This window comes from Chenopodium album, chromosome 16 (assembly GCF_948465745.1).
Source record: "Chenopodium album chromosome 16, dcCheAlbu1.1, whole genome shotgun sequence".
In the NCBI taxonomy this organism is placed as follows: Eukaryota; Viridiplantae; Streptophyta; class Magnoliopsida; order Caryophyllales; family Amaranthaceae; genus Chenopodium; species Chenopodium album.
Genome location: NC_137849.1, coordinates 49,315,290 through 49,459,468, shown reverse-complemented (window position 1 = coordinate 49,459,468; position 144,179 = coordinate 49,315,290). Strand labels below are relative to the sequence as shown.

The 144,179-nt window shown below is 34.0% G+C and overlaps 11 protein-coding genes and 2 non-coding genes across 14 annotated transcripts; 7 read left to right on the top strand and 6 right to left on the bottom strand.

The window, feature by feature from the left end:
- The first annotated feature begins 3,929 nt into the window (after positions 1 to 3,929).
- On the top strand, positions 3,930 to 13,013 carry LOC145585807 (uncharacterized). The gene is made up of 3 exons (XM_081642519.1): positions 3,930 to 4,439; positions 6,928 to 7,076; positions 12,556 to 13,013. The coding sequence occupies exons 1-3, from the start codon at positions 4,254 to 4,256 to the stop codon at positions 12,689 to 12,691; spliced, it is 471 nt and encodes a 156-aa protein (XP_081498645.1). The 5' UTR covers positions 3,930 to 4,253; the 3' UTR covers positions 12,692 to 13,013.
- Positions 13,014 to 17,853: 4,840 nt separating this feature from the next.
- LOC145585806 (dof zinc finger protein DOF2.5-like) lies at positions 17,854 to 20,321 on the top strand. Its single transcript, XM_081642518.1, has 2 exons — positions 17,854 to 17,995; positions 18,763 to 20,321. The coding sequence occupies exons 1-2, from the start codon at positions 17,972 to 17,974 to the stop codon at positions 19,849 to 19,851; spliced, it is 1,113 nt and encodes a 370-aa protein (XP_081498644.1). The 5' UTR covers positions 17,854 to 17,971; the 3' UTR covers positions 19,852 to 20,321.
- A 24,401-nt stretch (positions 20,322 to 44,722) lies between these two features.
- Positions 44,723 to 49,845, top strand: LOC145586877 (uncharacterized). Its single transcript, XM_081643836.1, has 9 exons — positions 44,723 to 44,901; positions 44,977 to 45,086; positions 45,456 to 46,779; positions 46,864 to 46,954; positions 47,055 to 47,212; positions 47,297 to 47,348; positions 48,241 to 48,320; positions 48,431 to 48,524; positions 48,863 to 49,845. Exons 3-9 carry the CDS (start codon positions 45,571 to 45,573, stop codon positions 49,453 to 49,455), a joined length of 2,277 nt encoding a protein of 758 aa, XP_081499962.1. The 5' UTR covers positions 44,723 to 44,901; positions 44,977 to 45,086; positions 45,456 to 45,570; the 3' UTR covers positions 49,456 to 49,845.
- Positions 49,846 to 52,259: 2,414 nt separating this feature from the next.
- Positions 52,260 to 54,257, top strand: LOC145585804 (uncharacterized). Its single transcript, XM_081642517.1, has 2 exons — positions 52,260 to 52,393; positions 53,374 to 54,257. Exons 1-2 carry the CDS (start codon positions 52,261 to 52,263, stop codon positions 54,255 to 54,257), a joined length of 1,017 nt encoding a protein of 338 aa, XP_081498643.1. The 5' UTR covers position 52,260.
- A 1,916-nt stretch (positions 54,258 to 56,173) lies between these two features.
- LOC145586876 (cullin-1-like) lies at positions 56,174 to 64,104 on the bottom strand. Its single transcript, XM_081643835.1, has 20 exons — positions 63,965 to 64,104; positions 62,324 to 62,484; positions 62,136 to 62,235; positions 60,516 to 60,701; positions 60,280 to 60,327; positions 59,998 to 60,201; positions 59,829 to 59,906; positions 59,527 to 59,616; positions 59,362 to 59,442; positions 59,215 to 59,274; positions 58,514 to 58,546; positions 58,346 to 58,432; positions 58,094 to 58,243; positions 57,957 to 58,012; positions 57,747 to 57,867; positions 57,501 to 57,662; positions 57,260 to 57,403; positions 56,947 to 57,165; positions 56,681 to 56,848; positions 56,174 to 56,569 (listed from the first exon to the last, which is right to left on the bottom strand). Exons 2-20 carry the CDS (start codon positions 62,455 to 62,457, stop codon positions 56,468 to 56,470), a joined length of 2,223 nt encoding a protein of 740 aa, XP_081499961.1. The 5' UTR covers positions 62,458 to 62,484; positions 63,965 to 64,104; the 3' UTR covers positions 56,174 to 56,467.
- Positions 64,105 to 66,219: 2,115 nt separating this feature from the next.
- Positions 66,220 to 70,469, top strand: LOC145585803 (pyridoxine/pyridoxamine 5'-phosphate oxidase 2-like). The gene is made up of 7 exons (XM_081642516.1): positions 66,220 to 66,511; positions 66,683 to 66,732; positions 66,824 to 66,881; positions 68,695 to 68,727; positions 68,845 to 68,940; positions 69,406 to 69,573; positions 69,663 to 70,469. The coding sequence occupies exons 1-7, from the start codon at positions 66,410 to 66,412 to the stop codon at positions 69,762 to 69,764; spliced, it is 609 nt and encodes a 202-aa protein (XP_081498642.1). The 5' UTR covers positions 66,220 to 66,409; the 3' UTR covers positions 69,765 to 70,469.
- Positions 67,276 to 67,356, bottom strand: TRNAL-AAG (transfer RNA leucine (anticodon AAG)). The gene has a single exon. It is a non-coding gene; the product is annotated as a tRNA-Leu (tRNA).
- A 433-nt stretch (positions 70,470 to 70,902) lies between the features above and the next one.
- LOC145585802 (laccase-6-like) lies at positions 70,903 to 73,945 on the bottom strand. Its single transcript, XM_081642515.1, has 6 exons — positions 73,623 to 73,945; positions 73,137 to 73,288; positions 72,818 to 73,062; positions 72,589 to 72,717; positions 71,403 to 72,347; positions 70,903 to 71,298 (listed from the first exon to the last, which is right to left on the bottom strand). Exons 1-6 carry the CDS (start codon positions 73,737 to 73,739, stop codon positions 71,168 to 71,170), a joined length of 1,719 nt encoding a protein of 572 aa, XP_081498641.1. The 5' UTR covers positions 73,740 to 73,945; the 3' UTR covers positions 70,903 to 71,167.
- A 7,455-nt stretch (positions 73,946 to 81,400) lies between these two features.
- On the bottom strand, positions 81,401 to 86,734 carry LOC145584500 (putative alkaline/neutral invertase F). The gene is made up of 4 exons (XM_081641328.1): positions 86,189 to 86,734; positions 83,144 to 83,587; positions 82,264 to 82,822; positions 81,401 to 81,930 (listed from the first exon to the last, which is right to left on the bottom strand). Exons 1-4 carry the CDS (start codon positions 86,732 to 86,734, stop codon positions 81,632 to 81,634), a joined length of 1,848 nt encoding a protein of 615 aa, XP_081497454.1. The 3' UTR covers positions 81,401 to 81,631.
- A 2,406-nt stretch (positions 86,735 to 89,140) lies between these two features.
- LOC145586874 (uncharacterized) lies at positions 89,141 to 104,657 on the top strand. 2 transcript variants are annotated; one of them, XM_081643833.1, is made up of 16 exons: positions 89,141 to 89,556; positions 90,062 to 92,755; positions 93,434 to 93,893; positions 94,556 to 94,784; positions 96,058 to 96,222; positions 96,719 to 96,991; positions 97,083 to 97,328; positions 98,468 to 98,863; positions 98,944 to 100,320; positions 100,419 to 100,475; positions 101,000 to 101,428; positions 102,254 to 102,477; positions 103,099 to 103,232; positions 103,495 to 103,758; positions 103,844 to 104,022; positions 104,101 to 104,657. In XM_081643833.1, the coding sequence occupies exons 1-16, from the start codon at positions 89,184 to 89,186 to the stop codon at positions 104,200 to 104,202; spliced, it is 7,602 nt and encodes a 2,533-aa protein (XP_081499959.1). In that variant the 5' UTR covers positions 89,141 to 89,183; the 3' UTR covers positions 104,203 to 104,657. The 2 variants fall into 2 exon arrangements, with proteins under 2 accessions (XP_081499959.1, XP_081499960.1); XM_081643834.1 differs by having other exon boundaries at positions 89,190 to 89,556; positions 90,082 to 92,755.
- A 5,291-nt stretch (positions 104,658 to 109,948) lies between these two features.
- LOC145587192 (U1 spliceosomal RNA) lies at positions 109,949 to 110,110 on the bottom strand. Its single transcript, XR_014101215.1, has one exon. It is a non-coding gene; the product is annotated as a U1 spliceosomal RNA (small nuclear RNA).
- A 7,562-nt stretch (positions 110,111 to 117,672) lies between these two features.
- Positions 117,673 to 121,969, top strand: LOC145586873 (uncharacterized). Its single transcript, XM_081643832.1, has 3 exons — positions 117,673 to 117,833; positions 119,033 to 119,960; positions 121,263 to 121,969. Exons 2-3 carry the CDS (start codon positions 119,044 to 119,046, stop codon positions 121,726 to 121,728), a joined length of 1,383 nt encoding a protein of 460 aa, XP_081499958.1. The 5' UTR covers positions 117,673 to 117,833; positions 119,033 to 119,043; the 3' UTR covers positions 121,729 to 121,969.
- Positions 121,970 to 134,158: 12,189 nt separating this feature from the next.
- On the bottom strand, positions 134,159 to 138,889 carry LOC145585801 (uncharacterized protein At4g00950-like). The gene is made up of 2 exons (XM_081642514.1): positions 138,006 to 138,889; positions 134,159 to 134,656 (listed from the first exon to the last, which is right to left on the bottom strand). The coding sequence occupies exons 1-2, from the start codon at positions 138,726 to 138,728 to the stop codon at positions 134,579 to 134,581; spliced, it is 801 nt and encodes a 266-aa protein (XP_081498640.1). The 5' UTR covers positions 138,729 to 138,889; the 3' UTR covers positions 134,159 to 134,578.
- Positions 138,890 to 144,179: the final 5,290 nt, after the last annotated feature.

The following is a 144,179-nucleotide window of genomic DNA, read 5'->3' as shown; positions in this document are numbered from 1 at the left end:
ACACTTATATAAAAAAATAAGAAAAAAAAACCTTAGCAATAGATGAAATATCAACATCAATAGATATGCTGGATGGAATAGGGCTTTCACCAGTAGCCTACAAAAAAACCAAAAAAAAAAAATAAAAGATTAAAAAAAATTATCATATAGATCATAAATGCAAAAAATTAAAATAAATTTATAATCAATAACAAACAAACATACCTGATCAAAATCATTAGAAATACTCTGATCTGATTCCTTAGAACTAGAAGGAATTTCTTCTACAACAACTGAATTAAAGCCAACCTATATTTTTAAATTATAAAAATCAATAATAATAAAATATAAATCTACTTTTTTCTTTTTTTTTTTTTTTTGCACATTTGAATTTACCTGAGATTGTTTATTGCTCAAAACAATCAATTCAGTGGGATCAGTAATAGAATTAGCATAAGTAACAGGACAACCATTCTCATCAAGTTCCTATTAAAAAAAAAAAAAACTTAAATGATCATTTACGAAAACATGAATGATCAATTTGAAAATATTAAATGATCATATACCTGTACAACTGCTTGCCCTATACCCCTTTTGTAAGGAGTATACAGAGACTTTTTCCTCTTGAAATTACCCTTTGCCTTGTTACACTGCTTCTCCAAGGTACTCTTAGGCCTTACATTCCTCTCACCTTTAGGCTTAGCTTTTGGAGGATTCTTGATCTCAAGATCAACAATTTCAACCTCTTTAACAGGTTCACTAAAGTCAATTACACCTGATACGCTCTCAACCTTTTCTTTTAACAAATTGAAATAACACTCAACCTCTGCCCTTGCATTCAAAGAATTCTGACAACTTGTTATCAACTTAACAAACTTTCTGATTGTTTGTGACCTCCAAACACTAGTAGCCACAACATTTGTCCTCAAAGTAGGTTCTTCAATACCATGACTACACATGGCAGCCTTTGTCCATCGTTTCATTATATACTCTTGTGGAATATTACGCACACAATGCAAATGATATACTCGAAGAGAATGAGAACAAAGTAAACCAGTCTCACTAAAGTACATGCATGTGCAAAAAATTGCATGTGTTTCCTTATTAAAAACAACTTCATGCTTAATTATATCCTTCCCAGGCCTCCAAAGAAGATATGAATATTCTGGAAAACGCAAACCATTATCAACATGATCATAAGCTGTCCCCCTAATGAACTCCTCTTCAAAAAGCACATAAGCTTGAATAGTGTACAATGATCTTGCATGAACTAATATACCAATATTAGCAAAAGCTAGGTGCCTATTACCCCTCGGAGTATTGTAATCTCTTGCACCTTCCTTACTTCTCCACTCAGAAATGACATCAAGAAAAACATGATAAAAATCACATAAACCTTGAGTCTTATTAAGACGTTGTGAAACTGACTTATTAGTAGTTTCACTACGTTGAGAGGACAATATACCACCAGACCAATACTTCTTAGAATAAGCAGGACACCACATTTCCTTTATTTTATACAAATCACATAACCAATCATCATTTTCACATTTGTATTTATCACACATCCTGTATAACATAAATGATCATATATTAATTGAAAAATGAACAAAATATAAATTAAAATATGTACATTTGTATAAAGAATAATGATCATAAACAATATGGACACTAATAATATTATGATAACATACATAACAAAGTAAATTGTATGATCATATGTAAAACACTAAATGTTCATATATATCACATAATAATCAAATATATCACATAATAAAAATAAAAAATAAATACAAAAAACAATAATTTACCTTTTCCAGAAATATTCAAATTCAGTAGGAGTTTCACAATACTTCAAAAGATATCCAAACAAATCTGTAAAGCCTTCCAAACCTCTCAATGCTCCAATGTGTTTCTTAGAATTTTGTTCAAGATGCCATACACATAAACGATGATGAACAGTTGAAGGAAAAATGTTTCTTATACCCGTTGCAATCGCTTGTGCTTGATCAGTCATAATTGTAATGGGACTTTTCCTCCCCATTGAGTGCAAAAATGTATCAAACAACCAATCAAAAGACTCGGTGCGCTCATTAAGAATAAAACCCATACCAAACATGACATTGTTACCATGATGGTTCATCCCAACAAATGGAGCACATATCATTCCATATTTATTAGTTCTATAAGTTGTATCAAAAACCAACAAATCTCCAAAGTAATGATAATCTCTCATCATCCTACCATCACGCCAAAAAAAACTAACTAAAGCACCACTATCATCTTGTTTAAAATCATAATAAAAATCTGCCTCATCCACATGTCTCTTGGCAAAATATTTAATCAATTGGTTACTATCACATCCTTCAATTTGGGCAGCTTTTTCAGATGACAATGCATTATAAGCATCAGAAGCAGTAAAACAAAGATTAGGAGATCCCCCAACCTCCTTCTTTAGAACCCTCAAAGAATCAGTAACTTTGACTCCACTCAATTTCATTGTTGAAATGAAAAGAAGCTGCTCTTTATTCACATCTCCTTGAGACCTTATCAAATGCCTTTTTTCAGGAGGAATCATAGCATGATTATGAACCATTTCATGTCTTGTACATGTATAGACCCCTAAATGATCAATATGAAACTGCACAAAAGCTAAACAACCAGTTCGATGATCCAACTTCTCATAAATCCTTTTATTCTTACACTTATTATCTTTGAATCCCTCATTACAACAAACAAATCTTTTCATCAAAAAAGAATCATCTCTTCTTCTCTTACTCTTCCCAATTCGAATTCCAAAACCTTTCCTAAAAGCATATTCATTATACGCTTCGAAAGCTTCATCTTCAGATTTAAATTCTTTATCCTTTAATTCAGACTGTTCTGCTTCTAAATACATAATATCATCATTTTTTTCCACTGCACAATATATAATTATAAATGATCATAAAGAGTTTCACGAATGAACAATAACAAATAAGTAAAATGTTCTATATTAAAACAGCACATGATCAATTGCAAAAAGAATTTCAGCACATAATATTTTGAACAATATTTTCATTATTTAACACTACACATAATATCGATATAAAAATGTAAAAATAAATGATCAAAAATGACTTTAAGACTGAACATAAACACATTAGTAAGTATGAATAAGAAAACATAAACGATTAATTGAAAGTATAATCTACAAAATATACAACAAAAACACACAATTCTAAAACACAGAGAAAACAACAAATGAAACAACAAATGAAGCAACAAAATGTTCATACAAAGTATAACAATCCAAAAACGTTCATCATAATGTAATCAAAGTAGTAAATTCAAAAATCGAAAGTGAATAATAATACATCAATTAAGTTCAAATTAACAGAGCATTATAACAGAACAAATTAGAGATAATTAAAAATTGCAAAATTATGATCAAAATTACTCACATTGTTGCACAAACGAATCAACCAAACGAACTCCAGAAGAAAACACACGCTCGCAATCACGATCAAAATCAACGCAATCTCCAGATGCAGAATTCGCCATTGATGATCGGTAACAATTAACGAGTTCGTTCAAAAAATCAAATGAAGAAGATGAATTAACGAGAGAAAAATGTAGATCAAAAATGGAGGTTGATCAATTGAAGAGAGAGAAAAAATAGGGTTTAAAATCATATATATACATAGCTTGAATAATAAGAAACAAAAAAAAAAGGAAAAAAGAGGAAGAAAAAAAAAAGAAAGAAAGAAAGAAAAAAAAAAAAAAAAAAAAGGAAAGAATCGCAAAAGGAAAGAAGCTGCACATGAGAACTCAAATACCAGCTACAAAACGACGTAGCATAGGGGGGGTGTAGGGAACACACCCTACACTTGGGTGTAGGGTAAAATTTTCATCAAAAAAGTCGGCTATCAATATTCAATACCACAAACCAAAATCAAACCCAGAAGAAAATAAGGAAAAAATATCAAGCATTCTTTCCCTTTTTTTTTTTTATCATTTTTATTTATGTGGGAAGGTGTAAATTAGAGAAAAAGATCATCAAAAATGCACGTTTCCAGGAATTAATCCACCCACTCATCATCAAATCAATTTAAGAGAGGAGAGAGAAACTCATAAATTCTCCAAATTAATCAATTCAATCAAATCAAATCAATTCAATTCAATTTCTTTCTTTTAAACCTAATTCAATCCAATCAAATTCAATTCAATTGAAGTCCAGTCCAATCAAATCAAATTCGAAGAATTGAGGTTTTACAGAGTAAGCTTGTACAACAATGGCGAATTTGTATGTGAAAGCTTCGCCACCTGCGGATCTGAATAGGAACACAGAGTGGTTTACATATCCTGGAGTTTGGACAACATACATCTTGTTCCTCTTCTTTTCATGGCTTCTTGTTCTTTCTGTCTTTGGTTGTTCTCCTGGCATGGCTTGGACCGTCGTCAATCTCGCTCACTTTCTTGTACGCTCTTTCTCTCTCCTCTTTTCGTTAGGTTTTCACTACTTTTTTTTGCTCAATTGTTGCAATTGATTGATTATTTGATTATGCCGTGGTTTAATTCGCCTCTTAGAATTCAGAAATTCATCAAATTTTGTTCAATTTCAGCTCTTGTGAATGTTGTATGTATTGAATTTTACTAATTTTAGTCTTTGTTCTATATTTATGTGATTTGTGTGGGATGAAAACGTTATTGTATAGTGGAAAGATCCTTTCTAGAGTTACAAGAGTTTTTAGGTTAGTTTCTATTTGCACTTGTTAAATGTCTTCTTGAACTTCACTGTCTGAGAGGTAAAGAATTTTCGGTGTGTGCTCTATACCGCGACTGAAAGAACAGGTTTTTCGGGTTGCGAAAAGCTTTTGTTTTATCTTGTATGGGTGAAACTTTAGTACGGAGTAATGGAGTTTATAGGTTATTCATTCCTGGGTGGAGAGAAACTCCTCTTTTGCTTACTTAACACAAGTTGATATGAAATGCTATTATTCAATTACAAACTCACCTGCACAAGATTTTAAAACCAAAGTGCACTCTTTATAGTCATGGTTGTCAACTTGTCACAACTCACAACTCACGACAGTAGCTGAAGCACTCTTTATGCTTTACCTTTTATCACTTAGCCCATCCTTATCTTCCAAATGGCAATTAGCTGGAAGGGGAAAGATTGAACACACACACATATAGTTATTTTGGTTTTGAGCTTTTATCAAACCCGATAAGTAGTATCACTGCCATGCCTAGCTCTGTCAACTGATCTTCCTTGTGCAATACATGTAAAGGTTTCCTATGGCTCAATTGTTTCAGAGATCTTTCTATGATAGGGTTGGGCCTTGGAGGTAAACATGCCAACCTGGTAGATTCTAATGAGTCCAATGGAGAGAAGGCTTTAGAGTTGGTTAAGGAACTTGTTTTTGTAGTCCAATTTATGCTATTTGATCTCCAAGATCATTATATCTTTCTCTGCATATTGCACATTATGTAGTTGAACATAATTTTGAGCCTTTGTCTAATTCGATAATTTGAATTACACACCGTTGTTTTTTCTCCCTATGCTACTTTGTCAGTTAAAATGTTAGATTCAAGTAGATAGTAAGGAGTCAAAAGTAGCATAGGAACTTATGACATCAACATGTTTTATGCTCAATGTGGTTGTTTTATGAAGTCCTAACCTTCAATTGTTCCCCGTAAAAGCATGGTATTGGTAAGAAAATCATAGGCAAGAACCACTCAGACTTTATGAAGTCCTAACCTTCAATTGTTCCCCATAAAAGCATAGTATTGGTAAGAAAATCATAGGCAAGAATCACTGTCCTAACCTTCAACTTTTGATTTTATCTTTAATTTTTAAAAACAAATTCATATTTCAACCACTCAACTTCAAATGCAATTATTACCTGCTAGTCATGCTACTATCCAAATTTCTTTAGTCTGTTGGAAAACATGCTATGCTATTTCTTTCAATAATGATTTCCAATCAGGGTAGCTTTGTCAATCAGTGGGGCTGTGGGGGTGTGGATTGCTAGTAAGGGCATTGATGTTGGTTAGGATTGTACTCAAAATTTGAATGAAAGACATACTTTGGGAAGAAAAAAAAAATTTACAGTTGTTGCTTATCAATTTCATATTCCCTATATCCTAAGAAATGACAGAAATTGTCTTGCTAACCTTGTTTTGCATGTGTAAGACACATATCAAAACCTTAGCTGAATATGAATAAGTGTATTCTCCTTAAATATGATTGGTAAAAATAGGAAAGCTAATTTTTAATGTTGTGTACTTTTATTGAGTTGGACATGTCACTTGTAAAAGGTGAGTAACATGATTTGATATTGAAGCAAAGCATTGTGTTTATTTGGAACTGATTGAACTTTATTTTATTAAAAACTCTAATAATAGGAAAAATTCTATCATTTAGCTACACTTTAGTCTTAAATTCAAAAAGATGTAGAAGATCCGGTATGGGAATTACTAGGGTATTGAGGGCATTGGGGGTTAGGTAGCTGTTTCCAGATCTTCTCAAATCTTAGAGTATTGGATTGGAAATGTTTGTGCTTGATAAAATTTGGCATTGCAGCAATTGCTTACATGAGTTGGTTAAGTGATCTTCTCACCCTATCCCCAAATTTTTGCTTTGAAAAGTGTAGCCGGCCCCACCTATTGGGTTAAGGCTTTGATTGATTGATTGAATAGTGGAAGAACTCTGAATGGTTGTATATGTATTTATACGAGTTTGATCAGCTTTAGAATTGTCTAATTTCTTCAGGGAATTTTTCTTGCGATTCTTTTATTGAAATTGTATTATTTTTCATTTTTCCTTACCTTTTCCTGGTGGTAGTGGGAGAGCTATGAACTATGAAAATAGAATTAGTGTAATAAATGAAATCTGTTTTGTTTCAGATGTTTTTACTATGGATCTCTTTTCTGTCCAATTGATGTTCTTACTTTTCTGATCAGGTCACATATCATTTCTTTCATTGGAAGAAAGGTACCCCATTCTCTGATGATCAGGGGATATATAATCGTTTGACTTGGTGGGAACAAGTTGACAATGGGAAGCAGCTTACACGTAACAGGAAATTTTTGACTGTTGTGCCTGTTGTGCTGTAAGTAACACCTAAAAATCTTAATATGTTGATTTTATTGAAATTGATGCATAGTTGTTTTGGTTAGTTTTATAATGAAATGCTAGTACCCTGAATATTGTTGTTCTGGTCTGTAGTATGATAGTTATTCTTCTCTTGTGGAAGCAGCTGTAAACTGCTTTTTGTGAACAAATGAACAATAGGATACTTCATCATTAAAAGGGGTTTGGTAGACCTAGAATTCCAATATTGCTTGAGTTGGTGAAAATGTAGAACACCTTCGGGTGGATTTAACTGACGCGAAAACTTTCAAATCATTTGAAACGGTGAGGAAGGGGCTTGTTTACTTATTTTACCCTTTAGTAATAGTACTTTCGTGGCTTGAATTCTGTGTCAAAATTTGTACTCAACAGATTACGTGTATTCATGTAATCCTCCAACATACGGACAAGGAGTAGGGAATAGAATAGAAATAGGGGGTTTTTCTATGATATTAATTAATGACCATCGTAGACATTACAAACGTACTATTCAAATTAAAATGGCTACTAAAGTTTACCTGAATAGTGTAGCCATACAACCTGGCTAATGGGGATGAGGTTTTTTAGAGCTCGGATAATTTTAGAATCCTCTTGGCTGAATCACCAGATTGGTACATGAAAAAGGGGAGAGGAGGGGGGGGGGGGGGGGGGGATTCCTTGGTGTTAAGATAGTGGACAAATAGCACTGTTGGTGTTTAGAGCTCAGATAGTTTTAGATTCCTCATGGCTGAATCACCAGATTGGTACATGAAAATAGGAGGGGAGGGATTCCTTGGTGTTAAGATAGTGGACAAATAGCACTGTTGTGGGGAGTAAAGGTTGATGTTACTGTTGGGGTAGTATTTTAAGTCCTTCGTTGCTGTATCATTTTAGATTTCCTTCAAATGTAGAAGAGGTTAATTTGATCAATATATTCTTGTTACCCATACTTTCTTTAACATTTATATTAAATTCAGTAGAAACCAATTTGAGATGTAAATAACAATGATAGAGTTTATTATTTCTCTTTTAAAAATTTGTTTAAATAGTTCCTTATATATCCAAAAACCCTTATTGGGTCAGTTAATAAAAGTGAAAGGAATTGGCCCATATGTTCAACGTGAGTCCTATCTTTTTTCCTTGGGGTAAGGCTCCAAGAGTTTATTTGCAATTATATGGAAAAGGCTGTGTTGCATTTGGTACACTTCAATCTAGCATAATTGATTGTTGTTAGAGGCATTAGGTTATGGTGATGGTAATAATTAGTGAGTGAGGTGGCTACTAGAGCTCAGTAATTTTTGTCTCTCATTGCATATCATGTAATTGTTTATGTAAGCAGCTTTCTTTTGTGGACGCTGTACGGATTAATTCAGTGAACCACTATGCTGTAAATAAACTACTGATGTGGTTTGAGAGTCAAAGTATGGAGACATAGGAAGTGATGTTTTTGACTGTGATTCCATGATGGAGGTGGATTCCCTTGTAACCACGAGGAATAGCCATAGTGGTCAATGCAATGTATCACATATCTCATGTTTTAATGTCCATCGAAATTATTTGCCAACCTTTTGTGAACCTTGTCTTTGCCACCTTGGTTTTGGGATGATTTGAGGTTTTCTTTTTAGTCTTTCTTTAGATGATGTTTAACCTTTCAGCCAATTGCGACTTAAGGTCATGAGCTAGAGGCTTTGGTGTGGTCATTTTGGTGGTTTTTTATCTTTCTTTTTTACCCTTCTTAGGGCATGCTTGGATTGGGGGTAATACATTAAGGGGGTAATAAAAGTCAAACTAAGCAAAATGAATGTGAAAATAGGGAAGAAGGAGATAGTGATGGTGTGATTGTAAGAAAATTATGGTTTATGGTGGAGAAAGAGGAATCAATACCCTCATTTTGGGGCTAATAGTTACACTAGGGGGAGGGTGGGTAACTATTACCCTTATTATAAGAGTAATAATTCCTCCATATCTCTCTTTTCCTCATGGTACAACTACCTTATTTCATTTGTAAACACCATGTCTTCTACAACACCACCTCTAATTACTTTTGTTTTTTCAAGTTTGACTTTTATTACCCCTTAGGCCCCGTTCTTTAGAGCTGTTTCTGCTCAAATCAAATATGCTCTGCTCTACTCAAAAGAAATCTGTTCTGCTCTACTCTATTTTCAAATAATAATTAATATTGTATTGATGATAATAATTTATTATTTTGAATAATTATAATAATTATTAATAAAATAATTTTAATAATTATTAATATTAATGATAATTAATATTTATTAATCATAATAATAATTATTAATAATAGTTATCATTATTAATATTTAATAATTCAAACTATTAAGAATTAATATTTAATAATATTATTAATTAATAATTTCTAATAATTATAACAATTCTTTCAAAAAAATAAATAATAATAATTACAATTAATGACAATTTCTTTTATAAACATTTGATATTAGAATCACAATGTGTAGAAACATTATATGTATATGGGTATTGATTGTTAGTTCATTGAATTGAATTATTTTTTAAATCTTTCCATACAATTTAAGAATTAATAAAAAGAGGTTGTTTTCAAGTAGTACTTTGTATATCATTATCATATTTAGGGTATAAAATATATGATTAAGACAAATCTATAAGTAAAATCATTATTACTCATTAAATCATTTTATTTTAAAATTTTTGTGAAATAAATATAAATAAACCGTTGTCTTTTATCTTTCTACTATTAACATATGTTAAATATGGTATACATATATTTATGTTTTCACTCACCTAAATCAATGTTATATGAACTTAGTAATAGTAATAGTAATAATAATAACAACAACATTAATTATAATAACATTAATAATAGTATTAATAATAATAGTAATAATAATAATAACAACATTAATAATAATAACATTAGTAATAGTAATAGTAATAGTAATAGTAATAGTAATAGTAATAATAGTAATAGTAATAGTAATAATAATGTTGAAATATGCTCGGCTCAGCTCTGTTCTGCTCTGCTCTGCTCTGCTATCCTGAAATCTGCTCTGTTCTGCTCTACCTAGAAGCTCAAAAGAACAGGGCCTTAATGTATTATCCACAATCCTAGCATGCCCTTACTCTTCCCACCCATCCACCTAGTAATCTTATGTCTTGATGGATAAAGTACATCTCTAATGCCTACCTCTATACTACAGAAAAAGGTACTGTACATTTTGTACAAATTAAGAAGAAAATGGAAACACCAATTTGGCTAAGATCTGGATATGGAGAAATGAAGTCAAAATAAAGACCCAAACAAATCCTCCTGTCCAACTGTGTACAGAAATTCAAAGACCCAAACAAAAGGCTTAACCTAATAATCTGAAGTCCAAACCATGTTCACTGTGCCACACAAATTTCTTGAGCACTCCGAAATGGTTGATGTATGATAGGAGAGGCGGAGATGAGAGACTTGGAACAATCCATTGTTTTAGCGAGTATGATTATGGACTCTGGAAATGGTAAAGGAAGGTCAATTGGTGAAAACCTATTAATTAAAGGTGATCAACATCGGCCGACCCACTAGCCCAGCCCAATCCGTCTCGAAAATAGGGCGGATTTGGGCAAGCCTAAAAACACATTTTTAGTTAAAAACTCAAACCCGGCCCGACAAGCCCGCAACTTTTTTGCGGGTTTGGGCATGAGGTATGATGTTAAGGCCCAACCTGGTCCGAAGTTTTGGGTTGAGTTATAAGTCTCATCACTATAGCATCTGGAACCCTTCAGACTAAGACATGGGTTTTTGAAACAATTTAAAGTAACTGCTCAAAAATTCTGGCAAATTACCTCAATAATTGAGATTTGAAAAAGAGGCCTTTGGAAGAAGCTAATGACTAACTTTGAATAATTGGAAGCTTCGTTGTGTTATTCCGACTCCATCTCTGTTGCTGGCTCTGTTTTACTTGTTCATATCCCTCGATTTAACTTTTTCTTTTTCTTTTATTATAAATGAAAAAAATTGGGTGTCTTTTTTTTTTTTTCCCTTCCCCTTGATAGAGATGATGTGCCTTTATTCCACATCTTTTCTTTGTAATGTGCTTCCTCAATCATGATATAGTTGTTGAAGAGGAGAGGAGAAAATTGCAAATTTTATTTTCATGGATTTTGTTGCTTGGATGATGGTGCTAATGTTTAAGATGGAGTGTGAAGATGTATTTTACAATCTCTATGCCACATTATTTGCAAGGTGATGAACTCAGCAAGCTGTTGCTTTGTTTCTTCAACTTCCCATGGTGAAATTTACAGGTGGGGATTGGGGAATCAAACAAGGCCTTGTTTTAAAAGTGAAGATATTTCAACCTAGTTTGAGTAAATGGTTTTGACTATTCATTGCTCTAGGGATAGCCATCAAGCCCTAAGGGGTATCTAGATTCTAGGTAGCTCATAGGAGGTTGTAGGTCCATTATTATGAGATTGAAATATTTTGTCTTGGGCCATGTGCATCAAATCACCACCTATAACTTAGTACTTAAAGAGTAACAGTGACACTGTGACTACCCATCTAGTGCGTAACACAAATTTTGCTGGAGGCAACTTATGAGGTCCCAAATCAATTGTAGTGGCCCTTTATGCACCCTTTGTTGAGATTTGACACCTTGGTAGAGTGATCATCATAACTCGGAGCTTCAGTTTTGAGGCGTGAGGGCACTCTTGGATCAGGGATGTTGAAGGCTTCCTACCAAGCATGATCTTTGGGCCTATATTACTGTGCCTATCCTCTTCTTTGTTGCCTGGATATTTGACATAAGTTCTCCTGTGTTTTAAATCTTGTGCAGCTTTTAATCTGTCTAACAGGCATCATAATTTTCGAATTTCAAATTATTAATTTTTCCCCCTAAAGTTGTCTGTATAATTCGTGATAAATTACCAGCAAATTTTTTTTAGACTAGCAGGGGCTAGCAATGACTTGGAAGTATTTCGATTTCCTGAAACTGTTTTGCTTCTGCCATGTGCTGTTTTAGTTGGTGGGGGTACTGTGATAAGGAATTTCTAATAGTTTATCACCTGGTGCTTCTTACGGAGTTCAGAATATGATGTCTGAGTTCTGATGCTGTCTTTATTGTTTTCCCAGTATAGAATGTGACACCTAAATCTTGATGTACCTGATTGAAATATATAATCGGAGACGTATGCAGCGTAAGAATTCTGTAAAACAATTATGATCTCGTATTAAAATCAAACTTATTATCTGTCTGAAGTGTCTAGAATGATTCAAGGCCTTATAATGAAGTTAGTGGTTATATAGTCTTCCTTTCTTTTCATGCCTTAGCAGCTAAGGCATTGTGAGGATCTTTTTTCTTTCGCCTGTTCCTTTGGTTTTTTTAGATGTTGAAGTTCTTTTGCAATCTTCTTAATATAAGCACCCTCATTTGACTAGAGCAGAAATCCATACAGTTAGATATCTGTTGGTTATATACTGAAGAATATTTTGTTTACAGGTACCTGATAGCCTCACATACAACAGATTACCAGCACCCAATGCTTTTCTTCAACACCATTGCAATGATCATCTTGGTTGTAGCCAAATTCCCACATATGCACAAGGTCCGGATCTTTGGTATCAATGGTGAATAATAAGGGCATCTAAGGCAGTCAGCTCGTTTTAACACTTAAAGGTGACTTCTGATCCTTTCTCCAGCTGCCGGAAGGACACTACTGTATAGGAAAACCAGAAAGGAAAACGGTTATGGATGATGTAATGCTTTTGTATCGCCTAAACTTCTGCCTCTACTCTCCAAAGAGATGATGAACAAATAAGTAGATACTATCTTTTGTACAGAATTGTCGCATGTTCTTTTAGATTTTCTTTTTCTGATATGAGCATGATTTTGGTTTCTCATTGTTATATGCCATAAACCTTTTTATTTTGTAATGGAAGAGAACTGTTTTACTAGTATATTCTATTATTGACCAAAACCAACTTATTATCTTGCTAAAATTTTATAATTTCATTCCATATTATCATTGTACTCGTGTGAATCTATTCGTATTCCTGTTTTAAATTGTTAGTAAAATCTAGCCAACACCTACGACGATAAATTAACAAAACAACAGTTCAAAACTTTGTATCTAGACTCTCTCATCCAGAGATTGAGCCTCGTTGCAGATCCATGCATGCTCAGACCTCCAGAAAAGTTTTGTTTGGGTTGAACTGTTGAAGGAGAGCCATCAGAGAAGAGTATGGATGCCCTGCTACAAGAGGTGATCATCCTCTTGAAATCTTTTCAGTAGTTTTAGATGGAATTTTGTATGGTCAATATTGTCATTTAGATTCTACGAAGTATCTCTCTTTTCTATCATAGGTTGTGAATTTTGACATTGGAGGTCAAACAAGATCACTTCAAGATTCTAATCAACCCTTTTTTCACTTCAACTATAGACAAATAGATACTCCACATAGTATTAATTTTGATATGAAAACTTTGTATAATATGATAATTGAAATCAACTTTTTTATGTAGTATATATATCAAAATTGTTAATTTATTGTAAAGATTATTTAGTTACCAAACATATAATCACGTTGTCTAGATGGTAAAATAAATAAAAAAATTATCCATTATTTTTATTGTGAAAAGGTTAAAAGGGCTAATCTATTTATTTTCCTTATATATGTACTTTCTCTGTGAATTTTTTTATTGTTGTTGGCCAATAATATTTCCAATTTTTACATATTTCTGGATATTCGTGGCTTAAAGATTTGCTTATACTAAAAGTAGAATTTCCCTCCAAACAATACTAAAAATAGAATATGGAACTATTCCCAAAAACCTACCCATCATCAAAATATGGATTACGTTGGAATTAGCTAGGACTTTGTCTGCCGCCCCTATACCACTAGTCCACTAAACTTTATGCAATTAAAGTAAAATTAACCCCTAATTCTGAATTAGAGTAAGAGTAATCAACCAAAAGTTTGGGTCACGTGATCTATAATTTTTCTTTCAGGTTGATGTTTAGCTAAAAACAACATAGATTTAGCTTTAATTTTTTATGATAATGATTTATAACGACCCATCATATAATCTGTGGTATAAAAATTCTATAATCTACTTCTATAAAAGTAGACCATACACCTTTATAAGCACAGTTCATTTGAAAGAAAATACAGACTTTTTGGTGATTAGAGTAGAGTATTAAGAGTTAGTTATGCTTTACTGTACTTGATTTTTGCTGTTCCTCTAGAGTGTGGACTAAAGTTGAAATTACACAACTTTTAACAAACTTTTTCCGGTTAAATACAATATTTTGGATTTCTCAATTGTCAGACAAGCTTTATTCCATATTATTATTATTACGAGTACTATTATTACTGTTAACAATACATTAACACTTGACTTGCATCCCATTCCTTAAGATATATATGGGTCTATTTGACCAGAAATTTTAGTTTATATTGTCTCATTGTTAGTTACGTATCGAGGGTGAGAAATAGTACAAGCGGTTAAGCATTCTTTTCAATATCAGGGAATTTTAGGATCAATTTTCATCTCTGTCCTTGTGGTTCTCTAAACACAAATTTATCGAGTTTGTTTGTACTTATTTCACCTAAATTTATCTTATAAGCTCATAATGTACATTAACTTATTCCAAGAAATAAATAGAAATAAAGTGAATTAGACAAGGTCTTAAAATTGATCCTTAATTAATAAAGGGTGCAAATATAGACCACTCATATTTTTTATCGCTACTACAAGCTCTACTATTTCAACTGACTTACATGATCCACAAATTAATTAGCCTAGATTAACAACAATTAATGATAATTCCTCCTTAATCCATTTTCCTAAATTTGATGTTACAATTTCATTTTTATAAATTGCAAAACTAAACCTTCCTCTTTCTTGTTTCCTCTTCCAATTATAAACCCACCTAGTTGAAAAACAATCCATTTACTCTAGTTAAAAGAACGCGTTTATCAAAAAAAAAAAAATTAAGTGTGATATTCACCAAAACTCCTCGATGTATGTGAAGATCCTCACACATGACAATTGACAAATAATTCACCATTTATAGAATCTTACTGATGAACTCAAGTAAGCATATTTAGCTAACTTAGGGCAACTAAGAAATACGGCCACGAGTGAATATGAAATTGCATACCTAATTTAATTAAGCTGTTTTTTGGTTTTTGTTTTTTTGATTAATGTCAATTGATTATATAAGCATTCTTTCCAAATATGTTAATCTGACACGGCCAAATATATTATCACTGCCTAGTATTAGTCCATGATTTTAATTATGATGATCTGTATGAAGACCTTTTTGTCCACTAATTTAATTACGCAAAATCTGTCTGTTCAAATAGTCACCAATTTAAGCTGTAGTAAGATTGAGACATGAGTATTTAATTTTGCCTATTACAAGTAATAAGCATTGGTCAATTCATCATAGGATGCTCACTATTTCATAAAACAAACAGAGGGCGTACTGTACGTACGTACTTTGTAGTTTGTACAACTCTTGGTGAAGAAAATATGTTATGCCTATATCAGCCAGAGTCGGATGCTTAGAAACCGGATGATCCAATTGTTAGTAAACCGGAAAATTGGCCTTTTATTTTTAGTTGTTATAATGACGTGTTTCTGATATACGTTATAGATGTAAACCTTATCACATAACATAAATTTCTTGAAAATTACTGAGTATACGTAATTTCTTGTGAACTCTTCTTATCCAACCGAACCTTCTTTACAATAATAATAACAGAATGATAAATACATGATGATTGATACAAACATGTAGTGACTCAGTGAGACATCTAGAATAATACTTTGTATATTATGGTTTTATATTAATGTTACATAATTATAAAAATTGTTTATCCATCACTGCTTGACATCTGTTTTCCAATATAATAATATACAAACAAAAAAATACAGTAAATTACTGGACGAAAGTTAATCCTACTCTAATAACAGATTAAGACAATTAACAAAATCCCAATTAAAAACCATATACTATACATTACAGCACAATATAAAAAGAATAATGTATGAAAGTAGGTCTAAACATGATCTGATATCCACTTTGTAATAAAAAGGGGTAACTAATTAATAATTAATCAACAAATTAATAAGACTGAGCTGGAGAAATTCTCCGAATCGAAGGCCAACGGAGCATAAGAAAAGGTCGGTTTCTTAAGACTCTTTATAGTTCCAGGGAACATACTTTTTCTTATCTTAAAGCATGAAAGAGAGAGGAAAAAAAGAATTTGTGTTAACCTTTTTTTATGCTTATTTGATGTGAAGAGACAGTAACGTTGATCAACATGACTATAATTTATGCCCTTTTGGTGACATTTTACTATTTGTACTCATTTGTATTAGGGGTAAATCACTATTTGATGTCAAAACACAGTATACGTTAATATGCTCTTTTCAAATCTATGTTATCTCTGGTGTGTTCTTGAGTTATCGATTTATTTCTAAATAATAATTACTATCATTATTTAAATTTTTCAAAGTGAGCTTTATTTTCCTCGAGATTTATAGATCAATGACATGAGTAATTTTATTATGAAAGCGTGAACAACAATATAACTAAACTCCATCAACATAAATAATTAAACCTTTACAAATAAAGAGGAATAACACTCATTTTGAAATTGGAGAAGTTAAAAATTAAAAGTGTCTTAAGCCCTTTTTTTCATTCGTATGTATACACTCCATTTTCATAGCAAGCAAACATTATTAATGACCCTGAAATGTAAAAGAGCTTAGAATAATCATTTATGCATGTAACATACTTAGTATGAAAGAAAATAATTAAGCCCTAATTAACCTAGCAATAGAAAAATGTATAATAATAAAAAAAATAAAAATAAAAAACATATAAAAAATGACAGAAAGGTGAGAAGAGAACAAAGAATAAAAACTTTCCCTATCTTCTGGTCAAAAAGCAGAAAACCCACCACAGGAGGCACACATCATATTTCCACAATCAAAGAATATTTTACACAATTTGTTTGAAGGCGCTCCACTACCATCTTCAAATAACATGTTTAAAATAATTTGAAAATTACATTTCATCATTACTATGATCGATTAATTTAATGTATTTTAAGACTCAATAAGTCCAGCTAATTAACATATTCACACTATTGAAAAATTAACATATAATTGAACTTTCTTAATACTTATATTCAAAGCCAATTGAGGAAGAAATAATAAGAAGAAGAAAAAAAGGACAATTTATCATGGAATACATAATATATGATGTATAACAAGGTTCTATTGTATAAACTACACTTAATACCCTATAATCACATTATTTTTACCATTTACATGCACTACAAAGTTAACTTTCACATAATTTGAGAAGATTAAATTCAATTAATCTCGTGTTATATAAATGGTGTACATTCATGCAGAAGGATTTTTTTTTTTTTTTTTTTTTTTTTTTTTTTTTTTTTTTTTGTGTGTGTGTGTGTAAAGACTAAAGAGAGATACAAAGAAAAATTGATGATGTATATAGAATATGATTTCAAGTCTTATATATTATCATTCAATATTTTAACCAACCAACTCAGCGAGAAAAGGAAGAGTAAATAAAAGTAGTTTAAATTGTATGATAGAGTAAAAGAGACTAGGTAGGAACATACGTCAAAACAAACCCCATCAAGGTCATAGGCCGTCTATCTTACATCATAAAGTGAGAGGCCTACACATAAAGCCATCACACAAACAATCACAAACATTCTTTCTTGCAAAATTAAGTCCATTTGCAGACAAAATTAAAAGGAGCTGATTTTTATTTTTCTCTCTTAGCCTTTCTCTTCCCCTCTTTTCATCTCAAAAGACATCATCTCATCTATTTTCTTGCCTTTTTCTTCACCTTTTTTCCTTTGGATTCATGGATGCTGCTCAATGGCCACAGGTATGTCTATATATCTATCATGCTCAACTATTATTATTATTATTATTATTATCTTTTAATTAAACTTAATAATCCATGTTTATCTTCTGATAAATAGTTTGGTTTTTCTTTAAATTAGGTTTTAAACTAAAGATCTACAAAATTAAAGTGGCTTTTTTCACAAAGAAAAACCCTTTTTGGTGAAATTTGGTTTTATGTGCATGAAACTTTTCTCTGAAAGATGTTTAATGGAGTCATTTCCATGTCTTTCTTCCCTTTTCCCCTCTCTTTTTCTTCCCTTTTTTTCTTTATTGTTTGTTCAACTTTCTTGTTTGTTCTTGAAACATGTAAAAGCTTTTCACTTTTCCTTTTCTCCTTAACCCTTTTTAGTTATGTGATATGAAAAACAAATACATAAAGTTTATGTTGTAGTAGTGTTTAGAGAAAAGGTAATATTAGTAATTATTGTGTGTTTTCTTCTTTCTTTAGTGATCTACTTTTACATCAATTCAATCTCAAATTCAAAAAGACATAACATAAACTTTGTTTTCTAATTTGTTTGTTGCAATCACTACTCTATGTAACACGCGCACACATACACAAACACACACTTTCTGATCTATCTACTGTTATAGCTTCATTAGATTGTTTAATTTAATTTGTTCATTTTTACATATATCAACTCATCAATTTTCTTATAAAAGTGTTGAGATGAAAATCACTTTATCTTTTTACTCACAACTTTTAATTTTATCTTATCTTTTCTTGGTTATTGTGGGGGTATGTAGCATCAGCAAGTAGCTGGTTTTTCAAGGGCAATGGAAGAAATAGCAATACCAAACAACAATAATAATACTACAAACAATAATTCAAGGGCAACACAAGTTGTTGGAGATCAAAGAAAAGCAAGGCCTCAAAAAGATCAAAACATCAATTGTCCAAGGTGTAATTCTACCAACACCAAATTTTGCTACTACAACAACTACAGCCTTACTCAACCAAGGTACTTTTGCAAGACTTGTAGAAGGTATTGGACTCAAGGTGGCTCTCTACGAAACGTCCCCGTCGGTGGTGGCTCTAGGAAGAACAAGAGATCATCGTCGTCCTTGTCGTCGTCGACCTCAAACCCATCAATCAACCACAACAACCACCCCACTAAGCTCATCCCTGATTTAAACCCACCAAGCTCTTTGTCACACCTAATCACTGCCTCACACCAAAACCCTAAATTCCTTGAAGGTCATGATCTTAACCTTGCTTTTCCTATGCAAGGTATTTTCCACCCTAATAATAACAACAATGAAAATCATGAGCCAATTAATATCATGAACACTAATAACAACAATGCTAATAACACAAACAACAATAACAACAATAATCTTTCTTCTAGTACTACAACTAATACATGTAGTACAACCACCTCTACAACCCCAATTTCAGCCCTTGAGCTTCTAAGGACAGGGATTGCATCTAGGGGAAGCCTAAACCCATATGTTCCGATTCCGATGCCGATGCCGATGCCAATGCCGGATTCCAACACTCTATACCCCTCAGGGTTCCCCAACTTGCAAGAATTCAAGCCAAACATGGATGTGTTTTCGCCGCCAAATGATCATAACATGGTTGGATCAGGTGACAATAATAATGTTGGATCAAATAATAATGGTGGTGCTAATTCTGCTAGACTTTTGTTTCCATTTGCTGATATGAACAAGCTTGCTAGCTCAACACCAACAACAACAACAAATCATCATCATCATCAAGAAATTGAAGATCAAAACAACAAAGGAGGAAATGATCATCATCAACATCATCATAATAGCAACAATAATAATCATCCTTATTGGAGTGGCATGTTAGGTGGTGGAACATGGTAATTATTAAGTAATTAGAAGATCAAAGAATCATATTTTTTATCTATTTTTTTACTATATGGTTGCTCACTTGTTTAATTTGGGTTTTTTTTTTTTTTTTTTTTTTTTTTTTTTTTTTTTTTTTTTTAAAAAAAAAAAAAAAACTAACATATATATATATAATAGGGGTACATCTTAATTGTTGTATTTAATGATAATAATCATGTAATAGTTAGTCTTGGGAGTTTTTTTTTCTTTTCTTTTTTTTTTTTTTTTTTTTAGCTTAGGGTTTTGGGCATTTTTTTTATTTTTGGTTTTTACATTAAGGGTTCTTAGTAGGTTAGAGATAGAAGAAGAGGTGAATGTATAACTGTATAAATTCTAGCTTTCATGGTTTATATTCATACCTTCTTCTATCTATAACATTAAGTTAATCCTTTTAATCGAACTTTTGTATCCTTTTTTTTTATTAATTAAGTGCTTGATGATGATTCATTTACTATGTCCTGAGTTAATATTACCTTATAGAAATTGCATGTAGTATATTGTAATAACACTGAGTCAATTTCATTTCTTTGCTTAAATGATCCTATTCAATTCACCTATTACTCACATATAACCACGTACATTCAAGATCTGTCAGCATATACTACTTATCCGGCAAAATCATACAAGAGAAGGTCATAAGCGATCTTTTCTATTTCAAGAGATAACTTGTTACTTTCTTTAGGGTAACTTTAAACGTCGTCTTATAATAAGTCAATTAGTACATACAATACAACACCATCCCGCACCTAGCTAGCTAGGCTAGGTGTTGGTATACTAATTAAGTATAGTTTTGGTTTAATACTAGTGATTACCAATGTGGGCATTATTCTTTCTCAATCTCTTAATTATTCCTGAATGTTGAAGGGTGTGAAATCTGACATCTTTATCCATTTTGGGGAAGAAGGTGAATGAGAGAATCTTCCAGCCTTGAAAATCACTTCCATGAAGCCAATAGGAATTTGAAGCATATCATATCATATAATATGACTACTCTATAGTATAGACTACTAGTTTTATTTAGAATAATTAAGCTCCTATATATTATAGTATGATATTACATTAATTAATTAAATGGTGTGACAATGATATTGGAGCTTATTGTTGCCCATTAATCTCAAATGAAATCTATGTCTTACTTACTGTATGTTACTAAATTAAAGATCATACAACTTGCTCAACTAAATAGGATATTATATCATTATTTTAAATCCAAACACTACATGATATAAACTTAATGATAAAAAAAATTAATAAAAAAAAGTTTATTACCTGCCTCAACAAAAGCTCACCTAATCACATTATAATTCATGTAGAAGAGGACCCCATAATTTTAAAATTTTGGCCCATCAATATCCATGAATGTTCATCATTATTGCATGTTTCTAAGTTAGCCACCCTTCTTTGTTTTACTTAAAATAATCACTGTTATTACAACTATGATTACTCTTAGATAAAGGTAAATAAATTTCAATATAAAAAATTAATTAATTTTTAAATTGAAAAATTATTTTAAATCTGACAAACCCTACTTTTTTTGGTCTAATGAGGGTCCACCCAAACATTCCCTCTGGGCAGGCGTGCTCATTAATAATTCCCTCCACTTTCAGTCAATTTATTGGGTTTTTTTTTTTTTTTTGGGATTATTTTTGGTTGGATTTTGAGTCAATCAAGCTAATATTTTTATAAAAAAGGATGGAGACTAGAAAGGGTTGGAGTTGAAATATTTGTCGGACCAATCTGCAACTACCTTTCTAAGGTAGATGCTTTGATTGTTAATTAGACTTGGGAGCTTGATTAGAGCTCTTTCTTTTCAAGGACAATTTATAGTAGGAGCTAAGGCACAATTTTAATTGATGAAATGCGCTAACAAATCAGGATAATTATGTAGTCCTGTGTCAATAAGTTATAAGGGTTGCTTCATATTTCATACGTAGTACAAAGTATATGTTTGTGGTATTTGTAGTTAATTCTAATGACTTTCGAATAATTAGTTAGAGATATTATTTATCGTATAATTTGTAGATAGATAAAAACTAATGTTGATGAAATGTCTCTTTGACTGCTATCAATATTTAAAATTTATGAATTAAACTTCATGATAGATTATAAGGAATTCCATATACAAAGTCTAATGTCTAATTATATATATCTATTTCACATATTTCTTCTTCACGAATTAAGTAGAAAGAAATAAACATTAATACAAATTAAAGTGTAAGCCTATGCAAATAGAAAATCAGTATGGACTATGGAGTAATATTGATCAATATAATAATATTTTGAGTAAATTAAAATTATAGTATCTCCTACGTACGGAGTAATACATTAATTGTATGCTTAGAAAATTACACGTACACCATACAATGCTAATATTTTTAAAGAAAGAATAAAATGAAATATCGTTAGGACTCTTAATAAATAATTTAATATAAAAACAAAAACAATAATAAAAAGGTAGACTCTTCTTTAGCTTGAGTATAAGTGAAGAAGGAACATATATAACCTCTGAAAATTATTTCAAAACAATTTCTTCATTCAATCCAATCAGAAACATCGCATCAACAACGCGCTCTTGAACAACCTTTAATAGCACGATTTATAAATTGCTTGCTTAGAAACGAATGTTTCAACTTTCATACCTTATTTTCCAACATTTGTAGCTCATTTGATCTCGGCAAATCTTTAAAGTTGGAACTTTACAATAAACAATAATTCTTCAAGTTTTTACTTTTGACCAAATTTCATTTAATAGAGATTATGAAATAATTTACAAGTCCACCAAAACTTAGTTTAAACTTGTACTTTCAATGTTGCATATTAAGGTATCATTAGTGGAGAAAGAATCATTAAGTAGATCATTGGGAAAAAGCTCCCAGTTCAATACTTGTTCTCTTTATCTTATTTTAGCTATTCTAATTTCAATAAAGCTTTTTCCTTAAAAAAAAAATATATATATATATATATAATAATAATAATAATAATAATAATAATAATAATAATAATAATAATAATAATAATAATAATAAAGCTTGTGAGTTGAAATTAGGGTTAGGCTGGCTTGTAGTTTAAAAAAAAAATATATCTTGTCTTATTTCATAGTATTAAATAGATTTGTAAATTCCCAAATAAAAAACTTAAAAAAAAATAAATAAATAAAAAATAAAGTTCAGGTAAAATAAGTTTTAAAAACTCATATAAAATAAGTTTGTATATAATAAATTAATTTTATATAAAATATAAAAAGTTCAGATAAAGTGATTTTAAACAATATCAAATAAATGAACAAAACAGAGACTTAGCCCTTTAAATCGGGTGTTCATGTGGCTGGCTGCACGCATGAAAACACTAAATGGATAATCCTAACCGATCAATTAACCTTGATCGAGTAATCCCAAACCGACTAAGTGACCCCTGACAAAGTAACTCTAACCATACAATATGGCTAGTCACATATGAAATTTTGCACCCTTTAAATAATTACTTCCTCCGTTCTATTAATATTGCAACAATGGACTTTTTGCACTATTCATCACTCTTGTTTGACCATATAATATGATTTATACGTTAAGCAAAATATAGTCATGTGGGATCTTGTTGGATTCGTCTCATAGAAATCCTTTCACAATATCAACTTTTTATAATTTTTACTCTTACACAATTATAGATATTTAGCATATAAAATCTGCTTTGGGATGCGTAATTTCCTCCTTGTTGCAATATTAACAGAACGGAGGAAGTATTTACTTTGAAAAAAAAAAAAAAAAAAACTCTTAAATTAGACCATTAGTCCTATCAAAAATCAATAAAACATATACTTCATAAAAAATATGCTCTATCAAAATTTTAAAAAAAATTGAGATTCATCGATCAATATCATCATTCCTTCGACTTGAAAGGGTGACCCATAGGCCAATTGATTACATGTTTAATTTTTATTTCTAGACTTAATAATACTCCGAAACATTTTTTTTTTTTTTTTATTTTATTATTATGATGATAATGTCAATAAAAACTGTTAACTCCTTAATTACAGTAATTAGCAGGTAGCCAACTTTCAAGGGAATGAATTATTGTGCGATTAGGGCGACATAAGCCGACAAATTAGAGGTAAGTGGGACCCATTAACGAAAAAAAATTGCGGTAAGAAATTTGGGCATTGTTGTCTTTGTGATTAGTGAAGGCTAGATTTTATATCTTGTTAAATTTAATGATGGTGACTTAATTTAATTATATTATAATTACCCCATAAACTGCCAAATGCGGCCATATCCCACTGCTACTAGATTGAAGACCCCATCTTTTGTCAACTCTTTTTCTAAGTGTCATTAGTACGACTAATATATTGTACTCGTATTTTTTTAATAATGTGTATTTAATTCTGTGTAGGCCTGTTTATATTTACTGAGTTGAGCTGAACTGATTGGAGCTGAACTGAAATGAACTAATTGGAACTGAACTGAGCTGAAATGAATATTTTATGAGAGAAGGAAATTAGGAGCTGAACTGAACTGTTTGGAACTGAACTTAGGTAAAATGAATATTTTATGAGAGAAAGAAATTAGGAGTTGAACTGAACTGAACTTTGTAGCTGAATTGAACTAAACTGAAATTAAGCTAAAGTGAACAAGCCCAAAGCTGAGCTTCTTTGAGAAATTAAGTTGCTAGAGCCTATGATGTACATCTTTTATTTATAAATAAATGGTAATGATATATGTAGCCTTTAGGGCTATGTATAAGCACCAAATATATTTTCTAAAATGGAATTAAGTTGGGAATTCATGACAAAATCACGCGCAAATTGGTGTGATTAATGTTAATTTATTCTCAATATTTTCTTTTTTAGCTTCTTATACATAGCCCTTAGGAATATGTTTATCACTTTCCATAAATAAAATACATGTAATAAGTTTTATTAAAAAATAAATAAATAAATTAAATTAAAAAAAAAACATGTAATAAGGTGATTTTTATATATACTTTGTAAATTTATATATTGAGCATCACTTTAAATTTCAATTAATATATAAAAAATATGTTATTTAAAAGATATATTTTGAGTGTAATATAACAATATTTTTGGTTGGATTTTGAGTTAATCAAGCTAATAAATGTTTTTATAAAGGATGGAGAGGGTTTGAGTTGAAATATTTGTCGCATAGAAATATTGATAATTAAAGTTGGGCAATGACAAAGTTGAACGACAATATGTTACATATCAAGTACTCTATTGTTGCATTTTTTTATTTTGAAAGTTTCAAAAAAAAAAAAAAAAGAGGGGTTTATTTCGATGATCCTCCAATCGAAATAAACAATCTTCTTAGGAGGATCTCATAGGGGTGGCCTTGTCACGTTTAGTTATGTAATTTTCCTTATTTTGGATTTTTCCCTCTTTTGCATAAAAACAAATGTAAATCATTGATAATTTTATAATATCCTTTATATGGTTAAAATTTCAATTCATCGTTAAAACAAATAAGAAAGTAGAAATCCTGCCACAACGCAAGCCCTTGTGAGTCTAATAATGATTATTAATGAAATTAATAAATCAAAGGAAAACTCTCTTTTGTATGCTTAATTAATGGAGTCCTAAAACACAGTACATATATATGACACCAAACTCAATGTTAATTAACCTCAAAAGTCAAAACAGGCCCAAAGACTTTTATTAAAAACATTAGTATTAGTATTAGACTAGCAATCATTCCAATTTCACTCCTAAAAAGGGTGGGTGGGAAATTACAATTGAATTTTGGGGGCAATTATCTATATTTGCCAAATGGACTCAAGAAGCTTGTAGATGACGCCAAAAACATATCAACGCTAAAATGATGGGACACCGACGATAATTATATTTATAGAAGAGGAGATTTTCAAGGGAATTGATTCTCAATATGGACGTTCTTTGGTGGTGGTCCATATTGGTCACATAATAATAATCCATGTATATGCATGTACAAGATTAATTAGAAATTCATCTTGTTAAAAAGTTCATCAAGATGTTATAAACAATACTCCATATTTAATCAAATAAAGAGAAATCTATCCATGACCACAAAGTCCATAACTATTCAATCAAATATATTAATCAAAATTAACCAATGGTAATCTCCGGACTATGAAGAAATCTTTACATAACTCATTGGGTCACAATAAAATTTTTCACTTTTTTATATATCCAACCCGATAACTCGACTCGAACTTGACCCGATATTACTAAAAGAAACTCGAACCCGAGCCAAACTCAACACTCATATATTACAATGGTATTATGATGATATATATTGTTAATAACAATTGTAATATTTAGAGTCTGTTCACATTTACTGAGCTAAATTGAACTGATTGGAGCTGAGCTGAGCTGAAGTGAACTGAACTGAGCTGAAATGAATATTTTGTGAGAGAAGGAAATTAGAAGCTGAACTGAATTGAACTGAACTGATTGGAGCTGAAATGAACAGACCCTTAGTTACAGTAATTAGCATGTTACCAACTTTGTGCGATTTGGGGCTTAGGGCGACATAAGCCAACAAAGTAGAGGTTAGTGATTTAGAACAAAATGGATATTAGGCTGAAACAAGAGGGACCGTACCGAATACTTCTTCTTGGAACAAACAAGAGGGACCGTACAAAATGGGGTTGTTTGGTGAACGGTGGTTGTTTTGGAGGGGCAGCTGATGTTGTGTGGCGGTTTTGCTGCTGTTGCAGCTAAGATAGGAGGAGGGAAAGAGAGGAGGTGGGCTCGCCGACGTCGAGGGAATGTTTGGGCACCGACAGCCAGCACAGGGAGGGGGAAAGGTGGCTAACGGGGAAGGGGGAGGGGTGGTAGTGGTTGATTGTTTTTTTTTTCTTTTTTAAGTTTATTGTTTTTTTAAAAAAATAAATTAAATCATTAAATAGGTAGATAATAGACCCCACTTAACAGAATCCGTTACCAAAATTTATATTTTGTAACTTTGATGAATACTTTAGATGGGTACTAAAAATCAATAGGAGTCATTTTTAAGGTATTAAAAGTCAAAATTTCCTAAAATGAACAAGTACCGAGTATTATTTAGAATGTCTACTTTCTTGGTTTTTTTTCCAATTCATTTACATTTCAAAATTTTCCAGCTACTCATCAATCATCATTTTAAGAATTTTGAACAGGATTTCTCGATATGAAACGCTTCTTGAAAAGACAATGCCGTTTGGATAGATCCTTGGGCTTGATCTTGCTCTTCACGTGTCCTCTCTTATGTCCAGTACTGCACAGTAGATGGTCAGCATATAAGTCAGGGTAATCCAACAGTATTTCTCAGAATACACGCGCTTAACTTCTGGGGTTAAGATTTTGTTTAATCTTTAGAAGAAACCAGATGCCAAATCACAATGAACCAAAAGCCCAGGAATGCTGGTCTTAAAGAGATATAACATCTCGTATAATGATAATGGAGTTGGTGACTACAAGTTTAAAATTGTCAAGCAACAAGCAGATAGCGGAGAAACTATGCAAATTTCTTTAGCCTAAGAACGAGTTAATAAGCATGGCATTCAAAAACCAGATTTTCTTACTTGTACTCCGTGTAAACCATCCCATCAGCACTCAACATGACACTCATAGATCCTGAGGTACGACGTGCTTTCTTAAGGGCTATTTCATCAGCATCTTCCTCCAACATCTCCAGATCAACAGCTTCATCCCCAGCGGTTAGCACCTGTTACCAGAATCTGAAATCAGACACTATAAAAGATTCTTTTTTCAGCAGCATCTTGTGTGGTGTACCACTAAACTCATTAATACAAGCTTATATTGATAAATGTGACTTCCATTGCAAAGACCGACGGGAGAGGTAGGTAGCCTAACCAAAAGCTGCTAAATCATGCTCTCTTTTAAATACAGCATCAAATCAAAGTAATAAAGTGGTCATCCCAATTTGTTTGATCAAATTACAACCCTCCAAACTGCATCAAGACCAGCCATGCTCAAAGCAATGTGCATTGTGCAAAGCTATTAGAAAAAACCACCAGTGCATGAAAACCATCCCATTGATCTCATTCAAACTAAAGTCATTACCCAATGACATGAAAAGCAACCTGAAGCCATAGACAGCCTAAATGAGAGAATGATGCTCCAATGTCACCTAAACAATAGCATTGGATAAGATGTGTATATAACAATATAGAAAAAGCCTTACTTATGTTAAAATGACTGACCATATCATAAAATCGATAGCTTAATCGGGAAGCTCAGTCTTGGACAGCAGATTTAAGACAGTAATGATTGCTTCAGTTTTCAAACCAACAGAAACAGCAGCAGCATACAATGAGTGTGGTGTCAATTTGTACTCGTGCATTGATTCCAGCCTGAATGTGAATCAATGTCATTACATTACATTACGAAGGTCGGTAATTAAAGGCAATTCAGAGAATAACGATGAATGATATACCTGCAAATTCCGTCTGGAGAAGTCCATAGAGGACGGTTCAGATGATCAATTTCAATTCTAGGGTTCAAATTAGTTACAAATTTCCAAGTAACCCTAAACTGTGTAATTGATACTGTATGATGATGACAAAAAGAAACAACATGATACCTCAGAAAGCTGCTTCAATGGAGAAATCGGTAGGTGCAATAGAGCAAATCAAGCTCACGAAGACGAAAAGTCGTACCCTTTGGAGTTGGAGTTAATCATTTCTCCATTTTTTTAGAGTTTCGCCGCCGAAAATAAGGTAGTGGAGATGGTGGGTCACGAGGAAGAAGCTTCAACGATCCATTTCCATGGCGGAAGAAGCTTCACTAATGGAGTCAAAAGCTTCAAACGGCGTCAGCATACGAAGAAGAAGCTTTAATAATAGTGATGAGCTGTTTAAAATCTACAACTGAACCATTAAAATGGGACAGCCCCAGCAAGGGAACTAGTTGGCATTTTTTTTTTGCTCACTTAAATTACTTTTTCTAAACTGAAATTAATTTTATTGAAATAAAAATTAATTTCGCTGAATTAAAATTAATGTCACTTACTTTATTATATTTTTCATTTCATATTACTAATTTTTTTACTAAATTAAAATTATTTTACTCTTTATTTTGTTATAAATGACAAAATAATAGGGTCCAAACTAAATAGAATAGGTCACAATGAACAGTATAAAGTAAAACGCCAAGGTCAAATTATCAAATTAGTTTAGGTAAAAAATTTGGAACCCTAATATGCTTACCAATTAAATCAAATTAAACTAGACGATTATTGTGAAATACATATGATGATTACAAAAAGAAACAACTTACCTCAGAAGCTACTTCAATGGTGAACCGAGATGGAGAACAAGGAGTGCACAATGGCGGAGCTAGGTTAGGACCTAGTAGGCTTCCACACACAGACATAAAATTTTAATAATAAAAAAAATGGTTTAAATTAGTTTTTTAGTTAAATAAATGTAAAGTGAAAAATATAATCAAAATTACTTGTAGCCAAGTGGTTAGAGCATTGATTTTTCCATCATCAAAAGTCATGTGTTCAATTGTCTTTAAAATGGGTTTGATAGATTTGTAAAAATAGATCATTGCTTAAAGTCTTGAATAGGCGGAGGTTACATTGAACGAATTTTGGAAAATTGCGTAAAATAAATTTAAAACTTGATATTAAGAACATTCGCAGTACATATTTATGTCTTCTTTTTTTTTTTTTTTTTTTGTTAAATTGAAAAGTTTAAGGAGACAAATTTTAGAGCTTAATAAAAAAAATTTCCGGACGATATGGTGCTCTGGCTCCGCCAGTGGGAGTGCGCTTGCATTGTGCTTGAAGAGAGGAGGATATGTAATTATGTAAAACAAGCGGGAATGTGAAGGTTGACAAATTTTATTATTATTTTTTTTTTTTTTTTTTTTTTTGACGGAGACAAATTTTTTTTATGAATCATGAAATATCTCTCAAGAAAAGTTAGAGTCGAATGGGTCACATTGGCCCTAAACACATCTTATCCGATAGTTGGGCATGGCCCATATATAAATGGGCCTATTGAACTTAATGGACGAACAAACTAATCATAAGGCAAACGTAAGGATCCGAATCATCGACGTCTCATTGTATCAATGATCAACTATTAATGCATTAGGAAATAATCAACTAAAGAAACCGGCAACAAAATTTGACAAGACTTTTTTATTTATGAAGGTGCCGGTCAATTAAATGAAGAATAACATAACACATGAGTAATGGAAAAAAAATATTACGATTTAGGGCCTGTTCTCATTAACTGAACTGAATATTTTATGAGAGAAGGAAATTAGGAGCTGAACTGAATTGATATTATTAGATTTGAACTGAACTGAACTGAAAATAATCTGATGAGAACAGGGCCTTAGTTTCACTCCCTCCGTCCCTTTTTGTTGTTCCTATTTTGTTTTTATCGTATTTCATATTAAATCTTTCCTTTTATATCAACTTTTACGAGTAAAATTTAATAAAAGTGGAATAAAATGTATCATTTTTACTTATACAAAGTTAAAATCAACATATTAAAATTCATCATGGTTACTTAACTCTATTATGAAAATTTTTGTTTAAAGATCACATAATATCTTATCTATAAATTATTAAGGACCATTCATTTTTTAAATTTTTGAGAGGGAGGTCACTTCATTATTTTATCAGTAAGAGGCATTAGTATAACTGTATAAAGTGTCATATTAATGTCCTAATTGGACCAACCACCCCTCTCCCCAAATGATAATGCAACAGCGATATGCCATAAGCTGATAAATTAAAAATTGGTTAACAATTGAAGATGTCTCAATTCATCATATACTAGGTCACTCTTTGTGTGTCGGCAAAGCTACAGACAATTTACGAATGTCTTATTTTTCAGTGGAAATAGTCGGATCTAAAACCTTGATCACCTGCAATTGATGTTACAGATTTTATAGATAGTGCAATTTTTGCTCTTATAAAAACAAAGTGTATAATAAAATTATCATTATCATAAATAAACGAGGACATTGAGTGATAACAGACGCATTCTTGTAATAGATTCAACTTAGTTTGACTAATTTTAGATAAATAATAAGGTGGACTCTTATATACACTTGGGTGAATCGTACATTCATGAATATTTTGTTCTCATTTTGATAATTGTTTTCATTTAATCATCAAAAAGCAAAAACTAACTTTGGCTTAGTTGGATGTACGGTATACCCGGGTATATATAATAATTCTAAATAAGGTTAAATAAGTTTTAAAATGATTCGGATAAAGGAAAAACCTAAGTTATATGAAAAAAAAACCTAACTTTAGAAAGATTGTTTTCACTCTACAAAAGTATGTCAAAGTAGGATCAAATATTACCTAAAAGATATAAGAAGTTAAAAGTGAAAATAAAAATTGACAATAAATAAATGTTTATTACACCTATTTATTCGTAAATAGTCGATAAATTTCTAACTTAATACGGCATAATAAAAAAATAAAGTATATTAGGACAGCATACAACATTACCCATTAATAATTACAGAGAAGGTTAATTAAAGGGGTCCTTTTTTAAATGGGCCACCACAAAAATCTCTACAACCATTCATATCCAAATACTGAAAATATTCATGTAATGTTGTTCACGTATCAGTCAAAGGGTTGGCCCAACCATGCTTCTAATTTGCTACTCCGTGTATTTCAGCGCAATAGAACATCCACCCTCGTTGGTTCCCTATTGTAGTATTGTGTGAATACTACTACTCCAGTATAAATAACGCCGAAGATTTTTAGTGGTTGTTTGGTTAATCATATAGAATACTCCGTAATTATTATTCCTCCCGTATTAGTTCTAGAACTAGAATACTTGTTTTTTAAAATAATTTAATTGTGTAAGATTGAACTAATTAGCGTACCAAATTATTTGATCGATTATACGAGTAAGCTAGTAATCTCATACATACATTTCACTTTATAAGAATAATAACAATCTAGAAATGTTTAATATCAATCAAACAAGCATAATTATATTTTGTTTAAAGTAGAGGATGAAATAAGCCTTGGCCACTGGCTGCTTGGTTGGTGGACCTCTGCATGGCCTATCGGTCAACATCGTCCTTCCTTGAACCAAAACAAGATTTAGGATATGGCGTAAGTGCGTAACTTATACTAATCCTATTGTATTATTTTTAAAATACACGTCGTAGACCTGTACTTTACTTGACCAAGCAAATCTTAATTTGCTCTAGATATATTGTATAGTTTCGCTAAAGTAATACAGTGGTTCGTTGTATTTTGTTTTTTTATAACACGTTTTGGACCTTTAGTTTGGTTGACCAAGCAAATTAGACTAATTTGCTTTACATACATTTACATATATGAATACCCTTTTGTCCTTCTTAGGGCATGTTTGGATTACTCCCCGTAACATAAGCATAGATTGAGAACTTCTCAATATATAAACAATATATTAACAGTTTAACACCGTCTTTAATATTTTTTGACATTTTCATATTCACGAGAAAGTTAACACGAATACATGTCAATTTTTTTTATAAGAATGCTTATAAATTAAAGGTCAGGCAAACAATTCACAAGTAGAATTTCATACAGATTTTTTGATAGGTATAATACGTTTATAAGGAGTCTAAATTTTGTAATGGATGATCTAGAAATTCATGACATATAACTATATAAGAGTATATCAAACCATCAAAGTAACACCACAAATTAATTTATTTAACCTATTGCTCTGAATGGGACCACGCACCAAACAATATAAAGTCCCTGATGCTCCTCATGCAATATAATGACTCCAATAAGTCACTTCTGCAATGTAAAAAAAAAAAAAAAAAAAAAAAAAAAAAAAAAACGAGTTATTATTAAGCTTTATTTGGTTCAATTTTTGTTTTTTTAAGGGGGGGAAAAAAAAAAAAAAAAAAAAAAAAAAAAAAAAAAAAAAAAAAAACACATATAATTTATAAGGATTAATTAGATTTAAGAAAAATCAAGCTATCCTGAAGTCACAACTAAAATTTAATAAATTTGTTCAAATATATTGTAGATAAGTTTGATCAAGTTTGGATAATTTCATGTAGGTAGATAACACATTTTCATGAGGAGTTACAATAAAAAAAACATAGGCTATGATTAATTGATTATTAATGCAAGTTGAAGTACAAGTTGTACAACTATGAGTGGGCGTTTAATCGCGTATGGACATTCAGTGAATAATCAAAAGAAAATTGTGCTTTTGAAATATTTTCATAGCAAATGTGTCCAGAAAAATAATTTGAAAAAAAGACATTCGGTGAATAATCAAAATAAAATTGTGCTTTTGCAATATTTTCATAATAAATGTGTCCAAAAAAATAATTTGAGAAAAAAATAGCGTTAAAATCTTTGAATTCCAAACAAAGAAAAGAAGACGTTATATTACAAAACTTTCACAAGTTATGAGCATTATTATGTTACTGTTAATAGAGTGTGTAAATATTATGAATATAAATGTATAATTTTAGAAATCACCTTTCATTACTCACCATGTGTTAAACTCACAATAAGTTTAGGAGAAAACGGCTTAAGCAGCCTTTACCATTAAACACGAATATATAGGCTTACAACATTAACCTAACTTACCAAAAAACTCCTAACAAGATATATACAAATATATTCACAAAATATATCCAACTTAACATAAATATATCCTAACACTCCCCCTCAAGTTGGAGCATGTAAGTCACGAATGCCCAACTTGTTAAGCAAAAAACCAAACTGACGCTTCCCAAGAGCCTTTGTCAAAATATCTGCCAACTGATGACCTGTAGGAACATAAGAATTGGCAAGGTTACCGGACACCAACTCATCACGAACAAAGTGACAATCTGCCTCTATATGCTTAGTACGATCATGGAAAACAGGATTTTTAGCAATATGAAGAGCAGATTGACTATCACAATACAATTTCATAGGCTTGGGATGCAAAATACCAAGAGAGAATAACAAGGATTTCAACCATTTCAACTCACAAGTTGTAACCGCCATAGCACGATACTCAGCTTCTGCAGAAGAACGAGATACTGTTGGTTGTTTCTTAGTCTTCCATGAAACAGGAGAACGACCAAGAAACACCATATACCCAGACAAAGACCGAAGAGTGAGCGGACACGCCGCCCAGTCACTATCACAAAAAGCCGTCAAACACAAATCCTTCATAGGACGTAGCAAAATACCTTGACCAGGACTACCTTTGATGTAGCGTAGTACCCTGATAGCTGCATCCCAATGTTGCAATTGCGGGTTACTCAGAAACTGTGCAAGAGTATGAACAGAATAACTCAACTCTGGACGAGTGACGGATAAATAAACAAGTCGCCCAACTAAGCGACGATACTGATCCGGTTGAGAGAATGGCTCCCCCTCGGCATATGCCAGACGATGGTTCTGCTCCATAGGTGTATCAATAGGCTTACAACCTAACATACATGCCTCAGATAATACATCTAAAGCATATTTACGCTGAGATAAAAATATACCTTCTGGACCACGAGCAACTTCAATGCCCAAAAAATACTTCAACACACCAAGATCTTTCATATGAAAACATGTACTCAAATACGATTTAAAACGAATAATCGCATCATGAGAAGAACCAGCAATAATAAGATCATCAACATAGACAAGTACATGCAGAGAGACTGATCCCTGAATATAACTAAATAATGAATAATATGCATACGATTGCTTGAAACCATACGATTTCAAGGCATTAGACAATTTAGAAAACCACTGTCGAGGAGCCTATTTCAGACCATATAGAGCCTTACGCAACCTACAAACCTTCCCTGGAGTAGGACAGTTATAACCTATAGGTAACTGCATATACACCTCCTCCTCCAAATCACCATGAAGAAAGGCATTATGAACATCCATTTGATGCAACTCCCAATTTAAAGAAGCAGCAACAGAAAGAAAAAGTCTAACAGTCCCCATTTTTGCCACAGGGGCAAAAGTCTCATTATAATCAACACCTGCAACCTGTCGATTGCCATACACAACAACACGACCTTTAAGTCGCTCTACTTCACCTGTAGATGTATATTTAATTTTATACACTCAACCACTACCAATAGCCTTCTTACCTGGAGGTAAGTCCTCCAATGTCCATGTGCCATTTCGTTCGAGAGCATCAATTTCTTCTTTCATCGCCTTACGCCACCCTTCATGTTTCACAGCCTCCCTAAATGAAGAAGGCTCCTTACCCTTTGTAACTGATGTCAAAAAACACTTGTGTCTCATAGAAAAATTGTTATAATCAACATAACAAGCTATATCAAATTGTTTACCTGAAGAACGTGATTGAGAGACGGGAGCAGTAGTTGTTGATGGAGTGGGGTCTATAGCCTGTCGAACAACCGTATTAGTCACATAACCACGGAGCTTCGAGGATGGGATTTTTGTACGATGACCTCGACCTAAAACCTCAACATTACTAGGAGTATTACCCCTTTCCACGTCACTATGAGCACTCGTACTCCCCCTTAACTCAAGAGAGGCAGTAGCAACACCATCACCAATTGAATCATTATCAGGCACATGAAAATTGTTAACATCACCATGCAAAGAATCACTATTACCATGCAAATTATTAACCTCCACAATAGCATGCATATCTTGCAAAGAGGCCACATTAGAAGCACTAACAATCTCACGAACAGGTGTAGGCACATGCAAATCATTATCAAAATCTTCATCATCCCATAATCTAACTTGATTAAAATAATTTTCCCATTGTACTTTCTCCGACTCATCAAAAATATCAATAAAAGGAAAAGTATCTTCAACAAATTGCACATCTCGGCTTATTAAAAACTCATTAGTCTCTAAATCATAAAACCTCCATCCTTTTTTCCCATATGGATAACCAACAAAAATACACCGTCGAGACTTTGAGTCAAATTTATCCTTAGCACGCGAATTATTCACAACATAACTCAAACAACCAAATACACGCACTTCATCATAAGAAGGAGGTTTACCAAACAAGCATTCATGAGGGGATTTTCCTTGTAAAATAGGAGTCGGAGTCAAATTGATAAGATGAACCGCAGCTAAAACACATTCCCCCCAAAAATACTTAGGTAATTTAGCTTGAAAACGTAAAGCCCGGGCAACATTTAAGATGTGCTTATGTTTTCTCTCTACACGACCATTTTGTTGTGCGGTATCAACACACGATGTTTGATGCAATATTCCTTTTTTATCGAAAAAGGACCTTAAACTCAAGAACTCTTGCCCATTATCACTTCTCAAAATTTTAATCTTTTTATGAAATTGAGTTTTAATCAAAGAATAAAAATTACGAACCAAATTTCCCACTTCATGTTTCCCAATCATCAAATATACCCATGTTGCACGAGAATAATCATCCACAATAGTAAGAAAATATCTAGCATTACAACTAGACGATACTCTATTTGGACCCCAAATATCACAATGTATCAAATCAAACAAACCAGATGCTTTATTCATACTCAAAGGAAAAGAGTTTCGGGGTTGTTTACCCATAAAACAAATATGACAATCAAACACACCACAGTTTTTATTCATACTACTACTAGCTACTCCAAGTAAAGAAGAAACTACTTTCATCGAAGGATGACCTAAACGCCTATGCCATAACATACTTGCATCTGGAACCACCATAGGATTGACTTGAAAACTACGAGCACGGACCGGTCGGAAGAGATAGACCCCATTATACTGCACCCCCGCTCCAATCAGGTTGTCCAAAGTGCGGTCCTGAATAGTACATAGCTTGTTAGTGAAAAGAACAATATATTTTTGCTTTTCTAATAATTGAGACACTGACAATAAATTACAATTTAATTCGGAACAAATAAAACATCGTCTAATATTAAACCATCACTCAATTTTATTTTCCCTTCTTTAGTGGCCGTAGTACTTTTCCCATTAGGCAAACCAACGGGAGATAAAATATCACGCAAATTATAAAACAAATTTAAGTCACCCGACATGTGATTTGATGCTCCGGTATCAATTATCCATTCATTGGAATTATACATACCGTGAGAATTATTGTCAGTTGAAGGTGGGGTTTTAGCACCCTTAATAGCACTCATAAATTGAGCCCACTGTTCATTACTCAAAGTTGGAGCACTTGTACGGTCAGCATCATTTATATCATCACCATTATTTTGCTTTGAGCTACTACTCATACTGCCAGCAAACCCACGACCACTAGAACCTTGCGCACGACCACCACGGCCACCTCTACTTGACCCACGACCACCACGCTGACCACCACGCCCACCAGAATTAAAAGATTCGGGCCAGCCATGTAGATCGAAACACTTCTCCTTCACATGACCCTTTTTGCCACAATGATCACATACACGAGATTCACCACTACTCGACCAAGTAGGCCGACCTTGAGCCGTACCAGACGCAGCAAACCCAACAGCACCATCTGGACGATTATCATGAGCATCCGAGACGGTTTTCTTGCGTTCATCCGACACAACCTTTGCATACGCCACATTGAGAGAAGGAATAGGGTCCATCATGAGGAGAGTAGACACCACACTGCCAAATTTCTTTGGGTCTAAACCAATACAAAATTGATGGAGTAATTCACTCTCAACAATTTTAGCATATTCAGGAGCAGCTGTACACGTACACTTGGGAATTTTGACATAACTAGCCAATTCATCTTGTAATTTTCGTAACTCACCAAAATACACCGCCACCGGCCTACCACGTTGCTTGCAATCTACAATTTGAGCCTTTAACTCTAGAATACGAGGGCCATTGCCAAGGGAATATCTATCACGTAGATCATCCCACAAAGATTTGACATGGTCGGGAAAACGAACCGTAGAACGCACCGAAACATCCAAGGTATTCACAATCCAAGCAACTAGCATAGAGTTAACGATACCCCATTGATCAAAATCTGGAGACTCCTTGTCCGGCACCTTAATAGTGCCATCAATAAAACCAAGTTTGTTCTTAGCTCGAAGATTATTGCGCAAAGAACGAGACCACTCCTCATAGTTATCTCCTTTGAGCATAATTGGGCTAATCACAGCCCCTGTACCGTCACTTGGATGGAGATAATAAGCAGAAAATGGTTCATAACGAGGGGCCTTGGGAACATCACCACCACCACTCATCACTACTCAAAAGACGAACAATCACAAAGCGGAAGCACGACCAGGAACAAAACGGAAAAAAAAACAAGAAGAACAAAGAACTAAGGTTTGCGTTTAGGAATGAACGGGAAGAAAGAAAAAAAAATCTCTAAATTAGAGGGCTCTTGATACCATGTTAAACTCACAATAAGTTTAGGAGAAAACGGCTTAAGCAGCCTTTACCATTAAACACGAATATATAGGCTTACAACATTAACCTAACTTACCAAAAAACTCCTAACAAGATATATACCAATATATTCACAAAATATATCCAACTTAACATAAATATATCCTAACACCATGGTAAATAAATCAACATTTACACTCCACTTTAAACTTTTTTGGAATATTTTACTTATCTTGTCAAATAGCTTAAGATCGAGTATAATTTTACCAAGATTTGACACTCTAATCCTAAGCTAGCTCCAATCCCCAAACACTTTTTTAATTTTTTATAGAGTAATTTTCATAATCCAACACTAATTTAATTGTGTTAAAAAATTTCTTCCAAAGTACAATCTTATTTGCTTCACACAGAATCCAATATCAACCTTGACCTCATCCTAAACAAACAGTAGTTAAGCAATGTATTCATGCATAATCCACCTTTACAAAATTATTGACCATTCATCAAAACAATAATCATTAAAAAATTGCACTAAATAAAATTATTTGGGTTCATACAACTGTACTTCTCAATGTCCTATAATCTTGGAAGTGTTTTGGTCCTTGGACAAATAACCGGGTTAAGGATCAAACATTAAAAATTTCGAAACTCGATAATTGTTCTTAAAATGAAAATTATAAGAAAGAAAGAAAAAAAAAAAGAAAAAAAAAAAAGACTTTGGATCTTTCAAATATTGGAAGTTTTGTCTTCGATCTAGAAGAACAACATGTCAACAATTAGCAATATTTCGTTTGCTTTGCAGATGCCGTGAAATAATGGAAATAGATATTGATAATTCAAATTACTGTGGGATCAAATTTTCCCTCGATTTTATAACTATTGGGTTTCGATGAGTCCGACTCACCGCGGAAATAAAATCCGAGCCCAAGAACAAACTCACAATTAATATAATAAAATGCATAAATAACAAGAATAGAGAAAAAATTAAATTACCCTTGTAGTGTGCTTCGCTCACTCGGACAGAGCTCTTATTTGAGAAAAGCCAAGCCTCACAAATTGCAAGGACTAACGGAAGTCCACCCACAACTTGATCCGACCGGTCCAATATTTAGAGGTTAGTCAAATCCAACCAAAAATACACCCGAGTAATTATTGAGCTTTTAGGTTTTCTCTCAAGTGGAGATGCCTAATTGAGCTCTTACTCAAGTGAGTTTTCCCATATTCCAAGTTGGGTATTTATAGGGAAACTCAAGTGAGACCATTCTCCCATCAATGTGGGAGGGTTGGTAAAATCAATTTTCTCCTTTTATTCTTAAAACAAAATAAAAGAAAATAGCCAATAAATAATTAATCAACAAGTGGCACATTTAGAAGGGGGGGTTAGGTAAGGACCACAAGGGAAAGGGGGGGACCAAACTTGATCCCCAAGCCTTGAGGAAAGCCAGCCACAAGCATCCGCTTGCAAGCTGACGCTGCATGCCTTAGGTGCCAAGGCTGCCTGGCCCCTTGGCTGGGCACGCCAGCTGCACACTGGCCTGCAGCATGCGCGCTAGCACGCCACGCATTGTTGCGGGCTACTGTGCGTTGTTGTCTTGCTGCCCCGCATCTCCCCACAAGCATAGCTAGCACCATGGCGCGTCATAGTTGCTGTTGCTATGTGTGTGCCTAGCTAGCTTGCCGGCGCGCCATAGCAGCTGCGGCTATGAGCGTGCCATGCCAGCCTTGGTGCGCTAGCACGCACCAGCCAGCCTAGGCTCGGCTTGGTGCGCTTGCTAAACACCTTGGCTATACCAAATGCCTCTAGGCTTCGATTTGCTCGGGGCTTTCCGATGCTAGGGGTATTTCGGTAAATTGTTGATTAATTAGTGATTTTACCGTCTCGTCTTTAATTAATTTGACTCGACTTACGACGTTTGGTTTCAACGCTCTAAGCTCGATTTCTGACGTCTAGATATCAATTACTCGAGCGACTCATTAATTCCTTCCGAATTAATTCGTCGTGTTGGATCGTTAGTTGCTTGGGTGTGATGCGAAGGGTTCAGTCACGATTAAACTGTAATATTAATTATGCATTAATATTATTGATCGGAAGCGGCCTCCACCTAGGCATTCCGATCACTTGAACTTACTGAATAAATAGATTTTCAATAGCTCCAAACCCTCTATCGAAATAATACACTTGTTCGGAGGACACCATTCCTATCAATAACATGTTGCAAATTTTTATCTTAATTATATTAAATTTAATTTAATCATTAATATATGGAGGAGCATTTGGGCTCTAACATTATCCCGTGTTATTACATAGAGTTAAAAATCTCATACCTACATTATGATCGATATTGGGGTTTGACAATATCGGCGTTATTGCATGGAGTTAAATATTTTACCTTCAATCTAATTTTAAGTAAAAATAAACAATTCTCATGTTGTCACTAATTTTATTAGAGTTAAGCATAAGGTTGGTGATTATGTTTTAGTGTTTTTCACCGTTTGGTGATTAAGTTTTTTTTTTTCTCACCGTTTGGTGAATTGGGGGGTTAAATCCGGCCAAAAAAATTAAAAAACAGCAAAAACTTAATCACTTGTCAGATAAACATAATCACCTTGGGTTAAAAACTTAGTCACTTGTAGTTAACCAATAGGAAAATAGCAAGAAAAAATATATACTTTAAGGGAGAATTCAATTTAATTTCTGAGATTAACATGAAAATTTAATCTCCTCTCACAATATATTGTTTTACTTTTATTTTTTAAATAATAAAAGTGAAATAGTAAAGTGACACGAAAACAAATGCATAAAGCTGTGAGAGGAGATTAACTTGAAATGTTAATCTCGGAGATTAAGTGGGGCTCCCTCATATTTTAATTTAGATTTTTTTTTTTAAAAAAAAATATCCACTCCAGCTTTTTTCTCTCTCCTCATGAATGACCACCTGTCTTCCTCCTTCCCCCATGACCAAAACTTTCGTCCTAACCTCCTTGACCACTTTCTTCATCCTTGAACACCCATTTTAATCCCAAGAGACATATCAATACCACCAACAACTTCTATAATCGAAATTTGTTTTAGGTTCATAACAAATCGAAATCCTTAAAAAGAAAATCAAAAAGGTCGAATTCTATAACCAAACCCACACAATTCTCTATGATCATCTATCAATATTTCAATTGGGGTTTATTCTGAAAAAGCTTCAATCATTAGTTCCATAGCTGCCTTCTTCCCCTTTTTAATCATTAAGTCCATATTTAAAAATCTGGGTGGTCCGGTTTCGTTTTTGAGTGTTAGGCAAGGTGGCTACGGGGAAGGGGAGGGGCAGCAGAGGTGGCTCCGTGGTTAAATATTAAATATTAATCGAGTGTAGAATGGCAACAAGAAACAGAGTGTTGCCAAGTTTTCATTCTTCAATCTGGTAAACTGTAGAATGCTTAATTCGAGTTGATGATTTATTTGTTTAAGTTTTTTTTGGATGACTATTCAATGGCCACAATAAACTTGTAGCTATTGTAATTAGTTTTTAATCTTGGCCCTATATTTTTAATAATCAATCTTGTCCATTCATCCAATTGACTTTAATTTTTAATTTTTTAATAAGAAAAAAAAATAAAAAATAAAAAAAACAGTTTTCTTGATTATGATTAAAAAAATTTCAGTTTCTAAAACAAAATACTGTACTTTGCCATTGATTGACGCATATACTTGCAATTTACAAGTTCAAAAGATTCTCCCATCTCCATTAAAAACCAATTACTCAACATTATATATTACTAGGCCCATGATTTTTGCATCAGTTTATCCAAAGAATGAATCATCTTCCGTTAAAGAAGAAAAAGTAGCAAAATAGAAGTAGATCGAATAAGAAGATAAAAGTTGTGAGATTTGTCTCTAATCTTTAAGAAACCAATCATTTGACATTAAAGATCAAAACAAAAATTGAAAACAAGATAAATTATAAGTTTCATCAATTCATCCTTTTTGAACAAAATTTCTAGTATTATAAAATTTGATATATATTTTTTTAATCTCATTTAATTTAATTTTTTTTTTTTTTTTTTTTTTTTTTTTGTGATAAAGTGTATTTTAAAGTCAACTAAATGGATGGATATGATCAATTTTGTAAAATAGAGGGTTGAGATTCACTAGTTACAATGGCCACAATTTTATTGTAGCCATTTGAAAACTGTCCGTTTTTTTTAGTTAAATATTAAATTTCTGACTAGGTGATTATGTTTATGTTTTTGCTTGGGTTGAAGGTGAGTTAAAGGCAATTCAGGTGAGTTAACTTACCTGAATTTTGGATTCAATCACCAAAGGTTGAAAAAAAATAACTTGATCACCAAAGGGTGAAAAATACAAAAACTTAATCACTTGTTGTATGCTTAACTCAATTTTATTACATGGATTATTTTTTTTCCTAATGAAATACGAAGTATGTTTTTTTTTTTTTTTTTTTTTTTTTTTTTTTTTTTTGGACACAAAAGTATGTTGTTAAGTACTTCTCCTAGGTGTTTATCAAAAAGTTGATATTATACTCCATAGTTTATTTCATAATATCAACTTTTTTATACTTTCTCCTTTTTTTTTTTTTTTAATATTTTTATAGTTGTAATAGTTTGACTTTTACACTATTTATGTGTTTCAGTATAGCTTTGACGGTTTATACTTAAGTAAAAATATAGTCATGTGAGATTTTGTTAGATTTGTCTCGATTTATACAATTTTAATATCTAAAATTTATAATTTTTACATATTGGTAATTAAAGATATTACCGATTGAAAACATGCATCGACAAGCGTGAAAAGAGAAATATTGTAACTATAAAAAAAAAAAAACCGAGAAAGTATTATTTATTGAGTCTATTAACAAACTCATATGTAAATAAAAGTGTTGTCCCTCGTTAAAATAGTCTAAAAGTGAAGAGGGGTATTGAGATTTATATCCCACAATCCACATTGAAGAAAATAATTCATTTATAAGATTAAGGGGTTATTCCCCTTATTACCATTCAATTTTGTGGTGGAACCTCTTTTGACTTATAGAGTGGACACTTATGGCGGTTATAGTCCAAGCTCGTTTATCATTATTTGTTATTTTTTAATTATATAGTCACGAGTCACTGCTTTCCTAAATAATTGAATTCCACTTTTATATATTAATTAACTTTGACCATCTATCATTTTTATAATAATGTATAAAAACAAATATTATCATGATATATATGGGTTAACAGGTATTAATTAATACGAGTATAAGTTTTATAGTACCAAGTTTGACTGTTGCAGCTATTTAGGAAAGGAATAGAGTGTAAATGTAAAGCCAAAATAGTACATTACTCCGTATTATACATGTGTATCAAGTTTAATCAAGTCAATTATTTTAATACGGGAACTAGTACTATACTTGCATAACCGTACGTATATATTGCGGTATAGGTAGTTAAGAGTAAAAAGAGGTACTCCGTAGTTGTTGAAGGACAAACGTAAAGGTGGGCTAAAAAAAAGGGCAGAAAATAAAAGCAGCGCACAAAGAGAGAGAGAGAGAGCAGGGTTGAAGAATTAAGTAATTCGTATTAAGAATAGCATCCCCAACATGTCATGCAGCATGCTGGGCTCGCTGGCGCAACAGTCTGGCAGTAAATGACGGTGGGTGTGGCACCCAGCCTAAGCCTAAGCTAAACCTAAACATAGTCGATTTCCGTAGTGTAGGCTTCATGAACCAACATAGGTACCTGCTTCTATTTTTCTGACACTCGTAACATGTTTCATGCTTTCCTCCCTTCCCAACTTCGAACCGTCACTTCATTCTTACATTTTTTCTATTTCTATTTCTATTCATCAGTGCTTAGCTATGCTTTTAATATTTTTTTTCCTCCTATTTTTGGCATTCCTTTTTTAGTCTTATTTTCCATGGGTCTATCGTCTATGTATGTGTAGGCACAAGTGGGCCTTTAATGAATACATGTGTCTAAGGTGAAGTATTAGGTTTTTGTTGATCGTGGGGATATATATATATGATATAGGTGATGATGGAAATTAATTGCAATGATATCGAATGAAGAAGATATTTTGTAGGCAGTAATGAAAATTAATTAAGATATTATTCGTACTTGTAATTTTAAAAGGTGTCATCGATATAAATAAACTCTAAAATCAACATTTAAATAACATTTACGTGGTCACGTAAGGAAACAATCTAGAAAGGCAAGAAACATTAACAATCAACACAATAGAGTATAATATACTCCGTATCAAGTACATTGTCACAACTCGTCATTTGAGGTTATTCTTTATTTCTTACAAACGAATTACAAATACCATAAACGAGTATAAATTTAATAGTTTCAAAAGTATTTTTATTACCACCTACAAAATGGGTCCTTGCTTGATAACGAAATAGGACCAAAGTGTCGTCAAAACCTAAGATGAACAATGAATGCGTTGTTGTAAGCTAACCAAACCATGAAAAAAAAAACATGAATGAAAATTCCGGTGGTAACTAACCGTAACAGTAGCAGCCAAAGAAGAAGAATACTCGCACAAATACAAGACAACCACAACCTTTCACCTTCCTCACCATTTCACTCTTTTCGAGACTTTTCCTTCTTCTTTTTTCTCTCTCCTCTTCACTTTGTTTTTCTGCTTTAATTATTACTATATTTCCAGTTTAACTCAATTCCAATTCAATTGCAATCCAACAATTCAATTTAATTCAATTCCAAAAATAAAATCCCATGTGATGTGAGTAGTACTACTACTATTGTCCTGTATTTATCTCTCTCTTTCATTTTCAGATCATTATTTTATTTTATGCAGACTATTTCTCTTCTTCCTTCAATTTTTAGAGAGAGAAAACAAAACCTGTGAATTCCCCAAGAATTTGTTGGTTTTTGAGGTTCATCTTCTCACTCCTCTCTTCTCCCCAGGTTAGTGTGTTTACAAATCCCTACCCACTTTTTAATTTTTTTTTTTGTTTGCTTCCTCTTATTAATATTTTGTTCTAGTACTTTACTTGTTCACATTCTTCATTTTTCTGGGTTATTATGTGTTGATTTTTATAATTATTAATTATTATTTTAATTTCTTGAAATTGGGTTTGCTCCCTCCCCCATTTTCGCCGTGATCTGTGTGTTGTTTTGTACTGTAAAATTGATGCTGAATTTTAGTTTTTTATGCATATAAATTTAGTTGATTTGCTTTGAATTATGTTGAATTAGTTTGAATTGGGATCTGTGTTTCGTGGGTTTATATGATGAGCTGAAAAATTTCCTCTTTTTTTGTTTGTTGTTGTGTAGAGAGAGAATTATTTACTGCACAGCTGGAATTTGTTAATTCTGGGTGCTAATTATGTTGGGTTTTTTATAATTGATCCATCTGGGGTGGATTGTAGACTTGTAGTTCATGGGTTGAATGAACTATAAGTGGGAAATGGGTAGTCTAAGTGAAGAAGATGACCAATTTTATGATTCTAAGGATTGTATCACCCCTGTTTCGGAGTCCGGATCCGATGGGGTGGAGAATTCTGATTCAGAATCAAGGATTGCTGAGAATGTGCTTCGCAATTTCGGGTATGAGGTTTGGATCCGAAGTCCCGGGACTATCGGTGAGCGCCGTCAGAAGCTGTTGAAATTGATGGGTTTAGCTCCGAATCAAGTGGTGGAGGAAGGGGATGATGTTGAGTGTTCTAGCAGATTTAAGGGGGAGGTTGTGGATAGTGCTAGAATTACGGAAAATAGTGGGACGGTTTTGAGGTCGAGTTTTAGGGAGCTGCATTCGTCGAGTCAGTCTTCTGTATCATGTTGCTCGAATGATACGCATGAGTTGTTGGACATGGCTATCGAGGAGAATTTGCTCCGTAGAATCAGGAATTTGGATGATGGATCGGAGTTCATTGTGGATGAACTTGGGCAAGATGGATTATTCAGAAGACTTCGAGAAGTGGGATCGAATAGGTCGCTCAGTGGGGAGGAATTTGAGCGGATTCTGGGTCTATCACCGTTGGTTCAGAGAGCTATGAGAAGAGATGTTGGATTGGCACCCAATACTAAAGTTGAAGGAAAAAAGAGAGCTAAAAAAGGATTTTTACGGAGATTAGGTGTTGTGGCATGTATTGCTGATACACAGTCAAGCTCAAGGATTAACCGGGTAGAAAGTGATGGCTCTTTATCAATTTTAAGACGTAGAGCTCATAATGTTAGGGTTCGCACTTACAAAAAGCGTTCCAAGGACTTTTCGGCTCTTTATATGGGGCAAGATATTGCTGGACATGAAGGTGCTATCCTTACAATGAAGTTCAGTCCTGATGGCCAGTTTTTGGCAAGTGCTGGTGAGGATGGAACTGTCCGGGTATGGCAAGTGATTGAGTCTGAGAAGTCAGAAATAGATCATGTTCCAGATGTTGATGCTGCACATGTCTATTTTACAATCAACCAACATGGAGAATTAGTACCTGTTAATGTTGACAAAGAAAAAAGGGGGAGACTGAAGAGCCTGAGAAAATCACCTGAGTCTGCGTGTGTTATCTTCCCACGGAAAGTATTCCAATTAGCAGTGAAGCCTCTTCATGAGTTCCATGGTCATCGTGGTGAAGTGTTGGATCTGTCATGGTCAAATAACAAGGTCAGTTGCTTTGGAATCGGGTTCATTCTGTGTTTCTCCCAGATTTAATTTCGAAAGTTTTTAAAATTTTTCCTGATTATGCAGTGTCTCCTGTCATCCTCTGTCGACAAAACTGTTCGTTTGTGGAGAGTGGGATTTGATGAGTGCCTGAAAGTTCTTTCACACAGCGATTTTGGTACTATCTTATTCTCCTGCGCTTATTTGTTAGCAATTATTTTGGTGCTTTGGCACTCAACATGAACTTATTTCTGAATGTCCTGCTTTTTTTGAATCAGTCACATGCATTCAGTTTAATCCCATGAATGAAAATTTCTTCATCAGTGGTTCTGTTGATGGTAAGGTTCGTATTTGGAGCATTTCTGAAAGTGGAGTTGTTGATTGGACAGACATTAAAGAAATAGTCACTGCTGTTTGTTATCAGCCTAATGGAAAGGTTTGCACTTGTTGGCCATATGTCTGCAGAAAATTTTGACATCGAACGACTGTGTTTTAAAGAGGTTTTGTATTTGTGATGTAGGGTGCAATTGTTGGCTCAATATCTGGTGCTTGCTATTTCTTTGATACTTCAGGTATACGTTTTTGTTTCAGCCTCTACTGCAGTTTTTCAGGCATTACTGATGTAGATAATGTGCTTTGATTTTTTACCTTTTAAGGATTAGTCCAGTGTTCATATTGCAGTAATTGGGAATTTGGGATGCTTGACAGTTATAGATTTATGACGTAAAGTCTGACATTTAAGCAAAAACATTCATCTACATATGTCTATAATGGATTGTAACCCACTAATAAACTGTATGTTTACCATCCACTTCACTGCCAAGTCTCCGTTTCTTTTGAAACAGTAAATTTCAACTCAAGTCAAGCATTTCGTTCCCAAAGATGCCCATCAGATGATGCAATGGATTTAAGGCATGGTCTTTAAACCATCGAATAGGTTTAGTTTAGGATTATGTTGTTTACCCACCTTTTTCTCATGGTGCAATTATGTCATGATGAAACTTGCTTTGGAGATTGCATGTAGCTGAAATGGAGTTAGAATCTGGGTTTTAAAAGGATTGTGATCTTACATTTATTTTTTATTTTATTTTAAAATTTAAAATTTTTGTATTTACTTTGTGAGACTTGCTTTGATGGATAAAGAATTTAAGCTTCTACTACTTAGTTTTAATACATATAGTTTGATGAAAACTAGAATAATACACAGTATAACATTTCTGCTAAACAATTTTTTGAATCCACAGTGAGGGATCTATGTCTTTCTTACTGGTTTACTTCGTACATAATATCTCCACATTGATCAGCAGTTAAACTTGGAAAAGTGATTTGTCAACTGTAGTTGTCTAGTTGAATTATATGTAAAGTTGAGTTTCCATTTATGTTTCACCAAATATTGTTATGGTGTAGTTGGGTGTCTTTAATATATTTCATCTATTCCTTGTCTAAGACTCTATTTTTTTACAGATGATCGGCTGCAAATGACTGATCAAATATCATTGCATGGTAAAAAGAAGGCACCCTTAGGAAGAATAACTGGGTTTCAGGTAATTATTTTCTCAAATTTACTATCTTTTGCTTGTTTTGTTATTACAACTCCTGTGTTAGTCCCTACTATTTTAAAGTGCTGACTTTAATTTGTATATGACGGATCCAGTTTTCCCCTGGTGACCCAAGCAAGCTGATGGTGACTACTGCTGATTCCCAGGTCCGAATACTCAAAGGGGTTGATGTAATCTGTAAATATAAAGGTTGGTGATTCTTCCCTTTTTTAAATTTTCTTTAAGGCTTCTGTGTCATACAAACTAAGTCATTACCCAAATATTTAGTACTGATTACACTTCTCTGGAAGTTTAGCAAAATTTTGGAAATTTTATTTTGGTCCACTAACCTAGAGGACTGGGCAAACAACTACCTGTGTTTTTGTCAACATTTCCCCACCTATCTACTTTCTCTATTTCGACCAAATGAGCACTTAGATCTTGCTAGCAGGATTGCTGGAGTGAATTATGCAATTTAATTTGTATAAGCTGTTTATTGAATTGATTTTTGTGGCCTAATTTTCTGATCTGTTATTTGCTGTTATCAGGTCTTCGAAATGCAGGAAGCCAAATATCTGCATCATTCACATCAGATGGAAAGCATATTGTCTCAGCGAGTGAAGACTCTTTTGTTTATGTATGGGACTCCAATAAATCAGACAGGACAGTTACGTCTCACTTCCGAAGCAAGAGCTCCTGTGAGAGATTTTTCTCAAGCGACGCTTGTGTTGCTGTTCCTTGGTATGGAACAACATGCAGCAATGTTTTACCTTGTCTCTCGGAATCATCAACAACTTCTCCAGGAATCATGGTGCGATACACAACTGAAAGAAGACTGGAACATCAACCCTCTGCCGAGAGCCCACACCTCAGAACATCATTATTCTCAACAGATGCCATTTCTCTGGGCTTTCCAGATCCATTTTCCAGAGGGGTTGCAACCTGGCCGGAAGAGAAGCTTACCAGCTCAAATTCCCTTATTGTTTCATCAGCAACTTGCAAATCAGAGTACAAGTTTTTAAAAACAACATGCCAAAGTATGGCAAGCTCCCAACACGCGTGGGGTTTAGTCATTGTAACCGCAGGTTGGGATGGTCGAATCAGGGTATTCCAGAACTATGGTTTACCAGTTCGCTTGTAAATTCTCAGGAGTTTGGTCAGTGTGTGCCTCAAAATGGAATTAATAAATTTATGATTCCATTGTATAAATGTAAAGGTAAAAATTTTCCCCACACGTAATTATATTAAATACTTGTTAGTTGATTTTTTTTGCCGAAAAAAAAGAAAAAGAAGAAGAAAATTGGGTCCATATTACTAGTTTTTAGCAAGAGGTTACAGGCTCTCAAAAGTCAATGTAATTTTGGCTGATTTTGTGGAAGTGGAAGCTACTTTCCAAATTTGATTATTGAATAGTAGATCTTGGATTTTCAGGATCAAATATTCATTGTAGTTGACTTTTTTCTTTTGTATATGTCATGTTATTATATACTCGTACCAAATTGTTGTGATGAACTTTTACAGTTTATATTGACTTTTTCATTTTATACCTTTACCAACTCCAACAAATCAACAAAAAAAGCAATTGGGTCAAATCCTGGATGTTTTTGGCTGTCTTGTATGAAGTGTAAGGTAGAGTGTTAGAATTACCTTGTTAATCCATTTCTTTATTATTCACATTAAAATAATCCAAAATGGACTAATGCTTTTTAAATGGATTGTACTCATTGTTTTGTTAAGTTATCACAGTATCACCTATGATTGTTTACCATCACGCGTATCTGGGTAACCTATTCATTGGGTAGGCTAAATTTGTTCTATAGTGAAAGCCCACCTCTTTTGGAGATGATTTCGCTTATGTTTTATGTGCTTTATTTATCCTGTTTTATGCAATATCATCGTCTATTGAATGTGAAACATTTAACTAGTGATAAAATATATTATGCTTGTCAATATATTCTCATTTCTCATAGAATTGTTCATTACTTCTATATTTGAAATGGTCGGTACTTAAACAAGTTAATCCAACGCAATGTAACAAGTATTTGTTTAGTACGTATGAATATGGCAAAACTTGGTGTAACAAGTATTACAAGATTGTTGATATAAAAAATAGTGATCATCTATTTAAGAATAGGAAAATGTTATCTAAGTGTGTTAAGTTAATCAACCAAATTACATGAAGATACGGCATGAAGAACTATGGCAACTAGTATAAACGAGTGAATTAACCCGAAATGGAATAGTCTATTAGCATATAGATACTTCGCGTATAATTTATTCATAGCCTTCGAAGACTAACAAGTTCCAATTCAAGCCCCCATTTTTTGAAGTGTGCTTAGAATGAACCAAGCACCATATATAGCAAAAGAGGTGCCAAATCAAACTCCTAGCGAGCCTCACTTGCCTTTTATAGTAAGATCAAGAGTTCTATGTCTATCAATTTTAGTTGAAGTTCTAAATTCAATTTCTAAGGAAAGATGAACAATTATAGATGGATTGTAGACAATGTAGATATTAGCTTGTGTGGATAAGAATTTTATCTACCATATGCATTTTGCTAATAGCGCATCATATTTAAAGCTTGTTTTTGTTTGAATATTCCAAACATATACAAGTATATGATGAAAAGATGACATTGAGATGACATATTGAAAATTTTCACCCCTTTTTACTGACGGACTGATGACAAGGCATGTCACGACATGAATATAGTGTCAGGTCGTCAAGTTTAAAGGAGTTACCCACATGTTAATACTTGGTAGTGTCGTGTCTTCGTACCTAAGTTAATTATTGTTTCTTTATCATGCCTAAGTTCTTGCCTTATGTTATAGACCTAGTTTGCAACCCTTTGCTCGTTGTGTCTAGCCATGATCATTCTATGCAAGCAGCCCAAACTTCGGGCTATCTCGCACTTGCCTAGTGTTCTTTAGACTCTAGACTAGACTTACAATAATGTTTATTTCTTTGAACGATTTTAGTCAAATCAGATCATGACATTATTTAGTTACGATCCTCCTGACTTTATGGTATGAATGTACGTGCAAACTTATTGTGTAATTGCACATAATGCTTTCTTTTTTGGTCATTGTATGTATTAGCTAAGCTCAATTAACAAGTTATAATTAGTACATACGTAGCTTTCATACAGCTTATGTGCCTAAAATAAGAAAAAATGGTGGAATTTGAATTATTAACAAGAATTCTCCAAAAACTGAAAAAACGTGGAGGGTTGGGAAGGGCAGATATTAGGGAGGAAAAGTTGTTGAGTTCAAACCATAATACGTTTTCATACATTTAATATAATAGAAACAAAACCCTTTCATGTTATTATATACTTTCTCCATTTCTTTATAGTTGCAACACTTTCCTAAAATGGAAATGTCATAATAGTTGTAACATACTATAAAAGGAAGGTTTTTAAAGTGAAAATTGTACTATTACCTTAATTTAAAGTATATGGCCCACTTGATTATACTCCAAACAACATTTTTAACCTATTTTAAGTGTATTATGTCATGTGAGGACCACTTTTCTTAAATACCGTGATAAAGTGTGTGTTGTGACTATAAAGAAACGGAGGAAGTATGTAATATCAAATTAACGTTACTAAGCTTGTATAATTAGTTAATTACCATATATTATGTAAGTGTCCTGCCAAGTTGGAAGAGTAAAATCCTATTATTTAGGAAAGATTAATTTTTATAAACCATATATTATAGTTGTTTTAATTAGTAGGGAATTAACAAAGGTTGTGACCCCTTGTTTGCTCTCTCTAAAGCATGAGAATGATCATCCTCTTTCTCTGATTGCCCTCCTCCTTATTCTCTCTCCTCCACTTAATCAAAATTTTAGGTTTTTATTAATGAGATAAAAATTTAAGGAAAATAAAATCAAACGAAGGAAAAGGAGGAAGGAAAAAAGAAAAAAAAAAAGAGTGAAAGTAGAAATGGGAAGAGCTCCTTGTTGCTCTAAAATTGGCTTGCATAGAGGTCCATGGACTGCTAGGGAAGACGCGTTGCTAATCAAGTACATTGAAGCTCATGGTGAAGGACAATGGAGATCTTTGCCTAAGAAAGCCGGTAAGACATGCATACTATTGTCGATGATTAGCTCATTCCATCTCAAAAATTAAGTGTATATTGTATGTTTGAGGGTGTGATACCTAGCTAGCTTAGCTAAACTTGTGAATTGATTATGCATGTTTGATTACCACTCCGTAATAAATACATTAAATTCTCATTCATTTCTATTTAGAAATTCTAGTTACTAAACTAGTTAGAAAGAAGTGATGTGAAGTGAATTAAGTACTTCTTATCTATCGATTTACACTAAGTGGTTTAATCAAGATTTAGATATTCGAATCACGTTAATATATACTGTAATATAATAATATACATACTTATCTCTAAATCGATTGACTGTGTTGTGGTAATTGAAGATTGATATCTTTTGAATATAACTATCTTTGTCCTACAAAGTATTGTAGACTACATTTCTCAAAAAAAAAAAAAAAAAAAAAAAAAAAAAAAGTATTGTAGACTACACTCTATTGTAGCCTTTAATGATCATCTAAACTTAATCACAAGCTTGTTTCTCCAAGTAAATTTCCCTACTTTTACGTTTTTTCCCTCATGTTCCTACAATTACTATTTCAGCTCTCCCACCCACACTTTTGCTTAAATTAATTGCCACTATCAATTCATTATTAAATTCATCATCTCCGTGTCAAACACAAGTGTACACAATAATATATAGGATGTCAATTAAAGTACAAGTCTTTTTTTTTTAAAAAAAAAAAAAAAAAAAAAAAAAAAAAAAAAAAAAAAAAACTTTTCTTTTACTCCTCCTAACCACCTCTTTCTTTCACTGTCTTCAGCTGAAAAATGTGATGTTTAATTGTATATACTTAGCTAAAATCATAACTTCCCATCAATACAATTATTTTGATTAATCTCCTATACCTTGAGCTAAATTTCCTTTTTTTTTTTTTTTTTTTGCATGAATAATGTTGATAGTGATTGATGAGCTGACAGCTTATGCTTATTTACAATAAATGTAGGACTTCTAAGGTGTGGAAAGAGTTGTAGATTGAGATGGATGAACTACTTGAGGCCGGATATTAAAAGAGGCAATATTACACCCGAAGAAGATGACCTTATTATTAGGTTACATGCCTTATTAGGCAACCGATGGTCTCTCATTGCTGGAAGATTACCTGGTAGAACCGATAATGAAATCAAAAATTATTGGAACACCCACTTAAGTAAGAAACTTCGGAGCCAAGGTACTGATCCGAATACCCATAAGAAGTTATCTGAATCCGATTTGGAAAAACTAGCTAAGAATTACAACAAAAAGAGATCTAGGAGCTCAATTAACAACAATAATAAACATGCTAATAATAACAGAAGTGTCAAAAGTCAAAAAATCGACGATGTAGTAGAGGAGAAAACCAAGATCCTTTCACCCAAACCCGTTAGGGTTAAATCCGTTATCTCAATGACAAGAAATGATAGCAATACAAGTTTAGAAACAATCAATGTGAGTACGACAAGTGTCTCTTCTAGTCAAAATAATCAAACCCTAGACCAAAATTATGCCCTACCAACATATGACTCGGAAGATAATATCATTTTAAACATTCCATGGCTAGAACATCATACAAATATGGAAGCCAACGGGCTTGATGATCATCTGATGATGGCGATCGGATCATCATCGTGTGGTAACCACGACGTCAGCATCGATATCATGCAGCCTAATAATGAAGTAATGGCCACACCGGATAACAACCAACAGCTTGAGAAGCTCTATGAGGAGTACCTACAACTTATCAAGGTTGATCATGATCATCATCATTATCACGATGGCGATCGCGATGGAGGCCATGATGGTGATGTTGATGGTGAACTAGATTCCTTCACTGAGTCTTTTCTCATTTAATTGGAGATGTATGCATGATTGTATGTGAAAGGGGATGAAGGAGAGATTATTAATAAAGATATATATAGTAGACATTTTTTAACAATATGCATGGAATTGGCCCCTTGATAGCTTAATGATAATAATTTTTTTTTAAACGATTGCATTCATTTTGCAATTTATGTAATGTTAAAAAATTACCAATGCTAATGATAGTAATGAAAGGTACGTAATTAAGCGTAGAGAGTGTACAATATTATAAATGTTCGCTGTTTTATATTTTTCCCTTGATCAATATATATATAAAAAGTTTAACATGTAAGATGATTAAATTATATTGACAATTATTAATTATAATATTATATGCAGTATGAGTAATTGGAGTCTATAAAAGGCAGTCGTAAGAATTTACGATTATTAACCGATCGAGCCTTGGAGTTCGACTAAAGCTCATTATGAGTTATGACATACATAATTTTAAGGTGTTAGCTAAATTGGTTAAGATGAAAATAAACTACTTTTTGAATAAATTTCAAAAGTAAAAGTGCGTAATAAATTAAAGATCCCTCGTATTTTAATCCTGAAGTAGGAAAAATAACAGAAGCACAATGCAAGCAAAGGTGTAAAGTGTAGAGAAAGTTGGTAGATAAGGTAGTTGGTGAAAAACAAAAATCCCCTAAAACAAATGGTTGACTAGTATATATTTAGACCATCTTATTTAATTTCTTAGATGTTGATGAAACAGATTAAAGCGAGTAGTGATTTTGCAGCGTACTTAAATTGAAATAATTTCCACGAGGTACTATAAAGTTAATTAGGTGAGATCTCAAACACCATTCAAACATCGACTAAAAGAAGCTTAGCAGGTTCATTCTTCGACTATGTTTAGTACTACGAGTACTTGAATTTTTAATTATTTAAGTTTTGACATATTATATCATTTTATGTCCGTTTTTTTTTCCCCATTTAATATCTTATATATCTTCATTAAAAAAAATAAAAATATTAACAGAAGGCAAAAGTTAACGAAGGTTCCGAGGGCGTTGGATAAGATGACTAAAAGTAGAATTATCAATTTCAAATGAACATTAATTACACTAATCGACGTGTGATTTTGGCATGCACTTCCAAATTAATTCTATTTTAGGAAATGTTTTAATTGCTCATCCAACGCCTCAGGGGGGCATTTGTTAGCACGATGCTTAATAAAATACATATCATTATAAATCCAACAAGACCCCACTTGATATATATTTTCCTTACATACTCCAACTTGCATACATAAGGTCAAAATTTAGTCAGATCAAATAAAAAAAGAGCTCAGGTTAGATTAGATGAACAAAAATAAGGTGAACAAAATAGAAAATTTGAAGGAATCCTCACCATTTTGATTCTAATGCCTCGTTATATAGATACCATCTCAATAATGATTCTGATGCCTAGTTATATAAAAACCATCTCCATAATTATGTACGAGTACTTAGTAGAAGTTGTATTAATTGTACTTTTATAGTACTCCTTCTAAGAGTTGTCAATTTTAAGACTGTTTCCTTCGTCTTAAGTTTACTAATCAGAACTTGCAAAAACTTAATGAAATTTGGTGGAAAGTTTGATCCATTGTCATATTGAGTAATGTAATACCATATCGACTAAAGTATGAATAGCAACGACAATAACTAAATATCTAATTCTGCCATTGAAGACATTTCGTATTTTGGTAGTCAAACTAAAAATCAAATGTATCATAAAACAGAAGGGTATCGGATAGGCCGCATAACCATATAGGCATATATCATATGTACCCTCCAGGCCTCCATATTATCATACGCATAACTCCGTAATTTAGTCTAGTAAGGAGGTACCAAAAATTGCATGCCAAATTAAACTGCACAGAAATTTCAAAAAGAGAAAAAAGTAGGAAAGGGATGAAAGAGAAATACGGAGTAGCAAGAAATGTTGATATTAGCATACTCGTATTACGAAGTACTAATTAATGTACTCCATATACGTAAAAGAGAGCATGCAAATTTTTCTTTTTCTCCCCAAAATGTGCAGCTTTAATTTTTGCCTTGTATGAACTAAATCTAAGTTCCTTAGTCATACAATTTTAACCCACTCACAAGAACCCAATTACTGTACAAAATATGCCTATTTGCCCTATTACAGGAATTTCTCCACTTCCATGTCCAAAACAGTTCACAAAAGGCAAATTATCTGAAGACATGCATAATTCAAGCCAAGTACTTGAATAGCTGAGGATTTTCCTTGTCTCGTTCAAGGTAGTCCCTAGTAATCAAATCTTCGATTCTCTTCTTGATCACCTTAAAATCAGGCTGCAAAGAAAAAAATTATCAGCGAAAGACAACTCATTTAAAATTTACAAATAACCACATACTCCGTACAATTTAACTCAAGACCCCACAAGCAGCAGTAATATGTCATACCTTGAAACTGCGGCTTAGATGCTCAACACACTCTGAGATCAATTGCTGATAACCCAACACCTTCCTGCTTTTCATTATACGTACGATAGAGGCATCAATAGCATAACGTCTATCCTTGTCCACATCCTCGACAATTTTTTTCCTCTCGTCCATTGTTGGAAGAGGAATCTGTATATCCAACAAGTACAGGTAGAAAACTGAGCATTTGTTTGAGAGAATATCAGGAAAATTTCAATGAAGAATAAAGAACATATACAAAAGCATACCCTTATCCTCCTCATTCTGTCAGTAAAGCCAGAGTTGAATGTGAATTGATCGGTATGAGAGACAGTTCTTGACACTGGCTCCTTGGTAAGAACCTTGTACTTTGCACACGACAATGACTGTAGTACTCTGACCAAGTCTTCATCACCTAAATTTAACTGAGCTGCAATTTCTGAATAACTCAAGCGATCTGCTGTGTTGAATAGAAGCAGAGCAGCAGCCTAAATAGGGATCCATTAGGTATAAATCATTAACTTGATAGGATACAGAGAGAGAGAGAGAGAGTAAAAAAAATAGCAGAACATTCACTCTTACTTGATAGGTTCCAACAATCAATTCAATTGTTTTCTGACCAAACTTGCCATGAATGTTGCAACTTCCCAGAGAGTAAACCCACGAGAGCTTCCTGTGTTTTGTTTTCGTTTGATAGAATTGCTTAAAAGCTTCCACACACCTTACCTACAAGTACAAGCAAATAATAAGTTTATTATAATCTACTGAGAAAATTAACAAGCTAACATCAGTTACTCGTATAATTTTGTGATGCACCAATTACCATCTCATCAGGAAGGTTAAGATCAGAGGATTTATAGCTTGGCCAGAATCCAGTTGTGAGAACTGTCACATTCAAATCAAGCCCAGGATTGGCAATTGGGTTTTGCTCAAGATAGTCTTCAAAATGAGTCTGATTCTCCCTCCCCAAAGCCAAATCAGTTACCTGTAATGGAAAAGGCAGGGGAAGATGAAGAACAATACCCCATTAATTTACAATGGTTAAATTCAGATGTACAAAACAACTCACCATCCCTTCCATCTTTGATGTAAACTGTGCACCACACTGCTGCTTCAATTTTGTTAAGATGCTCCTTTCATGATCATCATGGGCACTCTTGTCAAAGAGTAAACGGCGAGAGAGCTTCTTTCTGTATCAAGAAAGAAACATGAAACATTATCAAACTTTTCAGTCGGAGAACAACTCTAACGGGTGAAGAGAAAGGAGAGAAAAGCTAACCTGTAAAATTCAGCAAACATGTCTTTATCGCTTACATAAGCAAGAAGCTTTACAACCTGCAAACGTTAAAAATAATTACTTAATCATCAGCATATTGAGCAGCACAGAACTTATATTTATAATTAGCAGCCTTATACCTTGTCAAGTGAGTCCTCAATAGCTTCATCACTTAGCTTTTCACTGCCACCCTTTTTGAGAATATTATCACAAAATGTTGCTAACAGTTCAGCACTAGTACTGCCAGCAACACCCTTGTTTAAAAATACCTCAAAAGCTTCCTTGAGAGCCTGAACAAAGCCAAAAAGAAAACTTAAGCCACAGAACCAGGTAGCACAATCCATTAAATAAATAAATAAATAAATAAATAACACAAGCACAATTATGCAAACCTTATGAAAGATGGTGTGGCTACTAAAGCACTCGATCACATAAACCATGAACTTATCGTGTAGCTCTATAACTTTCCTCACAAAAACCTGATACATGCAAACAAAATTTAGTTTTAATCCAAATATTCATCCAGTAATCAGGTATGAGCTATAGGTTTTGGGACCTACCTGCTCATGTGATCCACCAGAACCAGTCTCAGCCTGCCAAACAAGAAATTTAAAGGGAGGACAATCAATATAACAAAGCATTTAACCTATTAACATAGTCCATAAAAACACCTAATAACTTAAGAATAATCCAACAATTCTAGATGAAGCAATAAAGTTGAAAAGTAACACTAAGCTACATCCTGGCCATTACAAATAGTCAAATCAAGAATCAACCAGCCATAAGGTATTCAATCATAAGTACAGCACATCAAAAACAACCAATGACAATAACATTTCAGAATGCATAAAATACACAAATGAAAGCTACTCTAGCAACAAGGGGATACAGCAACAGTGGAACATGGGTCTTCTTAGTGCATCAACAGTCACTTTGACAATTTGCATTGAGACGCTCTTTAAATAGGGTAATGATGTGTGTGTGAGAGAGAGATAAAGAAACCACAGTTCATTTAGTCAAAGACAAGTGAACAGATCAACGCAAGCCAAAAAGGCAGCCTGAAGGAAAGGAATCTCGTATTATACAACCTTCACAAACTAGAAGTTGGGTTAAAAGAGCATATATTAGTATTAACAAAAATAGTTAGCTTTTCTCTAGCTGATTTAGGGGATCAACCATCATAAATTCTCATATGACACCAAAGGTTTTTTTAATACTGTAACAAAAATGCTTCAAATGATGACCATAGAAAGTGCCAAACCTTGCTAGTCGCAGCATCTTCTGCCTGCTGGACCAAGACAGTTCCTTCATCTGTAATATGCTGCAGGAAAGCATGTCGCACATCAAAAACCAACATGGAGTAACATGTATGTTACCATTAAACACAGGAAGTGGGACGTAAACATACCGTCTTAAAGATGACTCCAATAGGCTCCAAACCCCGGGAAACTTTACTATATAGCCGGTACATCCTGGAAAGATCCTCCACCTAACCAAATAAGACCACAAGAGTGATACACTTTATTTTGATAAGATAGTTTTATAAGCAATATGAGAAATATAATAAAAATACCTTGTCATCTTTAAGCAATACACGACATCCAGAGTTTTCTTTCTCGAGCAATTGGTTTTCAAATACCAACAACAACTCATTTTGCACTCTCTGTAAGGGCCAGTATGGAGCAATCAGACCACAAATCAAATAGTTTGAATTAGCCCATTAAAAAAAAGAACTATTTCTATTATTGATAACAAAATACTATTAATTAGAAAATACAGTGCTAGAACAGCACACATAAAACCCATGCAAAAATAAGCTATGGCCCTTTTAGAATCAGATTCCTTGACAAGTACTATAAAAGCATAAAAACAAACCTCTAGGAGCTTCTCTTCACTACTTAAGTGCAAGTAATGAGACACTCTCTCCTTTTCTTTTTTTAAACATTCCTCAGACTGCATAGCCAAAAGGAATACAATAAGCAACAAAATACACAATGTGCTGCATGGAAATATACAAGAGAAATTAAGTCATCCAAAACTTTGCCTTCAACATATATTCCGGACATGAATCCTCTACAATCCAGCTTGAGGCCTTCCGAGAATAATAAGCAGCAGTGTCATCCAGAAGATGCGCCTCAAAATCATTTTCATACTGTTCCATCTGTCCCATTCCAATTTCAACATATATCCCAAGCACATTCTTTAGTAATGCTCGGTCAATTTGCCCACCCTCTCTTTCAACATGGATCTGAGTAGAAAATTCCAAAGTCAACCACTTTGCAGGCAAGAGAGAGAGTTGTGAAAACACCTCAAACAATTAACTTACCAGGGCTAGAACAGCATCCTTTGCTTTGCTACATATTTCTTGGTATACCTGATATAAAGAACAAAAAATCAGCAACTGCTTTAAACCATGAAAGGAGTTCAAAACAGAAACAAAAGCTTAAACTTAACCACTTGATAAGAACTAAAAAAAGAGCCTTAAATAAAAACAAAAGGGACAGGGAACAGACAAAAAAAGTCTGACATTTGTATCAAGCAAACAAGAGAGATGATCAATACCAGATCACGGAAGCAAGTGAGCCCAACTTCTTTCAGTGGAGGAAGTGACCTCCGAGTAACAAAGTAACGATCAAGATAATGGAAGAAGCGAGATAGCCACCTGACCATTACTTTATGATTTGACCATCTTTTTACAAATTCAATCAGCATATATTCATCGTGTTTTTCCTTCAAAGCTGGCAAGACCTGATTTTTTTATTTTAAAAAAATGGACAAAAGGCAATGGAAAATTGTTAGGAGCAAGGATGAAATGGACACATTGGATAAACAAAAATGTATAAAAGAACAGATAGTGGAAATATGAGGCCTCAGTCAAACAAAAGAACATTAGTTGGCAGTCTTGGCACCTATAGTAAGTTACCTAACAAACAAAAAAATGGATTTACATGTACACCTTACATGTCTTATATTTGAAAGTAATTGATTCAATTAATGAGATAAATAAGATGACAGTCAAGAGATCACTAATGTTGACAATATTAATACCAAGGTTATAGAATAAAATCAAAAGATCATAGTAATGCTACTTTACAAAGCACTAAACTGCACTACTCATTTTAAATGAAAAGAAATATGAATAAAACATATCCAGTCCTACTTCAAGATAACAAATTACCATAAATTAGGGTAAGATATTCAGAAGGGTTACAGGCAGAACATCCTGCCCAAACTGAAAATCATCCTGATTTCCAATCAATCAATCAATCAATCAATCAAAGCCTTAATCCCAAAAGTGGGGTCGGCTAACATGAACCAAATTTGATTATTCCGTGTAGTCATCAACATAAATCTTTCTCCTCCATCCCTTACGATCCAAAACTTCATCCTCACGTAAATCCATGCACTTCATATCCTTCCTCACTCCTTCCAACCAAGTCATCTTTGGTCTCCCTCTTCCTCGTTTAATCCCTCCATGGTCCCACTCTTCCACTCTTCGCACCGGTGCCCCCTCGGGTCTCCGTCTTACATGTCCAAACCAACGCAGACGATTTTCCCTTAATTTATCTACAATGCCCGCCACACCTACTTTCTTGCGAATAACCTCATTTCTGATTCTATCTCTTAAAGTGTTTCCACACATCCACCTTAACATGCGCATTTCCGTAACCTCCATCTTTTTAATATGCTCTTTCTTAGAAGCCCAACATTCTGTACCATAGAGCAACACTGGTCTTATGGCAGTCCTGTAGAATTTTCCCTTCAACTTTAAGGGAATGCTGCGGTCGCATAGCACTCCCGTGGCCGCTCTCCATTTAAGCCACCCTGACTTAATCCTGTGGGTCACGTCTTGATCAATGTCACCATTCTTCTGGATGATCGACCCTAGGTACTTAAAACATTCACTCATGGTCAAATCCTTTCCATCCAAACTCACCACTTCATTGCTTGTCCCCCTCTGAGTGCCAAAACGACATACCCAAATTAAAGAACAAAATCATCCTGATTTCCAAAGCAGAAAAATGTAATCACTCGGACTAAAGGACAACTTCAAATACAAATTTTGGCAAAGAAAAATGTGGCGTGTTTACTCATTTAGTCACGGAGAACAGGATTACAAATTGTGCATGGGCAAAAACCCAAATTAAAGAACAAGCTAGCTGCAAGTAAGGGTTTTCTCACCGTTGAAACTATGTAATCCACAAAAGCCTGTTTGTAATTATCATAAAGTTGCTGAGAATAATCAAATGGGGCTTTCTGAGTACACATGTTGTATATTGTTCTGCATTGATATAATAGTATTTTTGAGTTAGAAACATAGCCTGTACTCATGATCGTATTATATTGGTCATAGAGGACAACACACTTACGTGTAAAGCATTGAGTAGTCTTCAGAATTAAATGGAGGCTCAGGTAAACCTTCAAGAATCATAATCAGTTTCTTGATTCCTTTCTCCATAAACTTCCATCCTTCCTCTAGTTCTATGGGTTTACGATCATTCATTTTTGTATATTGCTACAATTTGCTCAGCTGTGACATGTAACAAAAGTAGTCACTTCAAGAACTTCAGAACATTTGCTGTTTAAATAATAAAGAGATGATAAAATCTAACCTGGACTAAGACGCGTAAAACGTAAATACATAATAACAGATCAGAGAGATGGAGAGAACATGCAGATATCACAAATAGAGTTCTAGACGTGGGTCAAACAGCAAGAGAGATCAAAGGAACATGGGATGAAAACTAAAGAGAAATTAAGAAGACAGAAGATGGACTGTTACTATACAACAGCAAACAATATCTAATTAAAAGAATGTACACCAACACCACCAATCCAATACAAGTGTCATGCCTGTTACTCCATGTCTCTATGCACAGTAAACAAAAAAGGAACAGCAGATTTCTATGATCAACCCTTGCGCACTTTTAATGTTAATTTAATAAATCCTACCACAATATCTTTTTTTTTTTTAGGAATCCTATCAAAATATCTTTAATTTTTTTTTTTTAGGAATCCTACCACAATATCTTAAATAATAACAATACAACCAAATGATAAGCTAGAAAGTAATTTTTAAGATTAATTAATCTATTAGCGATATTTTCACACTAAAAGTCAATGCTAAGTCAAAATTGACAAAGTAGACGTCCAAATTTGTGACATTGACCTCGATTTATCAAATGTTTCCATGTAACAGTGCAACTCTTGTAGATAAACATCAAATTATCACGTCTACGCATAAAACATGCACTCTGAGTCTACATTTTGAGCGCCACTGTGTCACATCAAACAAGTCTCACACTTACACAAAGCTGCACATTCCACCACATCATCTCCGAACAATTACAACACCGACTAACCATGTCAACCGCTACCACCTTCTCTTTTTCCATTGCTAACCCCAGCATATACTCCACATAACAACACATGACCCTCATTGTTCATATACATTAACTTCAATCTAGCTTTCTCCTCCTGATACAAAAAGGTAACCCTAACTACAAATTCAACTATACACCAATCAAACCTACGTATGAAAGCTTTTCAATAATAATTTGTAAACTCGAGAAAATCAAAAACACCATAAATCAACAAACACGAAAATTCTACTATTTTCAGAACATAGAATCACACACTCAACTAGAATAAGAGCAATCTGAACTAATGCAAATCACAATTATGAACTAAGCATTGACTTAAAAGTACAAAATCATTCAACTCCAAATTAATGCAATCGCTCAAACTCACAAAAACCTAATTCCAACAAGTATCAACTATACTCAGCAATTCAGCATATCCACATTCAATCAACACATTTTTAATCGGCAAAATAGTCCGTCAAACCAGAAACATCAAAAAAAATTATCAGAAATTCAACAAATTACAACAGATAGAATTCCGAAATTAATCGAAAAATAATCAAGATTCTGAAAAGCAAAAGCAAATACGGATAATTAATTAAATAAAAGTGTTGATAAACAAAAATAAAAGAAGAAGAATCTGGTTACCGTCGATTATTAGGGTTTGCGAGCAATGAAAAATGCAGAAAAATCAGAAATTTAAGAATCGATGAGAGAGAGAGAGAGAGATGACGAGGAGAGAGAGGAAAAAAAAAAAAAAAAAAAAAAAGGGAGAAGACGAAGAAGAAGACGATTATGGCCTATTGGGTTTTCCTTCTCTGCTTTTGCGACTGTGAATTATGAACCCCTTTTTTATGCTGCTAATTCCCCTACACGGTTATATATATAATGTTCATGGGTTAAAAACTTCGTAGGTAAGGTTTTTTTTTTTTTTTTTTTTTTTTTTAAAAAAAATGGCAAGATTAAAAAGAAAAATGCTTAAAAGCCATCTTCACCTGAGCTATTCCTAATGTAGTAGTCGAAAGAATTGAAGAATAACTAGAATTATTCCAAACATCAATATTCGTATTATTAGAAACTAAATGACCCATATTAGCAATTCAATATGCTGCATGATTTGCCTCTCGATATTTGAAATCGAGTTAAAAGAAAATGATTTTGCCTAGGGACTGTCCAAATGTCTTTTATAGCGTTGATGACTGGCAGATTATCACCTTCAATTTGAATGTTCTGAATATCGCATTGAAGAGCTAGTTGTAATTCTTTATGAAGAGCTATACCTTCAGCTATGAAAGCTTTGATGTTGTCGAGGTTGAAGGTAGATATCTTGATGAGTATTCCACTGTTATCTCTGATGATGATTCTTGGCTTTCTGTTGCTGCTGAATTGTTGCCAACTAATCCATTAGAGTTGAGTTTAAACTTTAAAGCGGTTGATGAGAGGAGTCTTCCATGATACAAGGATAGAAGATGGGGAGAGAGAATGAGAAGAATAGACGTGCGATGGGAGATCTCATGGAGGAAAAGGTATCTAAGAGACATCTTTGGTGTCACTCATTGATCGCAAATTACGCTCGATGGTAGATTCTAAAAATGCAAAAGGTCTCATTGAGGAAGATGATAACATTCCAGGCCACTCCTTCCAATTACTTTAGATGAGGAAGATAAATTTCCTTAAAGTGTTATTGGGGTGTTTTCTAAGAAATAGAAAATTTTCTATTAAACTTACAAAGGAAATGTACAATCTAACCATTTTTTTTATTAAAGGAAGAGTCCATATTTCTCCAGTTTTTGAGATATCGAGGAAAATATGATCAAGTGTCTCATTTTGATGATTGCAAATTGGGCAAATGATAATAAGTGGGATAATGTTCCTTTTTTGAAGAGTATCTTGGACACCCAAACTATTATGGAATGTTTGCCATAGGAAAATCAAAATTTTGGGGGGAAATGTCAATTTTCCAATTCCATCGGTGGGGCCAATTATTATCTTCAAGATCGAGGTTACGATTTAATCAAGCGGTTAACTTAATTATGAAATTTTCCATACGTGGTGAGGCCCTAAACGAGAATGCCAATCATATCAATAAGTGGTAAAGTAATGCCCATATTTTGGGCCGTTGTGTTTTCAGGAAAAAGTTACCTTAATTTTTGTCTTTTTCATTGTTTATTGGACAGAATAAAGTTTGATACTCTGGTATTAAGATCAACTTGAGAACCAACTATTTGAAGGACCTCTAAAAGACTCTAGTTAGCCACCCAGTTGTCGATCTAAAAGAAAATGTCTTTTCCATTGCGTATTTTCCAATGAATACCCTTTCTTAATATATTTCTAGTTGTGTAAGGATTATTATATTTTTTTTTATTTTTTTTGGTGCAGGCGCAAGGATCTTTCTTGATATATAAAAATCTTTCAAACTGTGTTTACATTCAAATAGTGATGATCTTTGCTCGCAGATATTTATCTTTAATGACTTTTACCCAAAGTTGTTAGGATCTAACATGATTCTCTAACCTAATTTAGCTATGAAAACTTTATTGAGGGGTAAGATATGACGAAATAATTCAAATTACAACTAAAATAAATTATGATAAGTTCATGTAAATAATTCATACAAATTATAAGTTTATATGATTGAAAATCAAGTATCTAATTAAGACCCAACTTTGCCAAGCATAGCTTGGTCTAGTGATCAAGTTTGTATCTCACAACCAAGAGGTTGTAGGATCAAACCCCACTAAAGACACTTTAGGGGTGAGGATTCCCTTACCCTTCACTTCTAAAGTGTCTAACCCGCTAAACCGTGTCACATTGTTCTTTAATCTCGACCTTTCAAAATCTACTCGTTCTTTATAGCAATATATTGTACTCTTCCGAGACTTCTTATAATGTACCATAATTACTTGACGGTGTACCAAGATCAATTTCCCTGGGAAGTAGGCCATAAAGGGAAAGGGGTTCGACTTGTTCAAGGGAGTAAATCACTAATCACTGATCAATGAATGCAACAAGAAAATTAGAAGAGTAGCAAAAGGAAAAAATAAAAGTTGAGGTGAGAAAGATCAGGCATCCCCTGACGCACGTGAGATTCATATGCAAGAGATGAACACAGCAACTGCAACTCCATGGAAGCAGCTTCTTCTTCATGCTCTCGAAGCCAATTCCCACCTCAAGCATTCTCTTTATTTCCAACTTGTATTAATTTCCACTTTTTTTTCATTAACATTTATTTTTTTTCCCAAATTACATTTTTATTTTTGAAATTTCCTGAAATTCAATTGATTGTATAATTGGGTAGGCCAAATTACATTTTTTATTTTTTATTTTTAAATTCCTTGAAATTCAATTGCTTGTCTAATTGGATAGGCGTCAGTTGGAGCTAATGGGAAACCTGCTAATCGTACTGTAGTTTTCAGGTATTATTTTTCTTAATTGTTTTATTTATTTATTTTTAAAATTTTTTATTTAATCTAATAAAAATGGATATATACATTGTATAATGTTCAGGGGATTTCAAGATGAAACAGATAAAATCCAGATCAACACTGATTGTCGTACTCGCAAGGTATTGTTTAATCTCTAGATTAAGTTGAATTTAAAAGTATGGTTGTTGGATATTCGATTATTAGTCAATGATGAACATGTATTGTGAGAATTATTGCAGGAGAAATTTGTTTGAAGTTTCAATTAGTCAAAAATTAAGATATTTAATTCATATATACTATTGATTGCAACATACTCCCTCCGTCCCTTAATTATATGCCTATTTATTTCATTTATTACTCACATAATAGAGAGAAATAGGCATATAATTAAGGGAGCGAGGAGTAGCAAATTTTTAAAGTTGATAATTTACATTATGCTCTCGCGTGTATAATCCAACATTTCTAGGTCGCATAATTACGTACTCCGTAAGAGAGTAAGAGGTGGAGAAATGAACGGATAAAAAAAAAGGTAATTTTTGAGAGTGGGATTTGAACCCACGCCCTTTCGGACCAGAACCTTAATCTGGCGCCTTAGATCAACTCGGCCATCTCAACAATGTGCTACTTCAAACAATCATTGAACTTTTAGGGGGTGTTTGGTATGAAAATTTGTAACGTAGGAAACGTAAACAAATAAGTGTTTTCGTTTCTATTAGTTTGATATGAGTTACAAGTAACAAATACCGTTTCCAATGGGTAACAAAATCCCCCAAATTGTTACCCTTATCCAACTAGTGGAAACCAAATGTGTTTCCCTCCTCAATCATAAACTTCTCAATTTGTTTCCATTTCATAAAGATACCAAACATATATCAAAGGTAACGTGTATCATTACCCTTTCCCTTACTTATATAAATCCTTTCCATTCCATTTACGAAATTTATACCAAACGCGCCCTTAGATCATATGATTCTGTTTATGTGTGGAAAGATTAAAAAATAGTACTCCATGACTTCCTCTGTCAAATTAAAAGAAGCATTGCTAAAGTAATGTGATATTGGATGTGTAATGCCTAATGGAATGGTGCTGTTAAATATTGCTTAAAGCTCAGTTTAGGTCTATAAAGTCCGCTCTCTGGGTTTAGTAACAGATTATTACTCGTATTAAATTGGTTATTTCCTTTAGTTATTCATAGAAGATCTTGATATTCATGTTTTCTAAGGAGTATATTTTTCTTGTGTCAAGTGTTAGAGACCACTTACCTTTGATGTGATTGTTCTTCATAGTCCTTTTAAATATGTAAACTCTTCGAGTAGAAGTGCTTTTGATTGTCTAGACTTTCTAAGATTGGACCTCCATGTTAGATATTAGGGTCGAGAACTATGAGATAGGGATTTGGCAAATTGACGATGTCATGTGTCATTTGTATAATTCATTAGCTCCTTTCCTCTCCTTTGCTTCACTGTCCTCTCTTAACGGGGGGCTGAGGTGATAGATAGTGTGGTATAGTGGTTGAGTAATGCCTAGATTTCACTTTCGTAATATAAGTTAATTAAGGTTCAACATATGAGTTACAAAACTCTTAGAAGTAAAGGAGAAAAAAAGTTGCTTATGAGAGTGATGACTGATAAGGTAGAGAATAGAATCTGCTTAGGATGACAAGATTGCACTGAATACTTCATTGCTTTGCTAAAATGACTGACGTTATGAAAATAAAAAAAATCCCTATATGTGCTCCTATATTATGACGTTGAAGAAGTATTTCTTAATACTTCTACAACATCCAATTATGTTCCACTATATTAAATATGTTGGAAGTGATTTTGTATCTTGCAAATGTCTTGTTCTAAAATTTCCTTTTATAACAAATTTTCAAGGTTTACTTTCTTCGGTAACTTCTCATCTAAGCTTTTTCTAATACTTGTTATATTTGATTTATTGCCCTTTCTGCAGATTGAAGATCTTAAGCACTGCCCATTTGCTGAGGTAATTAAGTTTTGAGGTTCACCACCTTGTTATGGAATAAGTTACATACATTGGTTTTGGATGCTGAAAGTTCAACCAAATTCCATGAAGTGTGAGCTCATTTTGCTGTCTTTCTAGATATGTTGGTATTTTATAGACTCTTGGGAGCAGTTCAGAATAAATGGAAGAATTGATATTATTGATGGGTCAAATTCTGATACCATTAAACTCCAGGTGAGCGTAGCATCTTCTGATTCATATAAATATAATGAGCTATTTGACAATTCTTTTCGTTTTGAGTTTTGAGAGTTCAATAATGTCTGTAGTTTGGACTAGGTCTAGGTTCTTAGGTTTGAATTTATTACATCATTTTGTTGTATGTAAGTTACAGGGTTTTAGGTGTTTGGGTGCACTTGATTCACATTGTGCCCTACAAAGAATTCACCAGTGTTAAGTCCCCTTGAATACAGTGTGATGCTATTGCTAGTTCTCATCTTGTCAATTGTGCTGTAGAAATGACTAGAATTTTGTTTTGTATTTATTTTCCATCTGCTGAAGTTTCTGAAGCCAGATGTTACTCTACAAGCAGCAAGTGCATTGAGAATTTGCGATCAGCATTGTAGTGACATGTATTTATGGATAATTGATTGACTGTATTTTACACCGATAAACACCTTTTTATTTGATAATTTTATGCAGCAAAGAGAGAAATCGTGGTTCGCTAGTTCATTCAAGTCAAGATTGCAGTATTTGGGTCCTGATCCTGGCATACCCTTCATAACTGAAGAACTACCAAAAGATTTCAGTTTAGATCCTTCAGCAGGCCCAGTTGATGCATTTTGCCTGCTGGTTTTAGATCCTGATCAGGTCTTGCTGGATTCAAAGTTCCTTAAGTAATGTCAACTTAGTTTATTCTTATTTTCTCTCTCACTCTCTCTCTTTTCTTTCTTGTGCAGGTGGATTACTTGAACTTAAAGACTAACACAAGGTTAACCTATAGGTGTCACAGGAATTTGAATGAAGAGAAATGCTGGACTCCAGAGAAAATTAATCCGTAGTCTCCTCTTTTCTTATTTTAAGATCATAATTGACAATGAGTCAATGACAGATGTATGTCTGTTGATCCAAGGCTTAAAAGTTAAATCTTTAGGGGCCCTTCCCTGGATATTTAAGCACGGTCAGGGAAATCTTAGTTATGTAACAATTTGAATCCAAAACTTTCATTATTAATGAATTATGAATGAATTAATAAGTTTTCACAGGTAACCTCTATTTATCATCATTTTTGACTTTGACTTGCTAGATTTCACTATCTGTGGCTCTCATTTCTCTCGTTGTGTTCCTATATAATTACATGCTGCATTTTCCACTTATATTAAGCAGTACCGTAACTCTAAGTGGCTTTTATCTCTTCTAATCTCATCTTGTTGCTCAATCAGCTGTTTGTTTTTAAACATTTATAATGGGCTGGAAATGCTGAATCCATCCCTGTTTCCTCACAGCATTCTATTTGAAGCATCACATATTGGGATGAAATATTATGTTTTCATGGTACCAACATGTGTCGAATTATATGACGCTTAAGGAGGATATATTGATTATATTTATAAGAGCACTATCTAACTTGACCTGTTATATTGGCAGGACAGGGATAAGAACATTTACTTTTATAGTTAGCTACTGCATGTATTCATGGAATCGATTTTAGAGTGTAGAGCGAACTGAAGCAAGGCTGCCACCAGAAGTATTTCAGCTACTGCATGAGGTAATCATCATTCCGAAAACATATGACTTTCAAATCTGAATTGATGGTTGTAATTCCTTTTTAACCTTCCCATTTTGTTTTTGCCTTTTTGGTGCTATTGGAACATTAGGCCTGTGGTTACTGTTTAATAGTTCTTGGAGCTGATTCCCCTTTACTATTCAATTTTATGTCAAAGATAAAAGTTTGTGACAAATGCACTGATCTAAGCAAATCTCACTTAAACCTGAATATTCTGTGCTCATTTAGCTACAGCATTGATAATTTGCTTCTAACTGATCAACTGCTGGAAATTCTCTTAAGTGTACCAAGCATTAGTTAGAGACTGGGTTAGAAACATTATTTTGCCTCGGAAATAAATGATTCAACTTTTACATTTGCTATGCTTGTAAGTAGGCAATATTTGTTGAACAAATGAAGTCATGTTTGATTCTTTGTGTTTTCTTTAACTCTTTTTTGAAGTATCCCATAGAAAATAATCAAAACCAACCCCTCTTCATCCCCCCCCTCCCCCCCATCCCACCCACCCCAAAAAATAAGAAGAAAAAACTTTTGGTTGTATTTACCAAATATCCTAGGTCTACCTTTCACTATTTTCAAGCAAAATAAGATCAGGTTCACCCCTTTCTCAAAAAAGGGGAAAGGAGGAGGGATAATTGTAGACTTGTATGTAGAGAAAGACCTTCCTTGGCTTTCATCCTAGCATCTTGGCCTATCAGTTGGAGGGCGTGGAAGTGTCTCTTGTTGGCCTTGACCATTCTTCACTATGAGCACCACAGACAATCCCCAAGACATATGCACTTCCATGTGACAATGCATGTACCATACCCCTGACAACAAAAGGAGTTTAGTGTGATCATTATTAGTAATTAGTACTCTAGCATTCCCTGGATTTATCTGACTACATTTTTATAAGAGAATTACATAAACATACCTGGATTATCTGCGACAAAGCGAATTGCTGCCCAGCCACCTGCTGGCACTCCTATGGTGTTCAGATAAGGCGGATCTACTAAGTTGAAAGATGCAGCTTGTGGGGTGTAATCTCCTGCACCATATCCCACCACGTAGAAGCTATGGCCATGAAGGTGAATGGGGTGGTTCTCTGTAGTCACAGTCCCTGTATCCTGTAGGATTATCTGCACTCTGGACCCATATTCAATGACCTTGGTTCTAGTTCCAATGATGGATTGAGTATCGTTAGGGATATCATTAGGGGCTTGATTAACAAAATCATAGACCTGTAGTGGAAAGTCTGGAAAATCTTCTGTGAATTGGCCATTGATCTTCATGTAGTATGCCTCAAGAAGTGAGATGTTAGGCTCTCTGAAGCTCACATTGTTCATTGAGGCTGCCATCACCCCTCCGTTGATTCCCTTGCAATTTTGTGAGGGATATTTGGAGGTACATTTCTGTACATTTATTCCAATGGTGATGAAAAGGTTGGTGTCAATCTCCCTCGGGACATTTACAGCACCCAAGTTTCGGAGGCCATCCATGACAGTCTTAATGACCAGGGTATCATTGAAGCTTGGCAATGGGGTAGAAGATAAAGGAAAGTTATTTGAAGTATATCCAGAGTATTGGAAGTAACCTATGGAGACAATCTTTTGGAAGGTGACATTCCTAGCAGACATGTAAGGACCCACAGACATGGAATATTTGCCTATCTGTTGATCAGTTGTTACAAGAGCATTGATGGTTTGACCGGGACCAAGCATGATTTGACTCACAGTTAATGGCTTTGTGTATGCTCCATCAGCTTCAACTATCGTAAGATTGTGCTTGGCGATGGCAAAGAACTGCTCCATATTGAGGGCTGCATTGATTATCCTTAGCAGATAGGTCTTCCCTGGGAGAACATTAAGTGTATATGTATCTATAGTAAACAATTTAAACAAGGTCATCAGAGATTGGAGGACTTCCATAAATGTCATTTGGAAACCAATTAGTACATTATCAGCCTTCAAATATATATATATATACGAAGTATATATTTTTTTTATTTTGGCTTGTTTCAAGGTTCAGTCCTTTAAAGTAGGTTGAATACTAATTAAGCATAGTGTAACTTTTTGATCAATGATATATTAGTATAAGAGCTTAATTGTTATCTCATTTACCATTAGTTGAGCAATTGTAGTTGGGTCCTGGATGACCATTAATGGTAAATGCATCTGCCGGTGGAGGACTTCCACCACTTGATAGAACATCATGCTCAAGTTGCACAAGGTCCTTCAGCCAGTATTCTCCTATGAAGGTGTTAGCCAAACATTTTTGGATCTTTAGCATTGGAGTTTAGATAAGCAGAAAGAAAAAGAAGCTTACAGATTCAGTAAAGAAATAATTTACCTAGGAGTATGATATGTTCTTCATATGGAGGTTTCAAAGGGTAGGGTACCCTAGTCTTGGGATATGCAACAATGGCACCATACACAGTACCTCGAAGCCAGGAGGAGTGAGCATGCCATAGAAGGGTGCCTTTTTGCTCCACCATTGTGAACTTATAGGTGAAGGTATTCCCTGGTTGGATAGGGCATTGGGTTATGTAGGAAGGACCATCGTACCAGCAGGAGAGCTTCTGACGAATGCCATGCCTGAGAAATTAATAAAACATAATCAGGATTGTTCACTACATTATCATATAAAGAAACCAGAGTGTTATGCATACCAGTGTATTGTGATGTTGTAGGGGGAGTCATTGGTAACTTTGACAGTCACTCTGTCATCTTCTCGGGCATAAAGGACTGGTCCTGGGTACATGCCATTGACAGTGACTATGTCCTTCGTGTTGCACAGCTTTGTGACCCTGGTCGTTTGCACCTAATATGTCACGACATATATCGTTCAGTCTAATCATACTTTATTGGTTAGCTTTCAGCCTTTTAGAGTAGGTTACTCAGGTTAAGCTATGACTGTTAGACATGATAAATGTCCAGGTGCCAAACTCGTGCATTTTATAAAACTTCTGTATATTTTTAGCACATAGAGTAGTGTCAAGTATTATCTGAACCAAGTATTTGAAGTGAAATGAAGAGTCAAAACAATAGATACATTATCAAAAGTGCTGTTTCAATGCTAGTTTGAAGCGATGGTAGAAAATGCAGTTTGCTTAAGAAAAAGAAAAAAAGAAAAGAAAAGGAAGACAGCTTGAGACCTTAAAGTCATAGAATTTGGTTGATGTTTGACTTGACCATCTTGCTGCTGTTGGTAGAACCCGAGCTTGTAATATCAAGATGAACCATAACATAACAGAAGCTGCTAAATTGCTCATTCTTGGCAGACTAATCCTAATTATTTAGTAGAATTCAGCTTGTTACAGTAAAGAAGATGCTTTTATAGGAAAGACTCAAAAAAGGAGAGAGTTGGACTTGCTTTTTTAGTGTATGCTCCTTGCTGATTTGTTCAGCTGCCATGATTTGTAACATGGATGGGTGATAATAAGTTGTTTGGAGCATGAGCATACAGGATTGGATTCATGTGGGGAAAGTTTTGGCTTTTGACCTATCAATACCTTTCCCGAAAAAAAAATACATTCTTTTTCTTGGTTTCATGTTGCTCCCTGAAGAAGCAATCTCTCTTTCACTGCTGGTTTTCACTTATGGTTTTTGCTAGGGCCTGTCAAGCTACTTTTGGATGATTTTTGTTAAGATGGAATAGCTATGATGTTGATTACATTAGATAGGATCCTAAATGTGATTAATACACGTTTACATCTTATTTAGTAGATTACTAAAGTCGTTCATGTTAACATTGTAGTAGTAATTATAGTTTATGTATATAATATTAGGAAATGTATAATGTACTACTTAAAATCTAATATGTGTTGTGTACTATTGTACTCTGTAAAGTTATGCAATGATTTGTGAAACCTGGATTTTTTTTTTTTTTTTTTTTTTTTTTGCCAAGGTCTTCCTTTTTGATGGGGTGGTGAAGCTCAAGACGGATGCAATTTTGCTAAGTGACAAAGGTGTTGATTTTAAAATGGTTTCCCATCTAATAAGTTGGAGATTCACTCTTGAGGAAGGTATGTGAGAGTGTGAGACGACAAAAGTCACCCTACTACCTGAATATATGTGCAAGTGAGTAGATGGTAGAAATCGGTTCTCTTGAAACTATTTTGGATATGCCAAATGAATCTTATGTCTTAGGGGTGGTTCACTGGTTCAGCCATGCTCCCGTAGGTAACAAATATGTCATTTTGGTCATTATTTTTTAGTTTTCATTATATATTCAAGCTATGTTTGATAGAGCCTGAATTCTGATGGTGAATTGGTATTTTGGCGACCACCTTATGTTACAATTCTTTGGTTTGCAGTATAAATGAAGGTTTTTGCGAACCTGATCTTGTGTTTAAGAAGATTTCATTGATTTAAGCTGTTTCTCCCAGAATATGGAGTGATTTCCATCAATATTGTTAGAAAAGTTATAAATTTCAAGATTATATTAGTTTTTGTAAATATTCCCTACATACCGTCCATGTCACCATAAAAATTGATTTATATTTTTTTAAAAAAGTAAAATCGCTAATTGAATTAGCGGCTTTGTTGTAAAATAGTAAAAAAAAAAAAAAAAAAAAAATGGTTGATGACGTGGACAGTATATAGGGAATATTAGCAAAAAGTGACATATTCTTGAAATTTATAACTTTTCCAACCAATTCTATGGAAATCACCCTAGAATACGTTTTTGGGTTTTGGAGAAGTAATTATAGTTATACCTCAGTTTTGCTTTTTCCCACAGAAAGTTGTTACATACAAGTATGTTGTACCAGACGACTAGCGAGTAGCGAGTACTGAGTAGTGACTAGTGAAGATGATACAGAGGGTATACTTTTGCTAGATCTTGACTGAAGGCGGCATTTGTTGGCCGGGGTTAGATAATAATTCCGTTGTCATAGGCCACGTATCTATTTTAGGCAATTTTCTGTTTTTTTTTTTTTTTTTTTTTTTTGGCCTATTATTTAAAAAACCGGGGAATATTAATTTAGCATAATTATAATAAATTGTATGCATGTACCCCATGTCGAAAATAATAGTCGTAAGATTTCTTTTTTTAGAAGTAGTCAGTCTAGTCACTATTAATAAAATTATAATGATTTTTAAATGTACTTTACTAGATATCATTATTATAATTGTGACAAAATTATGTTGTTAGAGTAGAGTGAAAATATTATTTCAAGTTGAGCTTTATATATGGTGGGACAAAAGTGGTCGGATGGTCAATGACCAGTGATGATGGAGTAACCGAGTACACAAATGGTGATGAACTGATTAGAGAAGAATACATACATGCAAGTTAATTCTACGAAATTCTTATATAATGTGGCCACATGTTTAGGTACTGTAAGTTATACTTCAAGTCACTTCCTTACTCGGTGTTATCTATTTTAGGTGAACTGTATATGTGGTTAAGTACTCATTGGGTGGATGCAGAAAGTAATTTGGCATACCTTACCTCGTTGTGAGAAGAGCATCATAATTCGTGAATTGTGTTTTCACAATAAATGTGCCAAAATCAATTTTTGTTGTGTCAAAATTATATTCCAATAGTTGCCCACAAAGCTGTAGTCGTCGACACGAATTAGTGTATATACTTAATTCCATGCAATTTATGATAATTGGTAACAAAACACCAGGTCATGATGAAGACAAAGGTCAAAGGAAGGCAATGTTTAAAGCAAGTAGGTAACAAGGTTAAAATGTGAAACAATAGTGGTTGAAGAAGGCAGAAAGGAGCAAAAGGTGATTGGAAAGAGAAGATTTGGCCGGGCTTTTGCAAAACACAACCTTTTGCACGCCTTTCTGGCCCCATTTACTTCATGTTTTGATATGGAGGAGCTTCTATGGCTTTTTTGACATGTCTTCATTGCTTAGAATTATGGCATTCTTCTAGTGTACTCATTTCATCTTTTTAATTGATTATTTTTAATCCGTGCTCTTTTTTCTTAAATAATATTGGAGGAAAATAATATGTATTACGCTACATTGTAAAAAAATTATGGGTTGTAAATGATTCTTTTATACATTACGGAGTAATACATTAGAGTAATGTTCAACATAATTCCTATATGTTAGGTTTTTAAATTTTTTGTTTAGCATTATTCTTATACGAAGTAGTTAAGATTTGCAAAGACGTGTTTCATTATATTAGACTCAAGAGTATCATAAATTCGTGATTGAAGAATGAAGGTCCCATGACCAGCTAAGCCAACGTCCCCAAACCAGCTCGGGTGGCACGAGCTGCATGACATATAGACACACATTAGTTTGCTGCTCATGTACATCATATGCGCCAATATGGTGTGTACCCAATAAGAGTGCCTTCCCGGCTGGACTTGATCACCAAATTTTGATCCTTAAAATGCTGGTGATAACATTCAGAATCAGAGATCAACTGATCACTATGCTTCTGCAAGTCGTTCTATTCAGAAGTATAACTCTGTATGTGGCTCATATTTGTTGCGTAACGATGAACGAATGATGACAGCATGAATCTCTAATACGTTAGATTTTTCTCTTTTTATTTTTTAGCATTATAAAGAATTAAAAAAGTTCACAATAGCTAAGCCTCTTGGATGCTTCATGTTTTTTAGCTCTTAAATTCTTAATATTCCCTATTTTGCTCGAGCTATTGACCAAGTATCAGAAACGTCCATAAAATTGGTTACTACAAAAACAAAATTCTTCTGTTCAAACTCGAACTTGTTTCTATTTCAGAAAACAATAAATAATTAGTTATAATATATTATTACAGAAACACAGTTGTTTTGTAACTGCAATTGGAAGTCAGGCTTCAGAGTCCAAGCAAGAGCCCAGAAATTCTCCAGCAGAGGACCAGTAGGTCTTCCTGCTTATCTGGTTAACCACAGGCTTCTATGTTCTCTATATATATACTAACCCTCGTTAAGACGCCTATGCGCTCTCTCCCTCACTCTCCACAACCCTCTACCATCATCCATCGACATTGTTTCCTTAATTTAAGTTTCCTAGCAATAATAATGACTACTAGATTTCCAATTCATCTGGCAAAAGGTTCAACTGAAAACAGAGCTCAGAAGGAGAAGCGCTTCAAGATAATACGAACTAGACTCTACATTATCCTTCGTTGTGTGTTGATGCTAGTCTGTGGGAAGGAATGTGAAGGCTGATCATGTCTAACATCACGCAAGTTGGAACACATGCTGAAGCAACTAGGTTCAAATTCTAGAGTTTATTACGGAGTATAGTCACTAAGAATCTGTAAAAGAATGTAAATGCTAGTATAAAGAACAAGGCAATGCAGATTAGAACCAGTTAGTCTCTACTCTCTTCTATTTGTTGAAACATATCCTACCCCTTAGTCACTTCACTCATTAGTGTTCTGCCCTTCATCCCTCGTAAAGTATGAACACAACTTAGATGCAACTATGCTAAAACATCACAGATAAATAGCAAGATTTCCAACAAAAATCATTTTGTACATAGGAACATATACTATGTTTACTTCATAAAGATAAAACTCTCAGGCTAATCTACTAACTCATGGCTGTTCAAAAGGTAATCCGATTGTGAAATCGAAAGCATCAAGAAGCAAGCTCTACGCAGATCAAAATTCAATATATGCGCCATGAAGAACATAAACTTTAGCTTAATTCTCAATTTTCACTTTCTTGTATGATCTGATCCAATTGTAAGCAGATAAATCCTGAAGTATGCCCAAAAAATTTGCTGAGAACTCCACTGCAAATTCCCAATCAGTTTTTTGTCAATGAACTCAAAAAACTACACAGACCAGAATTCAATATAATTGCCATGAAGAACCCAAGTGCAGATTTTCTTTCAGTTTTGCCAATGAACTTACAATCTACACAAACCAGAACACATTCCATCACACATCAAGACTCAAGAACACAAGCCTAAACATTGAGGGTCATGACTCATGAGTTCCGAAAACACAAACAATGTCATTAAGGCAATGCAATCAAATCGATAGATTTTAGTTGGTCTTTCAGACAAAGAGAAAGCATTGTCAACATTAACAGCATTGAACATACACTTGCATGATAGCTGATAAGCAAATCAAGGCTCAACTATAACCACAAATCCACAATTAAACAAATTGAAGATTATCATAGAAATCCAGTTTAGAAGCAAGCTTTATAAATTTTTGGACTGACCTCCTTTTATCACCTTAAGCATCACAATCAAAGAATAATGATGTACTTTAAAATTATTGAGGAAAAAAAAAACCTACTCCAGAAATTATACTTTTTTTTTTTATTTATAAAATAAATCTGCAGGCACAAAATTTTCAGCTTCTAAGGCTTAGAATTGAGGACCACACTACCATCAGCAATTTTTTTTTTTTTTTTTTTTTTTTTTTAATATACTTCATATAAATACATATTCACAGGGAATTTGATTTAATTCATTCAGTAAAAAAAACAATTAATTTAACGCCGAATTATAATGAAAAAAGAGGAGAATTTATGATAAATGAAACAAATACAACAAAAAATAGCAATACAAAAAATTAAAACTCACAAATTACTGAGATTGTTATGAAATTGGGCAACAATTGAATTAAAATTTTCTAAAATTACTAGATAAACCGCATATATAAATGTACAAATAGAAATTTGTACGGAGTAATTGATTGTTTTGTATAATTAACGAGACTGCTAATTTGCTATACAAAACCTAATCTAATCTGATAAACGATAATAATAACTAATTAAAATCGAAAATTAAAAACACAAAACCCTAATTAAGAAGAGAGAGCAAGGTGAATCAAACGACAGGATTGGTTGAGTTTTGATGAGTCGAAGATGTAGTGGTGATGGAGACGTGGCGGAGCACGGCCTCTTCCTGGTTGGTGGCGGCTTCGTCGACGTCGGTGGTGGAGACGTTAATACAAGAGCAACGCTCGAGTGAAGCGAAGAATGCTGTTACTACGTTTGTTCCCAACCATGATATGAAGCTGCACCTTTCCATTATTTTCTCGATTAAGAAAACTGTGCTAAAAATTCGCTCTGAATCTCTGATTCTACAATATTTATTTAGCTAAATACGAGTACATGGGCGCTGGACCAACTTATATACTACTGTGTACTTTTCATACGATTAAATGAAAGATTATCTTATCTTATATTCTTATGGCTAATTATTAATGATATCTTTCTAAAAAAAAAAAAATACTCTTTTCGTCCCCAAAACTTCAATGCTTTTGGGTTGATTTTGCGGTTATTAAAAAAGTTAAATAAAAAATAAATAAATACATATTGAAAAGATAAATTTACATAGGATTTGTAAAAAACTAGAGAGATAAAGTAGTATTATAAGTATTTTCTTCAAAAAAAAAAAAAAAGAATTACTATAAAATAAATAAAAGAAAGCTAAAGATTCCAATCAAACTAAAATATTTTATCATTTGAGTTTGATCATCATTAATTCATTATATTCAGCTTATGTCTAAAAAAAAAAAAAAAAAAATCATTATATATGTTTGTAAAGTAAACACTAAGGCCTGTTCACTTCAGCTTAATTTCAGTTCAGTTGTTCAGCTTCAATCAGTTCAGTTCAGGTTTTAATTTCATTCTCTCATAAAATATTCAGTTCAATTCAGCTCAGTAAATATGAACAGATCCTAAATCAAATTTAACTAGTAACACATGTCGCTTATTAATAATTTTATTCTACTAGATTAGCATAAAGATAAAGTCAATTAATATTATCGAATTCAAACAAGTGATCTAAACTGAGACTAATCTAAACTTGATACATTCTACCTTCTTCAAATGACATAAAGTCATACAATTTAGAAACAATTTATCCTTGACCGACTTTGTATGCAAAATTTCAATGAAACTTATTCAAAACACTCAAAAGAATTCTCAACCAAACCATACAAGTAGCACACTAGTAGTTGTTGGACTTGTTGCTATGATGCATAGTTGTATATTTGTATACTATGTGTATTGCCTTTTGCCCTTGTATTCTAATTCTTACAACTAACTTGAAAATTTGGTAAGAAACTCTAAGCCTTGCCTGATTGTCAGTTTGTCACTTTTATGTATTGCGTTGATTAGATTTTGAAATTGGTCGTTCAATGTCAAAAATTAATAACTTTGGGATGGGGATTCCCTTACTCTCCTCCCACCCCCCCCCCCCCCCTTCAAAAGTGCCTAGCCTGCTAACCCGGGCTGGAAGGATATGTGAGAGATTGCAGCACGATAGGGCCTTTCTCCTTACCAAAAACAATAAAAAAAGGTCAAAAATAAATATTACAAAATTATATTTATGTTAATATATCAGGAATTTTGACAACAGCCCATCTAGTGTAGTGGTATCATAGTACCCTCCCACGGTACTGACCGGGGTTGATTTCCCGGATGAGCATTCATGAAAATTGAATGTTTTTATACAGCGGACTAAGCATGGGTGATCGATCGTAGCTCACCTGATTACAAGTGCCATAAATTAATGGGACTTAATAAGTTTTATTTTTTGTATCACTTGGTTTGAGCAATAATTATTAGTATAGCCTGAGGTCATACCAAATTGCTAGCCAACATCAAAGACTTAGAGAGGAGAATCAAAACGAACATCTGACCATCTGTTAATATGAATGCAATGTGTGCAGAAAGGAGTAATTGTAGCGTGAGCCTATTCTTAATTAATTTTTATGAATCTTCATTCTCTAAATTTACTCATGCCCACAAAAAGGAAACAATGAAGAAAACTCAAGTAATATGCCAACATAGCTGTAAGCTGCAAGACATGCATAAAACTGCTGATTCTCCCAAATCTGACGTAAAAGGATGAGTAAGACAGCCCATTATAAACTAGCTAGAGCTGCAAGTCCTGCAACTGATGTCGAGCATTTCACTCTCCAATTTTCAAACAATCTGACATAAATCGGGGTTAAAAGAGCAACAAATGAGCTATGAGCATATCTAGTAATCATCATATTAACTAGGTAGCCACCAATGCAAACACCCTATCAATGTTCTGATAGATGCAACAAAATATAGACAATATTAAGATGTAAAATTCCTGTCAAAATATGCACAGAACAGTTTTTACCTTTCACCTCTCTTATTTACAGCCTTAATAGCATTTCCTATACTTAGCACCAGTATTGTTTACTAAAAGAGATCCAAAGAAGTGGGAAGAAGATGACTGGCTAGTTACTCCACGAGGCAGAGCGAATGAGCTTGGGCTTGGCAATTGTCTTGTCTTCCTCGAGTGAGACCAGCAGAAGATTGGCTGGATTTTCAAGCATCTTCTTGGCGACCAGGTAGCCAGAAATACTCCACGTCTGGAACTTTCTTGCTTGCTTCCCAATATAGCGACCAGTCTTCCCATCATAGTACTCTGGCCAGCCATCATTGGAAAGGCGTTTCTCCACCAGCTCTATGGCATTTCTGGCCATCTGAGGCCTCGCAGTCTTGATGCATGCAGATACCAGTAACCAGAGCAGAACTGCAATATATACGAATGTAATTAATAATAACGCATAAGCTTATAATGTTTTGTAATAGCATGAGAAATGCATCATAGAGAGAGAGAAAAAAAAAGTAGTTGTATGTTCACAACTTCATACACAATCACTGCCTGAAACACAGACCGACAGACGTATTGTCAACATGTCAGAGATTACCAATCATAAATATGAAGTTAAATTCTTGTCTTATAACTTGAAGATAAATTCAAATTCTAAAGCTTATATAGTGTTAAACAAAGCCACAAATACACAAAGTAGAAAAAATATTGAAGCACTTTTGAAGTCAGTAAATTTTGTATCAGGAAACTCACCTGGCCAAGATCCACCATTATGGTAACTCCACCGAGTATTCTTGGAATCAAACCCTGTGATAATGTTCCAGTCATTACCTTCTAGCGCCGGATAAGAGATTTTCAAGGGCATCTCTCCAACTAACTCATTCCAACGAGCCTCAATTAAGTCCATTCTAGCTGATGCTTGCTTTGGTGTCGCAAGACTGCTTAAGATAGCAATGCAGTTACCAAGTAAGAACCACCTGAAATCCATGCGAGCTGGGCTGACATTGCCAATGAAATAACCACCTCGTAAGGGCATGAATTCGAATAGCCAATCAGGAATTGACTCCGGGGATACATTGAACTTGTTTAAAGCAGTGTGAGAGTATTCTTCTGTTTTATAGCGGTATATGTTATTCAACTGGGTATAATCAAGCCAGTAATATGTCCGAATATGGTAACTAAGCGCCTTGATCTTGGAGTTGATCTTGTCCAGCAATTCTTTGTTGTCAGGCACTTCTTTCAACATGTTTTTGGCACATCTCAGTGCAAAAAAGAAAAGAGCCTGAATCTCAATTGGATACCCATATATTCCCTGTCCGATTGTGATGATGGATAAAGTTAGTAAGAAAATGGAAGTAGGCACTCCAGGCAGGCATGTTACAAACAATTTTAACAGCAGTCACACAGCAATTACGTTTCCTTTCGAATAACTACCAAATCTGTTCACTTATAGGTTTAAGACATTATCAGAGGAGTTTCTAAAATTTTTAGGTAGAAGTGATTTAATCCAAAATAGAAGAAGCATAGGCTTTTGTAGTTTCAAAATGCTACTTTTTTTTCACACTGGTTATACATAAACCAAGTGAAACATTATTCAATACCATAAAAGGGAAAGGGTAAACAAGAAACTAACCATCCTTCTGTCAATCATACAGCATGCATCTGCACAGAGTAGCGATGGGAAAGTGTCAAAACCATCAGAGAGGCACAGGTCAAGGATCAATTTCATGCCTTGCTGCACATCAGGCTGATCTGCCAGTGAGCGGTCACTTGTGCTTTTGACATATGACCTCAGCAAGATAATCCACCAGAACCCAGAATCCATAGGTGCAACTCTTCCAATTGCAGTACCACCATAATCCGCTTCCAGAATTTCCTTCACACGCTCATTTTTCTCGTCTATCTCAACCTTGAAGCTTGCTGGCATTACACCTTCTCCAAGAGTGAAGTTATCAATCCTCTTTTCACGACCTTGAAGATGGAGAGTTTTCAGCAAGAAGTTCTTCACAATTTCTGTGTCTGGGGGATCTTTCATTAGACAAGCTAGAGCACTAGGAACGAAGTCCCTCACAAAAACCTACACATAGGAAAAACTGAATCAGTACTTGCAAATCCTCATGGTTCAACTCAAGAATATCAAAGACAAATGCAGTACATAAATAAAATAACTGAGAGTTAGTTCTTAGCTGCGCTGTGAACAATTTTAGAGAGCCACAAACATTTACAGATTTACCTAATTAGCTGATCTTTGAGGTTATCAGCTATGGACTTACTTAACTACCCACATCTGAAACCCCTATTATAAATTTGTCAAGTGCAGACAAGTATCTTATTAAATATTAATAAGTTCATCTTAGACAATTGCAGCTCTTATGATTATTCAAAACTTGATAATCTAATAGAGCTACTTGACAAATCACTCAGAACCACTGACTGAGCTAAGTATGTACATGAATGACAAAGGCAAGGCATTGGAACATGGAAGATACAGGCTCGAATACTAATGGTTCAAAATTGATATGCCTAGTTCTGCATCTTATTGCAGAATTAAAGGTTTTTGAGAAGACCTGTATACATCATCAAATCAGGGGAGAATCAAAGTATCTACAAGCTACCTGCCCATTATATTTGCTAAGTTGAGCTATGATAAAATTAAGTCCGAATTCCCTGCTTCCCCAACCATTATCTAATTCAACATTCAATAATTGGAAAGGTTAGGATCAGAAGTTGACTAATCTCAGTGACAAGAAATTGGTCACTCAAATTAAAATTCTGATGGCTTGATCAATCTAAATTTCATAACCTTTTCCCTTTTGCATATCAACTCTGCATCAACACAAAATATTCAAATTTCCAACTCCATAAGCTACTGGTTATATGATACAGTTTTATTACAAGCATAATTCAAAGAAAGTGTATTGATAGTTCATACGCAGCCTAGAGCATTCATGCATTAAAACATAACAACCTGTTTGCAGTATTGTCATGTGCATTCCATTGAGATTCAAATTTAACTAGTACTCTCTCTCTCCCTCCCTCCAAGTTTTGACCAACATATAAATTTTCACTTGTGGTTTACAAAGCATGAATGACAAATTAAGCCAGTGAAACATGAATGATACAGGTAACGCCGTGCAATGCAATCCAAAAGGCCGGCATAACACAGCAATAATAATGTAAGGTCTTTAAGAAGACGTAGACTATCTATCTATCAGGGTAACAAGTGTTACTTCTTACTTACTTGCCAAATCAACCACGTCTATCTACCAGCTTTAATATCTTATACTTTAGGGGCTAGGGTGTTAGGATTTAAGAGCGCAAGCGGAAGCACAAAATGATATAGAGAAATAAATAGATAAAAGATGGACAAGAAGAGTAATAAGAGACACACAAGTTTAACGTGGGAAAAACCCTCAAATGAGGTAAACAACCCACCAACAACGAGTACTAATTATCCAATATATGAAAAAGGGTATGAGAGTACAACCCCGAAGGGTACAAGAGTATGGTATGACTCTCTAGATTATATTGGATCTAATTCTCAAAGAGAGCTAAGAAACTCACTAATGAGCTAGTAGTTGTGTCTTGTGTCATGTCCTCAAAACAAGAGGAATATGATGGATATATATACTACAAATGTAAGCCTTGACCTTGGAGAGCAAGTATAATAACCTTGGAAGCCAAGGGTCATCATGCCTTGGAGACCAAGGATATAGTAAGTAGTAATAATAACTTGCTTGTGACTTAATTTCTGACATGTACCCAACATAGGGCTCTTGCGTACACCCCAGTGCACAACAATTTTACAGTACACACTAATTGTGTGCAAACAGTAGCATATCACATTGGCCATTGCTCAAGATTTAGTACATTTTATGCGTCCTATTCACCAATTTCAACAGAAAAACACACGTCGATTGCATCAAGACATGGAAATTTGGTTGTGCAACCAGCAACATATAACATGCTTTTTCAATGACCTAGCACTACAGGAAAAGTTTGATCTCAGTATTACGGAATCATTACCTATTTACCTGCTATGCTTTATATTTCAATTTGTGGCTAGTAAAATGATTCAAATAAAAATGACAACTAATAAATCCAGTGAAATCTGCTGCGTAAGCTCCATAACAAACACGGAAAACAAATTCTCCTCACAAACTTGAAAATTCCAAATTCATAATTCATAAATGTCAAATAGTTCTACAAAATAATTGCTATGATGGTATGACCACAAAATAATCAACAAAAAAATCCAGTAAAGCTAAGCAAATACGTCATAAATGTTTATCCGTAAAATAAAATAATTATTAAAAAAAAATAGAATAACAGAGAGGATATCACATTAATCGGCGCCGTAAATTTAAATTATACTTATTCCAAATATAGGACAAATTCATGAAAATGTAGATTGAAAACAACAACACTAAAGTATTCTACTCCAAATGATGACCAACTAAAATCTGGAAAATAAATGTTAAGAAACAACATCAAAAGACCGAAAGCTAGAAAATAAGAAATGTAATGAAATTGCTGATAAATCTTCAGATCATCTTCGCATAGAGTAAAAATCAAATCAAAGTTGAATCTCAAGAAATTACAGCAAACAATCTCACATGAAAATTTCGAAAACTAATGAAACGATGAGACAACGCCATGGAGGAGAGAGAAAAAATACCTGATTATAGTTCAGCGCCTCAGCACTAGGATCGGAAGCAGCAACAGTTCCAACAGATATTCCTTTGTAGTAAACATAAGATTTCTCTAACAAGCTCCAAGCCTCCTTCACCATTGGATGCTCTGCTATAGGAATAGGATGCTGAAAATATCCATTAGCACCGTTGGATTTCACCGCACCTCCTGATTTCGGCGTATTTCCGTTGCATTTTCCGGCGCTTCCGGTCTGCTCGCATAAGCTCTCGAGGTTTGCAGCCGAAGTTGAAGACCTGACGGAAACTGGGCGCAGCGTTGCTTCGAGACAAACACTGTCAACAGTAATCGAACTCTTCTCCGAACCTCCGGCATCTGGATTCTCCGACGAAGAAGCACTTTCTTCGGTGGTTGTTACGGCGGAGCTGCTGTTGTCGATTTCTTCATTTTCATTGACGACGCTGAAGGCCACATGACGTTGAAGAGAAGGAGAATGTGGTTTCTCTGATGGAGGTGGAATTTCGGTGATTTCTTCTGGATTGAGGTTGTTGTTGTCTGGTTCAGTGGAAGCCATTGATGAGAGAGAAAATGGAGGTTTGAATTTGTTGTGCAGAACTGATTACAGAGACGAGAGAGGGTCGATATATGTAGTGGGTGATTTTGGCGCTGAGATGATACAGTCAAGGCTTTTGCCCCAAATAAGACGTTACAATTACAAATATGCCATTGTTTGGGAAATGAGTGATGGGATGATTTCATAATTTGATGTTTGAAATAGAGGTGTTTCTGTAAAGATAGCAAAAGGGTCAATATTGTGAGTTTTATTTTGCTAGTCCAATATTGTACGGTTATACTAAGTGAAAATTTGAACCATCTTGCTAAAGTAATTTGGTATTTTGTTGTGCTTTCAATAATGTCAGTATGCTTAGAGCTTTTTTACCGGTTTCAAGATTTTCGTCCGATTTCAAGAGATTTTAGGATCGATTCTCAGTTTCTCACCCCCATCTTTGTGGCTCTTTTAACAAAAAAAAAAAAAAAAAAAAAAAAAAAAAAAAAAACAAACAAACAAACAAAAAAGGAAAAATTGACAAAAATAATCTCAACTTTAGCTCATTCGCTCAAAATAATCCCAACTATGGATTATTTTTAAATAATCCCAACTTTGAGAATCATTCGCTTTAAACGGTCCCAAATGATCGGTAACTTGTTAGAGGTATAAAAAAAATTTGGTTTATGTGACACGTGTCACCACGTGATTGGTTGATATTAAAAATAAAAAAACAGTTGAAAACCAACTTGGATTTCCGACAACCACCACCTACAACATTTTCCGATCAGTATGCATAAACTGGCGGAGCTTCACCTCCATCTCCGCCCTCTTACCCTTCTCTCATTACCCTTCCAGCCCCTATTTTTACATCTCCTCCTCCGCAACCCCTCATCCACCACTGCCACCCTTTGGATGGTCAGCGCCGTCAACATCATCCACGACAACACCAAGTCCTGCCACTTTCCCTGATTTCCCCAATAATCTTGATAAAGTGTTGATCTTGTTCATCTGCTCTTGCTAATGTTGATAAAGTGTTGGTGGTTCCCACTCAGTCTCTTCTGTCTTTCACTGATTGTTCTTTATTCATTTTTTTTTCTTTTTTTTTTTTATGAAACCAGCTCTTTGTTCATCTTGAGCAACGGCATAACCCCCACCCCAAAACTTCCTAATCTAAACCCGAAACCCCTATAAAAACCCAGCCCACTGCAAAAACACCACAATTAGCCCTCCCTCACCCTCGAAACGCCAGCGACTAGGGTTTTGAGTGTGGGGAAGGGCCAATTGTGGTGTTTGTGTGGTGGGGCTGGGATTTTTAAGGGTTTTATTTGGGGTGTTGATAATGGTGGTTTGGGGTGGGGGTTAGGTGATTAAGGGGATAGGGGAAGAAAACGTCGGTGCTGGTGCGAGGGATGGTGGGTCTAGCGCGCGGTGGTAGTGGAAGGAAGTGCCGGAATCAAGCTGGTGGGTGGTGGTAGGGAGGGTGGTCGGGCTCGGCTGGGTTTATTTTACTGTAATTGTTTTTAGTTTTTTTTTTTAATTCCAACCAATCACTTTGTGCCACGTGTCCCGTAACCTACTATTACAGGTTGGCTGACTGGTTGGGACTGTTTAAAGCGAATCACCTTCAAAGTTGGGATTATTTAAAAATAATTCATAGTTGGGAATTGGGATTATTTTGAGCGAATGAGCTAAAGTTGGGATTATTTTTGTCAATTTTTCCAAAAAAGAATACTTCGTATAATCGTATTTTTATCTGCACTCCGTAAGTCAAAGTGTTTTCGACCTCTGCACCTCACATAATCTCGAGAGAGCTCAAATAGTACTTGTAGGCTTGTAGCTGTAGTATTTTGTATACCTTCTTAGTCATCTGCCTTATATGATTATATCAATAGATGTGAACATACGGTTCTATTTTTACATTACAGCCTAATTAATTTCATACAAAACTTATTTTATATATTCGGATCACCAAAATGTTTAGCTATTTCTTAAATGTATTTTTGCAATAATGATTTACCAATATGTATTTGCAATGAGATTATCAAATTGTAAACATTAATTGTAATGTAACATAATTAAGCAAGGCTTGACTTGATGACTTAAAAGTCACGAGATCAAATCCCACCAACGGGCTTTTTGAGGGTGAGGATGTCATAAACTTGTGAGAGGTTATACCAATTCAATACAATCGTTCTACTTGTTGAAAAAAGTCAAAGTATGTCTAAACGGAGAGAGTAATTTACAAGCCCTAATTTTATTTTAACGAAAATAAAGCCCTAATTTGAATTTATTGGTATTCAATCAAAAATTTTGGGGGTAAAATTTGGGTAAATTTGGCAGTAAAATCAAATTCACAGCAGTGAAAAGTACACTACAGTATTTTCCATTGAACTCAAATTATCTTCACCTCCGACTCAAAGAGACAAAGATCACATCGTTCCATCATAACTCGACCTCATCAAAACCCACAACAATGGCGGAACCTTCTGCCGCCGATCTAACCGACCACCTTCCTCTGCAACTAATCAAATCAGAAACAATTCCACCATCTCCAAACCTCTCAGAATCCGGATCTTCCGCCGTCGATTGGTTGCCGGACTTCGCCGGATACTCATGGATTGCTTATGGAGCTTCCTCTCTCCTCGTTATCTCTCACTTTCCTTCCCCTCTCTCTCCTCAACAGTCTCCCATTGGCCCTGTTTTCCGGCAAGTATTCGAACTTCTCCCTTCTCCCGGCTTCTCCGACGTCGTCTCCGTCTCTTGGTCGCCGGAGGTTCCTTCTTCCGGCGATCTCGCCGCCGCCGCCGATAATCGTGTTTTTCTGTTTCAATATGATTCTTCTCCAGGTATTTTTTGCAGTTTTTACAAATTTCGATTTTGTAGGACTGGAATTTTGTGCGAATTGTTGTTTCTAGAGTTTAGTTGGTAAGCTTCTCATTGAAATTCGTAGAATTATCTGAATTGAACTTATATTGAGCTTATTAACGCTGAATAATTCATTTGAACTTGAGATTTTAGTTCTGATGCCATTGATGTAGATTAATGGATCATATACATTGGAAGAGCTCAGGAGTTTATTTATGTTATAATTTGTTGAATTTACTTGCTATGAATTTCAGTTGATGTGCACATCAAATTTGTGGACTGATGTTGTTTCTATTAAGTTCGGGATCAGTTAATCAATAGTAGCTCATATCACATTGGATAGAGCTCAGAAGTTTATTGTCTTGCATATTTTTTGAATTTACTTGCTAACAATGTTAAGAATCTAAATTCAAATGCTCATCAATTTTGCGGACTAATGCTGCTGTTTGTTTTAAGTTCGGGATCAATTAATTTACTCATATTCAGGTTCTTTTTGTTGGAGTCAGACTGCTACATTGGTGCAATCTGCCAAGGTTGAGGCTGTGGCGTGGACGGGCTCTGGAGATGGGATAATAGCTGCAGGAAAAGAAGTAGTTTTATGGAAAAGAAACGTAAAGTCTTGGGAGATAGCATGGAAGTTCAGAATGAAGGTTCCTCAAACACTGGTTTCCGCGACTTGGTCGCTTGATGGACTTTCAGCAACTGGTGCATATCCTACTAATTATCATGCTGATAAATTAGCTAATGTGCCTTGTAATGAAAGTGGTTGTGTTAGTGTGTTCCAGTATGATAGAAAAGCTGGATATGTTGCTGCTGAATTACGGCATCCTCAACCTGTTTTGGCGATTCAGTGGAGACCTTGTGGAGGACGCCAATCAAATGGAGATTTTCTATATGCACCAAGGCATGTTCTGCTAACTAGCAGTGTAGATGGGACTGTCAGGTTGTGGTGTGAGATTGATGACAGCAGAATGCGGAAGGGCAGTAAAGATAACCGTGAAACTTCAACCCTAAGACGATCTTTTTGTGTGGTTACTGCCATCGAAATTAATCAATCATTGGGTGGTACTCTGGGCAAAGATATTTTCTTAGAGTGGGCTCTGGAAATAGATGGCATGGTTTGTGGGGGAGATGGACTTAACAAAAATTTCACCGGTGAGAGATACCAAAGTGATGAGGTTGGCAGTTGTGAGTGGTTGATTGGGATCGGTCCTGGCCAAATGCTCACGTTTTGGGCTGTGCACTGCCTTGATGACATTGCTACAATGTGGTCTCCACGAGTGACATTATGGAAGAAGCAGGAGGTATCGGAGCCTGGTATGAGAAGCTCCTGTAGAAATATTGGTCCAAGGTGCTCCAGAGAATCTTATTTTAACAAAGTCTCTATCAAGAGGAATAGACCCTTTGGTCCACCAGCCATATGCTCGTTACTTCAATTATTTCCTTGTAACTCCTTTATCTGGTCAGTGTTATATGATCAATCATTACAGAAGGTAGAGGAGAAATCTTCTCTAGTACGTGAAACAGATAAATTGTCATGTCAATCTGTTAGAATCTTGGATACTCTAGGTCACACTGGTAAAATTTTACAAGTTGCTGTTCATCCTTGTACAAATGAAGTTGAACTAGCTGTTTCCTTGGATTCTAATGGGCTACTTACGTTCTGGTCGATTTCCAACAATTCTTATAGCCTTTCTGGTCTGCCAACCTTTACTCCTTCATGGAAAATTGTGGGGAACCTTGTCCTGCAGTATACTACATCTCAGAATATGAGCTTGTATTGGGCACCATCATGGTTGGAAGAAGACCAGATTCTTCTCATTGGACATGCTCAGGGAATAGACTGCCTTATCATTAAAACTTGCATAACTGAAGAAGACAATATACTGTGCCATAAACTCTGCACTATTCCTTTCGCCGTGCGTGATCACTTAGATGGGCCTGACAAAATTGTCTCAGTTCCCTTACATTCCACTTGTGAAGAGAATATCAAATCCAATAATTTCTTTCTTATGGGAGTATGGATGAAGAGCTGTGGAATTCAGTCCTGGAAATTGACCTTGCAATCCTATGAGCATTGTGAAAGAGTCCACTTGTACAATTCCGACACTGGATATAATGCTGACTGCAGCATATGTATATATAAAACTGACTTTGCTGGCAAAACGTATTGCATGGCTGTGAGTCCGTGTTCATCAGATTTGTCAGATGTTCATAATGACATTAAAAGTATCTCTGTGGTGTCTCCTAGTATATCAATGCATTATCTGCAGAACAAGTTGGTAAATGATTCTTGTCTTAACAACTTTCCATTTCACATGGCCACAGGACACTCAGATGGTAGATCAAGACTTTGGAGGATTAACCTATCTGATATATCAGTTGGTCAGACTCCTTTTGAGCTCGTAGGTATAATTAGTTCCCTTCAAAGCCCTGTCACTGCAATAACTGTAGCTGATTGGGGTCAAAAGATTGCAACAATATGTTCAGATGGTCATAGAAATAATATAAACATGTTATATATATGGGAACCTCTGCATCTCACAGGTGCTGGGACTCTGGAATTGGAAGACAAGATATGCTTGAATGGTAAAATTGTGGCTTTCACTTGGTTTCAAATAGAAAATATATTATTTCTTGGGGTCTGCTTCCAGAATGAGCTGCACATTTATTCCCAAAGAGTTTGTAGTGTTCAGATCTCACATGACCTGGAAAAACTGCCAGAATCGTCCTCTTGGGTTTGCATTGCCATTGTGCGTACTTCACCTACTATCTGTGACTTTGTTATAGGGCCTAGGGGTACACTTGTAATTATTCATGAGAATTACTTTACTCTCTTCAGTCACTGGTCATTATTTAAAGGTAACAAGCATTCGACTGATTATACTGATTTGTATTTTAAAAGTGGGATGATTAGTTATAGTCCTGCATACTCTGTGGGTAAAATTCAAGTCTTTGAAGAGTTGTCATTTGAAAAAAGCAGTGAGAGAGATTCTTTCTGCCCTCCTATGACAAAGGCACATGATGATGTACGTAGCCTTCTGATTGGAGATGGTACTGAACCAAACATTATCCCATTGAACAATAATTGCTTCTTGAAGATGACGGTTGTTGCTGAAAAATTGTCTGGTCCTCTGCCGTTCTACCACCCTGAGGCACTCTTGACAAATATTTATTCAGGTATGTTTAATCATTACATCTGTGGTATTCTATGTTAGAAGAAATAGGGAAAATAGAAGAGATAGGAAAAAAATTGTTAATTTGGTTTTGGAAAAGGCTTATGCCAGCCATTTAGGAAAGACAATGAACTGCTGATGTCCAGTTCTCCACTACACTTGCTGGCCTTTCCTGTTCTATTGTATGCTCTGCTTGAGGGCAACAATCATATATTCCAGGAGAACATATATTTACAGTCATTTTTTTTATTTTTACCTCAACCTTGTATTTCAAGCCATCTTACCTCTCAAGTGCTATATTTGTATACACAAGGGTTTGTTTTGTTGAAAATTTTAGAATTCAATGGTATTCGGTATAATTTCTTATTTGCTCTTCTGGGCTTCATCAGAAAGGACCAACACTTATCTTCTTGGACTGTTTGAATCATGCAAGTATTGATGCCTGAAGAAGTGTAAATTTTATCTGCATCTGATCGTAATAATTCGGTGTTTTTGTTGTGAGTCAAAGACAATGTTCCAATTTTCACTTTGTAACCATGTGTTTTCTGTGATACAAAGATTTCTGTTACTCTTAACATTGAGATTTAATATTCTGTGATTGATTAACATTGAAATTTGATATTTTAGCATTTTTTGGTGCTTCTATTGTAATTTATTAAATGGGTGCTCTAAAATGTTATAGGCAACTGGAGACGTGCATATGTAGCTGTTTGTCATCTTTTTGAGTGTTTAACCTCTAATTCCGCCAGTGGCCAAGGAGTTTCTCCACCAAAGTCTAGCATCATTATTACACAGATCAATCTCTCAAAGTATTTCGAAGGACAGTCATTAAAAGTAGGAGCTAGTCTAGGATTCCAGTGGAGCAATAACTTCGACACAAACAATTGTTCTCGGAATTCAGATGAAGGGCTGATGCGTTTTGCAGATACTTCTGCGGGTGATGCTATGAATTGTGTGCCCGCTGCATCTGCCACAAGCTCTGAGTCATATGGATTTCATAAAATACTGGAGAAATTGCATGGTCATCAAGATCTTACTGATTCACAGAAGATGCAGATGCTTGCAATTATAGACCTTCTGAATGAAATTAGTAATTCACAATCGACCTCTGCATATGGAAGCCTTGATGACACAGGAAGAAGGTAACAGTAAAGAACTTTGCACTACCAAGCCTTGTTCTCTTCAACTCATGTATTTCAGCTTTAACGAATTTCAATGATTAATAAGGATCAGTTTTGGACAATGAGCTTTTGATCAGCATAAAATTCTTTATCTGAAATCTATATCTGTTGAAGAGAACAGGGCCTACTGCAGGATTTTAACTTAATGTGAAATACTGTTTCTAATTAAGATACTTCTCTTTGCATCAATAGATTCTAGGTTTTTCTGCCTCTTAGGATTGTGCATGAATGCATGATTTAATCGTTTTGTAGTTGAGGAATATAACAAAATCCATTAGCTTAGGTAACGAGTCATGTTAGCTGAATTGTAATCCAGTCTATTTGTGTGGGAAACTGTATATGACCTGGGCACATGCACCACATGACCAAAACTGATAGCATTTTGTGTGTACGTGTGTGTATATTACATTTCTTCCCTCAAGGCAAGTGTTTTTTTTTTAAGAATAACCCCCAACCGCCACCCTGCAGTCACCGGAAAAGCAAAAGCTGTATGGTCTTTGTCTTTGAAGAGTGCACTCAGTTTGATAGTGTTTATTCTTGTAGTTTACTTATTTATAACCTTTATCATTTTCCGACATTAGATGCTCTGTAGTTTATGACACCTATCATTGGTTTGATGTAAGGTTCTGGTGCGGAATAAGGCTTCAGCAACTGGATTATCGTCGGAGATACCATAAGACTCCATCAATTGAAGAATTAGTTGTTGATTCTAGGGTGATGATTTGGGCCTTCCATTCTGATTGTCAAGCAATCTTATTTAGTACTATTCTACCAACTGAACCGACTTGGGAAGATATGCGGAAGTTGGGTGTTGGCTTCTGGTTTACAAATCTTTCAGATCTCCGCAGTAAGGTATATGGAGTTGTTATGTAATTAGTTCCTTCATCTGATATTGTCATGGTTTCTAGTGAGTTTGGGCTGAAATGAGAACTCTCTGAAGCTTTTAGGGATCCATTAAAGATTTTTTTTTTTTTTTTTTAAAAAAAAAAAAAAAAAAAATCTACACTGGTCACTAGAGCTGCTCTACTGTTGCTACTTGCTTTCTTCAGACTGTCATAGTTGTCATCTATATTGAAATTGATTTTGAACTCAGTTCTCGCTGTTGGTGTCAATTAACTTTTTCAGCTAGTCATTTGTCAAAAAAATGCTTTAGTATGATCTTGCTTTGAGTACTAATGCCAATAATTTTCTGTATGTTTCTCTTGTCATGCTCTATCTTCTGATTATCTACTTCTTTGGGTAATAGATCTAGTTCAATTTAGCTTACTCCTTGTTTACCAAAAATATAAGTTGTTAAATGCATAAAGCTCACAAGTTTTCTTAATACACCTTATCTTAGTCTTTCAAGAGTAGTAGTTATCTTGTTCCCGTAACTAGATGCAGTGAGAAACTAAAGGCCAGCTTGGTATCACCTTTTTTTTTCCTTCAATTCATTCACTTCTTAAAGGTTACATGAAAAAACTTACCATCCATCTAGAAGTCTTCCACACCTATTTAGTTCTCGTTCATCAGAAGAAGACTAAAGACTAAAGAGTGCCTAGAAAACAAAGATAGCAGCAGGAGAACATGTTGGCTAATTTTTCAAGAAACAGTATTAGATGCTCATTAATTCTTATGCATTAGTCTGAATTGTCCAGTAGTATGCTCAGAGGAAATATTCTGTGGTATTTTCAAATAGACTTAGAAGTCATGGTCTATATAGAAGTCAAGAACTTGTACTTGTGCTTTAAAGCTAGTTCCAAAGTCAGTCAGGGGCAATTGATATTCATATTTATATTCTGCTAAAATTTTAATGTTATTTTGTTTTATTTAAGTCTTCTTTCTTTCTCCTGATTTTAAACCTCTTGGGTGATATTTGGATGTTCTAGCTGTCCCTTCACAGAAGACACTGCTTCTCTGTACAGTGTGCCATAATTAATGTATAACCATACATTAAGCATATAATCATGAAGAATAGATAAAATGTGCTATAGATTTTAAAAAGATTTTTTGATATACGAAATCTGAATACTTGTACCCTGTTGAAGCTTGCTGTTTCTTGTAGATTTGCTTACTGCATATGCACTACTAAGATTTTTTGGCATAGTAGCTTGCAAAAAAATTTAAATACAAGTTTTTTCTGCAGATGGAAAAGCTGGCTAGATCTCGATATCTGAAAAATAAAGATCCAAAGGCGTGTGCCCTTCTGTACATAGCATTAAATAGACTTCAAGTCTTGACTGGCCTCTTCAAGATCAGTAAGGATGAGAAAGACAAGCCCCTAGTTGCATTTCTATCTCGCAATTTTCAGGTGCTCCTTAAATCTTAACTCAAGAACTGATTATTTCCCTCGCATAATCTGAATTGTATTGTTTTTCACCACAGTGTGTCATACCACTGTTGCAGTGAAACCTATATCTTGCTTGTTTGTATCAAAACTTATACTCCCTCCGTCCCCTTTTGATAGTCCCTTATGGGCATTTTTTACGGGAATTAATAAACACAAATAAGAATAGTTAAATTACATTGAAAAAGTAAATTGACATTGGGTATGCAAAAAAATAGAGAGAGAAAGTAATAAAAGTACATGGGAAAACAAAATTTACATGGGAAAGTTAAATTTGCACAAATATTGTTGCAAATTGGAGGGAATTTTGGTAAAAATTTAATATTGATGGTTGTTGGAAAAAACAAATGGGGTGAACATTTTGGGACTAAAATTTGTCCATAAGAGACTATCAAAAGGGGACGGAGGGAGTATATCCTACTTGCTTAATGTATAATCTGTTATATTGGTTGTCATACAGGAAGAGAGACATAGAGCTGCTGCTTTGAAAAATGCTTATGTGTTGATGGGGAGGCATCAATATGAGTTAGCAATTGCTTTCTTTTTGCTTGGAGGTGATACAATTTCTGCTATCACTGTTTGTGCTAAGACTCTTGGAGATGAACAACTTGCTCTTGTAATTTGCCGGCTCATTGAGGGACAAGGTGGAGCATCGGAGCGCCATCTAATATTAAAGATTTTACTTCCATCTGCAATTGAGAAAGGCGACTACTGGCTTGCGAGTATTCTAGAGGTGGCTTGTTACGACTATCTTTGATACTTTGTTTGAGAATACTCTTGATATTATGCTTTTCATTTCTAAGCTATCAGTTCTTTCTTTGCAGTGGGTGTTGGGTAATTACCTCCAGTCCTTTCTAATTGTTCTTGGTTTGCAAGGGGATTCTTATGCCACTGAGTTTGAAAATTCATTTAGATCTGCCGCTTTTCTTGACCCTAGTATTGGTCAGTACTGCCAAATGTTGACAGCCAAGAATGTCCTAAAAAATGCTGTTGGGGAGCAGAACATTGCAATTTTGTGTCGTTGGACTATAGTGATGACTGCTTCTGGATTTAACAAATGTGGCCTTCCGGTAAGTCTAGTTCAATTGTTTTCTAGTATTGTTAAAATGCTAATCAAATATTTTTTCCTCAGTCATATCCTTTTTAAGTCCTTTGTTATTTAGACAAAGGTGCGTCAAGTTTCAGTATGCTACTTCTTACACGAGTATCTAAGTGTAGGATTGATAAAGAAATGACTCAGATGAGGAATGTTCTTTCTAATTTCATGTACATTAAGAAATGACTTTAAAAGTCTGCCGCATCATTCACTTGTAAATCTTCATGAGTATATTGGTAGTAAAAGGTTCTTATAGTCTCTAGAAAATGCTGTTGTGACAAGATGATGGGGAATTTTTTTGGCAGTCTCAAATGAGTAGTAACTAGTGAGACAATATTGGTATGGATGAAATTAAATCTGCATATAATCCTATGTTTCTATAAATGTTGAATGTATGGATAATATATGATGAAAAACCAATGTCACTTTTACCTGTCATGTGCATAGGTGACTTTTAGTCTTCCAATACCTGTTAAAAGTAAAATGATAGTACTCCACTACTCTGTATAAAGTTTCTAAGTCTCTAGAAAATGCTAATGTAAGAGGGAGGTGGACAGTTCTGTTTGCACATCCCAAATGAGAAGCAAAACAGTACTGAAATGGATGAAGGGAAGTTCTATGTAATCCTATGAGCATGAGATTGCTTGTTTGTAACATGGAGATTATGCTATGAGACAAAATATTTTCTTTTGCATCAAAAAACCTGGATAGTTCTAGCAGCAATCATTCCTGAAGTCATTATATCAGATAGGTGCTGCCAGATTTTCTTATAAAGGTGTACCTACTAATTTTTGCTGACAAGTGATGGGGAACAAGGGAATTTAATTGGCTTAATCACAAGCTCTTATCTTCAGTGATTTTTTTGAGGTCTTCATTGTCTCAAGGGTGTGCAATTTGATAGTTGTTGGCAAGTTATGAAGAACATGGGTCATTATTAAATCTGATCATATATCATATTTTATTGATTTTCATTGAGGTCCTTATTGTCTCAGTTTTATAAATACACTTTGGCTCCACCCCCTCCAATTCGTGCTTACTGTTTGGATAATAACATGAGTGTTTGTTGATTAATCAATTCCTCGTTAAATTTGACCGGCATTATAATGTGGTCAGCTTGAAGCTTTGGAATGCCTATCATCATCTGCCAGCGTTCTTGGAGTTCTGGATAAAAGATCAAAGGTTGAAGATTCTGAAATGCTTCCCAGAATACTGCTTCCATCTCCAGCTGATTCTTTTAGGTGGATTTCACATGAGGTAGCCTGTCATTTGGTTTACCAAGTCAAATTAGATCTAGCCATGCAGTATGCCGCCAAACTTTTTAAGGAGCATCCATGCTGGCTTACCACTAGTTCAGTATTATCAAAATCTGGTACTTTCAATGCGAGCTCGCTGGGGCATGAGATAAGTCAATATGGCGCTCTTCTTGAAAATTTTGAACAGCTTTTGGATTCCGAATTTGCGTATCTGGAGCAGAAATTTTCTGTGGCCCGGGATGTATTGCTTGATAAGGTAAGTCAGTATTCAATCATTTGATTGTCCCTGTTTAGTTTGGTTTTGAAACATGCTAAGCTTTCTAAATCTTGATGCAGATTTTTGTTTCTTTAGACAGTGATAAGCTGTTGCTCTACGGCTGTAAAGGTTTTGCTTCTCACGTTCATTTGCCTCCAACAAACCATAATGGCTGTACTTCATCCCGGCTGATCAAACATTTTGTAGATGTGACTGAACATTTGTCTTATTCACTTCCAAGATTTATTAATGCTTGCAGCATAGCTAGTTCCAGGGTCTTGTCTTCATCTGAGCAGAATTTGTCTGTTATCAAACCATATTGCTTCTTCCAATTATTGGAATTCTACATGCAGGGTTTTATATTATCAATCACCAACCTAGAAGCTGCTTTAATGAAGCTTTGTAGTGGTAGTTCTGGAAACTTTGCTGGTCAGTGCATTATTGCTCTTGATTTATGCAAGTATTGTATATATTTCGCTTCAGCAATGCTTCAACGTAACCTGAAAGCTCTTGATGCAATGTTGCGACCTGTTTTGGTGTCATGCACTGATGGAATATATGAAGAAATTGACATTGTAAGTTTGAGGACTATACTTGGACAGGTGGTTGAGGCACTCAGCCTCGAACCATCAGGCCTTAATGGTTTACTGGGAACTCAAGGATTGCAGCAGGAGAATGGAGGGAATACGTTGTTTATAATTCCTGAAGATGAGATATGGATTATTCTTAAGTCGTGTTTGTGGCAACATTTATCTAAGTTTATTGAATGCCAGCTGAATTTTTTATTTAGTAAACTATCTCATGATGATGCACCTAAGACATTTGTCCTGGATTCTAGTTTACCTCTCCACCCTGATAGTAATTGTTCTCTGAAACAAGTTAGACAGGTCTTAATGATATTTATTGAAACAATGGGAAATACCTTCACTCATATACCACCTCATACTGCAAGGCAGCTTGCCATTTTTCTTCAGCAGAAAGTACAGAGTGGGACCTCTCTGCCTATCCTAACATGGTTGGAGGAATCAAACCAATCTACTCCTAATGTGCTTCGTGAGCATCAGGATGGAAGTTCTGGTTTCTCAGAAACTTCTGATAAAGATAATTTATGTTCAAGCTCTAAGTTACTAACAATCTGCAATTGTCCTAAAACTGTCTCTGAAATGCTTGCTCAATTACCAGTTAAGTTGTCAGAGCTCATTCACTGGAAGCCTGGTAAAGGGTGGAATCATTTGCATATGGGTGTTCTCGGAGAGCATGAAAAACTGGAAAGTTATAAGCAAGAAGGTATATTTGATAGCAGTCCTCGTGGTAATAGAAGTAAAAGCCCTTCTGCAGGTTCTGAACAGAGTAATGACGTTCTGGATTCTGATAGAAAGGGGGAAGCTGTCACAAAAAAGGTGGTTCCTTTCAACAGTCCTAAAGAAATTTACAGGCGAAATGGAGAACTATTGGAGGTGAGTTTCATCTCTGGACATATTTGTAATCATCATCATTTTCAGAACTATTGCCTCTCAACCTTATGTTGAATTTAATGACTATCTTTATTGGACAGGCGCTTTGTATTAATTCCATAGAACAACAGCAGGCTGCTCTTTCCAGAAACAAAAAGGTACATTGTTGTGCATAAGAAACTTCTTGTTTTGTGTAGCGTAGAAAGTAGTGTGAAATATAAACTCACTTATAGTTTGTAAGGTACTACTGAGAATAATGAGTGCTTGGCTTAAGATCTTCAGTTGTTTGTTTATTTATTTTATTTTATTTTATAATTAATATCTTGGGCTTTATGTGAATGAGAAAAAAAAAATCGCTGTTTGGTTGGCCAAGTTGTGAGTATTTGCTTGCTGTCTGGGTCACTATTCGCCTCTCACAACCCAACTAATCTGATGAGGTTGCCATCCTGTTATTCATGCTGGTGATCTTGTTTATGTTTTTATAACAATGTGGAACTTGTTTATGCTTGTTCAGTTATGAAGTAAGGAAGAATTAATCAAAGGCAACTGTATTAATGAGAGTTGTTCCCATGTTTTTTGCATTGTAAAGAAGCTTGTGTCTTTACTCCTGTCCTGACCGAATTTATCAATATTACCATAAATATGCCTCTATGACCTAATAATTCAATCTTACATTGCACAGGGAATATGTTTCTTTAGTTGGGGTGATGGATTGCCTTTTAGAGATCCATCAGACTATATCTGGGCACAAGCTGATTGGCCACAGAATGGTTGGGCTGGTACTGAGTCTACTCCAGTTCCTACATGCGTCTCTCCTGGTGCTGGTCTTGGAAGTGATAATGGTTCACCTCTTGGATTAGGTGTAGCTACCAATGGTTTTGGTTCTCAAGCAAGACTTGGAAATGATTTGACTGGTGGTGGAGCATTTGGGATCCCAGGTTATGCTGGTATTGGTGCCACTGGCATGGGATGGGGAATTCAAGAGGAATTTGACCATTGTGTTGATCCACCAGCTACATTGAATAATGTAAATGGAAGTGCTTTAGCTGCTCATCCTTCCAGGCCTTTCTTTCTAGTTGGTTCTAGCAACACTCACATTTACCTATGGGAGGTATATGACTACATAAAGATCTTCCAATTGCAATATTGCATATTTTTGCTTTAAATGTGTTAAAGAGGCTACAAACTGTGGTTAAATTTCTAGTAGTAGGAAGCCTTGTCTCAAAACTTAATACTTCAGATACAAGTTAATTTTAGTTTGCATTTCAGAATATCCCAGTATAATAGTTCACTTCTTAACAAGATGTTAATGTTAATCTCTTATGCATATTCTCTTATGGGGCTGCATATAAGCATACACTTTCTAAATTGGTATTAATTAAGGAGTGCAAGAAATTAATTATGAGTCAGTCAATGTGATTTTTTTTCTGATATCTTAACATTTCTTCTATGTGACCAGTAAAATTGTTTATATATAAGTCATAAAATTTGGTCTTGATGACACATTGTTGTGAGGGTAACTGTATCTTCATTTGCTTGTGAATGCATTATCGTATGACATTTATTTTTAGGGTAATGCTATACATAGCCTTTAGGGCTACATATAAGCATTAAATACACTCTTGAAAAGTGTATAAAATTAGGAATTCATGACAAAAACACGCGTAAATCAGTGTAATTAGTGTGTTTTTGTCATGATTTCCTAAATTTAGACAATTTTATATGGTTACATCTCTATCAAATTTTCAGACATCTTAGCTCGTATTGAAACTGACCTAATATTCTTCTTTGAATTTAGTAATAATATATAGAATAGTAAAGAAATATATAATATTTACATTTGTTGTCATTAGCTAGGGTAACTTAATTTTTTCATTTTTGTTTGCTTGCCTGTATACACGTCCTCATATTGCTGATTTATATATAATGACTGCAGTTTGGTGAAGAGAAAGCTGCTGCAACTTATGGAATAATAGCTGCAGCTAATATACCTCCTCCATATGCTCTTCCGTCTGTTACTAGTTTACAGTTTGATCACTGTGGCCACAGATTTGCTAGCAGTGCATCAGATGGAATTGTGTCCGCCTGGCAATTGGAGGTGGGGGGGAGGAGCAATGTCAGGCCAACTGAGTCATCTCTCTGCTTTAATGGTCATGTGTCGTAAGTATTATTCTTAAAGGAGAAGGAACAAACATGCTTTCTCATGAGTTGCTTCCCACATTGTACATTATGATCTTGTGCTATGCCAGGCTAGTTTTTAGACTTAAAATATGCATGTGACAGTGTGACTGATATTGCTTCTTTTTCACCATTGCTGTGCTTTGCATCGAACTTAGAACTGCAAATATGTACCTTTGATGAGCTGGGGTGTGAAGTACACATCCTTATGGCCGTTTCTGGAAGACCATATGAAACATAAAGACACTTTATCTGCTCATGTTTGATAGAAACTCTCACTAACATGGTAAAACAAAAGATACTGGCTTTTCTGGCTTTCAAAAGTGGATGATCTTTGGAAGGAAATTGAGCGTGTAATTGATTGCATTTATTGGACATATATCATTTATATTGTATAATGGATGAAGTTTTTTTGTTTCAAGTTTTATTTCATGCTTGGGGGGAGGCAGCTGCATATTGAATTCCCTCCAATATCTTTTATGCTTTGAGTGGAGGCTTTTGATGTACAAAATATGTTAAGCTTCTGTCCCTTTCTGCATTGATTAAGCTTATATGTTTTTTTTTTTTTTTTAATAGTTACATGGTTGCTATTTGATTTGACAGGGATGTCTGCTATGTGGCAACCAGTGGATCAGTTATTGCTGCTTCTGGTTACAGTTCAAATGGTGTTAATGTGGTTATATGGGATACACTAGCTCCCCCATCGAGCTCCCGAGCTTCTGTGATGTGCCATGAAGGTACTAATTTCAGAAGAGAAAACATTCTTAGCTATTTATATCTTGCCTGAGTTGCTATCAGCTTTAGGATGTTATATTGCTATTCCAGGGAGTAACAAACAGTAGAAATGTTGCTAAAAATAGTTATTGAATCACAAATCTACTTATTGATCTTACAATAGCTTTCACTTATATTTTGAGCTATTGCAAGCTGACAAGCCATCACAAACTGTTCTCACATGTATGATTTTGTTCTCTCAACCGTTTTGGCCTCTTGGTGTAGGTGGTGCTAGTTCCATTGCTGTGTTTGATAATGATGTGGGAACTGGTTCTATTTCTCCCCTAATTGTTACTGGTGGAAAAGGTGGTGACGTTGGGCTTCATGATTTCCGTTATATAGCCACAGGAAAGACCAAAAGACAGAGACATTTGAACAGTGCTGAGAGATCTGATACAGCTGCTATAGATATACGATCTGAACACTCCTCAAGTGTCGGAGATCAGAATCGACATGGAATGTTATGGTATATACCAAAGGCTCACTCAGGTAAAGTCTGGTTTCTCAGATTTCCAGTTTCTGTAAATTCAAATTGTATCTGCTTGACATGCTATGTTTTGAATTTTCACAATAGGGAGCATTTCTAAGATTGCAACGATTCCAAATACTAGTTTTTTCTTGACTGGAAGCAAGGATGGAGATGTTAAACTTTGGGATGCTAAGAGAGCTAGCCTGGTCTTTCATTGGCCAAGATTGCACGAGAGACATACATTTCTTCAGCGTAGTTCTCAAAGCTTTGGAGGAGTTACTAGGGTGAGTAAACTAACATATTTCTACATCAAAATTTGAAATCTATATCTACTGTTACTAAATACATCCTTGATATCGCAGGTTGGTGTCACAGATATTCAAGTTATTTCTGATGGTTTCCTCACATGTGGAGGTGATGGTTCAGTAAAACTGATGCAGTTGGACAATAACGTTCTCTTGTGAATATATTGAAAACTAGCTTGAACTATACCTGAGTCAACTTCTGGTATTGCCGTATGATACCTTCCTGTTATTGCTGGATATTGCTTAGGATCATAATGAACACCTTCTAAGAGCCACGGAAGACTGTTTTTTTTTTATCGAAGTGCAGTTCATCACAAAGGCCCCAATCTGAATGGTGACGAATCATGAAACTTCAAAAGTGTTTAAGGATGCTTTGCTGCATGTCCATGTTTTAGAGGACTCTACTTAATTTGAGTCCGGGGTGAGATTGTATCTGGCATTGTGTACTTCTGGGAGAAACCTGTAATGATCGAGCATTTGTACCCTAACTTGTACATTTAGCTCATATTAAATTTTGTAGGATTAGTCTGTGTGGTTAACATGTGTATATTTGTAAAAATTGTAACATTAAAGTTGATAAAGGAAATATATACAATCAAGTTTTTATCTGACCATTTGAATGCGGGCTAGAAAGAATTACTCGTTTCATACAAGGTACTTCCTTCGTTTCCAATCATCACTTGGGAGTTGAAGCTTGCAAGTGAGGCTGAGTAAAGTTTGAATGAAGTTCCCGTCAAAAAAAAAAAAAAAAAAAAATTGAATGAAGTTGTGATCACACTTTAATGCTTCCTCCGTTTCTTTTTTTTATTATTATTATGCGCAAAAGGAAAATATATATTACTCATTCTTAGTGGCATTAACATATAGCATTACCCAAAAATAAAAATAAAAAAAAAATAAAAAAATAACTTTACTCTTATTAAAATAAATAAACATATTTATAGGGTGTGTATATAATGTCAATGTTTCCTAATCCTAAAATAACTCTTATTCCATAATCTAGTAAATATTTTAATAATTTACTGATAAATTTATTTTTGATACAGTAATAGACTCATACTTGTTATATTGGAAATTGTATAAAGGGTTTAGATCGCTTATATTTACCAGAAGTCTCTCTGAAATCATTGTTGGCAATGAATAATTCAAATTCTGTTGATGTAAGGCGTACAACAGATGAAAAGGATGTAAGGTCACCACATCTTTATTTTATTTTTCTAATATGGATTCATTCACTTTGCAGCTTTTGGTTGTACAAATTTACTGATAGTGATATTAGTGACGCTAGTATCAGCGACGAAGAAGACCAACCTAGGTAAGCAAACTCTCTTATCACCTCTGTTTTATCAATACTCATTTGTTTTATTTCGCGTATCCAATTCAAGCATCAATTTTTCTTCGTGTAGTGCCAAGTATGACCTTTCAAAGGAAGCATTGCAGCGTGCTCCTCTACAGCCTCCTTCTTTGTACGTTTCCTAACCTTGTTTTTATTTATATCATACTTTACCGTCTTATTTTAGTTGACACATTTGATTAGGCACATTTGTCAAATATACTCCACTTTTTAATGTTTATTAAATTAAGCCGAGATGACAAAATCAAGAGTGCTTTTAAATTCATAGGTTTTGCTACATTTACTCCACTTTTTAATCTGTAAACCATTTGTTTCTAGATATTATCATGATTCCTTAGACTTACGTTTATCAATCTTTCGTTTTGTATATACCAATATGATTATTCAGCCGTTAATTACTGATCAATTAAAATTAATTACTTGAACCCACTCAGCCAATACTCCACACTTCAAGAGTCTTCAGCATTTGGTTTCATCTATGGTCAATACTTGAGGTTACGACTTACTAGACCGGTTAACTTGAACATTATTAGGTGATTAATTTTTGCTTATAATATATTTATTTTTGACTAAGATTTGATCTTTAATTTAGAGGGATAAGAAATGTGAAAAGGTATTTTAGGCATCTTTTTCAATATGAGGCTAAACTATAGGGATCCAATTTACCTCATATAGAAAATGAGGTTTATAGCACAACAGATTGGTAATATTTCTTGAATAGTTTACCCAAACATTTTTACAATACAAATTTTTGTATGCGGCTGGCCACATGGTGCGGCAGGGGTTACTTGTATGGTGTTACTATAGGTGTTACTTGTTTCTGGGGTTACTTGTATGGGTGTTACTGGTTTTGTCAGGGGTTACTTGTAGGTGTTACCTGTATTCTGGGGTTACTTGTATGGGTGTTACTGGTTTTGGTCAGAGGTTACTTGTAGGTATTACTTGTATTATGGGGTTACTTGTATACGTGTTACTAGTTTTGGTCAGGGGTTACTTGTAGCGTGTTACTGGTTTGGTACGAGAGTTTGATATAGGGTTACTCAACCCATTCAAGTGTTCCATACAAGTAACCCCATAATACAAGTAACTCCAGAATTGAAACAAATAACCCAGAATACAATATATTTTTTTTCAAGAGTTACTTGTACGATGTTACTGATTTTGGTCAGGGGTTACTTGTAGGGTGTTACTAATTTTGGTCGGGGTTACTTGTAGGGTGTTACTGGTTTGGTATAGGGCATACGTACAAGCAACCCTTGAACAAGTAACTCATACAAGTAACCTTGAATAAGTAACTCATACAAGTAACCCATGCATACAATTAGCAACCCTCAAATAAGCTAGTAACTCATATAAGTAACCCTTGAATAATTAATCATACAAGTAACTCTTGAATTAACTCATACAAGTAACCCCTGAATAAGTAATCCATACAAGTAACCCCTTAAAAAAAACAAGTAACCCCTAAAAAATACAAGTAATCAGTAACTCCTGAAAAAAAATAAAACAAGTAACCCCTGAATAAGTAATCCATACAAATAACTCTTGAAAAAAAAAATTATAAGTAACCCCTAAATAAGTAATCGTACAAGTAACTCCTGAAAAAAAAATACAAGTAACACCTGAAAAATACAAGTAACCTTGACAATACCAGTAACTCCCATTATTTTTGCTGATTTGGCAGCAGGCCACACCATGTGGCCTGCTGCACCAAAAAGGCACTGTTTTTACAAACTTCGATTAGAAAAAGAAAGGGTTCATAATTGAATCTTAAGTATTTTTTGGTGCTAAATCCTACTCCCTCCGTCCCTTCTTCACATTCCTATTTGTAAAATTACACGGGAATTAAGGAACTTAGAATAAAATAAAGAACAATAAAATAAAGTACAATGGGAATTACAAGACATTAATTGATGTCTTTGAGTAAAATAAAGATAGAATAATATTTAATACTGCACATGTCATCAATCCTCTAAAAAGAAAAAGGACCAATAATATTTTTTTGGTGGAAAAAAAAGGACCAATCATATTCATCTAAATTGATGCATATGGATTCTGAAAATAAGAGTGATAAAATAAGAGTAAGAATTAGAAAATAAGAGTGAGAAAATAGAGATAACATTAATTACAAAATAGAAAAATAGGGATAATTTGGGATATTTGGTAAAAATTTACTTACTAAAAAAAGAAAAGTAGGAATGTAATTTTGAAATACCCAAAAAGAAAAGCAGGAATGTAAAAAAGGAACGGAGGGAGTAAACTGTCAAATCTTGTTAGCTTATTAATGCAATTGTTACGAGTAATATATTTGGGAATAAAATGATATGATGATGATTAATGTTCCGCAATATATTTAATGATGGGTTGGAAATGTAATAAAATATTTGTGGTGGTTTATTTTATTGGAAAATGATAACATAGCTCTTATTAAGAAGTTAAAAAATAAAGAGAAAAAATATTGAAAATAAATTAACATTAATCACACTGATTTACACGTGATTTTGTCATAAATTCTCAACTTAATTTCATTTTAAAATGTATATTTAATACTTATACATAACCCTAAGGGCTACATGCCTACATATATCATTACCCTATTTTATTTTATTTATCTATTTATTTTACAGTGGAGGTTTTATGCTCTTGCCTAGGGCAAACAAGGAGTCCATGTATGCCAGGTTGCAGAAAGATGCCGATATTGTTTTGGAAGAGTACAATATGCGCGAGGTTAGTTTTTCTTCTCTCGTTCTATGTCCTTTATTTTGTTGCTTTTATTTCGAACTGGATGATACCTTTGAAATTAATAAATGTGAAAAACGTGACATTAGTTATTAAGTAATTAAGCAATAATTTTAGTAATCAATAAAAACTCTGACAATAAATAACCAAGTTACACTAATTTTTAATTTAAATATCTAGTGTGCAGACTTTGCTCCGGATGATACTTTCAATAATTTTATTTTTATATTAACGTGGGTAAATAAGAATACAATGATAACAATAGCTTATTTTGGAATTTTTTGGTTTTTATTCTACATTCTAATGCATGTATCATATATGTATTTATACATAAATGTGGATTAATAGAACATGATTTAATTCTAGCTAAGATGTTAATACATGTGGCTTTCATTCAATGAGGTTTGGAGTACATTTTTAATTAAGATTATTGAATGAGGTGGCGTGATGCTAAAGGTTGTAAAGATATACGTGACACATACACAATTTTATAAGCGTCTTTTAATATATAGTATAGATAGATGTTATATTAGTCCCCTTACATCGTAATTTGCATTAAAAAAATAAAAATAAAAATAAAAATAAAAAAAAGGTACTCGTACAAAAGCTTCCTTGTAAACATTGTTGTTATCTTGATCAATTCAAGTTCGGCCATTTCTTAAATTTCATTACCTAGACACCTTGTAAAGATTTTTATCTTGAGGAATCCTATAATGTTTTTATTCCTTGAGTTGATAAAATTTCGCTTTTTTAGGTATATACGAGTAGAAATTTTCATTTGTTGTTGCTTATTTAGTGATTATTTTTTTAATATAACAGGGGTTTAATTATGAGTATGTGAGTATGATTAGATCAAGACCGGAACGTTCACCAAACAACCCTGAGCTATTTGGGCAGCATATGAATTTTTGGGCTAGGCGCAAAGGCACATTCACTTCTCCGGAGCTGTTTTTTGGCTCGCTAGGTTATGGCATGAAGGGATTACATGGTTGTAAACTAAATCTTGATCCCGATTCTCATTCGAATGGTATGTTGAACGATTTTATTTGTTCCCTTTGTTTCCGTCCTACATTGTAACGTATGTAACATGCTAATATGCTTTGCTTTTTTTCATATGCCTCTTTTTACAGGTGAAACTCCCGAATTCCATGAAATCCTACATTGTGAGCATGTCAAGTGTTCGGAGTGTTCTTTATGGAAATTCTGAAGAGCTTGAATGTTTATTTTGGACATCAGTTAGCTTTTGCCTTTTTTTTTTTTTTAATTTTACTAAGCTTTTGTATATAACTATTGTCACAATATTGGCTTTTTGTTGCGCATGAAATAATTAATATGAGAGGGATTAGAGAGGTTTTTACCTTTGCTGTTATATTTTGGCTCAAGCTCAAGCTGCTGTTTCTGCAGCCAAATTAATTTGCAGCATATGCTTAGACACTGAATGACTTGATTGTATTATTTGTAAACCTTACATGTCATTTTCTTTGCATAAAACTCTATTCGGTCCAACACCTTGTTCGGATAAGAGGAAATAGAGAAAAAAGGAGGGAAGGGGATAAGCGAGGTGGTAAGAAGACTAGTAGTCTAATACTAATTACTCATTATTTCTACATCAATGGCATCAGAAATAATGAGTAGTTAGTCATGAATTACTATAATACTGGACTAAAGGAGTAAAAAGTAAGTATAACCAAAATATATTAAGTATCACCAAATTAATCAATAATTTCGTACCCTAAGCAATACAGTATTAAACTAGGGTAAATTAGTCTTATAAATAAAATTAAATAAAAAAAAATATTGTAGTAGGATTAGACAGGGGCCGCGCGAACGCAGGCCCCCTCTATCACAAATTATGACGTAGACTCTCCCACGTTGGGGAGATCTTAGGCTGATGCACTTCCGGAGTGCAATGGAGGCCATCAACCTAGGCCATGTGCCTTCTTGATCGCCCATTGACCCCGTCCAGGTAAGTATGTTGCATTGTCACGTAAGCTTTCATTTTATACATCACTATCTCTCTCTTCTGTTTGCTTTCTTCGATGTGGGAATCCCATAGTTTGGTCGAAAATATGCTATTCCCACATTATAACATTGCTTTGCAAAAGATAGTGCTGAATTTGGTTCAAGAATATAGTGACCCTTTGATTTAGACAGTTAACAATATAAATATAGTAAAGATTGCTAATGTTAATCCTTCTTATTATACACTTATACAGTGTTTGTGTTTTATCTAATTATAAGAGTTCATTGATTATTAGCATGCTTTAGCTTCCTAAATTTGTATGGAATGTGAGCCCTTGATTGGTTCCTTGTTTAACAACACCAATAAATGCATTCTTAAACTACAGCTTACCTTTTAGCTTACTTGCACATAGATTACTCCCTGATTAAAGCTACAAGAACAATTTAAAAAAAGTTCAATACCTTGGTATTGCCAGATGCATCATATGAGTTTTAATTTATCGGTTAATGCTTGAAAACTACTTTAGCATGTAAATGATGGGTTGATAAATTTTTCATTTATTAATTTTTAAAAGTCAAGTATGACACAAATTTTACCGTGGTACATAGATAATACTACAATAAACCTAATTAAACATCAAGTGGATAAGCTTATAAAGTTGGTGTTAAGTGCCAACCCCAAATCTCATCTATATTAAATTACTACATGGTTAATAAAATTGCATGACACGAACACTATCTACGGGACTTAGTGGTACATAAAATACTCTAATAGACCCAATCAAACGTCGGGTCAGGTCAAGAAGATCAATACTGTATAAAATTTAGCAACAAGTCAACAACCAGTTGGCGCCAAAAAATTGTCCATTTTCCCGCCATAAATCCACTTTATGAATATTCACAAATCAAAAATCACATTTGCAACAGTCGTAAATACACAATTCACAAACCCTAAATCCCCCCAAAACAAACGAAGCAAATGAAGAAGAAAAACCAAAAACCTCCAAAACAAGAAGAAGAAGAAGAAGATAAACAGCAATACTGGTTGCTGAAAACAGAAATTGGGGAGTGGTCTTGGGAAGATCAATCATCAAACGGAGGAAAATCCAAATGGGACGGCGTTAAAAACAAGCAAGCTCAGAAATATCTCAAATCCATGAAAATGGGGGACCTCTGTTTCTTCTACCATTCTGGCAACAAAGCGCGCCGCATTGTCGGCGTTGTTACCGTTGTTAAGGAATGCTATGACGACGGAGATGACGGCGGAGTTGCGGTGGATGTGGCGGCGGTGGGGGAGATGAGGAGGCCGGTGGATTTGGCGGAGATGAAGATGGATGATCGGATGAAGGCGTCAGGGTTTGCGTTGTTTCGGCAGCCTCGGTTGTCGGTGGTGCCGGTGTCGAAGGAGGTGTGGGAGAGGGTGTGTGAGTTGGGTGGTGGGTATGAAGGGGATGGTAGTGGTGGTGTAGAGGATGAGGTATGAAGTATGATCACCATGTGTTTGTGTTATTGCCTCAATGAAAGAAAGAAAGTTAATTTAGTAAACATTTTGGCTAAAATCTTTGCTTAAGACTATTTAGAGGATGTTAAGTTTGTTTTAGGATGTAGGGTAAGAGGAAATTCTCTATTTTGTATAGCATGATTGTATTTACTTGCCTACTTGGAGTAGTTGCTTATGAAACTTTTATGGAGTAACATTCTAACAGTAATATACTAATATGTGATTTACTCCTATATTGATATGGTGCTTTTACCTAAAAAAAAGTGTTTATGCATTCCTCATACACTCACATAAGAAAAATCATATTTAGCGTATGTTAGTGTTGTATAAATTATTTGCTGGATATTCATAGGAACTGAAGGTTAATCCAAATCAACTCACACTAGTTTCCTTTGTTTTGGTAGCCAAGACATAAAACTAGCTAAGTGTTGTAGTCAAATAATCAATTAGTTATATAACGTGGTATTGTGGTCGAATGGTAGAGGTGAAAAAATCATGATTGGGCCACATATATAGTAAATGGGCTTAGTATTGAAATTGATTTCATTTGTTGTCATTGGGTAAATTGTTTGGGCAAAGTGGGATAAAATTGGATCATTAGGAAGTTAAATACTAGAAAATATACACAGATCAAATATCCATCAATCTAAATATTGTTATATATTGACAATTGCATCACCCAACTAAATGGTGCAATACAAGTATAGAAAATTGGTTAAATGTTGTTTTCATTGACGTTCTAATGAAATTACATGCTTCTTGAAGGCCGCCGGTCTCATAATTAAGAGCTATGTTGTTACTTGCTAGCAATTAAAACTAATAGTGATTTATTAAAAAAAGCTTATTAGACGACTAGATCCATGTCAAGTCCTACTAATTTTTGTCTTAACCAAAGATCAATGAATTATTAATTAACAACTATTTTGTTTTGTAATACCTAGGATTGTTCTTTCTTGTGACGCAAGATATACATAGCGTATATATATACATTATTAGAGCAACTTCAATGGTTGTAGCTAGGGACTTTATTAAATAATCCCTAGTTATTAGCTTGACCATTGGAGCTAGAAAATGCAATTAGTTTAGCTAAGCAAATTAGCAAATTAGTTTGGCTAAGCAAATTAGCTTTGTCAAGCTAATTTGCTTGGAGAAAAACTTACCAAAGAAAATAAAAAATAGAATCAATAAAATGAAATATAAAAAGTTAATTAAGGAGGTAAAATTCATTTAAATTGTAAGCTAATAGCTAGCCATTGAAGTTCAAAGTAGCTATAATGACAATTAGCTTAAAAGCTTGTGTGGCATGCCAAGCTAATTGTCAAATTAGCTTGCTGTTGGAGTTGCTCTTACAAATCCGATCTACCCATAAGATAATCAGAATGAATAACAAAATTATGTAGAATAATTGTATATATATCGGGGTCGTTATCTGTACTAATTGTAGTTAATACTTTAATACCAAGTAATTGAACAACGTCATTTGCTTCAAACGAGACACAATGTATGGCAGTAAAATAGTGTAGAAGAGCATTAGGAAGTTGGCGCCTTCCATCACTTAGTCTTCATTCTAAGTCACAGATTTGCCCAATAAAATTTAAAATTTATAATTAACTAATTAAGTAGTACAAATAGTATGGAATTATGAGATATTTTTTTAATCAACAAGCATATACAGCTATTAAATTAGTCGTTCTCATAATCATGATTTCTTTATTTTACTCAGCTTAACTTTCACTGAATATGCTGAAAAACTTTACCCAGAATCTAATCAAAGGTCATTGATCGAATAGATCGGGTTGGTTGACAATTTGACATGCATCAACCCGAAATAAATTGCATCAAATCAAAATAAATTCCATCCAATTGTAATACACTCGAAATTTGTAATTGGACTCTGCAAATTGTATTTAAAACGTACAATATGACTATAATATTAGGTAATATACTCCCAAGTGATGAAAAGTATGGATATATAAAACACATCGTATTCAAGGATGAAATTAATTTGTATTACTACATATGGGGATTAAATTGGTACTCGTAAGACAAACATTTTAAAAAATCGGATGTACAATAAAATGAACGAATATTCTACATCCGTTTTAAAGTTACCTTAAAATGAACAAAAAATTACCCTATAATGAATTAAAGTTACTTGATATATCTAATTGGTATTTGATAAGTTTAGTTTATTTTTAACAAATCTTCCTTTAAACTCAACTTATTATTCACATATATCAATTTTTCTCGTGTTGAGCTTGCAATCCTAACAACAATATTAATTTCCTTCCTAATTTACACTAAAAATTCATTTTCATTATATTGTAACCATTTACAATCGGCTACCAAATAGTCCAAACTGGCTGTTAGAGACTTAGATTACGTGCCCATATTCTCTGAGTTAACAGTACATCATACGTAGTACTCCCTCCATTTTTCTTAAATGCATTACTTTGATTTTTGCACTATTCACATACTAGGGTTAACTTAATTTTTTCACCTCTATAAAATAAATAAATGTTATTATATAATATATCATTAGATTAGTCATATTGCCTAGTTTCGTAATATAATTTTGTTACAATTTTTACTAATAGACAATAAAATATATTAATGGTTAAAGTTGCATCTCGGCAAATGTGCCGGTCAAACTTATACTAATAAAAGAAAATAGAGGGAGTATATCTTTGTCATATAAAATGGAACAACATTTCTTATTTTGTTTGGCAATTGATTCAGAAACTATCAATGGACTCGCCTCGGTTTATACTGTAATCTATGTGCTACGCCTACCATCCGACTTTCCATTTTGTGCTTTTCTAAAACAAGCGAGAAGCTACCACTTATTTTAATTAAGTGGTAATAATATCCTTTTACACCAGCTTTTACCGTTAAGGTCAAAGTTTCTAAATCTTCTACTATTAATTGCTATATTAAGGTTGTTGAGCCTAAGAGAAAATCCATGAGTGGTGTGTTCTCCCACATTAATTGAGTTTATAAATGAGAGTTTGTGTTAGGATGTATATCCCACATTGAAGAAAGAAGATAATTGTGTCCACTTTATAAGGCTAAGGGGCTACTCCCCTCATTATTGTATAATTTTAAGGCGGAACCTCTTTAGTCGTATAAAGTGGACAGTTGTGTCGGATGTGGTTCAAACTCCTTTATCAAAGGTAGTTTGGCAAGGCAATACCAACGTACTTTCCATCTAAGATAGAGGATAGGTCTAAATTTTAATTTTGCATTACAATATAATATGTCTAGACATAGTGCAATACATTCCAATATACTTCGTACTTATATAGGTAATTGTCAATGAAGTAGTTAGAGGTTTTTCGTTTGCTTATTTTTTTCTTTTTTTACAAAGTGAACTCCCTTTACTGTAATCTTGGTACGCATTGTAGTAATATGATTGTTTCCAATAATTATCATGAATGTAGATAGATAAAACCATATCATATCATCCTTCATTTATGGTCCATAATGTTTTACTGGCATGGGACAATTGACTATAATCATGAATCATCTACTCCGATTCGTACTAGACTAGTAGCATATATGGCTCCATGGGCATGGCCCTCCTAGAGCGCTCATGGTTGCATGGGCGGTATGCCCCTCCTATTTGGTTTTTTTTGGCAACTTGACTTGCATTTTCATGCATGTGACTCCAGCCATAATTTTGCAAGTGATTTAATTTTTTTCACTATTTTCCTCTGTTAAAATAAATGGATGTTACATTGAATTTATATACCGATAATATAAGATGAGGTTGTCTTGGCCTAACGCTTAAAACTAAGAATCTATGATAACTTATTCAGACCCAAAAAAAAAAAAAAAAAGATATTATACTAGTATCTATGTTTTATACTCCGTTATTGATTGGAACATAATCTGTTTTGTAATTTGCTAACTTAGTTTTAAAATATTCTTACAAAGTACGGAGTATATACTGTAAAAAAACTTAATTAGTAGAGGAAGAAATCAGCTCCAAAATAATTTCACCGTGACTATTATTAGGAGGCTGATAGTAACTTTCTTTGAAGTGAGACAGTGATAGGTCTAATTTTGGTATTATTGAGAATCTGAACACCAAAACTAAGATGGTCCTTTTGGTCCCTAGTCTAAAAGATCTTATCACCAAATTTGTACGTATGACTCTTTCTACATGATGCTGATCGATCATTTTGTTTCCTTTGGTCATGACTCAAACATAATACGGAGTAAGTCCCTTTAAAATCAACTTTTCAGTTTTTGTAAAGCCGATTTAGGAGATACAAGTACTATTTTATTTGACTTATTATTGATGTTATTTTGTCTACATTTTTTTTTTTTTTTGATGTTTTTATCCCTTTTTTTTTTCTCTTCCTATTAATCTGCTATAGCATTACTTAATTTTTTTAGTGCAATTGAATTTATTTTCACAATAGAAAATTAAAACTTATTCTATTTGAAAATAATCAGCCTAAGTTAAGCATAACAAAGCCTTATGCCAGATGTAAACAAATGCATTACACATTACAAAGTAAATGTGTATCAATGGTACAACCCTATGCAGCCCCTTTATATAGAAAATTGTAAACAGTCTCGTAAGAATATCAAAAATAATCAAAATGATCTAAAATTACGATGGTAATTAATATGAATTACTATATTTTGCAATTAGAACTGTCAATTCAAATTACGTAGATGGCTAATCAGTTATAAATTAAGTCTTTGAATATAATCAGATAACGTTTTATACAATGCTAGTGTATCCATGCAAATCAAGTGCGTACACATGGGGCTACTTTAACTTTTGTAGGATTAAGGTCGGATCGGGTTAGTTCATGATATCTTTACCTCTTGGGCTAGGGAGTAGGGGCACTAGTAGGTTGATAGATAGAGGATGGGCAAGTACAAGAGGCCACATAGATGAAATCTCAGGGTGACATGTTGTGGGACAAACAATGGTCTAACGTGTAGGGGACATAATTTACTGATAAAAAGTTATCAAAGTAAGAGAAATAGAGAATAAATGAAGAAGATTAACAAAGTAGTTGGAATAAATTTGGAAATACTGTACGTGTATAGCTTGGTCCCTCCACAAGCTTACACATGATATCCTTATTCCTTCCCTTGGCTCATCTCATCTCATCATTGATCAGATTTCCTTTGGTTTTACTTTTACATTCCTATTTCTTTATTATTCAACTTTTATTATTTTTGGTGGATGCAATAATGTTGATTTTTTGAAACAACAAAAGTAGTCAAGAATCCATCCTCACCATTAGTAATTAGGAGGACCCATTTTCATATAAAGCTATTAAAGACATTTTGCTGATATACTTTTAACCCGACCCGTCAACTAGGCTAAATATTACGGAGTATTTGGTGTTGTTTGGTTGTACAAAAATAATGAGAAAATTGAAAATTCATGTGAATTTGAAAATAGGAAATTTGTTTGGTAGACCATAATGAGTGAAAATGTGAAAAGTGCAAATTTATGGGAATATTAGTAAACACCAAATTAAACAAGTTTAGTTAATTTTTAGGAAATTTGATGTGGGATTTAATTTCCCATGAAATACAAGGTTTATGTAGAAAATTAATTCTTATGTCAACCAAACATTAGTAAATTTATTTACATTTTGAGATAGACTTAGAAATTAAACTTTGCAACGAATTATAAAAGTCAAAATAACCATTTTTAAAAAGTCAAAATGAAACAAGTGTAATATATTTCATCGGGTGATAATCTATTATCAAAATTTAATTATAAGCCAAAATATAATTTAGCTTTAAAGAACCGCACATAAAATAATAAAGTATGTTAAAACTTACAAATATTTTTTTTATCTAATTTTTCTAAACTAATTTTTTTATCAAATTTAAATAAGTAAAAATAAGGTAAATTAAACCTAACCTAATTATCGAGTACCACTATGCGCAATTTTACATCTTGAGGAATTACCAAGTCTTTGTCTTACGAGGACGGTCTAACAATAAATAATTATAAATTTTAACCTTTCCCTTTTTTGTCAAATGCGTTGTCGTTTTGCTTCTTACAAAATACTCATCCAATACGTAATTAATCCAGTAATACTTAATCAAGAAAAACAAACAGAGTGTAAAAGATAACTGCAAAAACAAACCAACAACAACAACAATTCAATTCAACAGATCAAAGCTTACATCGGAGGAGAGAGAAAACCATCGACTACTTTCTGTTCTTCATCAACCCTTTTTAATCCTCACGTAATTTTCTCTATTCTTTTTTTTTTTTTCCTTCACTCCACTTTCTCAGTTTATTTTTCTACATTTTTTTTTTTTTTTGATTTCATCTTCTTAAAGTCGATGATTGATTACAACTGCCTATGTAAGATTATTTATTTATTTTTTTTGTGAAATTTTCTGGGTTTTGATTTTTAATTTGTTTTTGAGCTTTTTCTTTTGCTAGTGAAGCATAATTTTACCATGAATAGATTCCGGAAGATTCATTTGGATGCAGAATCATTTTGTCTTTTTGTGAAAAAATTTGTATTTAGTGCTAATAATAATCTTCAATTTCGTGTTAAAATTGATCTGTTGATACTTAATTTGTGCGAACTAATGATTCATGATACCATATTTATGAACAATAATGGTTTTTTTGTTGAGCATGTTACTTTTACTGGATATTAAGTCATACATGAATATTGATCAATTTTTTTTGTTTATGATATTTAATGGAATTTATTTAGCATCATAATTGATGAGAAATCATGTGCTTAATAAGTAAGATTATGAGTAAAAACAAGAAAAGGATTTGATGTTTTTGGTGGGAAGTTGCGAATTACTGTACGGATCTGATTATTTATCTGCTTGGTTTTAAGGATTTTTTTAATTTTACTTATGACGCTTTACATTTGGAGTTTGAATAAACTTGTATGTAGTATGGTTATGTTACAGTTATATCGAATCGAATCCTGGCTACATCATTGCCCTTGTGCTCCCTATACACCTAATCCCTGTAAAAAAAAAGTTTAGTGAGGTGTGAGTGGTTATTGTTTTTTTTGGTGTTCACAGCATGAAGTACTGAATGTGTTGTTTTCGATTTGAATTTCTTATTATTTGTATTTGATTTGTGTGTTTGTTTCATATGCTGATTCCAGAGTCCAGACTCCCAGTAGCTGTATTGATCTTGAGATAAATTCATGGCTTTATGAACGGGAATATTTTATAAATGATGTGCTCATATTGGTAGGGGAATTGCTAGTTGTAGGAGGTCAGACTGTGTATATTTGGACTGTTTTTTCGTCGAAGCCTTAATACTTAGGATTCTTTTTGTATGCTCTTTGACTTCATTGCTTCTTGTTTTTGCAAAATGTAATGGAGGTCTTCATCATGGAAGTAAGATCGATATCTTTCATTTGATTCTTGTTTTTAAACTCTTGATTTATTTTTTGCCCTTGTAGTAAGATGACTGATGGCTGCTGCAGAAGCAAGAGCAGCTTGGCAAAGAACAGCTAACCGTTACTTTGTCCAAGAAGAGAAAAGAGCTCCCAAATTAGCTTGTTGTCAATCTTCAAACTCATCTTCCAAACTAGTCGATGCAGGACCTGCTAATGCTACTGATGCCCCGGATCATCGAAATGTAGGTCGTATGCCTTTTGATAGGACACCTTCGTATAGTAATTTGCCTCCTGATGCAAAATGGTGGCTTCAAATGCAACCGGATAATGGGCATCACACGGGCCTTAACTTTCAGCAATTTCATTCTAGGACAGCTGATGTGGAAACCTCTTCAACTGTTACTATGAGTACAGATTTGCCAGTCAGAGAGATTGCAACTATGGAGGATGAAAGTATACAGAATGTTGTTTACAAAGACCTGGAGTCTTTTTTTGACGTGAAGAAAAATCCTGAATCAATATTGGATGAATTGAATGCTGTTGATAGTAATAAGGTGGATCAAGATTATCTTGATGTAAAGAACATGACAGACTACTATGAGTTTCTGGAAATGGAGATGGTTGGTAGCTCCGTTTCTAAACAAATCAGTGACTTATCTTCAAACACAGATTCTTCTTGGATTGGTGGCGAGAAGGTTCCTTGGTGGCGAGTTTCAGATGGGGAGGAATTAGCCTCGTTTGTGGCGCATAAATCACTTCATCATGTTGAGAATTGTGATCTTCCTCCCCCTCTAAAAACGCATGTGAAAAGAGAGCTTTCTAAACAGGCCAAAAGTTTTGACCATGATGAGATGTATATGTCCTCTTTAGAGTGTGAGGCTCGTAGTGATGCCATTTCCAGTCCATCTTCTGGCAGGTCACAGAAAATAGATTGGTCTGCAGTACAAGGAAAACTATCCCAGAATGAAAACAATGCTTCTGGACCGAACAGGTAACATTAAAACTCTAGTTGTGTTGTTGCATTGATAACCCCCCCCCCCCCCCCCCCCCCCTCTCTCTCCCCAACTTTGTTTTCACTGGAGAACGAGTGTAGAGAATATGGTAGGAATGTGCCTATTTGTGGGTTTTTCTGCTGTAAACTGTGCTACTTGTTTAGATCTCCAATTTTCCGTGTGGTTATTCTAGCTGTTACATATGAAGTATATATTATTTTCCTATTTTGTTGATTTCTAACTTGGTTCTATAATTCTACTAGTAGTACAATTTTATGTTAATTCATGAATTATCCTAGAAGTTTGTGCGTTATGAAACTCTCAAGTCTTAAAGTATCAATGGTAGGATGGGAGAAGGTTGTGGATCTATTTGTTCTATAAAAGCTTCATGTAACACAGCAGGACCAAAAATTTCTTCAATTGGGTATCCTAATGACTTAATAGTACAAATCCTTACAGTAGTCAGTAGCCTGTGGCCTTATTGGAAATGGTAGACTTGCTGAACCCCTAGGATTTAGCATTGAGACAGAGGGAGGTATGAGATTAGTCAAATTTGGATCATGTATTCTACAACCATCTAAACCAATTCTACTACTCGCATTTGCTGTTTCAGATATTTCTATACTTTGCTGATTGACGGTGCCAAATTAAAAAGTGTGGTGCAGTATTGTAGTAAACAGTATATGTATAATCTGTCTCAATGTTGAAAGGTGTATTTGTGCTTATAGATTGATTTATGACAGATGAAGTATATATACTTCGTATTAAATATTCAACTTTCTCCCGTAGCCTATTTCACACTCTCCCACACAAAGAGGGAAAGGCCTTATTCCACTAACAGAAAAGCAAGGACGGGAATAACCTCACCTAGAGGTCAAAGCACCCGAGTCCGGAAAAAATCTGGTTCTGTGCTGTGTTCTTACGGTTCCAGGATTTAGCAAAAGAATTGTCCTCTTATTACTGGAATGTTTTCCTTCGAACCTTTATCAGTGTTTTTATGAAGGCTCATTAAATCATTGGTTCACTCCTCGGTAACTTTAGGCTGTCATTTGGAGTACTGCCTGGTTTATACTGTAACCTAATTTCTGCTGTTCTGCATCGTATTCCTCTTTTTGTAATAGGTCTTCCACTTAGGGTAGTGATGTAGGTGGAATTTGATTTTGGGTGCCACTCCCGAAGATTTTACCAATTAAGCTAGTTGGCATCTTGTCCTTATTCCTCATATATTGTTCTGTGATTTGGACATTATTAGGTCCTGTTAACTTATTCGTATTGGCTCTTCTATAATTTCTAATTCCCAGAACAAGTAGTGATATACCAGAGGAGGGAAGGATTTTAGATAACGACCCTTGCAAAGCTAAGCTATTGGAAGCACTTTGCCATTCTCAAACTCGGGCAAGGGAAGCAGAGAAGGCGGCAAAACAAGCGTACACTGAGAAAGAACACATTCTCAAGCTTTTTTTCCGACAAGCTTCCCAGCTCTTTGCTTACAAGCAGTGGTTCAAAATTCTACAATTGGAGAACCACCTCCTACAGACTGAGGGTGAGTCATCACCTCCCACAGGATTCCCTGATTTACTTCCTTGGATACCCCACAATCCCCGGAAAAAACTGCATAAAAGCTGGCAGAAGGCAAAGCGGCGTAGGAGAGGCTCACAAGAAAATGACATTGGTAGATACGCTGTTGCATTTGCTGTAGGCTTCACCCTTGTTGGCGCTGGGCTGATTCTGGGATGGACAGTTGGTTGGTTGCTAACTGCATTTTAGGTGAGTAAAACCTTGTTTTGAAGGTTGAAGAAGCAGAGCAGTAAGATTAGGTTTCTTTTGGTATTACACTGGAAATTTGCTTAGGTTTTTAGTAGTTTGGAGAGTTTCCTTATGATGGATCGCTCTGAGGTCGTGTATGTATTTAGTCATATGTGTCATGTATATATGTAAATATTGAATGTTAAAACAGACACTCTGTAACAGCTTTCTTCATTTTAAGGTATGTAAATTTTCTTCATTACATGTATGTGCAATTTCTAGTTTATACAGTGGCTTGCGACGTGATCTCAACTCTCAAGTACTAGGAGTCATTATGTTGATTCAGCCTGTTAACCTCCATGTCTCTTGATAGAGTTTCTTTACATTCTCGTCCTCATAGTCAAAGAGGTTTGCTCCATCCATTTTGGACGAGTGCAAACCGCAAACCATTTATGATTCTCTTTGGTACTAAAGTAGTGCTTAGTACTGGGTAGCAACTGTTAATTGTTGTTTTTCCGAGATAAAATGTCTACACATCGTAAAGGCTAGAGTTTCTCCGCCCTCGGAACTGGTAAGGATTAAGGATTAAGGGTCTGTTCTCATACGTTTATTTTCAGTACAGTTCAGTTCAGTTCAGTTCAGTTCAGTTTATGTCTAATAATATTGCTAATGATATAAAGCCAAATTTCATTCTTTTAAGCTCTTATTACAACGACAATAATAATAATAATAATAATAATAATAATAATAATAATAATAATAATAATAATAATAATAATAATAATAATAATAATAATAATAATAATAATGACAACAACATTGTATTAATTAGAATAATAAAGAGAGTGGTATAAAGTTGGGGGGTTGGCTCTGTTTAATTTCGTTCTAGCTTTTTTTTTATTTTTTTTTTAATTGTGATAATTTTTTACAAAGTGTTTTGTGTTCTTTTGTCATAATAATATTTTATTTTTTAATTAAATAGTATATGTTTTTAAAATGTTTTGGGGTTTCATGTTTTTAATATATTTTTCATAAATATTTTAATTATATAGTATATTTTTCTTAAATATTTTAATATGTATATTTGTATATACACATATGTATAATAATAAATAATCAAAGATCACTAATCCGTAGTTGAAAATCACTAATTAATAAGTTCAGTTCAGTTCAGTTTAGTTCAACTCAGCTCAGTTCAGTTCAGTCAATGAGAATAGGCCGTAACTCTTATTAAGCCAAATAAGTCCATTGAGCCATTGAGGCAAGCAAGTTACCAATTTTAGGAGCAATGAAGTACACTAAATGCAAGTGATTTGGAAAATAGGAAAAACATTCCTTTCCACAGTAGAGCAAATTCTAAGACGTGGAACCCCAAACTCACAAACTATTGTCGGGAAAATGCCTGTGATCTTAGTGACAACTCAAAGTGCGAAATGCAAACCGCTCTTCCTTAGTTTAGCATTATCTCAAACTCACCAATCATTAGTCTCTGCCTCTTTGGAGTGTCATACTTTCTCATTGACTAATTTCAAGGATCTTGAATTCAGTACCCTATGCTTATTGGCATTAAACCAAAAAATTAGAGATCGTGAACAAAATCAAACCTAAATCAAATGGTCAACCTATTGAATGATACAGTACATAATGAGAAATTCTAGCAAAAACACAATGTTTCTTTAATGTAGAGGGGAATAATGTAAATTTTACGGAGTATTTCAATTACACATCATGTCTCTCTCCAATATTTATCGACTAAGGGCCTATTTTGAGTTATTGAGGTGAACTGAATTGTTTATGAGAGAAGGAAATTAGGAAATGAAATGAACTGAGCTGAACTAAATTGAACTGGACTGAAATTAAGCTGAAGAGAACAGGTCCTAAGCAGGTTGATTATATTGACCTATGATTAGCGATGAAGAGAACAAGTCCTAAGCAGGTTGACTATATTAACGCGATGAAGAGAATAGGTTCTAAACAGATTGACTATATTAACCAATGATTAGCGATGAAGTAATGCTCATTTCTTACACTCTTTCATAATCTTTTTAAATCTCGAAAAAATTTGAACGTTGACGGACACATTGAAACTAGTTCAACAATATATTGATGGATTAAAAAAATTTATACCCTTAATTTACACACCATCAATGCTAAAATTTGTAGCCTTAATTTACGCTCTGTTAACACAGCAGCGTGCAAATTAAGGTTGCAAAGTTTCTTAGCCATAAAATACACTGTTCATACAATAAAAATTGTACGTTGATAAGTGTAACACTTATAAAAACCGAAAAATACATCACTCGTCTAGATGTGTAAATTAAAAGCCCACAAGTCCGAACCAAGTAGTTGGTCCGTTTGGCAGCCACCATTAACGCACCCAAATTCCGAACTCACAAAAACACACACACGAAGAAAGAAAGAGAGAGAAAAAAAGTGAGAAGTCGGAGAAATGGGAGTAATGCAGAAACTCAGGATGTTCGTCGCCGAAGAACCGGTGGTCGCTGCTTCTTGCATTATTGGTGGCATTGGTATTTTTTTTCCCTCTTTCTAAACCCTAATTTTCTCGATTCGATTTCATTAATCTTACTTTGATCAACTTGTTAATTGCTATAGATTTTCAATTCATTGTCTGATTGATCTAAGATTTAACCCTAATTTTATTGATTGCCTTGCGATTTCTGGAATTATGTAACTTGATCATTTGCTCAAATCAACATCTTAGGTTTGGAATTCCTAAATTTTAGTTTCAGGATTTTCAATTTGTTTGGACAAATGGAGCTATTTAGGCCGACTTTCCTACAATTTGTTTGTAGTTTGGATATTAGGGTTTTGTTGGCTAATTTTGTTTAGTTTTAAATTATGTGATGCTGAGCCATTTTGAGTCGACTTGTTGGACTTTCGTCAGATGCAATTCGATTTTGAGCTCAACATGGATAAACATTAATATCTTTTCCTCGTCTTTAACGGGCTTACTTGTTACGGTCAGTTACGGAGTAGTTGCTTACGGTCTAGGTTGGATTGTTATCAGCATTTAGGTAATCTCAGGAGGGAAGTTAAGGTCTTTAGCTATCAGCTTATCAGAGTATCTTAGGATGTTGGCATTCAGTCTAATTAAGGTTTTGAGGTGAGAGCTAAAATCTTGGAGAGTTTACTCAACTCCGAGTCAGTGTAATATGAAATGTTTCGGAAATAAATTTTAAGTGATTGCCATGAATACTAGTTTTGACTTGTTTTAGGACTTTGAAGGATACACTTTTGATGTAGGTTAAACCACAATAAGGGATACTAGCAATTAGGGTCAACCTAATTCAAAATATTTTGATCTTTTCAACTAAAACAAGAAGAAAAGCAACGTTTTGAAATCAATTCAATTAACTTGAACTAACTCACAATTTTCATATTTTCATAAACTCAATCAATCTCTCTATTCTCATTAATAAAACAAATATTTATAGGCATACAATCCCATGCCTTATAGGATAAACAAATCTAAAAGATAAAATTAAATCCTAACATCTAACAATATCTTCTAAAGAGATAAATATTATCCTAAGTAAATCATACGACTACGAAAAAGATAAAATAACAAGCTACTATGACTAGAATTTTGATGCTTGATCTGCATCATTTTTAGCTGTAGAACTGTGCCAATATGATTATGATATTGGCTGGATGGTCTTAGACTCTTTGGTTTGATGGAAAGCACTTCCATTGAAAATTAATTTTTCTTGCAAGAAAAGGGAAAACATGAGTGAGGGATGATGTGGCTTCCCTTGGAAAATATTGTCCATGAAACTGATTTATGTCCTGTTATAAACCAAACAAAAGAAGTTGGGAAATTGTTTTTCTCTCAACAAAACAATCTTCTGAAGAGAACATTGAATAGTGTGAAGCTGACTTGATATAAGGATCAGCTTAATAGATATACATTCATGCCGGAAAATATGGTAAATATGTTGTGAAATTTGACACTATTGTGTACCCTAGTTATTGATGTGTTTGTCTATTCTATTAAGATTTGGTGCCAGTGTCCATGCTCCACAACAATATACTGTTATGCACTCTTTTTTTTTATTTTTTTTTTAAAAAAATAAATTGTCAGGCCATCAATTTTATGTTTATATTCTACTCTTTGTCTCGTATTAGTAAATTTGATGAAGTTCGTCATGATTCACACTGCACAATACCTTTTTAAATGCTTACTTGTATTATATCCAATTGCAAATGTACACTATTTTTGAATAAGATTTAGAGGGATAGGTAGTGTTGAGAGAGTGACCGAATATTTTCTCTCTCATTTTGGATGTGGATTGTTAGGAGAACTCGAGGGTTTCCTTTAAATAATCCATATTCTTCCAGAGTCAGGAACCTTTCAGTCCTCATCCTTTACCTTGTCTATCCAAAGTCCAAACACATCACAAATTTATTGGTATGCCTGGCTTCTTAAAAGTTAAAATTATAAACTGAATTAGTTTGCTCTTCGAAAGTGTAGGCTTCTTGGCAATTGTGTTCTCACTGTTCTTTTCTGGTTTGATGCTTCAGGGCTTTTTCTTCCAGCTGTAGTGAGGCCTATGTTGGATTCCAGGAAAGCAGCCAACCAAGTACCTCCACCCCCTTTGAATGATGTAAGTGTCATTATGTATTCTTACACTAACCTTGGACTTTGCTCCATGTTACAAGGAACAGTAAGCTCTTCCATTTCTGTAGATCAGAATATAATCATTTGTAGAAAATTAATTTTGGATATGTTTGCTCTCTTCATTGTGGAGCCTATTGCCTGTTTGTTTTTCCTTTTTTTTTTTTTTTTTCCTTTTTTCTTTTCTTTTCTTTCTTTTTTTTTTTTTTCACTTTCCTGATTGCAATGTCAAATCAAGTTTTAGTTAATCACTGATCACAATATGTCATGTTTGTTCCATTGACAGCCCGTATGCTAGCCAGCTATGTGTAGTGCTAATGAGAATCAATTTAATTGTAATTTTGCAAGCAAAGTGACATTATTTATTTGTGGTTAAAGTTAACATTCTCATCACCAAAGTTTTGTTTTTCATTATAAATGTCCATTACCACCTAATACTACTCCCGAGCAGTAACGGGTGGCAATGAAAATTTTGTGAAGAATAATTGTTAACTTGGAGTAAACTATCATTGGCACGGGAATGGACATTGATTTTTTACAAAATTATATACGAAGTACAATTCATACCTATTACTATGTTCCTAATGGTTTGTAAGTTTGTATTGATTCTTTGGTTTTAAGATAAAGATAATAACCTTGAAGTACCTACGTGAAACTGAATGTATAATGGAAACTGTATCAGATATGTGAATGCTTCAAATTAGACTCCTTGCCTTCTGCCTAGTATTCTTTCATGCTGATATGCCAAGTCCAAAAATGTGGTGGAATAGTTTCTTTGCTGATTTATAGGTCTTGGTTTGTTCCATAGAATAAGACTTTGGTCTGGGACTCTGGGTGACTTGGATGCTCAAATTAGCTCTGCAGCTGCTTCAGACTCTTTATCTGACGTGTTTATGGATTATTCTATGCATCACTTACATGATGATAATATTTATCATCTGTTTTTGTAGGTTGTTGCTGGTGTTATTGGTAGAAAAGAATGAAGTGGATCATGGATGTGAGTCCTGATTTCTCTTGAAGTTCTCTTGTCTTCTTTTAATGTGAGATATATTCTCATAGGAAATAAGCCATTTTTTGTATGAGCTAGGTATACTGTATTTCTTGCTTCCCCTTTTTGATTGTTCTGAAAACTGTTTACGATGTCCTGTCAGGGATCTGTTAATTGTGAAACCAGCTTCTTACATCCTTTTCAGCTTCAGATCTGAAATTTATGTGTGTGCATTTCATAGTTTCACCATTTTTGGACCATTACTTCACAAGATTAATGCAGAACTCTGTTCCATGCTATTTAGAATATTGCAGTACTGATTCAATTAGTTTTCCCTCATCAAACTACCATCGGTCTTGAAAATTTTAAGAGCGCAAACACCCTTTAATTATCTAAAATATGAGAAGGTATAATTTATAGACTTTCCAAATGATTAATTAGCTCTGTTTTATAGTTAAGCTGCAAGCCTGCAATATCTTGCCAGAAAATGCAGTAGTAGCTAGCTGGGGGAAAAGGTAAGCTCAGCTAGCATAGTTTGAAAGAAAAAAAAAGACTGAGGCTTCCTTGTACAATTCTCATGAGCCGAGATTTTGAGCAAAGTCAGTTGAGGCAGGCATGCATTAGGATTTAGGAACTATGGAAGAATGTAGTTTACAAATACAACCATCTACGATCCAAATTTGGTGATTAATGGGACTTTAACTTTCTATACAAAGGATACAGAAAGAGTCTTATTGCAAGAGTAATGTTGTGCGCATTCTTCCCCTTTCACTGGGAGTGGGAGTGATTTTACATGTATACTTGGTTAATGTTGATATCGATTTGTACAAGGTGTCGCCTTTAGGAACCTTCTAAAATGCGAAAAACCTTTCTTTCCATCTTGATATTCTATTGCTATCATTTTCTTCCTCGACCTCCTGACTATATAATACTAATGAACTCCAGTATAGGCAGTTAGTACAGGAACTTAGAATGCCATTGCCACTAGTTTTTGCGCAGCTTCAGTGCGTTTTTGACAAGGAAAATTATGACAGAAGTCAAAGTTTGTCAATAATGCCAGTATAGGACTAATGGGAAGTCTAATGCAGTTATATCGATATAACTGCACTGAACAAACATGATAAAGGAAATTGTACAGCAAAATTTTTTTAGTTAAGATAAAGAAATTCATACAATACAAAGACTAAAAACTTTAAGAGAGCTTAACAAGGTGTGATGGGAGTGTAAGCAAGTTTAGCCCCAAGTCTTAACACTTGGGTTGACATCATTATTTTGAATCTTAAGACTTATGTTTAATACGTCTCTCATTTTTCTTCTTAAATCTCAAGCAAGTCTCAAGTTGAGCCTTGAAATTCCAAGACTCAACTTAAGACTTGAGATTAGGACTCACCTCAAACTTTGTTCATTAATGTTGTTATTATATAGAAAATTTAAAGAGATAAAAAAAAAAATAATAATAATGTCATATATTTGAGTCTTAGGGCTAAAGTGGTAAATTTGAACAAATCTTAGCGAGTTTTAACAAAAATTTGATGACATTATTTTCAATGGGGACCACCAAAAATAATGTCACTTTTAAGTCTTAAGACTTGGGGCTAAACTTGCTCAAGTATAGTTACTATAGTACAGAATATTCCACATAAACTTTAATATGGGTCGAAGGGAGTAATTAGTACGACTTCGTTTGTGCTACATGGGTACTTACAGTGATTACTGGTATATAACATTAGCAATTTAGCAGTTAGTAGACAATTCTTTGTGAAGATTTTGTGTTGGCTTAGCAGTTTGGTAAGTACAGATACGCCATTTTCTAGTTGAAACCAGACTATGCTAAAACTAGTAGTTGGTTAAGTAGCAGCTTGATCAGTATATTTCAATGCAGTTGCTTTTATTTGTTAGTCAATGTCATCAATTAATCATATTTAAGAGAGAGAAAAGAGAGAAAATGTAGTTGCAATCTGAATATTGTCGCAAATACATTGATTATTTTTTCTTTTGGAAGTTACAGGCCGTTAAAGAAGTTATTCGTCTTTGTTGTCCTGTAATTGACCTGGTTTAATTGAGCTACAGTACATGTAATGGATTTGCTTTTATTGCTGCATTTAATCAAACTATTGCAATTGATATGAACAAAATTATACCGTAATTTGACTCCATGTATAGTTGCGATTTTACGATAAAGTATGTAGTTGGCCGCTTAGATTTGAGAAGAAATTCAATGACTTATTAAGATTGTATTAATGCATAACCTGCGTATTTGTTATCAAAGAGAAGATGAACATTCAAGTTGGTTATATCAGAGAATAACAATTTATTTACTGATAGATGAGTAAAAGCATCATCTGTATACGTTGTCTAATTATAGAAAGTTTGCGTCTGCATTAACTGCCTGCTATTCAAAGGTACTGGTGAGATGATGTTTATGGTGGTTTGACTTGGTAGAATTAGAGGAAAGTTATGATTTTGGGAACGAATGCAGTTCGAGTTGTCTAGTTTGGCAGTTGTTTGTCTTTGTTTTCTGGTTTGTTCTACAAAATTTGTAGGATAAGTAATTTGACAGGACTAAGATTTGTTTTGATTCTTGTTTATCTGTCTCGTTCTCAAGTGTCCTTGAATTGAGGAAATTGATACCAATGACATTTCCTTATGATCTTACTTTCTGGTGATTTTTCATCCAGGACGTCATGTGGTTTAAGTTGGCACTTAAAGAGATACCTGCTACTGTCATTTTCATGTTTATTGCAAGATTTATGAACATAGATACTAAGTAGCAAGGTCCCATATTCTAAACGACATACCAAATTGTTTCTTTTAGGTTCACAAGGAGCCGCATAGCCAGTGGTGGTAGGGGTGTTCAAAAAAACCCGACCCGAATGTCCCGGCCCACTGTCCCGCTGTCCCGGCAACTACCCGATGGGATTTTTTTTAAAAAATCATGTTTTTGCGGGTCGGGTTCCCGACCCGGGAAAACTGCCTTCAATCCGGGTCGGGATATGGGGCAGATTTTTTAAGAAACGGGTACCCGCATACCCGAATTAAAAATTAAAAAAAAAAAAAAAAAAAAAATTTACCCTCTCACTCTCTCAGACAGTCAGACACTCAGACCCACCCCCAACCTAATTTCGTGACATTAGGTTTTCCCCACTCACCGCCGCTCCCTCTTTCCTCTCTTTCTCTCTCTCATCCTGCGGTTCTCAACTCTTTCTTCTTGCCTTCTTCGTTCTTCCCCCTCACGAAACTGCCTTCTTCTTGTTTCCCCTCACTCTCTCTCAGCGATCCGAGTTCCAGTCCAGGTAATTTCAGTCCAGCGAGTTTCAGCGAGTTTCAGCGAGTTCAAGGCTTCAGTCCAGGTAATTTCTATTCTCATGTTAATTTCGTGCTAATTGATAGTGTATTATGGTGTTTAATTTCTATTCTCATGTTAATTTCGTGCTAATTGATAGTGTATTATAGTGTATTTCGTGCTAATTGATAGTGTTTTATGGTGTTTATTCTATTCTCATGTTAATTTCGTGCTAATTGATAGTGTATTATACTGTATTTCGTGCTAATTGATAGTGTATTATGGTGTTTAATTAGATGACAAATTCATACATGCATGCTCGAATTTGTTCTTATCTTTATTTTTCATTTTTATTTTATGCTGATTTGCTCGAATAATGGTGCATTATTTTGAATTATTTCATGTGTGACCTGAATTTTAGTTTCAAGATATTATGTAGATTATCAATTCGGTATTTAGGCATTGACAGAATAAGTGATTAGTGTACATTGTAGTCTTGTACAATGTAATTTTCAGCTTTAAAATGAATGGACTGATTTATGTATGTTTGTTTTTTTACCAGAAAATGTCAGATTCAAATGACATGATGGTGACAAATTCAAATGAAACAGTTGGGAACCAAAGATCTGATGATAGTGATGAGGCAGAAATTTTGGAGAAGGCTCCGAAAACATGGCATAAGAAGAAGAGAGCGGGGAAAAAACCAAAAGCCGAAAACAATGGAGGTAAGAAGAAAAAAACCTCTGATGCTTGGGATCACTTTTGCGTGCTTGCAAATGATGTAGATCATGCTAAATGTGTTTATTGTGGAACAGTAATTGGTTGTAAAAGTTTAAATGGAACTAATGGCATGAAGAGACACACTGAAAGGTGTAAAAAAGCTCCATTTTACAAAGATAAAACTCAAACAATCTTAGATTTTGAGTCTAGGACACAGATTAATACCGATGGGACTGTTCAAACTGTTAGTGTTCCTAAATTGTGGAGATATAATTATGATGAGATTAGAAAAGCACTTGCTAAGATGTTGATTGTAGATGAGCTGCCTTTTGCATTCGTTGAACGTGAAGGTTTTCGTCAGTTTTGTAAAGTTGCTTGTCCTGAATTTGTTACTCCCTCGCGTGCTACAATTACAAGGGAGTGTTATGGTCTTTTTATTGAGAAAAGGAAGGAGTTAATGAACGTTTTCAATAATTTGTCATCTAGAGTATGTCTTACTACAGATACATGGACATCGGGTCAAAATTTGTCATATATGTGTCTTACTGCTCATTTCATTGATGATAATTGGAAATTGCATAAGAGGATCATTAACTTTTGTCCTGTTGCTGGTCATTCTGGGGAGCTTATTGGTAAATCTGTTGAAAAATGTTTGTTAGAATGGAATGTAAAGAGGGTTTTAACTGTAACAGTTGACAATGCTAGCTCAAATGATTTGGCTATAAAATACTTGAAAAAAATCTTTAATCTTTGGGATGGGTGTGTGTTGAATTCTGAGTTTTTGCATATGAGATGTGCCGCACATATTTTGAATTTGGTTGTCAAAGATGGCTTGAAAGATGTGAATGTGTCTGTTTTAAAAGTTAGAGCTGCTGTGAAATATGTGAGGTCTTCTCCTTCTAGGCTTCAAAAGTTCAAGTCTTGTGTTGAAGAGGAGAAAATCACTTCCAAAGGTCTTGTTTGCCTAGATGTTGAAACAAGGTGGAATTCCACCTATTTGATGCTTAAGAGTGCTTTAGTGTTTAGGAAAGCCTTTAAGAATATGAAAACAAAGTTCTCTCCTTACACTAAAGAGCTTATGAAGCAACCGGTAGGGGGTGCTCCGGATGATGAGGATTGGGATAAAATTCAAAGTTTCTTGCCTTTTCTTGAAATTTTTTATAATGCTACTTTGAAGTTGTCCGGATCCCGTTATGTGACGGGAAATACTTTTGTGGAGGAGATTTATGATATTGGGTACACAATATATGACTATGTTAATGACCCGAATGATGATGTTAAGAAAATGGCAATGCAAATGAAGTTGAAATTTGACAAGTATTGGGCAAATGTTCATAATATTAATATTTTGATGTTCATTGCATTGATTCTTGATCCTAGGAATAAGATGAAGTATACGGAGCACATTGTGCGTAATTCTTATGATGTTAGTAGTTCCTATACTTTGTGTCAACGCATTCAAGATGCATTGAATTTATTATATGAGTCTTATGCACAAAAAGTAGAGTCATCTTCTTCTAAACTTGCCTCTACAAGTCAAAGTGAAAAAGGTGGACAAGAGCAAAAAAAGGGTCTTAACAATGTATCTCGGTTAAGGGATAGTTTTGTAAGGGAAAGTGGTAATGATTCATCTTCCAAAGGAATGACCGAATTGGAAAAGTATTTAGGGGATAAATTAGAGCCTAGTGATGTAGATTTCGATATTTTGGTATGGTGGAGTGGACAAGGAAAAACATACCCAATACTTATGACTATGGCTCGTGATATTCTTGCTATTCCGGTTTCTTCCGTTGCTTCCGAGTCCGCTTTTAGCACGGGAGGACGTGTTCTAGATTCCTTTCGGACTTCTTTGAGCACAAAAATGGTAGAAGCTCTTGTTTGTGGCCAAGATTGGATGCGTAGTTCTAGTGTCCCTATTACTATAGAGGAAAATTTGCTTGAGTTGGAAAGTATGGAAGAAGAAGGTGATTTAATTAACTTTATCTATTACTTTATTTTACTATGTTATACATAATATATTTGATATGTAATTATTTTTTTGCATTATTTGGTTTTGTAGGAATTAAAGACTTGGTTTTGGAGCAACCAACAATTATTATTGATGAGACAATTGAAGTTTCGGATCTCACAAGTGAAACATGACCTCCAAGCTTATTTGATTTGCATTGTGGCTTTGTTCTATTATTGTACTTTGTAATTTGTGAGTTTGGAATTATGTAACTAATTACTTTCCCTAAACTTTAGCTTTTAATTAGTACTTTAATTATGTTAAGACATGTATTTGAATATGTTCATGCAGATTTTTACAAAATTAAAAAAGTGCAGCAGGTTTCTTATAATAGGCAGCAGGTTTTAACAAAAAAAAAATAAAAATAAAGCAGGTTTTTACAAAAAATAAAATCTGAAAATCTTGAATTACAAAAAAAATGCAGCAGGTTTTTTATTAAAATAAATTAAATTACAGCAAGGATAAATAGTTAAATACATAATATTAAGTAAAAAGTTAATTTAAAAAAAAAAGAAAAAAAGATCCGGGTACCCATGTCCCGACCCGAATAATCCGGGTACCCGAAACCCGGGTACCCGGATTATTCGGGTCGGGACATGGGACAAGCTATCAAGTACCCGAAAACCCGGGTACCCGGATTTTCGGGTACCCGAAAACCCGGGTACCCGGATTTGAACACCCCTAAGTGGTGGTGTTAATGCGATTTAATCCAAAGACCTTACCAACTAAACTATGTTCGCAAATATTGCAATCCTATCATACCTACTGTAATCCGGTTTGTTAATAGTGCAAGAATGCCAAGAGCTAACATCAAGCTAGAAGAAAGAGAGAAATCAGAAATTTAGTTAAAATTTCAACTTCATGATATCTCCTTATTGAGGTACAGACTACTAATGTCCTTATACAGTACTAATTTACAAGGAACAGTAAAATTTACAAGTTGAAACGCAAATCAAGCATAACATGTAAATAACATACTCAGTAACTTCTAAGAGTTCTAACTGTATGTTCTCCAATACTATCACAAATACTGCAGAAAAAGATAAAATTTTCGTGTTAACAGCCTTGAATATTCAACAATTCGAGTCGTTTTCATCAAAGGGAGCGAAAAAGAGAGATCGCGAGAGAGCTTTAATAAGAAGAGGGGTATGGAGCAGATGGTTTTGTCACAGGCATTTGGGTTGGTAGCAAACCGATAGAGACTTGTTACTGCCAAAAGATGGAGATGTGTTGGGTTTACCAGGCATCTTTCTTCCACTTCGTACTCCTCCTGGGGCTGGGTATTACTTGCTTGAAAGCCCCATATATAGCAGCCTGCACAAGAGTTTCTTACTTTTCAGTACATTTATTAATACACAGTATATGCACCTTTTTAATTAAAATACTACGAGTAGTATACTTAACTAACATATACTCAATTTAATAGGTATATTTATCTATCCAGAGGAGGGCTTCTTAATGTAATCTTTCTTATCTGAAAATACTTTCTCGTATTTGTTTGAAGCACATTTCTATCACTTTCTAAATCAGTAAACTATACACTTTCTCATAATTTCTCTTGCCAAAGAACTCTTAATGAAAATCTCCATTTTTTTTAATTACTTAATTAATACTCTTGGTTGAACCTTTGATTTTGCCCTTTAATATGACAAGGGTTTGATCCTCATTAGGTTGTTCTTAGTACTCTCTAACTTTTATTAGAGGGATTCTCTCTTCTCTTTTGTTTATTTTTTTGTGTTAAAAGTAACATCAAAGAAAATATCTAGAAGGTATATTTTTATAATTGTTGTTCTTGATATGATATTTTTATAGATTAAAGTGCAAGAAAATAGAGGTAGATCTTCAATAATGACAAAACAGAAACATCATTAAGACCTACTCATGAGTGATTATAGAGTATGATTAGAATTAGTAGTTGTAACCTAAAACAAAATCAGTAGGCTCTAAAATAATCTATTGAGTGTGACAGTGTGATGATGTTATTGTAGGGCCATTAATACGGACCCTATGCTCCAATTTGGTGCTACATCACACAAATCGACGTATCCTTTTTTAGCTCCCTAGAAAAAGTCATACTAGGAGACTAACCAAGGCAATATTAGCAACCTTTCTTGGATTAATACTAATCACATCAAATCAATGCTTGCACATGATATTAGCCAAAGACAAGATTGATGACCCTACAATATATTTAGTGGGTGGCAAAGAATAATAATTTATGCACTTGTTTAATCGAGTTTTACAAATTATATGAGAAATAATCACAAGCATGATAACTGGATCTCAAAGATGAGCAAAAACATCCAATCTCCAAAACATATTTTGATATAACTCGCATATGCAAAGATGTAATAAGAGTTATCAACTTATCATACTATGATACAGAGATTGGACGATTTTACCCATCTTTTAGATAAAGTTGTCATGATGAGATCTTTGATTACTACTGCGCTAATGTAATTCGAGTTTATCAGTAATCAATGCGCCAATTCCTATAAATAGAAAAGATTAAATGCATTATGACCCCAGCACGTTTAAGGTATGATTTTCTTAAGAATTAGGACCATCAACCAACCTTGATAATGATTGGACTGGACAATATAGCAAAAATAAGCATATATCCTTACAGTATTTAATGGTGTGGACTGTTTACAATGGCAAGTTTGTTGATTGTCATTTTGTTGGTTGTTTAGATTTCCAAATTGGAAATTAAAAAAAGAGGGGTTGTTAGCAATGACCTCTAAACGAAGCACAGTTATGTGTCTTTATCAAGTGATAATGGACTCCTGAAAGTTTATTATTATTACTCATTTCTCTTTCTCACTTACTGTGGTAATTAACCTCTACCACCCTCCCACCCACCCACTCAATAAGAGAGGTAGTAGTAATCAATGACTTATCTTTCATTAAGGAACATGATATTAATTTACACTTCCTAGGCTCCACATAAATAAAATTCTCTTAATATATCTTAGTTTTGGATATGAAATGTAACAAGAGAATGCCCTTGTACAATGTTTATACTGATCTCTTGTACCTGGTTGAAATTATGTTACTAATATTACGGGTAGATCATTTATATATGTACTCGTATCCAACACTTGTACAAAATTGACCGACTCTATAGAACAGGATTATGGGCACTCGTACTATAATTTCTACTTATCTCTGTGGTTGAAATCGTTGAATCATTTGATCTGATCTAATTTTGGATGTTCAATCTAATCCTAAATTGTTCCCTGATTTAGTTTAGAGAAACTCTTAACAAATCAACATAAATACTAGATATTTTATTGCCCAATGTAGTAATGGAGTGAGTAAAATTATTTTGTTGATATCTTCATACCTAAAGCAATTATTACAGTGGTACTATGATCTAGTAATTTTTGTCAAAAAATTAATAAAAATTCCTAGTTATATGTCCCAAAATAGTTGGAAATTATGTGTACTCTAAGCAAGTATTGATGTCCTGAACTTCAGACACAAAAGAAGGGTTGCTAACTCTTTAGAAGGCCAAAACATAAAGGTCTAGCTTAAATTCAAAATATATCAAACGCACTGCTTTTTCCAATTCAAATATCTTTGGTCCCAAAAATTATACTTTTATGTATATTTACATGTATTTTTGGCCTATGGTCCAAACATTGAAGGAGACAGACAGAATATACATTCTGAAATAAAGTTCCATATCAAATACTTACAATTGAATATCCTACATTGTTTCCAACATCATCTTTATTTATTGTGAGAAGCATGAACTATAGTCATCCTTTGAGTTTAATTCATACACTTCACTTAAGGCTGTTTAATTCAGAAAGTACTTTTAACTCTACTCGTTGAAAAAAGTAGTTAGACAACTAATAGGAAGTGAAACATTTTAATAATTTAATAAGCACTCTTATTAATTATAGTTAGACTCGAATTAAAACCATTTTTAAAACTACGCCTTTATTAATGGCCTAACTGTTACTCTGTTAGTCTAATAGTCAAACTCGTTTTCTTTAAATTGTTGAGTGTTTGACTAATGAAACCCTTAATTTAATGGGAACTTCTATATCTAGTGATTCTGCAGTTCAGCTCTATCATTGAACTCAGAGCAGGTGCCACACATATGGTGGTTAGGAACTTAGGATCCTATAAACATCCAATCACCATACTCCCTACTTTCCATCTTTTCTGACTTTTACTAAGTTTTTGTAAGTATATGAAATTTCAAAGTCAAGATACTTGTTCCGAATTTCTGTCCTGGCAACACTTTAACTCGTACACCATTCATGAATTTTATTTAGAATTTTAGATCATCATCAATGATTTATGTTAAATTTGTCTCACAATACATTTTTTAAACTATTAAATTTTTATAATTTATTATGATTGAAATTGAAAATTGAAAATTTTACACGACAAACTTTGAAAATGGGAGTGCCTAACAAATACAGTAAGAATGTAAGATATTTTTATCCACTTTTCAATTCTAAGACAGAGTATTCCTAGATTATACAGCATGACAAACACATTTCTGACAACTTTGATAACTCCAATAAATAAATAAAAAACACACACACAAAAATCAAAATTTCTCACCTTTTTTTTAGTCAAATTCATTACTAATTCAAACATAAACAATTAAAGATTAAAAAAAAAAAAAAACATAAAAACTTACCCAAAAATGAGACTTATTTTGTGATAAACCCAAGAAATTGGTCTTCTTACTACTCATCTTTGTTACCTTAACAAATGTTCCACCACCTTCACCGTCACCGTCGCCGTTACCGTTACCGTCACAGCCAGTAGAAGTACTAGTAACACCATCATCATCAGAAACCAAAGTTGGAAAGACGAAATTACCCTCATTGACAACTTCACTAGTTTTACTATTACTACTCTTCAAATCCTTTTTTTTCCAAGAACCAAACAACCCCTTATTCTCTCTCCTACTACTCCCACTTCGACTAAGAACAATAGTCCCAAGTAACCCTCTTTCAGGGCTACTTCCTCGACTACCCCACAAACTAAGGGTACCATCAAAAGAGCCTTGTCTTTTCCTAAGAAACCTAAAAGATGAAGATTTTCCGACAGCAGAAGTGAAATTACTATAAGGACCTTCAAGGACAGTAGTAGGGGAGGGTGTTTTGGTAAATTTGGATTCATTGAGTAACCTAGGAGGTAATTCTAAGGACTTAACGGTGTTAGTCACGGCTGACGGAAGAGCAAGGGTAAGACAAGGTAAGGGTTTTCCAGGATGTTCCTCCCATTTGAAGGGTACTGAAGCTGATGTATGTAAGGGTGATGTCAGATTTCCTGAATAACGTTGTTTTTGGTTTTTTAGTGAGTATAAGGGTAGTTTTGGAATTGTTGTATTTGTTTCTGCTTCTTCAAATTCCATGATTTTTTGAAGAGAGAGATAATACAAAGTTGAGGAAGAAGAAGAAGAAGAAGAAGAGAAGTGAAGAGAAAAGTGAGGGATGAGTTTGTTTGAGTTAGTGTGTATTTTGGGTTGAAGAAAAATGTGAGTATGAATGAGTGTGACATTATATTTGAGAAGGGGGTGTTTTTTGTCTTCTTTGACGGGCTTTTAATTCATTGTCCCTTTTTTTCTTTTGGGAAAGAGGTGGGGAAATTAGGAAATTGTATAAAACTATTTTAAAGTTATACTCCGTATAAATATAAGTTTTGATTATTGAGAGTGTTTTTTTTTTTGTTAAAATGATTCCGCGTTTGTAGAAAGAAATTTTCTTTGGGAATATATCATGCATAATTTCACACTAAGGTGTTTTAGGGAAAAAAAAAAAAAAAAAAAAAAAGTCAAATGTCATGTGTATTTGGTAATCCGTATTTTAATAAGCGTTCAGTTATAAAAATTGTGGCGTCATTTTTAAAACAACCACTGTAGAATCTTCAATCTAGACTAATGCAAATCTTTGACTAATAATATCTTAATTATCAATAAGTATGAATTACTCCCTCCGTCTCCAAAACTTCGACCCTTTTGGGGTGATATCGCGGTTATTAAGAAACTTAAAAGAAATAAAAATATATTGGAAAGATAAATTTACATAGAGTTTGTAAAAAAGTAGAGAAATAAAGTATTAAAAATACATGAAAAAACAAAATTTTATATGGGGAAGTTAATTTTGCACAAATATTGTTGTAAATTGGTGGGTATTTTAATGCAAATGAGTCAATCATTTTGGGACTAAAATTAGGCCAAAAGGGTCGAAGTTTTGGGGACGGAGGGAGTATAATAATTGTAAATAAATACTCTATTCATTGAGATTTGAGACGAGGTCAACTAGCATGTTGAAATCACAAACATTAGTCAAAGTAGATTATGAGAATAGTGCAAAAAGTGTTAATGAAGCATTTATTAAGAAACGGAGGGGGTATACTCATATTTTTCATTTTGGCTATGTATCCAAACCAATGTAAGCCAAGTAAGGTCGGCGCTAAGTGTTGCTGCTCAAGTAAACATATGCAATGAGGCATTAGTCAATCACATAAAGGCCCATGGTATCCTTAGGTATATTGAGGGAGACATGTTCATAGCTAGCTAATACGATAGTTTAAAAGTAAAATAGATGGTTCCAACCATCTAATTTATATATCTTTTAGGGGTTTTGTGAGATCCATAAAAAGCACCACAACCTACTTTCTTTTTTAGCCCAAAAAGGTCGAAAATCATCCAAAAATTGAAGGTTGTAATCTACATATTGTTGATGGATGGATTACATGGATTGTACGTTCATTTACACACAATACATGGAGTATATTGGTGTTTATATCCACACAATATTACCCCTACTGTTGATTATGGTTGCTTACAATTGATAATAATAATGAAGTCTTTTTTGATGGAAAAGATGAAGCTAAACCCTAAACTGATCATTTGAGCATGAACAATTAGATTATATATAGAGGAATATTAAGTGACAGACGGAGTATATACAGAGGAATCATTAACACTAAAATTAAAAGTACACAAGTTGATTACAAAGTTAAATCTGCTAAACAAGTACCCTAGATCACCAAGAGAACATGAATTTAACTTTGGAAAATCCAATTTAGTAAGTTTTGGTAACTAATGACTGAAATTGAAAAACTGTAAGCGTTTAAACAATTGAAAGTTGATCATAATTTAACATTGTTATATAATAATCAGAAAATCAATGGTATATTTGAGCTAGAGAGGGGTGTTGATAATATTGATTCACCTTTATTGTCGGTAAAGTATTGTATAAATAGTCAAAATCAAAGCTACTTTATTAATATTACAAGATAAAATAAAAAATAAAAATAAAATAAAAAATAAAAATAAAATAAAATAAAATAAAAAATAAAAATAAAAAGTGGAAAATTTAGTGAGAGCTTAAATGTTGTTTGACGCGTAATTAAAAAGTGAAAATGAGAGCTAACAAAGATTTGGACCAATTTGGCACCCAACATATTCATGCATTTCATTTTTTTTTCCACCTTTACTGAAGAAGAAAGCATCGTACCTTTTTTTTTTTTTTTTTTGGTTAAAGGTGGTAGCTAAAGCAGTGTATGATTGACCATCATAAATTCATAACTATATATTAATCATCTTGTACTTTTCTTGTAGATGCAAAACAGGATAAACTAAACTTCTGATCGAAAAAGTCAATTGCCTAACAAGTTGGGTTTTTCCTATCACATCGATTTATCAATATATTATCACTGACATACACATTTAATAGGCAATTAGTGTGTGTTCCGGGCGATGCACCAGGTTTTGTTTTGAATATCAACAAATATTATTTGACCTAAATACATAAGAAATATATGACCTATAAAACATAAACTCTATAATTAAAATAAGAGTAAACAATAATAACTAAGTGCTCTCAAATTGATGTTAAATACGAAGTATTTAGTATATTTTTTAATTGAATATGAAATATAATTAAACGATAGCAAAGATAATTAGAACATTAGTTTAATTCTTATTGGTCTTGTGTTCAAACCTTGTGATAAGCATTTTTATTGATGTGGTATATATCTAATGTGTGAAGGGTGCTACGTGGCACATATTCCGCTTAGAAACGTTTTTAACGTATAAAAGTGTAGATAATATATAACTGTAATAATAGTGAAGTTATATTTAGTCACTTTTATACGGAGTACTTCTTATATTATAAAACAATCATCCCGACCCAAATACATAAGAAATATATGGAGTAGCCTTAGCTTGATGCATAGTTTGTCCCATGTTTCATATAAGTATCTATTATACTTACAAATATTTCATTTCTGAAATTGCAAAATACAAGTATTAGTCAATATTTTGTCCTCCGATCCACATACGTGTAACGTTAAACTATAGAGCTGAGGACTTAGAGGTCTATGTTAGTGGTGTATAAAAGTACAAGAAGTGTATATGAAAAACGATAAGGTCCCAAGTCATGACGCTAAAATGACAGACACTTAGTTCTGTTCTTGAAATGCACGTAATGACGTGCATGTTGTAGACTCACCCTCAAGGTCGAGGATGACTTTGGCTAATTAATGTGATTAGGACATAGGATACAATTTTAACTAATTAAATAAATACCAATTATGTTCATGATTGAGGGATCATAAAACAAACATTTACAAATTTAAAAATGCAACAAATGAAAACGGATATTATAACTTGTGAGCTTAATTTCGACTTATGTGATAAGTTTAATTCGTGATCAATCCTAGTGTATAACACATCTAATTTTAGATAAGCTTATTATCGTAATACACATAATATTTCGTATTTAAGTTAGGGGTAACAAAAATCCTTGATTGGTAGGGTCTTGCATGAACTACGCCATACGTAGGAGGAGGGCTAGTAAATAATCCATTTTATAAAACCATTCATATTAAATCTGCATGAACCTTATTGATTTGGGTAGGTCAGTTTCCTGACTCTTCCATCCACTTTAGAGTCTTCATTTAATTGAAAAAATTAGTCAATGAATTAATTGACTCACTTTAATTCTTTACAAAAATGAAAAGAATAAAGATAGCCTCCATAATTTAATTAAATTCCGCTCGTTTGGCCTCAAAAAAATTAAAAAAAAAAAAAAAAAAAAAGCCTCCATAATTTAATTAAATTCCTTACTTTTTAATTAATTAAAACAAAGATATATGGACACAAATGATCTGAATTAATAATAGCGAGAAAAAGGAGCATATATTCAGTAATCAGTAGAGTACAATTTGATTAAATTAGGGGGTGTTAAATACCGCCAATAATTTTTATCAAAACCGCCAACATTTAAGGTGAATGGACATCAATACCCTTACTATACCCCCCACCCATCTTCTTTCTCTTTTATTGTTTTCTCTCTCATCACCCATAAGGGCCACAACCACCATTTCCCAACCACCATCAACCACAACAGCGGCTGTATGTTGGAGGTGAAGGGAAGCAGCAGCCATACATCGAAGGTGGAAGGGTAGCAACGCTGATGACTGGAGGAGGCATCACGGTGGTCGGCAAAACAATTCGTCCCCAATATTCTCCTTTCTTTTTTTTCTTCAATAATTTCCGACGCTCACGCAAAACCAAAGCACCACGGTAACCGGTTTTGGACGTCGATTATCGTGGTCAACCGACGTGCAAAACTGATCACCCGGTACAGTAATCGATTTTGGACGCCGGTTACCGTGGTCAACCGGCGCTGGAAATCGGTTGCCATCCCGGTTGATCGATTTTGCACGCCGATTGTGCTGTTAGCTGGGATATAAAACACCACCGCCGACCAGACGAGGAGCAAAGGTGGTGGGTCTTCATTTTTAACGTTGATTGTTGACTGTTGTTCGTGAATTGGTGGTTCCGGCAACACAAACTAAAATCTGGTGGTTGTGGGCGGTGATGGTGGATGGTCGTGGTCATGGAGGCGTGGGTGATGGTGGTCATGGCAGCGTGGGTAGTGGTGGCATGGGTGGTTGCTATTGTGGTGGTTGACGGTTGAGTTTGAGACTTGATGGACTTAGGAGAGAGAAAGCAAAGTGGGAAATGAGTAAGGGTGATTTTGTCTCTTCATCACTATTGTTGGCGGTTTGTAAAAATGTTGGCGGTATTTAGCAATCCAAATGAAAGTTTTGTTCAAGCCCAAGTATAAAACTCCGAAAGATTGGGCTACTTTCAAGCCCTCAGTCCACATAATTTACTCTCCTGGCCTGGAACCATTAAAAGCATATTAATAAAATAGCTTAAAGAGAGTCCTAATTGTCGACAATGATATATCAAATTTATACTCATATATTTTATCCGTTCTTTTTTTTTTTTTTTAAATACCGTATGTGTGTTTTATTGTTTTATTGAATTATAGTTAAAGATAACTTATACTATATAAATATTTATTTAACGGTTCATCTCATGATTTTGCTACTCCCTCCGTCCCCCTAAATTACATTCTTACTTCTCTCTATTATGTGAGGAATAAATATAATTATGTTTATATGACTCTTCTCCGACATGAACACGTGGGACAACACCCATATTTTATCATAAAGGTAAGGATCTTTAGCTTTATTACTCCATGTGAAGCAAAGGAGGAGGGATGAACCTTTTGGATTTTGTATGTTTTGCACTTTACATTAGTGATTATAGTGCTATGCGGTGTGTAGGAATGGATAAAACTACTCAAAAGGCCCAAAGCATCTTTAAGGTAAAGGTATAACCATTGGGTCAACGGGTCATCCAAGTATATGGGTTAGGAACTTGGGATGGCCCGAGAAGGGTCTATTTTCTTATCTTACCTTTTTCTTTTGAAAAATTCGTGGATACATATTTCATCAGTTCATCAATTTCTGAAAAATTCGTCTTAATTTCGTTTTAAAC

Bases quoted from the DNA above. Each gene is read 5' to 3' on its own strand.
- LOC145585807 (XM_081642519.1), top strand. From the start codon at position 4,254: ATGGCGAATTTGTATGTGAAAGCTTCGCCACCTGCGGATCTGAATAGG. The intron at 4,440-6,927 runs GTACGCTCTTTC...TTTTCTGATCAG, and splicing joins TCAATCTCGCTCACTTTCTT to GTCACATATCATTTCTTTCA. The intron at 7,077-12,555 runs GTAAGTAACACC...TTTTGTTTACAG, and splicing joins ACTGTTGTGCCTGTTGTGCT to GTACCTGATAGCCTCACATA.
- LOC145585806 (XM_081642518.1), top strand. From the start codon at position 17,972: ATGGATGCTGCTCAATGGCCACAG. The intron at 17,996-18,762 runs GTATGTCTATAT...GGGGGTATGTAG, and splicing joins ATGCTGCTCAATGGCCACAG to CATCAGCAAGTAGCTGGTTT.
- LOC145586877 (XM_081643836.1), top strand. From the start codon at position 45,571: ATGAACTATAAGTGGGAAATGGGTAGTCTAAGTGAAGAAGATGACCAA. The intron at 46,955-47,054 runs GTACTATCTTAT...TTTTTGAATCAG, and splicing joins TCTTTCACACAGCGATTTTG to TCACATGCATTCAGTTTAAT. The intron at 48,525-48,862 runs GTTGGTGATTCT...TGCTGTTATCAG, and splicing joins TGTAATCTGTAAATATAAAG to GTCTTCGAAATGCAGGAAGC.
- LOC145585804 (XM_081642517.1), top strand. From the start codon at position 52,261: ATGGGAAGAGCTCCTTGTTGCTCTAAAATTGGCTTGCATAGAGGTCCA. The intron at 52,394-53,373 runs GTAAGACATGCA...CAATAAATGTAG, and splicing joins ATCTTTGCCTAAGAAAGCCG to GACTTCTAAGGTGTGGAAAG.
- LOC145586876 (XM_081643835.1), bottom strand. From the start codon at position 62,457: ATGAATGATCGTAAACCCATAGAACTAGAGGAAGGATGGAAGTTTATG. The intron at 60,328-60,515 runs GTATTGATCATC...TCTTTATATCAG, and splicing joins TCACTTGCTTCCGTGATCTG to GTATACCAAGAAATATGTAG. The intron at 57,663-57,746 runs GTGAGTTGTTTT...TTTCCATTACAG, and splicing joins CATCAAAGATGGAAGGGATG to GTAACTGATTTGGCTTTGGG.
- LOC145585803 (XM_081642516.1), top strand. From the start codon at position 66,410: ATGCAAGAGATGAACACAGCAACTGCAACTCCATGGAAGCAGCTTCTT. The intron at 68,728-68,844 runs GTAATTAAGTTT...CTGTCTTTCTAG, and splicing joins AGCACTGCCCATTTGCTGAG to ATATGTTGGTATTTTATAGA. The intron at 68,941-69,405 runs GTGAGCGTAGCA...AATTTTATGCAG, and splicing joins CTGATACCATTAAACTCCAG to CAAAGAGAGAAATCGTGGTT.
- LOC145585802 (XM_081642515.1), bottom strand. From the start codon at position 73,739: ATGAGCAATTTAGCAGCTTCTGTTATGTTATGGTTCATCTTGATATTA. The intron at 72,718-72,817 runs GTAAATTATTTC...ACACCTTCATAG, and splicing joins AGAACATATCATACTCCTAG to GAGAATACTGGCTGAAGGAC. The intron at 72,348-72,588 runs GTAAATGAGATA...TGTTTACTATAG, and splicing joins CTACAATTGCTCAACTAATG to ATACATATACACTTAATGTT.
- LOC145584500 (XM_081641328.1), bottom strand. From the start codon at position 86,734: ATGGCTTCCACTGAACCAGACAACAACAACCTCAATCCAGAAGAAATC. The intron at 82,823-83,143 runs GTTAGTTTCTTG...ACAATCGGACAG, and splicing joins GTATGATTGACAGAAGGATG to GGAATATATGGGTATCCAAT. The intron at 81,931-82,263 runs GTGAGTTTCCTG...TATATATTGCAG, and splicing joins TAATGGTGGATCTTGGCCAG to TTCTGCTCTGGTTACTGGTA.
- LOC145586874 (XM_081643833.1), top strand. From the start codon at position 89,184: ATGGCGGAACCTTCTGCCGCCGATCTAACCGACCACCTTCCTCTGCAA. The intron at 100,321-100,418 runs GTGAGTTTCATC...TTTATTGGACAG, and splicing joins GAAATGGAGAACTATTGGAG to GCGCTTTGTATTAATTCCAT. The intron at 100,476-100,999 runs GTACATTGTTGT...TACATTGCACAG, and splicing joins CTCTTTCCAGAAACAAAAAG to GGAATATGTTTCTTTAGTTG.
- LOC145586873 (XM_081643832.1), top strand. From the start codon at position 119,044: ATGGCTGCTGCAGAAGCAAGAGCAGCTTGGCAAAGAACAGCTAACCGT. The intron at 119,961-121,262 runs GTAACATTAAAA...TCTAATTCCCAG, and splicing joins AATGCTTCTGGACCGAACAG to AACAAGTAGTGATATACCAG.
- LOC145585801 (XM_081642514.1), bottom strand. From the start codon at position 138,728: ATGGAATTTGAAGAAGCAGAAACAAATACAACAATTCCAAAACTACCC. The intron at 134,657-138,005 runs GTAAGTTTTTAT...ACTCTTGTGCAG, and splicing joins AAAATAAGTCTCATTTTTGG to GCTGCTATATATGGGGCTTT.